Below are 144,179 nucleotides of genomic sequence, written 5' to 3'. Positions count from 1 at the left end.
ATCCTTGAGATGCGTTGAAAGCTCATCTATTTGGTGCCTTTCCAATTTCTTGATATAGGCACCTATTGATATAAACTTTCCTCTTAACACTGCTTTTGCTGCGTCCCATAAGTTTTGGTATGTTGTGCTGTTATCCTCATTTACTTCCAGAAAATTTTTGATTTCTCTTTTGATTTCTTCTATGACCCATTGTTCATTCAGGAGCATGGTGTTCAATCTCCATGTGTTTGCGTATGCTGAGTTGCTAATTTCCACCTTCATTCCACTATGGTCTGAGAAGCTGCATGGTATGATTCTAATTCTTTTGAATTTGCTGAGACTTGCTTTATGGCCTAGTATGTGGTCAATCCTAGAGAAGGTTCCATGCACTGCTGAGAAGAATGTAAAATCTTTAGCTGTAGGATTGAAAGTTCTGTATATATCTGTTAGATCCATTTGGGCTATAGTGTCGTTTAAATCTACTGTATCCTTGTTGATCTTCTGTCCTGTTGATCTGTCTATTTCTGAGAGTGGAGTATTGAAGTCCCCCAGTACTATTGTATTGGGGTCTAAGTCTCCCTTTAAGTCCATTAACAAATCTTTCAGATAAACCGGTGCCCTGTAGTTAGGTGCATATACATTGATAATTGTTATATCTTCCTGTTGTATTGATCCCTTAGTCATGATATAGTGTCCCTCTTTGTCTCTCTTAACAGTTTTTGTGGTAAAGTTTATGTTGTCCGATATTAAGATGGCTACGCCCGCTCTTTTTTCATTTCTGTTGGCATGGTATATCTTTTTCCAGCCTTTCACTTTCAGTCTGTATGGATCTTTGTTGGAAAGATGTGTTTCTTGTAAGCAGCAAATAGATGGGTTTTGTTCCTTAACCCAATCAGCCAATCTGTGTCTTTTAACTGGACAGTTCAGGCCATTAACGTTCAATGTGACTAATGATAAGTAGTAGCTTTGCCCTGCCATTTGCCAAAGATAAGTTCTAATATATGCTTTGAATTCCCTGTGATCTTTTGCTGTGAGGTTTCCTTCCTTTACCTTCTTTCATATTGATGACCATGTTTCTGTGTTTCTGTGTGTAACACATCTTTAAGCATCTTTTGCATGGCTGGACGAGTTGCGACAAATTCTTTCAATTTCTCTTTGCTATGAAAAGTCTTTATTTCACCTTCATTCACAAATGATAGCTTTGCAGGATATAATATTCTGGGCTGGCAGTTTTTCTCTCTTAGTACCTGGGCTATATCTCGCCATTCCCTCCTAGCTTGTAGGGTTTCTGATGAGAAGTCAGCTGTGAGTCTGATTGGAGATCCTCTGAGAGTAATCTGACATTTCTCTCTTGCACATTTTAGGATCTTTTCTTTATGTTTCACTGTGGAGAGTTTAATTACAACGTGTCGTGGTGAGGGTCTCTTTTGGTCATGTTTATTAGGGGTTCTGTGAGTTTCCTGTACTAGGATGTTTCTGTCCTTCTCCAAACCTGGGAAATTTTCTGCTAATATCTCACTAAAAAGGCCTTCTAATCCTTTCTCCCTCTCCATGCCTTCAGGAACTCCTAGAACCCGAATGTTGGTTTTTTAAATAGTATCCTGCAGATTCCTGACAATATGTTTTAGATTTCTAATTTCCTCTTCTTTTCTTTGGTCTGACTGTATCCTTCCCTGTTCTCTGTCTTCTAAGTCCGAAATTCTCTCTTCTGCTTCACCCATTCTGTTTGTAAGGCTCTCTATTGTGTTTTTCATTTGATCTATTGAATTCTTCACTTCATTATGATTTCTCTTCACTAATAAAGAAATGTTTAAGAAAAACATTTCCTTTGTGCTCTTTCACACGGCAATAGAAAATGACTGTATTTCAATACTATGTCAGTAGTACATGTAAACACTATAAAAATTAATTCATAGACCTTTTTCTATTTTCTAAATATTAACATTAGTCTTCCTTCTTACTAGTCATTTAAAAATTATAAAAACTCTAAGACTTCTTGTGAATTTATCTCACTCTGATATTTAGCAGCTTACATATACAGGTAGAATTTATATTGCTAATATGTCTCAGAAAGCCAGTAACAAAAGAAAACCTCTCAGGGCCGGTGCCATAGCTCCTTGATGAATCCTCCGCCTGTGGCACTGGCATCCCATATGGGCGCCGGGTTCTAGTCCCAGTTGTTCCTCTTCCACTCCAGCTCTCTGTTGTGGCCTGGGAGGGCAGTGGAGGATATCCCGAGTGCTTGGGCTCCTGCACCCGCATGGGAGACCAGGAGGAAGCACCTGGCTCCTTGCTTCGGATAGGCACAGCACCAGCCACAGTGGCCATTTGGGGAGTGAACCAGTGGAAGGAAGACCTTTCTCTCTCTCTCTCTCTCTCTCTCTCTCTCTCTCTCATTGTCTGTAACTCTACCTGTCAAATAAATAAATAAAATCTTTAAAAAAAAAAAACTCTCAAAGGTCAGAATCATGTCTGGGCCTCATTGTATTTCAGTCTTTAGCATGGTGCCTAATGCATAATAGGTAAGAATGCCATATTTGCCCACAAGATTCCCAGTGAAATTTGAATTTCAGAGAAACCTGAATTTCACCTCATATCCTAGCCATTTCTTAATTATTTTACTTTTTAAACCTTTTGATTAGCATGTAATATTTATGCAAGTTTCTGGAGTACAGTGAAATATTTCAATTCACAATATAAACTAATCAGTTCAGGAAGTTAGCAATTTCACTTCTTTTCCATTTCTTTGCTTTGTTTTTGGAGCCTACCAGCTCCTCTTTTTTATTTCTTCATATAGAATATAACACGTTATCGTGAAATATAGCCACCCCACTTTGCTGTGGAACATTACAAACTATTTGCATTATTATTTTGAGAGTGTGCCATGATATGTCAAGATGGGAATCTTTTCTGCTCCTATCTATTTAAATCCTTTAGGTCTCTTCTACTTCAATGATCATGTCTTTCTCCAGACTGAGAAACTTTTCACCTATTATTTATTGCCTTTACGCCTCTGTGCTCCCTCAGGAATTCCCAACATTTGATGATTAGTTCACTTAACAGTGTCTCAAATGTCTCAGTGTCTGTTTTTATTCTTTTTTACTTTTTTTTTATTTTGCCTGACTGGGATATTTCAAAAACCTTGTACTCCAGGTCAAATATTCTTTCTTCTGCTTGATCTATTCTTTCTGTTGAGATTTTCAACTCTATTTTTTATTCACTTATTGAATTTTTAATTTCTAAGGTTGCCAACATCCAGCATCCTCGGAGATGGGACTGCTGAGGTTCTACCATACACTCTTTCCCCTGTGATGGGGTTTGCCCCTAGCTATGGGACCAGGTCTCAGTTGCTGGCACACATTGTTCCTCTCTTTACCCTGCCATCCCAGTCTTTGTGTCCTGCTGCTTCCTGGGGTGCACATTAGCCAACAGCTGCAATCAGAAATAGAGCCAGTAACACAGGCACTCCAATATATGATGTAGTTGTCCCAAATGACATGTTAACCGCTGTACCAAATACCCACCCCAACATTTATTCTTGTGTGTCTAGGTTATTTCAACAAACATAAGGTTTTCAACATTATATATGTTGTATTATGGCAGATTAACATTCCTTTTTAAGGCTAAAAATATGTATTTTATGAGGGTTTTATTAACATACTAATGTAAGGAGTCAGGTGGGTTAATAAGTAGTCAGGGTGGCCGCAGTAGAATTTGTGTTCTAAAGTATTTGCTTCCTCCCCCAAAAACAAACAGGCCACCTTCCTTCCTTTGAAATCTCCAAATTTACCAGGAGAATAGCAAGGGAGCTCTTCCTGAGGTCTGTCTATAGATTCCTTCTAAAGCTTTATTGCCAACTGCTACCATGTGCTGGAGTGACAGCCCATTAATATCATATTCAGTAAACAACTATAGCAAATATTTGCCAAGATTAGTTGAATTATTTTTTATTTATTTATTTGACAGGTAGAGTTATAGACAGCGAGAGAGAGAGACAGAGAGAAAGGTCTTTCTTGCTTCCGTTGGTTCACCCCCACAAATGGCCACTACAACCAGAACTAAGCCGATCCGAAACCAGGAGCCAGGTGCTTCCTCCTGGTTTCCCATGTGGGTGCAGGGGCCCAAGCACTTTGGCCATCCTCCGCTGCCTTCCTAGGCCACAGCAGAGAGCTGGACTGGAAGAGGAGCAACCGGCACTAGAACCTGGCATCCATATGGGATGCCAGCACCGCAGGTGGAGGATTAACCAAGTGAGCCCCGGTGTTGGCCCCTGAATTATTTTTTTTTTATTTTGAAAATTTTAGCCATTGACAAACCACTTCAAAATTATATTTGACTACTGTAAATTTAACTCCATGCTGAAACTTTTAAAAATCTTTTGAAATATGTTTATATAATAATATTTTGATCTGGCTGAGATTCGTTTTATTTTCAGCTATATTAAAACAATTTTGTACCAGTCTCCGTATATATGAAATGGTTGCTAAGGAACTATTCAATGTAAATATCAAGTAATTCAGGTTTGGCTTCAAAGGGCAAAGAACTAGATTTGAGAGATCAGAGGAAAATAATAGTGGTTTGTTTTCTTTTTTTTCTTTTTATTCCCTCCTGCAAATGCACTGAGATATTCTAAACTCTCCTTTGTTCCAATGCACACACTCACCACATCCTATGGTAATTGTTTAACAATTCTCTTCTGTGCAGGGCTATAAACTGCATGAGGATTGCCTTGTGTCACTTCTTGTTCCATTCTCAATTCCCTAATGCAAATCAAGGTCTATTGTACAGTCTCAAAAAATATTCGTTGTTAAGTGAATAAAGGGATATACCGCCTAGACAAATATAATAGCTTCTTGGACCCCCCACTCCACCCCTACCCAGGTCAGATTTTGCCTCCATTTCTCTTTCTTCTAGGAGCAACAGCTAGCTATGCAGGTGATCTAGTCTGGACTGTGCATATAACCTAGCCTTCTGACCTCATCCTAGCAGTGATTAACTCAAGCGTGGGAATGTGATCCATACTTAGCCAAAAAAAAAATAATAATAAATAAGTTTGGGATTTTTTTTCTGGAACTCAGAAAATTGAAAAAAATTTTTGTTTAGGATTGCTAAACTAGGGGATTATAAACCTGGAGCTTCAGGGAGCCTCTCCATGAGTAAGCCCAACACAGAGGAGAACAGAGCTGCAAGACAAACAGAAAAAGGGAAGCCTCCTGACAAATTTTCCATCCCTGAACCCAACTCTGATGTTCTCTATGTGTACTTTTCAGTTTCCCCAGCAAATGTATTCCCTTTAACTCTTTAAAAGAATTTGAATTTTCTGTCACTTTCAAATATGATTCTTCCCAGATGTAGCAAGTTTTAAAGTAAACAATCTATGTGGAAACCTTAGCAATTATGAGTAAAACTCATTGTCAAGATGTTTCAACTAACTCAAATTTGTCCTTTTTATTATCACTGTTTAGTAGATTTGTTCTCCCCACGCAATACTGCATGACTTTACACAGTGAATTAGACATGTATTTTGAGTAGAAGCAACCTCACCTCCTGTTTTTGCTTATGTGAGCACACAGAGTCCTTTGGTTGCAGTGACTAGTTTGTGGACAGACACATGGTCATGCTTGACCCAATCAATAAGAGCTTTTATTAAATGGCTGTAAAAAGAAAACTCCCTCTCCCCTTTTGAGTTACATAGTGTGTATATATGGTCAGGAATTACTGCAGCTGTTTCATTAACATGAGGAGAAACGATCTGAAGACATGGTTAACAGACAGAGGAATAGGTAGTTCTGGATGTTTTTGTCCCACATGCTAGTATGTTCTCTGTATTGTTTAAACCAACTGGATTAAGGCTTCTGCTACTAAGATTTGCAAGTAATCTATTATAATATCTTAATTAAACTACCAGTCAATAGATAAGATAAACTCACTGTAGCATGCCTTATTTTGATAAAATACCTCTTTCAAGGAGGAGCCAAAGGACCTAGCACAGGGCATGGCACATAGCAGGAATCTAATAAATGTTGATTGAGTTGGAAGCATTATGTTTAATAATAGCTATTATTTTACCAATTATGTCAGGCTATGCTAAGGACTTGGCATGCTTTCTTCATTAAATCTGCACAGTAATAGTCTATTATTAATCCTCATTTAAAAGGGGGAGAAGACTAAGGATTCAAGAAGTAATTAGTCAAAGAAATTGTGATTTCAGAGCAGTCGTGTTTAATTTTTAAGCTATTACATTCTGTTTAGAAGGTTTTCATGTTCTAAAGCTTCACTAAAATAATACTCATACTTGAATTAGAAGAGCTTTGAAGGCAAAGGAGGGCAATTTAAGTGACCAAGGTCTTGCAGCATGTTTGACAAAGGATCTAGGAATTTTAATAAGTAGAAGTTGCTTTCATTTTTCCAAAATTATGAGATCACTGAGGAGAGGGAAATAAAGGAAAGGAGTTTACTGTCAGGGAATTTCCTGAGTAAGGTGGTGTGAAAATATTATCAATTACTACCTTGTTCTCTTTTTTCTTCTTGCTCCTCCCCACTGAAGACACCAGCAAATCACATCAAAGTGATTGTGGGGTGATCAGGTGAGAAGAGAGAGCTGGGGTGGAAACTGGTGAGTAGGAGATACATGGGCCAATGTTAATAAAATAATAAATAATTAAATAGACTTGGTGCTTACTACTTGAGAACATCTTCATTAAGTTCGTGCAGTTTTTCTTCCAACTTGAATATGATGGATATTGGGCTTTGCTACCATTCTAATTTCATCTAGCATTAGTTATTGATTTTCTCTTATAGCTTTACTCACCTCCCTCACACTCATTCCATTGCATAGCAAAGTAGAACTAAACATCACTACCATGCAGAAATGGATGTCCAAACTGTGATAGAATAATATGCCCTCACCTTCACCCCCACCCAAAGATGATGATATTCTAATTCCCAGAAACTGTGAATATGTGATCTTATGTGGCAAAAGCAATTTTGCATATTTGATTATGTTTGAGATCTTGAGATAAGGGGATTGTCCTGGATTATGAAGATGGGATCAATGTAATCCAAGAGATCTGTTGATGAGGAAGGCAGGAGAGTCAGAGGGATAAAGGAAATATAGGCAGAAGCAGAGGTTGAAGTGATGAGCTTTGCAGATGGAGGAAGGGGCCAGAAGCTACAAATGCATGTAGTCTCTAAAAGCTTGAAACAGCAAAGAAGCAGATTCTTCCAGGAAGGCTACAGAGGAAACACAGCCCTTCCAGCACACTGACTTTAGATCTTCAACACTCACTCCGACTTCTGATCTCCTGAACCATCAGATAATGAATCTGTATTGCTTTAAGTCACTAAGCTTGTGGTAATCCATTAAATGTGTGGTAATTTGTTACAGTAGCAAAAGAAAAACACACCAACTAATTTTTTTTTATTTGACAGCTAGAGTTATAGACAGTGAGAGAGAGACAGACAGACAGACAGAGAAAAAGGTCTTCCTTCCATTGGTTCACTCCCCAAATGGCCGCTATGGCTGGCACTTCGCCCATCCAAAGCCAGGAACCAGGTACTTCTTCCTGGTCTCCCATGTGGGTGCAGGGCCCAAGCACTTGGGCCATCCTCCACTGCCCTCCCGGGCCACAACAGAGAGCTGGAGTGGAAGAGGGGCAACCGGGACTAGAACCTGGCGCCCATATGTGATGCTGGCACTGCAGACGGAGGATTAACCAAGTGAGCCACAGTGCTGGCCCCGACACCAGCTAATCTTTTTTTTTTTTTTTTTTCTGACAGGCAGAGTTAGACAGTGAGAGAGAGAGACAGAGACAGAGACAGAGAGAAAGGTCTTCCTTCCATTGGTTCACCCCACAAATGGCTGCTACAGCCAGAGCTGCTCTGATCTGAAACCAGGAGCCGGGTGCTTCCTCCCAGTCTCCCATGTGGGTGCAGGGGCCCAAGCACTTGGGCCATCCTCCACTGCCCTCCTGGGCCACAGCAGAGTTGGACTGGAAGAGGAGCAACCGGGACAGAATCCAGCACCCCAACCCGGACTAGAACCCCGGGTGCCAGCGCCGCAGGCAGAGGATTAGCCTAGTGAGCCACGGCGCCGGCCACCAACTAATCTTAATGGATATTGATCACAAGCAACTGGCACAGCAGTAATAGTATGTACCAGCTGAATAAAGAAAATGTCTAGAAGGAATCATTGCAGGAATGTGATTCATACCTGAGCCAAACAACACACCAAATTTCAGTACCTGCAATGATAGGTTCAGGGCTGTTCCCATAATCCAAACCATGCAATCAGAGTGAATCTCAAAGCTACAGGAATGCTTTTACTCAGTGTAAGGTTAACTTTAGGATCATTAGGTAAACCGAAAGTAGATTTTTGTAAAATTTAAGAGTGGGAATGGGAGAGGGAGGAGGAAGAATGATTGGAGCATGGGTAAAAGGGAGAGTAGGGTGGGAAGTATCACTACGTTCCTAAGTATAAAGGAAATACATGAAACGTGTAACAAACAATTTTTTTTAAAAAAATTACAGGAACTACTGAAAAACAGGCTGGCTTTATTCCATACGATTTTAGTGGAAAAATATAGGCCAATAGTAATTTCACACATATAAAGAAGATCCTGTCTCAAAAAAGGAGCAAAAACAGAAGAAGCAAACCTAAAAGTAAAAAAAAATAAAAATAAAAAAAATCTTAATGTAACCATTAATGCAACAATTTTCAGCTGTGCAATATCAGCTGTCTGTTGCTGTGTAAAAGCAACCTCAAAACTCCATGTCTTAAAAAAATAAACATTTATTATTGCACCTGAGCAGTTGTTCTGATCTGGTCAGGCTGGCTCATTGGGATTATCTGGGAGCTGACTGGTCTACGATGGATTCATCTACATGCCTGGTGCTCAGTTGCCTATAGCTTAGAGGGAGCAAGACTACAGTTGCTCGTTTATCATCTAGCAGGCTAGCCCATGCCTGTTGGCAAGACAATGGCAGTATTTCAACAGAGGTTGCAGAAGTATACAGAGACTCTTTATTCTTTTATAAAGACCATAACTTCTGTCAAATTCTACTGGCCAAACAAGTCACAAAGGAAACCAAGATTCAAGTGGGATTGAAACAGACTCTGTGTCTCAATGGAAGATGCTGCCAAGTTATGTTGGAAAGGGTTGGTTTAACAGAGGGACGAAAAATTGGCGACAGTTTTTCAATGAGTCCACCACATGAGTCTTAAAGGTGTGCTGCTCTTAGAGGTCTCAGTTATATGAACCAATAAATTCACTTTTTAATTTAGTTTATGTGAGTCTAGATTTTGTCTGTAACGTCTTGCAGAATTCTAACTGATGGAATAATTGACCTTCACTGACAGATTTTGGGCTCTCATGTGTGAGGATTATATATACATTTATATTCCTGAAAATTATTCTCAGTCAGTGTTTGGAAATGTTACGGTTTCAAACTACTGTAGTTGAGGAAATATATCAGGACACCCTAATAGTAGCCACTAGTCATATATACTTACTGAGTACTGAAATGTGGCTAATTTGTACAAATTTACTGGTAATAATACTTAATTTTAATTAAATTTAATTTAAATAGTCATACTTGACTAATCGGCAGTCTACAGAATAGCATAGCTCTAGACTGAAAATTTTACCTATGTCCCTGGCTATCTAAGTGATTACAGCAAGGCAAGTAAGCTTTCTAGACTCAGCTCCCTTACCATTTTGAAGAAATGATTAGACAAATTATTACCTACAGATTCTCCGAATTTCAATATTCTGTGCAATAATTTTGGCTGGAAGTTCAAACATTCTGAAGGAAGTTTGGTATTTGGTGAGGATGTACAAATGGTATGAGAGGGCTTTTTTTTTTTTCTTTTTAAAGTAACATTTGTAGCTCTTTTTCTTGCATTAAAAGTAAAATGTGGGCCAGCACCGCGGCTCAATAGGCTAATCCTCCGCCTTGAGGCGCCAGCACACCGGTTCTAGTCCCAGTCGGGGTGCTGGATTCTTTCCCGGTTGCTCCCCTTCCAGTCCAGCTCTCTGCTGTGGCCCAGGAGTGCAGTGGAGGATGGCCCAAGTCCTTGGGCCCTGCACCCGCATGGGAGACCAAGAGAAGCACCTGGTTCCTGCCTTAGGATCAGCGCGATGCGCCAGCCACAGGGCGCTGGCCGTGACGGCCATTGGAGGGTGAACCAACGGAAAAGGAAGACCTTTCTCTCTGTCTCTCTCTCTCTCTCACTGACCACTCTGCCTGTCAAAAAAAAAGTAAAATGTGAGTATGCTCTGGACACTGTTTGTTCATTTACTCTTACAATTCACATGGTAACTCCTGACTCCTGATGTGATGGTATTTGGAGGTTGGGCCTTTGGGGAGTTATGGGATTGTGAGGGAAAAGCCTATAAGAATGGGATTTCTGCCCTTACAGAAGAGGTCCTAGAGAGCTCCTTCCACCCTTTGGTCATTGAGAACACAGCAAGAAGAAAGCCCTCCATAAAGGAAGCAGGCCCTCTAGGCACTGACTCTGTCAGCACTTTGATCTTAGAATTCCTAGCCTCCAGACTATGAAAAATAAATTTCTATTTTGTATAAACTACCCAGTGTAAGTATTTTGTTATAGAAGCCCAGAAGGACTAAGACAGAACACTAGGAAAAACTGACAACACAAAAAGAAGAAAATAAAACATGCCTATAATTAAGATGACCATATAATTTTTTTCTTCAAAGTGAGATACTTTTGACAATGAACAAAGCAATAGTGACAATTCTAGCAGTACAGTCGATGGAAAGCAGCATTGTCCCAGACAAACTATATGTAGTCACTGTGCATAATCTATCAAATGCCTTAAAATAATCTAACAGCATAACAGGAAGTCAATATGATGTTGTCTGTGTGTGTATATGCTCTCCAATGTCTGCCATACTGCAGGGATAGGTTTTTCATTATATATTGTAATAGATGGCATTATTTTATGTCAATTCTTCAAAAATAACTGTTTCCTGTAGCCACAGCTTTGAAAAATATCCCATAACAATGAATTGAAATTAGGATCTCAGAAGAATAGCTTTATTTAATTTTGCACATTAAAAACAGCTGCATATGTAGTTTTCATGTGCCTATTTGTTCATTTGTTTGTTTGAGAAAGAGAAATATAAATGGACAGATAAAGAGCTCCTATCTACTGTTTCACTCCCCAAAGGCCCGCAATAAATAGCCAGGGCTATTGTGGTGTGTGGCAGGTTAAGCCATCATTCCATAACAATTCCTGGCTGCTTTACTTCCATTCCAGCTGCCTGCTACCTGGGAAGGTAATGAAAGATGGCCCAAGTGCTTGAGCCTCTTCCACCCCTGTGGGAGACTAGGATGGAGCTCAAGGCTCTTGGCTTTGGCCTGGCCCAGACCTTGTAGTTGCAGCCTTCTCTGTCTCTCTCTGTCACTCTGCCTTTCAAATAAATAAATGACTGAATCTGAAAAAAATATCATTTTATGCAGTATTTCGATCCATATTAACTTGTTCTTTTGTTTCTGAATGTACCTATGTGCCTGGTGAATGGTATAAACTTGGTTCTGCTCTTTATACAGACTGATAATATCTGGTTTTTATTTGTACTGTTTAGAACATTAATATTTGATGTTTGCAGTGATATAATTTTGTTTCAATCTCTCATTTTAGGTTTTCCCTATTTATTCTGTCGTCTTCTTAACTTCCTTTTTATTTTCCTGCTGCCTTTAGATTGAAATTGTTATTATACCATTGTATCTTCCGCCATTGGTTTTTGGTTATAATTCTCTTTTTATCTCTTATTGTCAACTCTGCTTTGCTTAACTTTCTTCTTACCATTCTTCAGAAAATCCCTTCAAGCACAAAGCTGGAGAGATTCTAGTGTTTATCTCATTCTTATCTTTCCTCTCAGTCCTGTACTTCTTGTTGTTGTCCAGTGTATAAAAGTGTTGTTTCTGGAGCCGGGGCTGTGGCATATCAGGTAAGCTGCTGCCTGCACTGCTGGCATCCATATGTTCCATTAGCTCCTTGCTAATGCACCTGGGAAAGCAGCAGACTATGGCCAAGTCTTTGGGCCCCTGCACCCACGTGGGAGACCCATAGGAAATTCCTGGTCCTGCCTTCGGTCTGTCCAAAGTCTGGCCCTGGCCAATGCAGCCCTTTGGGGAGTGAACCAGTGGATGAAAGATCTCTCTCTCTCTCTCTCTCTCTCTCTCTCTCTGTAACTCTTTCAAATAAATAAAATCTTTTTTTTTTTTTTGGAGTGTTGCTTCTTTATATTTTGTCAAATTTTCTAGTATTTTTCACTTGAATGTTTGGAAAGAAGTCAGTTCTTAGTTACTCTCTAACAGCTAATGATAAATTTTACATTAGAGCAAATAGATTACTCAGAGAGCCTAATCCAGACTCTCGCCTGCAGTCAATTTGTCTTGACCATTTATGAGTAAACTGTTGCCCCTCCACATATTACTGTGTATTAGCTGAGAATCTAGGGTTTGCCACACACAAGTATCTTCAGTTTGATTTACTCCTGAAAACTGGTGATAGAACATAGTGACCTTAGAAGAAAACAATATAGAGTTCCTACTCCTGATGGCTATTATTTCTGCTATAGCTCAAGGACCTTGTCCCTATTCCAGTTGAGCCAGATTCCCAGACTGTGGTGAGCCTAATTATCACCCAAGACTCATTCAAGACTTTGGTCATTATTTCTTAACTCAAGTGGTATCAAATTAGTGTTCTTCAAACTATTTATGAACATTTGTGTAATGTTCCATGAAATATTTCACAATAAAAATTAAAAATTTTGCTTATGCTAAGATTGAAAGTTTGGATTTATGAAGTTCACATTTTGTATTTTGCCTTTGTGAGGTGAAGACCCTTCTGCAGACATGTTACCAGAAATCAAGTAAGTTCACATACAAACCAAGAAACAAAAACCCATTAGTTAATGGGTCATCAACTCTGTCCAAATATTGTAATACAGTTTAAAAAGTGGTTAATCAAAGTTGAACAAAATTTAGTTTCTAATGTTAAGGACCTACAAGGTAGGTCATGACATAGGTGTGGGGGAGTGCAAGCTTAAAAGAGATAATAAAGGAAATAATAGATAAGATGGGTGGGAGAGAACCTCAGGGTATTATCATAGACAAAAGGAAAAATAGATAGAAGTGATATAATCACTAACGCCAATAAAGCAAGCAAAAGTTAATTTGACAAAATCATATGTGACATAATATTGTGTCATATAGTCAAGCAAAATTTAGAAGGGTATAAACAAGGGCACCAAGGCAAGAAAGGGTATGTTACTGAAGAAAATACATAAAATGCATTCATTAGAGATTGTGTGTATATATATATATTAATTTTAGAGAGAGCACTATCACCTTCTTATTCACTCCCCGAATGTCTACAATGGCTAAGGGTGGGCAGGGGCCAAAACCAGGAGCCAGGGACTCAAACCAGTTTTCCCACCTAGGTGGCAAGGCACCAAACACTTCAACTACCACCTGTTGCCTTTTAGGGGCTACATTACCAGGAAGCTGGAGTGAGGAGCCAAAACAAGGTATCAAACCTAGGTACTTAGGATGTAGGCACCATAACCAGCATTTTAAATGCTGTGCTAAGCATTTATCCTTATTAAAGGATTTTAAGAAAGTGAGTCCTATAATCAAATCTGTGTTTTACATAAAGTAAATGTGGAGTTAATTTGGATAACAACTGTGGTTAGAAGAGTCAAAAGGTTATTATAATTGAATTAAGAGATAATGCCTGACCCTGAACAAAGGTTGATGACAGAAAAGAAGGAGTAAGGGGCAGGTCAAAGCCACAGACAGTATATCACCAAGGTACTAGAAGGTGTACACTTTATCCTCAAGACTAGAGGAAATGAGGATGGACGGTTTATGTAAATATTGTACGGTAAAGGACCTGCAAATTAGGAGTGATTATACTTTTTTTATTTTATTTGAAAGTTTTTACTTTATTTGAAAGGCAGAGTTACAGAAAGAGAGAGAGAGGCAGAGGCAGAGAGAGAGAGAGAGAGAGAAAAAATCTTTTATCTTCTGGTTCACTCCTTAAATGGGCACAACAGCCAGGGCTAGGCCAGGAGCCAGGAACCAGGAGCTGCAACCAGGTCTCCCAAGTGGGCGTAGGGGACCAATAATTTGGACCATCTTCCGCTGCTTTCCTAGGTGCATTAGCAGGGAGCTGGATCAGAAGTGGAGCAGCCAGGACTGGAACTGGCATCCATATGGGATGCCAGTGTCACAGGTAGGAGCTTTACCTGCTATACCATAGTGCCAGGCCCAAGAATCATTATACTTCATGACTTCAGTTTTCTCAGTGAAAGTAGGTTAAAAGTGAGTGGAGAATTTGACAATCTATGTGCAGATTTGGAGTCATAGTTGCGGGAAAGGGGGCTAAAGACATAGAAAAGGATTAATCCATTTGAAATTCTAAAAATATAATTTTATGGTGGAAGTTTCTGTAACACTGAGAAATAATTTTGAAGATTTATTTTATTCATTTGAAAGGCAAAGTTCGAGAGAAAGGGAGAGAGAGAGAAAGGTCTTACATCTGCTGGTTTACTCCACAAATGCCAAGCCAAAGCCAGGGGTCCTCTGGGACTCCCTCATGGGTAGCAGGAGCCCACGTATTTGCGCCATCTTCTGCTGCTTTCCCAGGTGTTTTAGCAAGGACTGGTTCAGAAGTGAAGCAGCTGGGATTCAAACCAGTGGTCATATAGGATGCTGGCACTGCAGGCAGTGGCTGAACCTGCTGCCCTATAACAGCGGCCCCATACCAGGAGAGTTTTCATTAGCATCACTCAAATAATCACATGTAGGGAACAGGAGATGACAGACTGAAATACTGATTTGGAGTTTTGTTGGGCTGGGTTGGGAGAACAGTGCTTCAGAGCTCCTCGGAGTCTTAGTCAAAAGCTTCCTTTAGATGATCAAAACCAAATCTCCAGTGTTCCTATAGTGGCAGATGGGGGTGTGTGTGGTTTGTATTTATCAGAGTTCCTTGGGAAAGAATACTGTGCAATATTATTTGCAGGAAAAATTTCTTTCAGTCGAGGATGACATTCTGTATTATTTAGCTCTGCATTACTACCAGGACATATCTGAGACAGCTAACTTATAAAGAGAAAAGGTCCATTTAGCTCATGATTTTAGAGATTCAAAGACATAGTGCTTGCAAATGAGGATCACATGGCAAATGGTAGATGACAATGGCAAGAGCATATGTCAGATAATGGGTCACATTATTAATAGAAACAGAGAAATACTGGTATTGCACGATCCCTTCTGAGGGCAACTCCAAATGACCCAAGGGCATCCCTCCCAAAAAATCGATCCTACTTCCTGACAGTTCCACCGCTTCCCAGTAGCACCACATTGCTGGCCAAGGCTTTAATCATGGACCTTTTGGAGACACCCAAACCATAGCAGATGCCCAAAGGTATGTAGAAGCAATAAATAATGCTCACTAAAATGATATGCATGACAGAGAAGGGAGATTTTGTTTTTTGCAACAGAGAGTACAAAAACCACAAAGCAGAAAGAAGAGAAAGAGGTTGCAGAAGTCTGACCCTTGCACAACGCACCTCCTCATTGTTATGCCTAAGCATTTAGGGACAACTTTATGAACACTTGGTGGAGGCTGATTTATCATGTACATGAGACTGCAGACTGAATTTCACAGATAAGCAATCTTCAAAAAGCTCATGGGAAAATGCATATTATGAAAAAATTATGCATTTTTATTCCAAAATAAAGTTATCATTTAATTCCATTTTCCAGGAACTTTTTGAATCACCTTCATATAGGTTAGTGCAAGGTATTCAGGATATACAGATAAAGGAACTGGTGGCAGCAGATGGATCATAATCATTTAAACTATCAGTAGACATTGATGTTTCATTTCAAGTTTACCTTCAATGGCAGGAAGGCCTCCACTATTGCTTCTAAGGACAGGATTCAAACTGATCCTTATCTCTATCTGCTTGCTGCCTTTAATATGCTATACACATGGGAAGCATTTAATAGATAAACTCTATCCCAAGGCATCCCTCTCAAGGGTGCATGCTACCTATTTTTTTAAAGAGGAGCTGAAGATAAAGAGTGACTGCTGGATCCCTGACTTTTCATTGCCTCAAATAAACAACTCAAAGTGCAGCTCGGTACTGTCATTTTCATATAACAAGAGCATGACATTTTCAAACATCTGAGTACTTTGACTACACACGAATAGTTTCAGAAACTGTATTGCTAGACACACTTCTGTTTTCAGTAACCATTGTCTACTCCTTGTGGCTGGGCTGCAAAGTAAAGCCACCCTAGTAACAGTCCTGTATCAAAAGTCACAGGCAGCTGTCCAAAAGGAAAGTTCATCATCTCCTCTGTCTTGTCCAGGACAGTTATCTGGAAAAAGCTTAACAGGTTGCCACTGTAAGGCCAGAGCTGGATTAACCAATAACCAAGCTAAATTTAAGTTTAGGATGCAAGCAAGGCATGGTTAGCAGTCTCTCACACCCCAACCTCATTTAAATGTTTTTAAGTAGTCATATAGGAAAAGGTATTAGGTAAAGTTTAAGTTCTTTTGATTTAGGGTTATATTGAGATCTAGAGAGATATAAACTATACTTTTATCCATAATTATATCTTCAAAAACTATTTCATGACTTCTATAGATGGATATTTTTAGGAAACAAAATGGTATTGGGTCCTATAGAAAGAGACACCAAAGAAATTGAAATAGTCACATGTGAAGAAGAAAAGGGAAAATATTCAAATTCATTTTTATGACATTACAGACTCTCTAACTCTGCCTTTCAAATAAATAAAATCCTTTTAAAAAAGAATTTATTTATTTATGTATTTGAAAGGCAGAATTATAGAGAATTAGAGGAAGAGGCAGAGAGAGAGAAGTCTTCCATCCACTGGTTCACTCCCCAAATGGCTGCAAGAGCTGGAGCTGGGCTAACCTGAAGACAAGAACCAGGAACTTCTTCATGTCGCTCCCCGTCTTCGTGGAGGAATGACACAGGACCCTGCGCTGTTCTTTCATCTGCTCGGCCCTCCCTGGGTTTGCTGCTGGTTCTTCCCGGGTTGGCTACCGTCCCTTCCATCTCCGTGGAAGGGCGGTTCCCCCTGCCACTTTCCCCACTTCCGTGGGGGAGCGGCACACTGCCGGCCGGCTCTCTCGGGGGCTGCACAGGTGTTCCTTCAGATAGATGTTCCTAGTGCATGTTGTCTCTCTCCTCCTTTATAGTCCTCTTCCACCAATCCCAACTCTGCTACCCACACGCCGAGTACGCTGCTCTCCTGCAATCAGGAGCAGGTCCTGCTGTTTATTGGTTGAACTGGAGGCAGCTGTGTAGAAGCTGTTTCCTCCTCTCCCAGCGCCATATTGTGGGAGAGCAGATGCATAAAATAAGTCTTAATTCCAGTAACAGTCTAGTCCGAGTTGCTCCCAGTTGCTCCCCACACTTTGAGGTCTCCCACACAGGTACAGGGGCCCAAGGACTTGGGCCATCTTCTACTGGTCTCCCAGACCATAACAGAAAGCTGGATCGTAAGTGGAAGAGCAGGTCTCAAACCAGCACCTAATGGGATGCTGGCACTGCAGGCAGGGCTTTATCCACTATGCCACAGCATGGACCCCTTAATATACTTTTTTAGTGATTATATTAAACAATTAGTCCATCCTTAGAAAATTGAGTCCTGAGAATTTAACTGTGTCAGTGAAACCATTTCACATTTTTTAAGGAACCAAAAGAAGTCAGAAAAGGCCAAATTAAGACTGTAGATGGATACCTAATGATTTCCCATTGAAACTTTTGAAAAGTTGCACTTGTTCGATAAGAGCAATGAATAGGAACATGTTGCTATGCACAGGTTTTTACTCTCTGCTAAAGCTTTGGGTAAATTTTTCAAACAACTATTATAATAAGCAGATGTTATCACATTTTGACTCTTCAGAAAATCTACAAGCATCCTTGAAACAGTTTTTGAACATTCCCAAAAATGTTGCCATGAACTTTGCTCTTGATTGATCTGCTTTTGCTTTCACTGGACACTTCCACATCTTGGTAGCCACTGCTTTGATTGTGCCTTGTCTTCAGGATCATATAAAGCATGTTTCATCTCTTGTTAAAATTCTTTCAGGAAATGCTTTAGACTCTTGATTCCAGTTGTTGAGAATATCCATTAGAAGATCTGCTCTTGGATATGCAGCAGACTCATAGAATGGCAAATGCCCTAAATAGCACTCTGGCCTCAGAATCAGCCCTTACGGCATTCGGATCTGGCTAAAAAGCCCATGAGAGTTTTGCAGGCATGGAAAGCCAAGACACTGTAGCAAAACAAACAAACAAACAAACTTAAATGAAAGATCTCTGTGAGTGAGATCCCAGTGGAAAGAAGGGACCATCAAAGAAGGCAGTGCCTTTCTCTGAAGGGAGGAGAGAACGTCCACTTTGAATATGGCCTTCTCTAAACAAGATCGGAGTTGGTGAACTCAAGAGGCTTCCATAGCCTTGGCAGCTCATGACAAGAGCCTCTGGTATTACTGACGTCAAAAATAAGAGTGTCAATTGTTAAATCAACAACGGGAGTCACTGTGCACCTGCTCCCCATGTAGGACCTCTGTCCTTAATGTGTTGTACTATGTGAATTAATGGTAAAACTACTACCCAAACAGTACTCTATACTTTGTGTCTTTCTGGGTGCAGTCTTTTGAAATCTTTACTTAGTATATACTAAGTTGATCTTCTGTATATAAAGATAATTGAAAATGAATCATGATGAATAATGGGATGGGAGAAGGAATGGGAAATGGGGTGGTGGCAGGTGGGAGGGAGGTTATGGGGGGCCACTATAATTCAAAAGTTGTACTTTAGAAATTTATATTTATTAAATAAAAGTTAAAAAAAAGAACATCTGTTCTTATGATCTCTGTGGCTGTCTGGGCACAATAGTTTGGGCAGCCACCAAGCAAACTTTAGTTTTTCAGTTTGAATTATGTAACTTGAGACATCTATGGTATTGGCTATTGTTTTTGCTATTTATCATAGGATCTCTTCAATTAGAATTTGAGTTAACTTAATTTTTTCTTAACAAATTGATGTGTACAGCCTGCTACTGCAAAAATATCTTGTCCTTTATTAAAATGAGTTATCAGTTTGTAAACTACTGATTTCTTTGGGCATTGGTCTCATAAACTTGTTGTAAGACATTAGTGATTTCACCATTCTTTCACTACAAATTTTATCTTTCTTCTTTCTTCTTTCTTTAATTTCAGCAGAATTGAGGACGCTTAATGTATGTGTGTATTCTTATTTTTAAAAAAATCTTGGTTAATTTGAAACCTAGATAATTAAGTAACTTTTGCTCACTCACATCTTAAATATATGAATGGAAAATTTTAGAATTGCCACTTATATTGTTAATCTGGATATTTTTAGCTAATGTAAGCTAAACAAACCTCTTCTTCATTTAAGTAGCCTATGTTAAATATTTCATCATAATGACGAAAAGCTGACAAATACAGGTATCAGTGAAAAGCCCTTCTTCTCTGGCCTGGTTTCAGCCTGGCCCAGCCTTGGCCATTGCTGCCATTTGGGAGCAAAGCAGCAAATAGAAGATTCCTCTCTCTGTTCCTGTCTCTTCCTCTCTCTGTGTAACTCTGACCTTCAAATAAATAAATAAATAAATATTTTATAAAAAGTGTTTAGTTTTTCTTTTTTTGATTTACAACCTCTGCTTTTTAATATTGAAAATACCACAATATTTATACCTAAAAGAATGAAAGTTATAGAAAGGCCAGGACAGAAAATACTAGTACTATTCAAAGTGAGTAGGTATAATGATGACATTAAGGTACCAGAAGGGAAATGGAATAGAGTATACTCATGAAGTTCCCAAATAGTAAACATTTTAGAACTGTTGTCATAATATTTTTAGAACTGATGGTAGGTATTAATATGATTGTAATGCCGGCACCATGGCTCAATAGGCTAATCCTCCACCTGCGGTGCCGGGACACCAGGTTCTGGTCCCGGTCGGGGCGCCAGATTCTGTCCAGGTTGCCCCTCTTCCAGGCCAGCTCTCTGCTATGGCCAGGGAGTGCAGTGGAGGATGGCCCAAGTGCTTGGGCCCTGCACCTGCATGGGAGACCAGGAGAAGCACCTGGCTCCTGGCTTCCGATCAGCGCAATGCGCCTGCCGCAACGCGCCGGCCGCGGCGGCCATTGGAGGGTGAACCAACGGCAAAGGAAGACCTTTCTCTCTGTCTCTCTCTCTCACTGTCCACTCTGCCTGTGGACAGATGATTGTAGTGATAATAAAGCTACTTGAAAGAAATGTCATGTGACTTGTTTCAACTATTTACAGTATATGCAATTCCAATTATTGCACAGAGAGAATCTTATTTTTAACCTTTATATAAATGACAGAAGATTTTATTAACTCGGATTCATAAACAGAGATTAAAAAGAAAATGTTTATCAATTGTGACTGTGGTTTCAAGTAACAGAAATAATTTGACTAGCTTAAGGTGGAGAGAGAATGAATGAGAATGAGAGTGAGAGCATGTGCATGAGAGAGGTAGATTGACACAAGATAAGAATACACTGGACCTTGGGAAAGACTAGAACTAGGAAAATAGAAAGCCACTATAGGTAAGTAGGCATTATACTCTCTATTGCTTGGTATTGCTCTTTGCAAGAGCTGCATTCTTCCCCCCCCCCCCCCCACCTTGAGACCAGTTATTACTTGTGTTAGCCCACATGGTAGAAAATGGCTGTCCATTACTTTTGAACTAAGATGTCACCTTTATAATCACATAAGAAGACTGACCGAGAGTCTTTCTCCTATCTATAAATCTCTGGATGGAGATATCTGACTGGCACACTTTGATAAGCTTCCTAATCTCTGTTTAATCAGCCTTGGACAAAGGGATTGGGCTCACACAGTATAAATATGGCTGCTGAAAGCACATTTCATGTGGAGAGGTTCAAGGAATTAAGAAAGAGATAATTCATATAGCAAGTGGATGGGTTAAGCAGATGGCCCTTAAGTACCCACACCAAAATATTTCATAACAAATTCCAGAGTAGGAAAGACTCAAAAAAAAAAAATCACCAAGTCCAATCCACTATCCAACACAATGATCTCTTCTATCCACTGTGTCTCTAATAGATACATTCAGTCTCTGCTTGAACACTCATCACAATAGAGAGCTGACTAAAGCATGAGGCAGCTCATTCCACTGTGAGGCCGTTTTATTTTAGAAGGCTCATTCTTATGCTGGGCTGAAATTTGCCTGTCTGAAACTAATCCATTCTGTCTTATAGAACAACACATAATATGCCAAATTCCTCTTTTTAGAGGACAGTCCTTCATTTTTTTGAAGATAACATGTTCTCCACTGGTTTTCCCCAGAGTAAACATTTCCAATTCCTTCAAACATTCTTTCTCATTCATTCTGCCTTTAGCTGTCTTAGAAAGATATCCTCTTCCAAATGCAAAAAGTGGTAAAGGAATCACCATGGCTCATATTACAGTCACTGTGCAGAAAGTGGATGATTCAGCAGCTGGGTTACTCATTCATTGTTCAACAATGATTAGGGACCATCTACTAGGAGCCAGATCTGTACTAGGCATTTGATATACATCAGGAACAAAACAAACTGCCATTCTAGAGCTTATATTCCAGTGGACAGGGATAGATGATAACAATAAATGTAAAAACAAAAAAAATATATTATATATTATATTGTAGTTAGTGCCTTGAAAAAAGAGCAGAACAAGAAAGGGGGGATTGAGATTGTTTGGAAGGAGTAGCAAGTGCTGTACTAAATATTGTGATCAGGCTACTTCTCATTGAGAAGGGGAGGCATGATACAGACTGAAAAATGAGGAATTGACTTGGGGTAGAAGGGCAGCGAGTATTTGAAGGAAGAACAGAGAAGCAGCTTAAGCAGGTACACTAAGGTGAGACAGTATTTGGTATGCTCTAGGAACAGCAAAGTAAGCCAAGACTGTGGGGAGGAAAGAGAAGAGTCTTCTAGGACAAGGTCGAAGAGGGGCCAGGAGACCAGAACACATTTGGCTTTGTAAGAATCTTGACTTTTACTCAAAATGAAATCAGAAGCTATTTCGGGATTCTGAGCAAAGCAGTGACGTGATCTTACATTTTAAAAGGATCTCTCTGGTTCCCATGAAGAACAGATTGTTGGGACACAGTAGTTCCTTTCTTTCTATAGGCTTTATGTTTACGTAAGCTCCTTAAATGGTCTAGTGTAGCTGATAGCATTGATAAGAGCAACAAGTTTCACTGCATACATTTATGTCGATCATCACCTTTGAACCAATGCCTGAATTCAACAGAAGAGCAGGCTTTGAGTTTAGGTCCGGATTCCTTGAAATTATCACGACGGAAGAGAGATGATTACTTTGATTAATCTGAGCCTAGAGCCGGGAGAGTGGGTCAGAGCTACCCAAATTGTATGACAACTCCACAAGGGGAGAATCAAATGAACATTAAGCTGCCAACTGTAATGTTTTCCACAATAATGCCAGCAAAATATTCTATTTTTCAGGGCAGGCGCTCTAGCACATTGGGTTAAAGCCCTGCAGGCGTCTCATAAGGGTGCTGGTTCCAGTCCCGGCTACTCCACTTCCGATCCAGCTCCTTGCTAATGAGCCTGGGAAAGCAGAGGAGGATGGCCCAAGTCATTGGGCCCCTGCACCCATGTGAGAGACCCAGAAGAAGCTCCTGGCTCCTGGCTCCTGGCTCTTGGCTTCAGATCCAGCCAGCTCTGGCTGTTGAGGCCATTTGGAGAGTGAGTGAATGGAAGACTTTTCTCTGTCTCTTCCTCTGTCTGTAACTCTACCTCTCAAATAAATAAATGAATCTTTTAAAAAAAGGAAAACAGATTCAGGGGCTGAAGGAATCATAGCTTGAAGTGATAATGCTCTAACAGAAACAGCTACTGCAAGACAATTAAGAGACAACTAAGCCTGCACTAATTTTGGCTTTCATTTTTTAATTCTTCCTGGCCATTGTTAAGGATTCCGACTACTTTGAAATTTTAGAAATATTAAAAGATTTTGAAAAGGCTCATGGCTTCTGTTTGCTACAAGGTATTGTTCTTGATGAAATTACCAGAAAACTCAGTTTGGAAATTATTTATTACAAGTATGAACTTAAATTTGTAAGAGAGACTTTCAAAAAGTTTGTGGAAAATGCTGCTAGAAAAACAAGTATGTATGAATTTAAAGATTTTTTGTATCAAGAAAACCTCTTATCTTTGAATCCATTTTCCACAAACTGTTTGAAGTGTCCTTGTAAGTTTCAGTAGTTTTGTTTACAAATCACTTGCCTAAATTCTCACATATGCAATTATTTGCATAAGGTCACATATATATTATAATGCAGATTTTATAATTCTTTATAATATTATGAAGCAAAATGATGTTGTTTCCCTTGTAGTCAACCTTTCTTTCATCTTTTACTTTCTGTGTATTTTTCTCTACTTATTCTCTCCCCTAGTATAGGGCTTTATGTATGATAACTATAAAAAAAACTGCTGATCCACTTAAACTATTATATTGTCTTCCAAGAATAATCTTTATTATGTGCACAGCATAAGAAGGACAGCCAGCTATGCTGAGCTTTTTTCAGTAAACATGTAGATAAGTACTCACTATTGCAGAACACAAAGGAGGCAATGTTTGCTCTAAAACAGTCCCTTGCCCACTGCTATCTAATCCTTTTTATTTTTTTAATGTAAAATTTATTTTTATCAAAGGAAAACATGCACAAGGCTTATAAAGTAAATTGTTTGGGAAGATTTATCATGAAATAAACAAAACCTAAAACTCTGTTGTTCATCTTACCCCTTCCCATGCCTGAGTACCAGGCCCTAGAAGCACCATTTTCAATTCTTCTCACTGAATCTGCTGGTATTTACCCCCACACTTCTGAATAATATGTTCATCGGCTACTTTGTCATTTATCAAGTCTATGTGTTATCTATTGACTTTTTTTTTGGAAGATGAGAATTTATAACCCCACCATGCACACATTTGCATACATCCATACTTTTCTTTCTTCCTCCTCCTACAAAATTGTTTCACAATTTTAACTTTTCTTTTAAAGATTTGTTTATTTATTTGAAAGGCAGAGTGACAGAGAGGAATGAGAGATAGAGAGACAGAGAGAGAAAGAGAGAGATCTTTCATGTGTTGGTTCACGCTCCAATGACCACACAGTCAGGGCTGGGGCAGGCTGAAGCCAGGAGCCAGGAACTCCATCTCAGTCTTCCACATGGATGGCAGGATCCCAAGTACCTGGGCTGTCATCTGCAGCCTTCCCAGGCACATTAACAGAAAGCTGGATTGGAAACAGAGTAACTCTGACTCAAACCAGTACTCTAGTCTAAATGCTGGTGACACAAGTGGCAGCTAAACCCAGGGCACTACAATGTAAGTCCCACAATCTTAATTTTATTAGTATTTAGTGCTAACATTATTATATTAGCATTATTATATATTATAGATGTAACTATATTTTTTCAAAGATTTTATTTATTTATTTGAGATGGAGAGTTATAGACAGAGAGAGGGAGAGACAGGGAGAAAGGTCTTCCATCCCCAAATTGCTGCATCAGCCAGAGCTGGGCCAATCCAGAGCCAGGAGTTAGGAGCTTCTTCCGGGTCTCCCATGTGGGTGCAGGAGCCCAAGGACTTGGGCCATCCTCCACTGCTTTCCCAGGCCATAGCAGAGAGCTGGATCAGAACAGAAGCTGCTGGGACATGAACCGGCCCCATATGGAATGCCAGTGCCACAGGCAGAGGTTTAGCCTACTACACTGGCCCCAAGATGTAACTGTTTTTACAACCAAGCCACAGAGTGTATCATGACTCCATTTCCTTACAACTGTGAATTTATCTGGAGCTAATTTAAAAAAAAAAATCCAGATATTTTTGATTATTTCTTTTCTCAGACTTTTTTTTTTTAAATCTGTAATTTCCATATTTTTTCTACAGATTTTGTTTCTAGACTCTTTTAGTCTCAAATTCCATTGGAAGCCTATGACTGCTTTATAGCTATTGGCTTGGGGCTTCTTTCTCCAACTTCTAATTGCCTTCTATCTTATATGTTGGATGTCTAGTTTCTTGGATCCCACTTTTTTTTCCTTTCCTTGCGCATTCTGTCATTGGGAGACACATCTTCCAGAAGAATCCAAAGAAAAAAATGCATAGGAAACAAAGTTTTGACAATGTATTTGAAAGCATGTTCTATTTTCACAATATTATTGAGCTTGTAAAGGAATTCTTTTTTTCAGTGCCTCAAAGCTTTGTGCTCTATCTACTGAAAGTGGATGTTGATAGGTGAAGAAAAGTATCTCAGTATAATCTGACCTGCTTTTAAGTAAGGATGAACAATTTGTTTTTAGTTTTCTTAAATCTCTAATATTCTATTAATATTCTTTTCATATAATTTATTAATTTTTCGATTTGGTTGTTGGCTTTTGACATTTTTCCTAGAATTTTTCTATATGGGAAATCAGTTTCCTGTTTTTTTTTTAAAGATTTTATTTATTTATTTTGAGAGGTAGAGGTATAGACGGAAGGAGGGAGAGATAGAGAGAAAAGTCAGAGTTACACAGAGAGAGAAGGAGAAGCAGAGGCAGAGAGAGAGGGGTCTTCCATCCACTGGTTCACTCCCCAGTCGGTCACAACGGCCAGAGCTGCGCCCATCTGAAGCCAGGAGCCAGGAGATTCTTCCAGGTCTCCCACGTGGGTACAAGGGCCTAAGCACTTGGACCATCTTCCACTGCTTTCCCAGGCCATAGCAGAGAGCTGGTTTGGGAGAGGAGTCCCTGGGACATGAACTGGCACCCATATGGGATACAGGCGCTACACATGGAGGCTTAGCTTATTAAGTCACAGTGCTAGCCCCTCCCTATTTTTTTATGAAAGGAATTGCTAATATTTTTCCCCAAAGACTCAAGCCCCATGGAGGCAGTTTGACAGTATTTTTTAAAAATTAAAATGATATTATAACCAGCAATTTTATTTATAATATTTATCCAGCAGATATAAACATGTATGTGAAAAATGATTTAGAAACAAGGGTTTTAATTGCAGAACTGTCCCCAAAAGCTAGGTTAGAGGAAAGCCAAGTGTTCATCAATATGACCTAGTTAAATCAATTACAATTTACTTATTGGAATATTATGCAGCCATATATAAAAAGTATGAGGCAGTTGTAAATGTACTGATAAGGAAAGATCTCTAAGATACATACTTTAGGTTAAAAAAATAAGTTGCAGGACAGCCTGCAAAGTAGTTACCACTTTTGAATATATATAGATAAATACATAAAATAGATATATAAAATATATAATATATATAAATATACACATAAAATGAGCTAAGTATGTAACCATTATATGCATTAAAACATCTCTGAAAGGATAGGTAATAAACTGGTAAGATGGTTAGCATCTGGAACATAGAATTCAGTAGCTGGGACCCAAGAGTAGAAGAGTTGTGCATTTTCTTTTTGTAACAGGTTTTTATTTTTTGGGGGGGTGATACATAATGTACATGTGGAGAAAGTCACTAGTCCTAAGTGTTTAATTCAATGAATTTTAATATACATATACAGTTGTATAAACATCACTACAATCTAGTTTTAGAAGATTCTCTGAAAGTTTTCTTTTAGAAGGATGGGAATTTTATTCCCCATTGTTACTCTCTGTTCCAGGTAACCACTTATTTATACTCTGTACTTCGCCTTTTCTGGATATTTTGTATATGCTCTCCTATGCTCTGAATCTGTTTTCCTGTATTTTGAACTTATATCACCTATTCAAAAATAAATATTATCTAATTGATCCTATGATTGTTCTCTCTTCTCATAAGAAGAAACTGCAGCATGAGAAAGTTATGACATCTTTGGTCCTACAAGCAGACAAGAGGTGGGGCAAGGAATAAAATCACCATTATTTCACAAGATCCTATTTCCTATTTTTATAGCATCAATATCAGATCTCATTTTGGCATAGCATACACTGAAATTTAAATTTAATCATTGATTCAGATAAGTGTAAATTTCTGTAAAAGGTCAAAACATTTACCATTCAGATGAGAAAGAACAAATCATTTTACTGAAAAAAGATACGGCTATGAAAATTGTACTGTACAGGCACTCCACTTTTTATTGCTATATTTTGTTAGGAATCCATAAACACTAATATAATCTTGTCTTGTCATATATTACAAAGGTTGGCCACCTGCTAATGTTGAGATTAATAATCTACCCCTGGTTAACTCATAAAATCATACAAATTTAGATTTGGATGGAGTTTTAGCAATTTATCTATGACATTTTCCCAGAGTTATTCCTCTAGATAGCAGCCAATCTAATTACTTTAGTGACATGTTTAACCTTTATGAAAATCTCCATATAGATTTATTTATGTGAATATTGTTGGTCGTTAAAATCCAAGTGGTCCATTCTGTCTCAAATGAATGATAGTAATAATAAAAATAATAAGGGTGATGATAGCAACCTTTATTAAGTATTTACTGTAGCCAGTAACTGAGCGAAGGAGCTGCTTCACAGATATCAAGGCATTTTGATCTCCAAATCACCTAGGATGAAGGCATTATTTCTAACCCTGTTTACAGAAAAGAAACCTTTTCCTAGGGAAACTAATGAACATTCTCAATGTCAGATAGCTATGCAGTGAAAGAACTCAAATGTGAACCTAGACTTAATCAATATACTTTTGTGATGTACAGTAGTTCCTCCTTCCTCATGAGTAACACGTTCCAATACCCCTAGTATACACATGAAATCCTGTAGGTACTTTACTTTTGTTCTATATATACACACCTATAATAAAGTTAGTTTATAAATTGGGTATAGTAAGAATTTTCTTTAAAGATTTATTTATTTGAAAGGCAGAGTTACAGAGAGGCAGAGGCCAAAAGGGAGAGAGAGAGAAAGAGAGAGAGAGACAGAGACAGAGAGAGAGAGTTCTTCCATCCACTGGTTCACTCCCCAAATGGCCAAAAATGGCCGGAGCTGTGCCGATATGAAACCAGGAGCCAGGAGCTTCTTCCGGGTCTCCCATGCGAGTGCAAGGGCCCAAGGACTTGGGCCATCTTCCACTGCTTTCCCAGGCCACAGTAGAGAGCTGGATTGGAAGAGGAGCAGCCTCTTGACTTGAACTAGTGCCCATATGGGATGCTGGCACTGCAGGTGGAGGCTTTACCTGCTGTGCTACAGCACTGGCCCCTACAGTAAGAATTAACAACAGCTACTAATAAAATAGAATATTATAACAATGTGCTATCAAATTGTTTGAATTAAATCTCTCAAAATAACTTATTATACTTTAATTTTTTCAATTAAAGGAATAACTGCACAGCTTCTCTTTGGTGTATCCTTATTGCCAGCATCACTACTCTCAAGCTTTGGGGCCACTGTTAAGTAAAAGAAGAGCTTAAGTGAACACAAGCCCTGCATTACCACAACAGTGGATCTGATAACCCAGATGGTTCCTAGGTCATTAACTGGCATGTAATGTATACAGGGAAAAAACATTGGACAAAAACGATTATTCAAGTCCCAGGATGAAACAGTAGGACAGCAGATTTCATCATGCTATTTAGAACAGTGCACACTTTAAAACTTACAGGTGGTGTATTTCTGGAATGTTCTAGGTAATACTTTAGACTGTGATTGACTGCATGTAACTGAATCCAGGGAAAGTGAAACCTTGGATATGAGGAGACTACTATACATTGTTGCAGTAGCTTCATTCATGACTCATATTTTTGTTCTCCTTATTCTTATTCCAATTCATTTTTAAATCTAGTACTCTATGTGCCTTGATGTGTAACCTATCTTAAATCTTCTCTAGAAAACATTGGCTTAAATTAGCAAGCATATTGCTTATTATATGTTTGTTGTCTTGTACTTTATTAGAAGGAAAAAATTGAAGTGTACTTTTTGTACACTACTTTCTTCTCTCTTCCCCCAAGGAACAGTTCATCTTTCCCAAGATACAGTCAGAAACAATCAATCAAAATTTACTGAGCCAATATGGGGAATAAAGTGAATTAATGCTATAGTTCCTGTCCTATAAGAGTTTACACATTTAATCATTGAGTGAAAATACATGTATAAAACCAAAAATCTATAAAAAGTGACTATTCATGGAACAATAGGTCCTTTATGTATTCTAAGTCAATGATTAAGATTGGAAAGTATTGTAGACAATTTTATTTGAGTTTTTTTTCAAGTGTTTATAATCTTTGAGGCAAATCAAGAATATCTAAACACTGTGATGCTTTGAAGAGAGTTCTATTACAATGTATTTGAGAAAGATGCTCTTTAAGGTTCTGTCCAATTTTAACATAATAATATTTTACAAATTATGCAGGAACTACGGGATAGTACAGTGAAACTGAAGTTAGGAAAGGCTTCAAGGAGATATGGGAAAACCCAGAGTGAGCATTCAGATGTAGGAACTATGTGTTATTAGTTAGGATTAGAAGTGAATTTTTTTAAAGATTTATTTATTTATTTGCAAGTCAGAATTACACAGAGAGAAGAGAGGCAGAGACAGAGAGAGAGGTCTTCCATCCGATGGTTCACTCCCCAATTGGCCGCAACAGCTGGAGCTGCGCGGATCCGAAGCCAGGAGCCAGGAGCCAGGAGCTTCCTCTAGGTCTCTCACGCAGGTGCAGGGGCCCAAGGACTTAGGCCATCCTCTACTGCTTTCCCAGGCCACAGCAGAGAGCTGGATCAGAAGTGGAGCAGCCAAGTCTCGAACTGGCGCCCGTATGGGATGCCGGTGCTTCAGGCCAGGGCATTAATCTACTGTGCCACAGCGCTGGCCCCGATTAGAAGTAAATTTATTTAAAAAAAAAAAAAAGAAGAAGTAAATTTATGTGTTGGGGTGATGACAAAGGATGGCAAATGGTAAGAGTACTGGCAAGGCAGCCACCCACTGAGTAAATTTCCCAAAAGTGAGTGCTATTTAAAACTGAAAAAAAAAAAAAAAAAAAACAAAACCCAAAAACCAAGGGCGGGCATTGTGGCATACAAAGTTAAGCCTCTGCCTGCCATGTTGGCATCCTGTATGGGTGCCAGCTTGAGACCTGGGTGCTCCACTTCCTACCCAGCTCCCTGCTAATGTGCCTGGGAAAGCAGTGGAAGACGGCCCAAGTGCTTGAGCCCCTGCTCCCAAGTGGGAGACCGGATGAAATTCCTGGCTTCTGGCTTCAGCCAGGTCTAATCCAGCATTGTGGCCATTTGGGGAATAATCAGAGGATGCAAGATCTGTCTGCCTCTCCCTCTATAAATCTGCCTTTCAAATAAATGAAATAAATATTTAAAAAAAAAAACTTTAAATAAAACACCCACTATGCTACTAAAATTAAAATCGAGACTGTAGGACACATAGAAAAGGGAGTTCACTAGTGTAGCTGTTTTATTGTATTTAACCAATGGTGAAGATTCAGCTTACCCCACTGCCATTTCCACCGTATTAAACATCTTTTGTCATTAAAATATCAGAGAAAACGACCCTTATAAAAGGAAAACGTTTATTACACTCACAATTTTGGAGATGCAAATAAAAGATCAAGCAGCCCCACTGGTGCGGCATCTGACAAGCCTGTTGATGGTGATGCAAGGAAGCAGGGAGCATCACCCAGTCCAGTCAGGAAGCAGAGAGCGAGCAGCTGGCCCAGCTGCTCTTATGGCCAACACTCTAGGGAGAACTGCCCTCTGAGGGCACATCTTCAACACCAGAAACGCCTCCCCATAGGCCCACAACTTAAATACCATATATCCAGTACAGTTTCCCCTTCTTGGTACCAGTAACTCACGGCTTTGCATGAGTTTGAGAGCCAACTCTTTTCCAAACCATGGCATCTACGTTCCCTTTCACATCCCCAAATGTTAGACCCTAAATATTCAAACTGAATCCCTCTAATGTCGGAGCAGCACCCACCCTTTCATCTGTCTCCCTTAGCCCAAGATGTCCTTGCTTGCCCTTTATCAAAAGGAATTCACTGCATTGAGAGAGTTGGATAGCTGGCCCCAAACAATTCTAATCACCAGATTCAAGACATCATTGGCTGCTCCTCTTCCCAGCCAGCTCTCTGCTTATGGCCTGGGAAAGCAGAAGATGGTTCAAGTCCTTGGGCCCCTGCACCCACGTTGGAGACCTGGAAGAAGCTCCTGGCTCCCGGTTTCCGATGGAGGCAGCTTTGGCCAATGCAGCCATTGGGGGCGTGAAACAGCGGATGGAAGACCTTTCTCTCTGTCTCTCCCTCTAACTCCTACCTCTCAAATAAATAAATCTTAAAAAAAAAAAAAAAAAAAAAAAGAAATGATTTGCTTTTGCAATAGATAAAGCCCTGTTGATCACTGTTTAGGGGAATTCGAAATCCAGGCAGAGAAATTCCAGGTCTGGAGCAGAAGGTTACTACCCTCTCCTCCACCAAAGACCAACGGAAGCCCATCTGGACCTAAGAAATTCCCTAAAGAGAACAGCATCATTGCCCAATCAAAGGAAGGTCACAAGCACCGCTGACCAACCAGGAACTTGGGCAAACCCAGTTTAGGGGTTCCATAGCAACACCTCCAACTTGTTGTAGTTTGAGGTGTTGTTCAGCAGTACCGTGTGTAGCATTGTTTAGTACAAACTCTAATACCTCACTCAACCTGGATCAAAATCCCCCCAGGTTGTTGTGAATATTTCCTGCAGGTGTGAGCTAATCAACACCACAAATGAAGCGCACCTTTTCCTACACCTGGCATGGTACTACAGGCTTGGAAGCCAACGCCTGTTTCAGAGGAGTTTCTGCTTCAGAAAGTGGTGTTTTTACTACCCGCTAGTCTTGTTCCATGGGGTAAAGATTTTTGTTTTAAAGGTTGGAGGAGGTCTGCTACTAAAGGCTGGCCTGGGAGGGAAGCTGTACAATACCTCCTCCTCGGCCTGCAGAAGCCAAGGAGAGCCAAACTGGGACTAGGATTGGAGGGCAAAGTGGAGGCTGCATGGGGGCAGGCCCGCAGCCCGGACCCAGCCCAGGACAGATGGTGGGGAATATTGGGAAGAGTCCCTCCCACACAGCCCAGGCGGAAATCCCGGGGCGTCACGCTCAGCAGCTGCAGCGGCCCAGCTCCCAGAGGGCGGCAGGCGGAGGGAGCCAGGCGTGCGAAGGCGCGGAGGAGGCCACGGCGACGGCGCCCACTCCCCCTCGTCCCCGCGCCCAGCCGCTCGCCTCCCGCTGCCGGGCGCCGGCGCGCTCGGCTCTTTCCGCCGCCGCCGCTGCCGCGCGCTGCCCCGTGCGCTCCGGCACCTTCGGCAATTTCCGTCGGGCCTCGGCCGCCATTTTCTCGCCGCTTGTGTGGCTCGCTGGCTGCGTGGCTCGGTTCTTGTGAGCGAAGCTTTGTCCGGTTCGGCAATGGACGGGTATGTAGCCGGGCCGGCGAGGAGATGTGTGTGAGAGAAGAGTTGGGCCGTCGTTCAGCTCGGTCCGGGGTCGGGCAGAAACCCTCCGGCGGCCCCTCCCAGGGCTGGGCTGCCGTTACCCAACCCCCGCCCCATCGCACACACCCCTCCCTTTGCTTCCCTAGGCAGGCTGTGGTGGGAAAAATGGAGAAGAAAGAGGGCTCGGAGGCTGGGGAGGCTTCGGGGAGGTGGCGGGGGGACGACCCCGGCGGGCGAAGCCGGCACCGGCCGGGCGGCGGGGGTGGGGGGTGGGGTGGGAACCCCAGAACGTCTTGCTCGTCCCTGCCCCCCCCCCCAACCTCCTCGGAGCCATTTCGATGCGTTCTTGGGGACCCGAACCCTGGGCTTGCGGCGCCGGGGCGGGCAGGCGCTGGCCTGTGTGTAGGGGGGCCCCGCTGGGTAGAGGAGAGGGGCGCCCCAGCTGCAGCCCCGGCCATCCTCAGCCGCCGCGGCCTCGCCCGGCCCGCCTTGGCCGGGAGAGATGCCGCTGGCGGGAGCTCCGGGGAAAGCCGAGCGGGAGCCGCGGAGGAAGGGGGAGGGCGGCGGCGGCGGCGGCGGGAGGAAGGGGGAGGGCAGATGTCAGAGTCCTTTGTTTTCATTTAGGTCTGGGAGTGGGGGCGGGAGGCCGAAAGAATTGCTTTTGTGTGCGGCCTAAGAACGTTTCAGAGGCCCTTGGCGTAAAGAGCCCACAAATTAAATCGTCTAAGGGAAAAAAAAAAACCCAAAGTGTTGGAGGTCGACGTCAGTCACATGGGCAGGAGCCCACAGTCGTGGCAGGCAGCAAAGCACATAGTCAAACCCAGGGCCATCTCTTTAGCGATTTGGGCCAGTTTCTGGGGGAAAACAAAAAGCACTCGGCGAAAGCCAGAAAGTGCTGCTGCTTGTAAGAGCCTCAGCGTGAGGAGGGAATGCTGAGCGAGGTGAGGCCAGGGCGCTGGCAAGGGAGCGGGACCAGCGCCTGTGCCCCTAGCAGTCCACATCGCCAAGACTCAGCATTGCACTCATTGTTAGAACCGTGGGGGTGGGGGGCTCACTCCGGGCCCAGCGCACTACAGTGGGGATGCGGAAACAGTTTCACCTGACAAGCATGTTTAGTAAGATCAGTGACAGTGTTGTCAGAGGCAGGTGTAAATACATGTTGTTTAAGCAACTAGAGTTAGGTGTTTTTCAAAGATAGTGGAGATGGTAGTAAAAGTTGAGTCATCGCACTTATATCAGAAGTTACCTAGAGATCGTTTCCCAGATGAAACTTAGATCCAAGGAAGCTCAATATTGCCATCGAAGATGAACACAGAAATGGATGGCAGAAGTAACTTGCACTGAAACTCATGCTTCCCTATTAGATTTGATCAAGATTACCGCAGAGTTTGTGTTAAATCATTCTTTTAAGTCTAGTAACATTGCAGGGATGACACTTAGAGTGTTTTGGGTTTTGTTCTTTTTGGTATTAACAGCTTTTCAAAAAAATAGTGTGTATTTGTCGGCTTTTTATGTTTGTAAGTTGTTTCTAGAAAACCAGGTTAATCATAGTACAAAGGAATATCACCATCTCTCTATTTGTTATCCATCTCTTTTGTGTCTGCAAGATTTATGAATGATAAACTACTCTAAAAAGTTCTAGAGTCAAAACAGTGATTGGTAGAACAAGAGTTTGAAACTATTTATTTTTTTCCTTGCAGAATTGTCACTGAAGTTGCAGTTGGTGTGAAGGTAGGAAAAGATTATGCTTCAAACTAATATGAGAGCTGGGGTTGTTTGATCTGTTAGCATAATTAACAGAAAGTTTAAGGTCTCTTTGAAGACTGTAATATGGCTAACAAAACCCAAGTGTAAAATGTTTGTTTAGTTTGTAAAACTAGATTAGATAAATAACCATAAAGTTGATGATCTAAAAAAACAAGTTTTTCTAGAACTGGCAGTCTATAGGAATAACATTTTTAAGTAAATGTGAATGGTGTTTGTGAGATTAAAAGCAATTTTTTGTTAAGACTTCCTGTGAATATGAAACACTGCAAATATAGGAGGGGTGACAGTAGTTGGAAATGCGTAAGTGATTTGACCTAAACTATATAATTCTGATTTTAAGCACTATCCTTTATGTTATAAAAATATTTTTGTCAATAATAGGTCATGTTAGGAATGAGTTGTCCTCATGCTTAAAACTGTCTAGACATTTAACTTCGAATTTGAGTCAGAAGAGCTTCATTACCTTTCTGTTCAAGGAAGATAAGACCTCATGGTAGAGATAGCTGAGAATCTTCTTTGTTCACTTTCTGACTAGGAAAACCACTCGAGCTTTAAACTTTGGTTCTAGTGCTTAAATCTTTTGTTTCTTTGAATACCTGTACCTTTTAACATCATGACATATCATTTTTTGTTTGCAAGCTTATCTGCCCTCTTAGGGCATGATCCTTTGCTTTTAAATTTCCCAACCCTGACACAGTGAATTCTCGTTGCCCTCTTCCCAAAGGTGAACAATCTTGAGAAGACTGTGCTTAGTCCAGTGATGCTTACTATTCAGAATGTTTTTTGAATTCTTAAATTGGGTCAGTAATGGTATAATAATTTTTTAGAATACTTTCAGATATAGGTCTGTGTCTTCTTGCTTATTTTCTGTCCTCTGGATTGAAATAGATACTTGTTTGTGCTCTTAATGTTTAGGTTTATGTATTGAGTTCATATTTTGTAGATTGTTGGGGAAATAATGAGGAGTATTTTGGGAAGGACTTATTTAGACCTATTTGACAATGGTGTTTTCCAAGTTGAGAGAGTTATAGGATTTAAAGTAAAGAATAGCTCCAGAGCACAAAATATAGATATAGTTACCATCCAAACAGATTTCTAATGTGAATTTTGTAAAAGCATAAATCATACAAGACTCTTTGGTAAAAGAAGAAATGATACAAGTTTGAGTTTTGCACTTGTGGTGGATGAGAAAAGAAGGAAATCCAGAATGAGGAGGCCAGAAAGAAAGTGAAGAAATGATGTCCAGAGGTGATGTATTGGTTATACCAGTTTTCTGTGTTAGTACTTGAGGGGTAAATGATAATCACTTACAAGGCCATTGTTTGCTCTAAAAGTTTGAGTAAAGTTAGTTTTATATAATTTTATAGGGTAATAGGAATTTTTCCTTTGGTGTTATCTATGTCCAAGTAACTAAACTTTCTTCAAAATTAATGTATATACTTGTAAAAGAAGGTAATACTTAGACATATATGTGTTTAAATAAAAATTCAAAGTGAAAATACTGTTCAGATTCATGGTTCCATTTCTTAAGTGTGGATCAATGGTGTTAAGATTTTTTTTCCTGAGGATATTAATGTACATATTAACAAGCGTATAAGTATCTTTATTTACACAAGTGAATTAAATCTGTTCTGGTCTACCTCTTGCCTTTTTTTAAAAAAGTAGCTTTAGTGAGATACAATTTAATATAAACTATATGTATTTCAAGTATACAATGCTTTGAAGTTAATCTATCTGCTTGTGAAACTATCACAACTAAGATAAGTATCAATCACTTAAAAATACTATCATGCCTCTTTTTTAATCTGCTTGTCTCCCAAACAACCACTTTCTGTTAATATAGATTAGTCGCAGTGTTTTAGAATTTTAAATAAATAGAATAATACCATATGTACCCTTCTGTTCACTCAATATAATTATTTTGAGATTCACCTATATTGTTTCAGTAGTCTATTCCTTATTGTTGAGTATAAAGTAATGTGCTATCTAGTCACCTTGATAGATGCTTGTGTTGTTTCCACATTGTGATTTCTTTTTCTTGAGGTGTATGGTTGGAATGGCTGGATTATATGGTAAACATATATTGAAGTTTTTAACAAACTGCTCGCTGTTTTCCTAAGTGGTTGTACCATTTTATTTTGCCAACAGTAGAGTATGAGATTTCTAGTTCCTCCACATCCTTTCCAGTCTAATCAATATGAAGTGATATCTCATTGTGGTTTTAATTTGTATTTCTCTGATATCTATGATGTTGAACATCTGTTCATGTACTTTTTGACAACTCTTAGTTATCTTTGGTGAAATATCTGTTTAAATCTTTTGCCCACTTTGTTTTACTAGGTTGTTTGTTCTTTTGCTGAATTTTGAGAGATTTTTATTCTGGATGCAGGCCCCTACCCATACTTATGGTGTGCAAATATTTTCTGCCACTTGTCTCATCATTCTCAACTGTATTTTTTGAAGAGCAGCAACTATTATGATAAACTCCCATTTACCACTATTTTTTTAATGAATCATGAATTTAAGTGTCATATCTAAGACATTTTTAACCTAAAGTCATAAAGACTATTTTGTTTATTTTCTGATATAATTATTTTGGTTTGTTTGTGTTCCAGTTTGAGTTAATTTGTAAATTTTTATTTATTTTTATTTTAGAGGGAGAGACAGCAGGAGCGCTTACCTGCTGGTTCATTCCCCAAATGCCTGCAGTTGGCTGAGGCTGGACCAGGCCAAAATTGGGAGCCTGGTTTTCCAGGTCTCTGACATGGTTGACAGGAACCCAAACAACTTGAGCCACTAGTGCTACCTCTCAGGGTCTGCATTAGCAGGAAACTGGAGCCAGGACTTGAACCCAGGTGCTGTGACACAGGATGCGGGCAATCTAAGTAGTATCTTAACCTTTAGACCAAATGTCTGCACCTGGAATAGAGGAAAATACGGGTTAGGAGAGTGAAAAAGACAATTTTGTCCATTGAATTGGCTTTGCAGCTTTGCCAAAGTCAAGTATGTATGTGTGTTTGTATTTCTGAATTCTGCTCTTTTGACATATTCAAATTTATCTAGATGCCAGAAATGTACTCTCTTAATACCTGTAGCTTTATATTGAATCTTGAAATCAGAATAGTCCTGGTCCTCCAACTTTACTCTTTTTCAAAGTTGTTTGGGCTCTTCTGGGTCCTTTGCATTTTCATAAGTCACTTAAAAAAATTATTCTGGGATTTTATTGGTTTTGACTTGGATATGTAGAGCAATCTGAGGAAAACTGACGTCTTAATATTGCTAAATCTTTCTACATATGAACACAATTTATCTCTTCATCTTTTATTTGCCCTTTTTTTTTGACAGGCAGAGTTAGTGAGAGACAGAGAAAGGAGAAAGGTAGTCTCCGTTGGTTCACCCCCCAAATGGCCGCCACGGTCAGCGCACTGCGCCGATCGGAAACCAGGAGCCAGGTGCTTCTCCTGGTCTCCCATCGGGTGCAGGGCCCAAGCACTTGGGCCATCCTCCACTGCCTTTCCGGGCCACAGCAGAGAGCTGGCCTGGAAGACGGGCAACCGGAACAGAATCCAGCGCCCCAACCGGGACTAGAACCCGGGGTGCTGGCGCCGCAGGTGGAGGATTAGCCTGGTGAGCCGTGGAGCCGGCCTTTCCAGGATGTTAATAGTAAGGTAGATCAAAAGTGGAGCAGCTGAGACACCAATTGGCACCCATATGGGATGCCAGTTTCGCTGGTGGCAGCTTTACCTGCTATGCCACAATGCTGGCTCCCCACATCAGTGTTTGTAGTGTACAGGTTTTGAACATCTTTTGCCAGATTTATCACTAAATGTTGCATAGTTTTTGATGTTATCATAAATTATGTTTACAAAAATTTACTTTCCAGTTTCTTGCTAGTGTATAGAAGTAGAATTGGTTTTTTGCATATTGCTATTCAATTATTAAGATTATGTGAAAGTGAAGCCATGTGAGCCTGGTGTTTCTCTTTGTGGGGAGGTTTTAAGCTACATATTTGATTTATCTAATTGATTTAGGGCTACTCAGGTTAGCTTTGAATAAATTTTGGAAATATTTGTCTTCTAGAGCTAGCTCACCTTCTTGTGGAATGAGTCAATTTTCTTAAATTGTTGAATTGATTTACATAGTTGTTTTTGTTTCAGTACTTCTTTTTTATACTTTAGATACTTTACAATCTGTGGTGATAATCAGCTCTCATTCCTGATAATTATTTTCTTTGTTTCTTGTCAGTCTAGATAGCTTATTAATCTTCTCCAAAAGATCAAATTTTTATTTCATTGAGAGTTTTCTATTTTATTGATTTCTGCTGTTTTTATTTTTCTTTAGGTTTGTATTTAGTTTGCTCTTTTTATGCTTAGTTAAGATTGAAGCTAGTATAGAAGTTTATTGAATTTCTTCTTGAGTACTGTTTTCAAGGTAGCCCTCAAATATTGACATGTATGTTTTCAGTTAAAATTGTTTTCTAATAAATTTTTGAAAAATTCCATTTACCACTTGGTTATTGGGAAATATTTTACTTAATTTCCAAGTATTTGGAGATTTCCATATCTTTCTATTAAGTATTACTAGTTTTAAACTATTGAACTATACTAAAATATTAAACTGTAACAGGCCCAGTGGCACCTTGATCTCTAGACCTGCCTGCCCCCTGTTTTTAAAATTGTACTTTAGAGGGGCTGGCGCTGTGGCTCACTTGGCTAATCCTCTGCCTGTGGCGCCAGCATCCCATATGGGCACCGGCTTCTTAGTCCCGGCTGCTCCTCTTCCAGTCCAGTTCTCTGCTGTGGCCCTGGAGGGCAGTGGAGGATGGCCCAAGTGCTTGGGCCCCTGCACCCGCATGGGAGACCAGGAGGAAGCTCCTGGCTCCTGGCTCCTGGCTTCGGATCGGTGCAGCACGCCAGCCGTGGCAGCCATTTGGAGGGTGAACCAACAGAAGGAAGACCTTTCTCTCTGTCTTTCTCTCTATCAAATAAAAAATTGTACTTTAGAAATTTATTAGTAGGACCTAATACTTAGAATTACATGTATCTTGATATATTGACCCCCTTTATTATTATGCAGTGGCCATGTTTATACCTGGTAATACTTTTTGCTTTAAAAACGTTCTTGGGGGTTGGCATTGTGGAGTAGCAGGTAAAGCTGCTGCCTGCAGTGCCAGCATTCCATATGGGCACTGGTTGGAGTAGTCCTGGCTGCTCCCCTTCCAATCCAGCTCTCTGCTAGTGTGCCTGGCAAAGCAGCGGAAGATGGCCCAAGTACTTGAGCCCCTGCATCCATGTGGGAGACTTGGATGAAACTCCTGGCTTTGGCCTAGCTCAGTACTGGCTGTTGGTGGCCATTTGGGGAGTGACCCAGCAGATGGAAGATACTTTCCCTCCCCCTCCCCCTCCCACTCTCAGTAACTCTTCCTTTTAAATAAATTAAATAAACCTTAAAAAGAAAGTCTTCTCTGGTTCATTCTCCTAGTGGCCACAGTAGCCAGGGCTAGGCCCTGCCGAAACTAGGAATTGAGAAGTCAGTCTGGTTCTCCATGTAGATAGTAGGGACCCAAGTACTTGGGCTGTCTTCTGCTTTCCCCGGGCACATTAGCAGGAAGTTGGATCTAAAGTGGAATGGCTGGGATTCAGACTGACACTCTGATACAGGATGCCCCAGGGTGCCAGCATCACTAGTGGCTTAACCTCCTGCACCACAATGCTGCCTCCTCAGCATTATTTTTGAACAGCATTTACATGGTGTGTCGTCTTCTGTCCTTTTAGTTTTAACCTCTTTTATTTATTTATTTATTTATTTGACAGAAAGAGAGAAAGGTCTTCCTTCCATTGGTTCACCTCCCAAATGGCCACTGTGGCCAGAGCTATGCCAATCTGAAGCCAGGAGGCAGGTGCTTCTCCTGGTCTCCCATGCGGGTGCAGGGCCCAAGGACTTGGGCCATCCTCTGCTGCCTTCCCGGACTGCAGCAGAGAGCTGGACTGGAAGAGGAGCAACCAGACTAGTACCCAGTGCCCATTAGTTTTAACCTCTTTGTATCATTAGATTTAAATTGTGTTTTTTTAAGTAGCATGAAGATGGGGCATCCTTTTTAAAGAAACTTGAGAGGCAGAGAGAGGAGAGTGAGAGAGCTTGCTTGTGCTGGAGAACATCTCCTGTCTGAAGGTGCCTACAATAGCCAAAGTTGGACCAGGGCTGAGGCTGGAGCTCGGATACTACACAGATAGTACTTAGATGGGTAGCAAGAACCCAAGTACTGGAACCATCACTGCTGCCTTTTAGCGTCTATGTTGGCAGGAACCTGGAGTTAGGAGCCAGAGCCAGGAATTGAACCTAGGTATTTAAATGTGGAACATAGGTGTCTTAATTGCTAAGTTAAATGCCTACCACCTGAATAACTTGCCTTTTTTATATTAAATAATTAATGTGAGAGGCAGAGAGACATAGAGCTCCCATCTATCTGCTGGTTCATTCACCAACTGCCCATGATGGCTGAGGCTAGGAAGGTGGCAGGAACTCAGTCCTGGTCTTCCCCATGTGTGGCAGGAACTGAATTCTTGGAGACATTAACTGATGCCTCCCAGGGTCAGCAATATCAGGAAGCTGGAGTCAGGAGCAGAACCTGGACTAAAACCCAAGCACTTTTGTAATGGCTTCTCCACCTCTAGGCTAAATGCTTCACCCAAGGGGGGCTTGCTTTTTATGAGTTCTTATAACCTCTTGGTTATTAAAACCATTTACATCTATCTAATGTTAATTTTAGAATGGTTTTGGGATGGCATTGTGGTGTAGCGGGTAAAGCCACACTGGCAGTGCCGTCATCCCATACAGGCGCTGGTTCTGGTCTCAGCTGCTCCACTTCCTATCCAGCTCTCAGTTATGGCCTGGGAAAGCAGTAGAGGATGGCCCAAGTAGTTGGGCCCCTGCCACCTGCGTGGGAAACATGGAAGAAGCTCTGGCTTCAGATCGGCACAGCTCCGGCCGTCGTGGCCGTTTGGTGGGTGAACCAGCGGATAGAAAACACTCTCTCTCCGCCTCTGCCTCTGTAGCTCTGCCTTTCAAATAAATAAATCTTTAAAAAAATATTAGAATGATTTTAATACAATCACTTAATATTTTGTCCTTTTTGTTCTTTGTTTCCCATTCCTCCTTTTCTGTTTGTTTTTTTTTTTTGTTCCGTTTTATCTGTTACTGGTAGATCAGCTATAACTCTTGTTTTAGTGGTTACTTTAGGTTGTAAAGCATGCATTTATAATTTACCAAGTGTCAAGGGATATTTATACCAGCTTCACATACACTGTGTGAACATAATTGCATGCTTTATATTTGCCCTCTTGGCCTGCTATTGTTACATATACTTGATTAACTAATATGATTCTATATGTTACTTTGGATAGTAAATTTTAAAAGATTTGAATAAGTACAATATTTTTTGCATTACCTGTAATACAGTTGCTCACATACATTTAATAAGACCTGGATCATTTTTTGCAGATTTCTGGATTTCTTTCTGTACAGCTCTCTTTTCTGGTCCTTTACCATGCAGACTTCTCAGTTCAAGTAGTCTTTGAGGCTCTACATCTAAGATGTGCTGTGGCCTGGTCTCACAGTGTAGTAAACTGAGACAAACATGGACTGATCTCATTTCTTTTCTGACTCTTTGGGATCATTGTCTATCATTGCCTGATGAGCAGTGCTTTGAAAACCTGTTGTTTATAAATTTGTATGATTTTTGAGTTATTTCAACAGGGCATACCTAGTTGATAGTAGTCCATCTTTGGTTGAAAGTACTTCATCTTGGCTGGATGTGGAAATCCTGTCGGTTTGTTTTTTTGTTTTGTTTTCCTATAACAATACAGTCTCAGCAGTAATCTTTATCAGTCTTTGTTAATGACAGTAGTGGATTCATGGCAGTGTAGTTATTGGACATAATACATTTTTTTAAAGATTTTATTTATTTGAAAGAGTTACAGAGAGAAGGAGAGGCAGAGAGAGAGAGAGGTCTTTCATCCGCTGGTTCGTCCACTCCCCAATTGGCCGCAATGGCTGGATCTGCGCTGATCTGAAGCCAGGAGCTTCTTCCAGGTCTCCCATGAGGGTGCAGGAGGCCCAAGGACTTGGGCCATCTTATATTGCTTTCCCAGGCCATAGCAGAGAGCTGTATCAGAAGTGGAGCAGCCTGGTTGTAAGCCGATGCCCATATGGGATGCCAGCACTGCAGGTGGAGGTTTTACCCGTTATGCCACAGCACCGGCCCCTGGACATAATACAGTTTAATTCCCAATATTGATAACATTTTGATTCTAGTTTACAGTTAAGAGGTATGGGAATAATCAGAAGTAAAAATGCTGTGTCAGATGAAATTTATGATTAAAAGTTTTTAAAAGCCACAATGCCAAATTACTCCTATGTTTTCCATAATTGCACATGGGAGTGCATGTGTTTCTACACCCTTCTCAATTCTAGAGCTCATCAAAATTTAAAACATTAGCTAGTTTTAGACTTAATAAAAGTATTTTGCAATTTACATTTTGAAATTAATGAGATTTTTCTTAATATATACTAAATTGATCTTCTGTATATAAAGATAATTGAAAAAGAATCTTGATGTGAATGGGATGGGAGAGGGAGTGGGAGATGGGAGGATTGCGGGTGGGAGGGAAATTATGGGGTGGGGGAAGCCACTGTAATCCAAAAGCTGTACTTTGGAAATTTGTATTTATTAAATAAAAGTTAAAAGGAAAAGAAATTAATGAGATTTTTAATTTTGTGTTTTTCCTGTGGACTAACCTTTTTGTGTATTTGACCTATTCTAATGGTTCTTTATTTTTTAAGTGTTTTTGTTGTTGTTTGCTTTTATTTATTTATTTATTTATTTTTAATTTGAAAGGCAGACTTAGAGTGAGAAAGAGATCCTCTACTTGTCATTCTCTTCCCTAAATGGCTGCAACAGCTGGGGCTGGGCCAGGGCCATGTTCAAGCCTGGTGCCTGGAACTCCAGCCAGGCCTCCCAGGTGGGTGGCAGAGGCCAAGTACTTGGGCCATCTTCTGCTGCGGGAAGGCACATTAACAGGGAGCTGGATCAGAAATGGAGCAGCAAGGGCTTGAACCGACATTCATATGGAATGCCAGCTTTGCAGACAGCAGCTTAACCTGCTATGCCATATGCCAACTCTTTGTATAAAAAGAAAATTGATTTCATGTGCATTGTAGATTCTTTTTCTTGGAGCTTTTTACTTTTTGATGTGTATACACACACAGTGTTGGGTATATAGATATTTCGAATGTTAGGTGTATAGATATTTTTGAATTATTAATCATAATTTCAGGTTTGTTGTCTTTCATATTTAAATGTTTTTAGTCTCAGTTTCTTTATCTTTCAATTTCAGATTTTCAGTTGTAAAGATTAAATGTGATTTTACTTAAAAACTATTTTCTGTAACCCAGGTTCTCAGTTAATGTTACAGAATATCCAAGTTTTGTAGCATTTGGATATGTTGAAATCTGATTTTCTATTCTTTTTTAAAAATTTGCTGTAGTTATCTCTCAGTGATTTTAGACTTTCTTTTTGGTTATCTTAGTGAAACTACTAGGCAAGAAAGGAAATTTGTGAGTCTTTAATGGAGATTTGTTGAATTTCTTTAAAGATTTATTTATTTATTTGAAAGGCAGAGTTTTAGCGAGGCAGAGGTAGAGGCAGAGAAAGAGATCTTCCATCCACTGGTTCACTTCCCAAGTGCCTGCAAAGGCCAACACTGGACTAATTTGAAGCCAGGAGCTAGGAGCTGCTTCTGGGTCTCCCACCCCGTGGGTGCAGAGGCCCAAGCACTTGAGCCATCCTTTACTGCCATCCCAGGCCATTAGCAGGTAGCTGGATTGGAAGGGGAGGAGCTGGGTGTTGGACTGGTGCCCCATGGGATGCTGCCACTGCAGGTGGTGGCTTTACCTGCTATGCCACAGTGCCAGCTCCATTGTTAACTTTTTAGATGCAGATTTTAAGCGTGGCAAAAATATTTAGTAGTTTTTTTGTTTTTAGTAAGTTAACTATATCAAGATGATGTAAGTAAACAACTAACAAAAGATTGATTTGTTGAAGTAAGTTTTTCTAAATTGTGTTTTGCTAGTATCCTGAAAGCATTGCTTATACACAGGTTCTAATATGGCTGTTGAACCCATTATCATTGGCTTGCTTAGCTAATTTGCAATTAAATAATACTAAGCATAACTGTTTTTGTGATAGTTGACTATAACTGTTTGTAATAGGTATATTAGTCAAGCTTTGGATTAAGGTTTTTAGATTTTAATTTTTAAAATGATTTTCTTAATGCTAGGATATTTTAATTAGAATTTCAGTTTACAGAGTATGTCTACTAAATGAAAGCACTGTATTAGAAGCAGTTGATTGAAAGATGTTTAAGACAGTATGTGCTCCTTGAGAGCAGAGATCTTATTTGTTTTTTGTTTCTTCATCATTAATAATGCATGTACAATACTAAGTATGTACTCGACTAACATTTGATGTCTTGAGAAAGTGTCAAGGGTTTCAGTATGCTTGTAATCTCTGAGCTCTTTATTGTGGATAAGGTAAATACCCGTTGTTTTGTAAAAGATTCATTTCTGCTGAAGATACAAAAGATTATATCTTTCAGGACCTCATCTAATTGGAGAGAGTTAAGTACCTTAGGTTTTAAGTGCAATATGGGTACAGGAAGAGAGAAGAGTTTTGTTTCATAGAATCAGTAAGTTTCATTGAAGTGGTGGGCTGTGATCTATGCTTTGGATATAGGTTGAGGCATGGTGGAGGGAGTAAAGATCAATACAATTTGAGGGACTGACAGAACCGAACTTGTGTTGGTAGACTAGTGCACATCCATATTGAGTAATGAGTAATTTGGCTGTTTTTCCAAAAGAAATTTTTTTTTAAAGGGAAAAGGTTTATTGTCAGGTGGGGGAAACCTGACAGGCTGCCTCCTCGTGCACAGAGAGAACAACCCAAAAGAATATTGAGCAGAAATTATGCCAAATACAAACAATGTGAAGGAAAATTATTATAAGTATTCTTGAGAGTAGTTCATATACACACAAAAGCTGGATACCATGTCTTCCAAAAAAATTCACAAAATGTCACTTATTACCAAAACTGAATAGAGAATCGGATTAAATCTGCAAGTCTAAATGGCAGTGTTCTGGAAATATAGAGACTATTTAAATCACAACATAATAATACATTCGGTAACTCAGACTGAGCATCTCTGAAACCAAACAGCCAGTTTTCTTTGACAAATAAAATATAGTTTTAAAAAAGTGATGGAGAGAGAATTTGTAGGTTAAAAGACTAAGAGGAAGTATCAACCTACTGAATGTGTTGATCTTGTATCATCCTGATCTTCTCTGCATTATAAACTCTACAAAAATAGCCATCTTTTTTGTATGTTTTTAAATTGTTTTTTGGAGATATTAGAAATTTTAACACAGTTACATTTGATGATTTTAGTGTAATTTTTCTTGATGTGCTAACTATATTGTTTTATTTGAAAAAAATGGAGAATGGGTCAGAAGTATTTACAGATAAAATAATATGGATATCTGGAATTTGTGTCAATAATATGACGAGAAAAGTAGAAAGTGGATATGGTAGTTTTTGCTGTGGGTTGCTAATGAATGCTGGACTGATGATAGAGTTCTTCTGGGTCGTGATACTGTGGTGTCTACAGTTGGCCACAGTTGTTATAAAAATAATCACTATTTAAAAACTTTTTAAAAAAGTTATCTTGTGGTAACTTTGTTATTGCTTTTAAAGTAAAAATATTGTTTAACCATTTTAAGTATACTTACAACTGAATTTAAAAAGCAGTAACAGTTTAGCAACACAGATAAACCAATACTTTCACAGAAAATTCAGATTTTTTCCAAAGTTTTTGATTTATTCATTTACTCAGTTACTCAGCAGTTTCTTAGAAAACTGCTTTCTTGAGAACCTGGAATTTTTCAGAATTGTATATCATTTTTGGATTCTCATTTATTGCTGATACTGAACATATGGTTTCTCCTATTCATTTGTCTTGCCAGAGAACTGAACTAAACTGTCCTTTCAAAGAATCAACTTTTATATTCACTTCTTTCTGTTCCATGGTTCACTAATTTCTGTTTTTGTTTTTCCTTTTATACCTTACACTGGATTTATTTTGCTGTGTGTGTGTGTGTGTTCATTTTATGTTTACAAATTCCTTTGTGATGCTTAAAAATGCCTTCAAGGTTCAAGATGATACAATGTTAGCTTTGGCAATAAATTTTTTTACTTTTGGAGTTCTTTTTTATCTTTTTAAGCCTTGTTGTATATGCTTCAAAATATACCAAAATAGAGGGGATGGTAGAATGAAGCAAAGTAGATTTTGAGTTTAAAGAATACTACCCCAGCAACCTCCATTATAATCAATGTGTAATTTTTGTTGTTTGTGTCATTTTGAAAGCAAGAGCTTAAACATTTATTTTCTAGTCTGTAGCAGTGTTCATTCTTTTTAGAGTGCTTAGATTGTTTTCTCTTGGGTTCTTAACAGTAGCTTTGATACTTGTTTGAAGTATCATTTCTTGCTTCAGACCTTTAATCAACCCTTTTGTTAAAGTCTTGGTTCTTGTAGGTGGGGAAGTGGTCCTTTGAGAACCCAATACTGTGGGTCCCTAAGTGCTAATTGCTGTTAGGTTGTTAATTGCTTCAAGGCCCTTTCAGTGAACAGGTAGCCTTTCTTTTTCTTTTCTATTTTATTATTATTTTTTTGGTGATAGAATTTACTCATGTACTTCTAAATTTCATGCAAATGTAAATAGGTAAATTTGGGTAAGGAAAAATTTTTAAATCCTTGCATATGGAGGGTTTTTGAAAAGTTATTATAAGAAATTTTTTTGCACCCAAATAAACATCATTTAATTCTATTTTTCCACATAGTGTTTGAATTACCCTCTTAGATTGTGAGGTCATTTGTCATTTCCAGTTCATATTTAAGGTTATGGTTTTTACCTCTTTGATTTTACATTTGTGTCTCAGTGTACTAAAAAATCTTACTTGCTAGCATTGATGTTGTTACACATACATAAGAACACTAGTTTTTTAAAACAGCAGTTATCATTGTTATCCTAATATTGTGATTTGAGTATAGTGTATGATTTCTTTGCAGTCATTTTTGTCAGTATATTTCACAAAGAATATAAAGTAAAAAGTTAAGTGAGATAATCTTTTGTGGGTCTACCACCAAGGCGACAGGTTTGGTTTATTTTGGTTTTCATTTTTGGGGAGTTCTTTCCTTTTAACTAAATTTCCCAAAGTTGAAACTGTAGCCACAGTGAGAGAAGAGAAGTCTAGCTATCCTTAACCTTTGTATGGTCTACTTTGGTTTTTCTTTCCCGTTACAGATATCTGTTTTCCCATTAGTTTTTGGTTTATCTTTTTATTCAATATAAACAAGTGTGAATTTCTTCCTACCATTTCATTCCTTCCAAAGAGAAAAAAGGTAGCATGGTATGTACAATGTTTTGTCTTGGCTTTTTCAGTTAAAGGAATATATCCTAGAGATCACCCATGGATGTATATGGAAGATTTTCTCATTTCTTTATACTGCTGCAAAGTTTTTTGTAGACTGATATTTGAGGTTTTCCCCAACCTTCTAAAAGTTGTTCTATATAATCAATAACTTTGTGCAAATAAAATCTTGCCAGTATTAAAAAATGTTGTGGTTTCTTTAGAATAGACTGATGGGTCGATATTTAACTACAAATGTAATTTTACTATATATTGCTAAGTTCTTTTTAGTGTAGCATTGTGTTTTGCTATTACATCAGGAAAGTATGGGTTCTTGTTTCTCCATAGCCTGTCCAGTAGAGCAGTGTCAGAAGTTTGGAGTTTCGCCAGTTTGATTAATTTGTATTTGTCGGGCAATTGCTGTAGCATAGTAGGCCAAGCCTCTGCCTATGGTGCTGGATCCCATATGGGAGCCAATTCCTGTCCTAGCTGCCATAAATTTTTTCTTATTCTTTCCCATGTGGTTTTGTTGTGTAAACAAACAAAAAGTCTTCCTGGGTTCTGAACATGTGGTTCAGAAGTATTTCGGGAGAGGCCGGCGCCGCGGCTCACTAGGCTAATCCTCCGCCTTGCGGCGCCGGCACACCGGGTTCTAGTCCCGGTCGAGGTGCTGGATTCTGTCTCGGTTACCCCTCTTCCAGGCCAGCTCTCTGCTGTGGCCCGGGAGTGCAGTGGAGGATGGCCCAAGTGCTTGGGCCCTGCACCCCATGGGAGACCAGAAGTACCTGGCTCCTGCCATCGGATCAGCGCGGTGCGCCGGCCGCAGCGCGCTGGCTGCGGCAGCCATTGGAGAGTGAACCAACAGCAAAAAGGAAGACCTTTCTCTCTGTCTCTCTCTCTCACTGTCCACTCTGCCTGTCTAAAAAATAAATAAAAAATAAAAAAAGTATTTGGGGAGAAAAGAATTGGCATTTATATTGAATATCTACAGTCTGGTTTTTATTATTATTTCTTTTTTTTTTTTTTTTTTTTTTTAATTTTTTTTTTTTTTTTTTTTTTTTTTTTTTTTTTTGACAGGCAGAGTGGACAGTGAGAGAGAGAGACAGAGAGAGAAAGGTCTTCCTTTGCCGCTGGTTCACCCTCCAATGGCCGCCGCTGCAGCCGGCGCACCGCGCCGATCCTGGCAGGAGCCAGGAGCCAGGTGCTTTTCCTGGTCTCCCATGGGGTGCAGGGCCCAAGCACCTGGGCCATCCTCCACTGCACTCCCTGGCCACAGCAGAGAGCTGGCCTGGAAGAGGGGCAACCGGGACAGAATCCGGCGCCCCAACCGGGACTAGAACCCGGTGTGCCGGCGCCGCAAGGTGGAGGATTAGCCTATTGAGCCACGGCGCCGGCTCTATTATTATTTCTTAAAACAGTTTAACAGTGATTTGCATAGCAGTTACATTGAGGTATTGTAAGTTCTGTAGAGATGATGTAGAGTGTATGGGAGGATGTGTGTAGATGCAAGTGTGACATCATTTATATAAAGGAATTGCACACCCACCCATTTTGATATTTCAGGGCTCTTGGGATCAATTTTCTGTATATCAGTGAATATCTATATTTAGGTTGTTTCAGTTTTATGAAAATGATGAACTTATGGTGTCTGTGACTTTTACTTTAATTTAGTAACTTCAATAATTATCCATATTTTTGTGTACAGTTGTAAATACTACCGTGGAATACATCCCCCTAAAAGACTACTTACTCTCTTCCTGGGATATTTGGGTTATTTAAAGTTTTTACTTTAATGCTTTGATTTCTCAAGCATTTATGCAAGTTTGAGTTTATCTTTAAGGGTATATATTACTGGAATGTAGAGAATGTGAAACATTGCAAAATATTGCCAAGTTATTTTCCAGTTTATTTTCTCATCCATAGTGTAGACAAGTTCTTGGCTGTTTCAGATAATCTTCAACAATGCTTGCCTTTAATTTTGTAATGTTTGCCAATCTTGTGTATAGTGTCTTTGGTCTTTCCATGTATTTCCCTGATTACTAATGAAATATGTTTGTCTTTTACATTTATGGCCATTGGTGCTTCTCTTGTGAGATTCTGTGGAAACACTGACTTGTGTCTTCTGCTTAATAAAAATTTGAATTTGCCATCTAACAGGTTTTAGCTGGTTTTGTGTTATCATATAAGTTGTGTTATGATTGCTGATTTTTCTTGGCTATTTGCGTTGCTGGTATTTCCTCTGAGGCTGTGATGCCTTTTCATAAATAGAAGATAATTAATTTTCATGTATCTTTAATATGCCTATGAGTTCCCATTGAATCCTAGTTAAAAATTATTTACGTGATTCCATTCTTACCTACACATTTTAATTTTCCCTTGTTCCTTGGGACATCTTCCATATGATTGTTGGAAGCCTTTAAAGCAGGCCTAAATCACAACTCTGAAGTTTTAAAACTATTGTGATTTTTTTTTTAAATATTTTTGTGTTTATTTGAAAGACTGAAAGAGATGTTCCATCTGGTGATTGACTCCCCAGATAGCCACAGCAGCCAGGGCTGGACCAGGTGGAAACCATGAACCAATAGATTCATTCAGGCCGTCTTCCACCGCTTTTCCCGGGCTATTAGCAGGGAACTGGATCAGAGATGGAGCAGCTAGGACACCAAACAGCACCCCATGGGATGTGGGTGTTGCTGGCAGTGGCTTTACTTGCTATGCTACAATGTTGGCTCCATGATACAGTTTGTTACTTACAGATATTTTGGTCATTTTATTGTAGAATTTGTCAGTATTTCCTTTTGCGTCTAGTTTTCTTAATTTTAAAACTCCATAGATATCCAGTGTTTTCATATTTTGATATTCATATATATGAACCTCAAATTTTTTGTACCAAAATAAACTTAACTTTTAATTCCATTTCCTATAAACTTTTGAAGTACTCTTATATTTTAAAATTTTTTTTAAGATTTGCTTTTTACATTTGCCTTTCTAGAAAAATTTGTTTGGTGTAGGGATCCAGTTACATTTTTATTGCCCTTAGAGAGTTAATTAAATTAAAATCTGCTGTGCCCCCCCCTCCCATATTACAGTTATCTCATGGTAAAGGGTAAATAAGCTACTGCAACTAAATGCAGAACATTGTGGTCCAATTAGGCCAGAAGTTTATTTCTCTCTATTAAGCAAAAGTTTTGCTGGTATAAGAAAATGGTATCAGTCTGCTCCAAAAGGTTATTCACTAGACCAAGTTTTTCTCATCTTTCTTTACCAGTCTCTAGACTTTGGCACTTGTAAGTGTAACTGTATTGCCTCTCCTCCCCCAACGACTGGAGGTTTGTCTATATTGTCAGTTTTTTTTTTTTAAATCGGCATTTGATTTCATTGATAATTTTTAGTGTATCATTTTTGTGTATTTTTATTGGTTGTATGAGTTAGTGCTTTTCCAGTCTGATGAGTAGTTAGTACTCATTCTACTTAATTGTCTCCTTGGTAGAACTTCTGTACTTAAGGAGGCCAAGAATTGAAGCATGCCCACCTTGAGAATCTAGTTTTTGTCAGCAACTTGATATTCCAGTCTTTGCCCCATGTCTCCAGGGCAGAATATGTTCTGTCAGTTCAGTAGAAATCAGGAACTCTTGTCAGTGTCAGCCTTTAGTTCTTGCTGGCCTTTGTGGGGTCCTAGCAGCTTTTCTATGTGGGAATGATAGACAGTAGTTGGATTGAACTGTTAGAATGAACAGAATATCTAATAACCATGACAAGAAAAAACAGTTTGTATTATTGGAATGACTATCAGGTGACCTTTAATCTGTACTTACTTTTGAACGTACGTTTTTTGTTAAACACATGTCTATCTGATTGACATGCGTTATGTCCTCAATGATCATTTTCCTAATTATTTCTATGGGTGTCAGTTTCTCTTGAAATGGTAGTTGATATTAGGCAGGAGAGGAGTTTCTGTGGTCAGATATAATGAAATATCACTGCCAATCTTAGCATTAAATTCTTTTAGTTGAATCTAAGATAAGTTAAAATTTTTAAAAGTATTTTGAATTTAAGTAGCACTAATTTAACTTCTTTGTGTGAACAGCTATTCATCACTACCACTGATTCATTTTCTGTCTATTCCAAGTTCAACAACTAGGCTGAGATGTTTTGGTAATGTTAACATTTATTGTCAGTACTACAGAATCACTTTTGGAAATAATTGTTGGAAGATTGTTACTCATTGAAAAGGCAAACATAATAATTGCTTTTTGTAAGTTATATTAAGATGCCTTATAAAAATGTTCAATTATTTTTATAAATTCTCAAAAATTGCAAATAATTTTATATTCTTCTGAGTCAGTTATATTAAATATACTCTTCTAATGACAGATATGAAATCAAGGGAGAAAAATGACTGCAGATAAAAACTTTGTTAAAGATTTTTAAAACTTTGCCATGCATAAAGATGCATTGCTGGAAGGAAAGAGCATCACACACAGTATTAGAGGCTTTCTTTTATACTTGAATAGACCCAAGATTCCCTACCCATCATCTTCCAGAATAATTAATTCACTGTGGTGGAAGGATTTTGATTTACAAGTAATCAGAGTAAACTGATAGTAACGTTTTTAAAAGGTCGGATACACTTTTGAAAAGTAGGGGAGTTGTGTTTTCGAAAATGAAGGAGGTAAGACGACATTGAATATGTTTTAAGGGGTTAGTACTTCTTATTCAGGTGAATAAAACATTAAGGATTTCTTCAGATTTTTGTTTGCTTTTACTTTTAGAATATCTGATCTGGAATTCTATTGATTTATGGAAAGGCTAATTTTATTCACTTTGTAAGAATCTTATGCTGTGGTGGGGGGTCAACTTTGATTTGTGTAGGGAGTGGCTTGATCTCAGGACCAAATATTTGATCCAAGAAGAAAGGCCATAAAGTAACAGTAGTCCTCCCCGTTACCCACAGTCTTACATTCCATCATTTCTGCTACTCATAGTCAGCAGTCCAAAAGTACTAACTAAAAATTCTCAAAATATGTTTTATAAGTTTTACTCTTTAAATTTTAATTTATTTGATAGGTAGAGCGATGGAGAAAGAGACAGAGTTCCCATCCTCTGGCTCACTGCCCAAATGCCTGTAACAGCCAAGGCTGAGCTGACAGAGCCAGGAATCCAGTTCAGTTCTTTCACATGGTGGCAGAAACCCAGTTACTTGAGCTGTCACTGCTGCCTCCCAGGGTCTACATTAGCAAGTAGCCAGAGTTAGGAATTGGATGTGGGTGTTGAACTCACATACTCTGATGTTGGTTACAGGAATCTTAACTGTTGTGCCATATACCTCCACGTAATTCACAAGTTTTAAATTGCAAACTCTGCTGACATCATCCTGCTCCACTCTTGCCTGGGAGGTGAATCATTTCTTTGTCCAACTACTTTATGTGCCACCTGTCAGTCATTTAGTAGCCATATTGTTTTTCAGATAGGCTCTTGCAGGATCACAGTGCTTGTGTTTAAGTAACTTTTGTTTTATTGAATAGTGACCCCCCCAAACACAAGGATAGTTACTCAAAGACGACATCAGGGCATGAAACGTGGCAGGATAGATTAACTCTGGTCATGTGTAGCATATAGAAGACAACATAGTATACTCATATATAGTGTTTGAAATTATCTGAGGTTTCAGGCACCCACTGCTGGTCATGGAACAAAACTCCTGCATGTCAGGAGTGTGTATTAGTTGTTAATATTTGTTCACTTATTTAGTCAACAAATATGTGAGGACTGTGTGATTAGTTGATGCTTTGGAATAGTTAACACTATTGATGTGAGCCAAGCATTTTGCCTGGTAATCACTGTCCATGTAATATCACATTTAATCCTAAGGGTTGTGATGTAGATGCTACACCTAATTTATAAATGAGGGACTGAAGTCTTAGATTGGTTAAGTACAGTTACATAGATGATAAGCAGAACCTGAGCTCCAGAGCCAGTTTTCTTAATACCATATTGTGTACTCGTCATGAAAATATAAAGAAAATTAGAAAATTTATTGTGGGTAGTGAACCAATTATGTAAACTCTAGCTTCAGAAGAACCTGGAGGCTTGTTAATATGGAGCTTGCATCCTGAGTAGATGTAGGATAGACCTGAGAACATGTCTTACTAATAGGTTTCTACATTTATTTTTAAAAGTAAATTTGTATTTATATATTTTTCACTTTATTGGAAAGGCAGAGAGAGAGAAAGTTTCAATTTGCTAATTCACTCCCCAGATTACTGCAACAGCCAGAGCTCATTACTCAATCTGGGTCTCTCATGTGGGTGACAGGGATCCATTACTTAAGCCTTCACTGGGCTATTTCCTGGAGTGTGCATTAGCAGGAAGCTGGATTGGAAGTGGAAGTACCTGGCCTTGATCCAGGCACTTTGATATGGATGTGGGCATCCCAGGCAGCATATTAATTACTGCACAAAATGCTTGCCACTAATGTTAGTCTTAGGGACGACACTTTTGAGAGTCTTTAAGGTATCCAGTTGTCATTAAACTTAACTACGCCATGCCTTGATTAGAAATTAGACTTGGTGGTCGATTAATGTGACTTGAAACTCTGTTTCTCATTCTTCTGTTTCTGTGAGCCTTTGAGATGGACTGAAAACCTTTGAAACATTTAAGGGATATAACTTTATGAATATATTTTTGTTCACTATTTTTGTGTCTTGTAATACAGTATATTTATGTGTTTAAACATAAATCAGTATAAATTTTGTGGTTAGGTTGTTTTGAGCTTTTTGAAATGCTCTGATAGATTACCTTTATACTCTTCTCATTTTGATGGTCACATTCAACTTTTCTGTACTGTTCATAGTGTTAATATTTAAATATTAATACCAATGTATGTAAATTTATTCTTAGTTAGGTAAAACAGTTAATTTAGCTGGTTTAAATATTAGCTTATTCAAGCTTTTTTTTTTTATAAACAAAAGCATTATAAAAATAGCTGAAACATTACTGACTGGTTTGAACGACTGTAGTTCCAAAACATAGATTTATGTAATCTTTTCTCCAAAGGATTTTAGGATATGATTCCATCTCTTTCACAGAAATCTCTGATTTCATAGATTTCACTTTTGCTTTGAGTATTCTAGCCACTGAAGTGTATACCTGTTTAGTTTGACATCTGACTCACCAGTATGGAATTCTGATTCTATAACGACTGAATTACCTGGATGAGTAAAGAGCTATTGGAATGGAGGATTCACAGAATGTTTCTGAGAAGGCCTAGATGCTCTACCACTAGTTTGGGAAATAATTGAAGTAGTTTTCTACAGCTTTTGATTATGCAACTTAACCTTTTTTTTTTTTTACTGTTATCTTTTGGGCTTGAGTGGAAGGAGGTTTGAAAGGAACTCTGTTCCATTTGTGGAAAAGGGAGAGGATAGACAAGAAGGTAGAGGGTGAAGTTAATTTCTTGCAATGATTAAAACTTATAGCTGTTCCCAGTGCTGTGACATTTGATGTTTGTTTTCCAGTAAATATTTACAGATAAATAGAAGATTTTCAGATTAAAAATTTTAAATATAAAGATGTCTTATGCTAATTTGTTTTCATTTTTATAGAGAGGATCTGACGAACTACTCTCAGGCAGTGTTCTCAGTAGTCCAAACTCTAATATGAGCAGCATGGTAGTTACAGGTAAGTAACTCTTAGCAGTCTGCCATTTGCTCTTTTATGGAGCAGAATATTGAAACTAAATTTTCATCTATTATACTAGAATAGCTTTTATTTTAAATGATGTGTTGGAGTGTTCTTAGAGGAAGTTTCACTGGAGTATATACAGGAATACTTCAAAAAGTGTGGAAAATGAAGTTAAAAGGTAAGTTTATTTTGAGGTAAAAAATATTTAAAATCTATGTATAGTTTTTAATGCATTTTCCATGAAGTTTTTGAAGATTCCTTGTATGTGCTGAGTTGATAAAATCTAAACTTGATTTTTGTGGGCATGTAATTCTTCAGGTCTGATTGCTATTTTGACTTTTTAAAAATTACAAAACTATCATTCTTTAAAGTTATAACCTCTTCACCTTTTTTATTTTTGTTTTTAGTTTTTCTGTTTGTATGTCATAGAATATGTTAAAATATTTCTTTATCCCTCTAAAGCCCTGAAGTCCCAACTATAAATAAAAACCAAAGAAAATTGAACAGCACAGTTGTTTTCTTTCTGTGATTTCATTCTTTTTTTCTTTGTTATACAGTATTTTAATTTTTTGAGTTTATTTCCATTATACTGCCTACTTGAAAATTTAAGATGACTTGCTTCATCTTCATTGTATATGTCTGAAATAATATTGTTGGTTGTAATGTCTTGCTGTAAACAAACATAGGTTAACTGTTAGACTGGTTTTGTGCTTGATGGACCAAATTTTGAATCTGATTATTAATGTAACACCCCTGTGTTTTGTGTTACTTACCAAAAATCAAAGTTGCTTTTTTTCTGTATAACCTTTCCTGAGTTGCTTACTTGAGGAACTAACTATAAGCATCTAAAATGGCATTTTTAATTTGTATAGATAGCCATTCCTTAATGTATATGTGCACATTGACACGTATGTGTACATCCCTGATAGGTAACTAAAAGTTAAAATTTAGTGCTTGCCAAATGCAGTCATAGTGCTGTGAAGATGAATTTATCAGCATGTGTTGTGGCCGATTTTCCTATTTAGTGATAACAAAGCAAAGTTACTAGACCATGATCTTGATATTCAAAGTACCATATACAAGTAATTGAAAGGCTTAAGTGTCTGCCACTTTGCTTTGTCAATATCTTTGTTTTTTTACAATGCACATAGTAATTATTTTTGTTCTTTTACTATTCATTTAAATTTCTTTTATATAAGGTGAACAAATTTCATTTATTTCATATACACGGATTTAGGAGCATAGTGATACTTCTCAGCGTACCCTTCCTCCTGTCCACTCTCCTAACCTCCCTCCTCCTTCCTTTTTTATTTTTTTTAATTTTTACAGTGACATATTTTCAGTCTATTTTATAATCATCAGATTAACCCTCCACTAAATAAATAATTCAACAAATAGCCCTGCACGTTGTGATTGTTATTGGAGACATTTTAAAAAGTTTTCAGGGCTCTAACAGAGTAATTGGTAACAGCCTTTCTCCCTTTTCCAATCTGTCATGCCCAACTCCTCCCCCCCCCCCCAAAGAAAAGTTTAACTATAAAATATAGAGGGCAGCTTTTGTCAAATTGGTGAGCAAACAGTTTAAGATTATGGTGTTTGAGTTAGGGGAAGTACATGAGGTGAGTCTTAGGATCACTCTGCTTTTCTTCCATAGGACCTTAACTATTGCAGCACAGCGAAGTAAAGTTCAGGCAGAGTGCAGACTTCTCACTGACCTAGGGAGACTTGAGTTTAGACTTTGAAGTTTTCCCAACATTTGGTATTTGTGGGGAATGGTCCTGTAGAAAAGGCAGTTGTCTAGGTGTTTAGGTATAGCATAAGGCAAACATTGGTATGGAGAGTTACCAGAATTTTGGAAAATGGCGCAGTTGCTTATATGCAGTATGAGACTTTGCAGGGTCTTTGAGAATTGTCTGCTCTAGGGATAAACTAAATGGTGATTTCCTGTGTTGAGCAGTGCTGAAGACATTAGCATTCTGGGAGATCAGAATGAAGATATATTATAGAGTATTGCAGGCACTCGGTTTACACTATAGAAAGACTAGGCCTTAAAGGATCACATGTCATAATAAGTTCAATCCAGGAGCCTAATTTAAGCAGAAAGTCTAATCTGACAGATGTGAAAGATTCACCAATACTTTATCTGCGAAAACAAAACTGTACTTCCCTAAGGAAGACAATGGTTTGTTCTTCCTGTGATTATTACCAATAATATGTAGCAAATGATAAAAAAATTAGAAGTCATGTGAGGAAATAGGAAAGTAATGTATATTAGGATATGTTTAAAGGGAACATACTGTAAAATGACGTGCATATTGGAATTAACTATAAGAACTGAAAGAGCTGTAAAGGAAAAGGTTGAAATAAAGAGTACACAGTATAGGAATGTGTTGATAAGTAAATATAAAGATGGCATATAGAAATAGTCAAACTGAAAAATAGAGTATTTGAAATGAAAAATTTCACTGGTTGAGGCTAATTGATTAGATACAACAAAAGAAAGGTTAGTGAATGTGAGTATAGATAAACAGAAATAATTCAGTCTGCCAGAAAGATCAAAATATCCTTGTAGGACAAACAATTTAAACTTCTGTGTTATTGGAATTCCAGAGAGAGAATAGAACGGAGCAAAAGATTGTCAAACAAATTCATATGAAGTCATATTATGAAAAAATTATGCATGAATTTCAAAATTTACTTTGGGGTTATCAAAATAAACCATCTTAATTTAGTTTTCTATGAACTTTTTGAAATAACTCTTTTTATAATTATGTATGAAGCAGTAATGACTGAAAACTTAAAAAATGTGAGGAAATAATATGTACTAATAGTGCTAACACTTAAGAAGCTCAGTAAACTACCCCAGGGTGTTAGGGAGCCAGTATTGTCCTTGAAAGCCCGGTGAGAACTAGGTGCGAAGTAGGTGTAGTTTCCTCTGTGCCCTGTAACTCCAGGACTGTTGGTGCAGGTGATGTAACCCATATATTAACTTGCAGTATGGGATTTAGAGAACCCTATTTGGATTTCCCTACTTTCAGGGGAGTGATTGCCAGACTACAATCCCAGGGATAACTGACACTCACCTTGTGAGACTTGGGTAATAACCCCACTGTATCCTTAGCTCCAGGACTATGACTAATTAGCACTATCCTGTTGCTCCAGGACTATGACTAATTAGTACTGTATTTCTCAGTGTTATCATAACATGCTCTGCAGGACCTAGAAGAGGGCCTACCTGCATTCCAGTGTTCCAGACCCACACTTGTCCACACACAATCCTTAGAAGAACCTATATTTATCCTTTGGGACCAAATTTCCCAGAGTTGGAACTTGAGCTCTTGGTGCCGTATGCCGTAGCATTAGTCATGTCCACACAGCAAGATCTGGGGAAGGTCCTATCCATATCACACAGCCTTAGGTACATAGCTGTTGATGCCACTAGTCCCAGCATCACTCAGGCTTCCCTGGCAGGACAAGGAGACAACCCCCTCAGTGTCAGACACACACATTTGGAAGGTCATGTCCACTTGGAAGTCATACTTGACACCTCCACAAATTGCTGCAGACTAGACAGCTATTGCATTTTTAGACACCTCTTACTGCTGAAGAAATCATTCAGATACTAAATTTCTGGGCTTGCCTAGAACCAAAATCAAATCAACAACCTAAGTGACATCCCACATGCCATCTAAACAACACAAAACTTTTTTTTTTTTTTTTTATAAAGATTATTTGAGAGGTAGAGCTGCAGACGGAGGGAGGGTCTTCCTTCTGGTTCATTCCCCAAATGAATGCAATGGTTGGAACTGGGCCGACCTGAAGCCAGGAGCTTCTTCTGCATCTCCCACGCTGTTCCACTGCTTTCCCAGGCCATAGCAGAGAACTGAATCTGAAGAGGAGCAGCTGTGATACAAACCAGCGCCCATACGAGATGCCAGTGCCCCAGGCAGAGGCTTAGCCTACTGTGCCACAGCCCTGACCCCATACAAAACAGTCTTTTCCAGTGAAACCTACTCTGTTAAAACAACAAGAAAACTGCTATCCCAGATGCCAAACATCACTTGTGGGGATTCAGGAAACAGGAAAGCAAGAAAGGTGAAACCTCCAAAGAACACAGTAGTTCTTCAGAAATACAACTTTTTCTGAAGAAAACCTGTGACAGTCCTGAAAAAGAATTTAGAATAATGATCCTAAGAAAAATCAGTGATACAAGAGAATACAGGTAGTTTAAAGGTATAAGGAGGGGCTGATGCTGTGGCGCAGAGGGTTAATGCCCTGGCCTGAAGCGCCAGCATGCCATATGGGCACCAGTTAGAGTCGTGGCTTCTCCACTTCTGATCTGGCTCTCTGCTATGGCCTAGGAAAGCAGTACAAGATGGCCCAAGTCCTTGGGCCCCTGCACCCACACAGGAGACCTAAAGAAGCTCCTGACTCCTGGCTTCGGATCAGCATAGCTCCAGCCGTTGTGGCCAATTGGGGAGTGAACCATTGGATGGAAGGCCTTTGTCTCTTTCTCTTCCTCTCTCTCCCCCTCCCCCTCCCCCTCTCTCTGTAACTCTTTCAAATAAATAAATAAATCTTTTTGAAGAAAGCTATAAGGAAAACACTAGATGAATGAGGAATTCAGTAAAGATACATATCATTAAAATGAACAAATTTTGGAGCTGAAAACTTCTGTCAGTGAAGTAATAAATATAATTAAGAGCTTTGACAACAGAAAAGACACAGTGAGAGAAGGAATTTCTGATTTGGAAGAGAAAACTTTTGAAATAATCCAGACAAAAATAAAGAAAAATTGGCTCAGAATAAAAAAAGTCCTCTGAAACATACGGGATACCATTATGGATACCTGAGAAAGAGGAGAGAAAGGCATTGAGAACCTACTGAATGAAATACTAGTTGAAAACGTCACAAGTTTTGAAAGACTTGTGGATATCTACATATAGGAAGCTCAGAGAACTTAAGCCACTTAGGCAAAAAAGATGTTCTAAATGAATACTAAAGTAAAAAATAACAAGTCAAAAGTTAAGGACAAGGAGACAATCTCAAGACAGTTGGAGATCTGGGCCAGTGCTGTGGCACAACAGGCTAAGCTGCCACCTGCAGTACTGACATCCCATATAGTTCAAGTCCTGTCTGCTCCACTTTTGACCTAGCCCCTTGCTAATGCACCTGGGAAAGCAGTGGAGGATGGCCCAAGTGCTTGGGCCCCTGTACCCACATGGGAGACCCAGATGAAGGTGGCGGCTGACTTTGGCCTGGCCTAGCCATTGCCATTCTGGCCAATTGGGGAGTGAACCAGCAGATGGAAGGCCTCTGTCTTTCTGTCTCCTCTGTCTTGCTCTCTAACTCACTGTCTTTCAGATAAATCAATCTTTAAAAAGTATATAGTATGAGAAAAACTTTGTTACATGTAAAAGGAATACCAATTAGATTCATGGCAGACTTCTCAGCAGAAACACTAAACCATGAGTTGAATGATATGCTCAAGGCCTTGAAAGAAAAACTTGCAACCAAGAATATTATATCCAGCAAAGCTATCATTTAGAACTGAAGGAGAAATGAAGTATTTCCTGGACAAGCAAAAACAGAAAAATTATCACTGCCAGACCAACCTTACATGAAATCCTGAAGGGGTTCCACATTTGAAGGTAATATCTTTTTTTTTTTTTGAAAGGCAGAGTGGACAGTGATAGAGACAGAGAGAAAGGTCTTCCTTTTCCCCTCCCCGCCAATGGCTGCTGCGTCCAGCGCACTGCGCTGATCCGAAGCCAGGAACCAGGTGCTTCTCCTGGTCTCCCATGCGGGTGCAGGGCCAAAGGACTTGGGCCATCCTCCACTGCACTCCCAGGCCACAGCAGAGAGCTGGACAGGAAGAGGAGCAAGTGGGACTAGAACCCGGTGTGCCGGCACCGCAGGCGGAGGATTAGCCCATTGAGCCACGGCGCCGGCCTGAAGATAATATCTTGAAGTCAGTAACAGATTTACTAAGAGCAGATATAATCAGCAAAATGGACAGGGGTTAGTTTTTACCTAACAATATTAAACTTGAATGTAAACAGATTTGATTCCCAAGATAGAGAATACAAGTTGGTTAAATGGATTAAAAAACACAAAATCCATCTATCTGTATGCTATTTACAAGATTCACACAGACTGAAAATGAAAAATACATACCATGCAAATGAAAACCAAAAACGAGTGGAAGTAGCTATACTCAGATAACATAAACTATAAAAATTTTTAGAGACAAAGAATATTATGTATTGATAAAAGGATCAATTCAGCAAAAAGAACGGTCATCAGTATAAATGCATCTAACACAAGACCATCCAGACAAATACAGCAAATACTATTAGACATAAAGGGAGAGACAGACTCCAGTAGAATAATAGTGTGTGGTATTTCAGCATCCCCACTCCCATCAATGGATAGATTATCCAAACAGAAAATCTACAGATACTCCAGAGTTGAACCACACTATTGAGCAAGGGCTACTAACAAACATTTACAGAAGGTAAGGAGACATTTCACCCAACAGCTACAGAGTACACATTCTTCTCATCTTCACTTGGAACATTTTCTAGGATAGACCATGTGTTAGTCCACAGATTGTCTTAGTAAATTAAAAAAGAATGAAATTATACCATGTATCGTCTCAGGTCATAAAGGAGTAAATCTAGAAATAGAAAGCAACAGGAAGAATACCAGAAAACTTAAAAATATATGTAAATTAAACATGCTTCTGAATGGCCAATGGATAAATTTAAAAGGAAATTAATTTCTTGAAATGAAAACATGTCAAAACCTGTGGGATAACAGCAAAAACAGTATTAAGAGGGAAATTTATAGCATTATGCTTGTTCAAAAAATGGAAGATCTCATTCTAAAGATGCATCTAAAGGACTTAGAAATACAAAAATGAACCCAAAGTATTGAGAAGTAAGTAATCATGAGCAGAAATAAATGAAACTAAAACAAAAACCCACAAAAGATCAATAAAGTAAAGAGTTTTTTTTTTTTTTTTTATAAGATAAAATAAAAACTTGTAGCCAGACTACCGGAAAAAAAAGTTGAGTTGGAAGAAATTACAACTGATAACACAGAAATACAAAGCCTCATGAAAAGCTACTGTGAACAATTGTATGCTAAGAAACTGAGAAATAGATAAATAATAAATCTTTTGAGAAGTAGATAAATTCTTGGATGTATGCAGCCCTAGTATCAAGAAGATCCACAAAAGATCTAAGCAGAGGCATTATAACTAGTGAGACTGACGCAGTAAAAATCTCTCTTCGGGACCAGCTCTGTGGTGTAGCGGATGAAGCTGCTGCCTGGGGTGCTGGCATCCCATTTGGGTGCTGGTTTGAGTCCCGGCTGCTCCACTTCCAATCCAGCTCTCTGCTGTGGCCTGGGAAAGTAGTGGAAAATGGCCTAAGTCCTTGGCCCCTGCACCTACATGGGAGACAGAAAAAGCTCCTGGCTTCAGATTGGCACAGCTCAGACATTGTGGCCACCTGGGGAGCAAACCAGCAGATGGAGGACCTCTCTGCAACTCTGCCCTTCAAATAAATACATAAATCTTAAAAAAAAAAAACAAAAAACAAAAAAACTCATCAAAGAAAAATCTAGGACCTGGTATCTGTCTTTGCTACTGAATAATTTAGTTTAAATTTATGAGCAATCTTTTATCTTTATAAGCCAATTAAAATAGTTCTTAATGAATTTTCCCATGTAGACCTAAAATATTTACACATATAGAAGATAACATACAAGATAGACCAGTAATGCTGTTGTAGTAATAGCTTCTTAAAATTTTTAGCTGTTTTTTTTTTAAATTACCATCAATTAGTAAGAATTACTTACTGCTGTTAGTAATCTGAATTAACCATACTTTTTCTAAGTTGAAACCTTTAGTACATTAATGGCTTTATCTGCTTACAGAACTGTCCCAAAGTATTGAATATAATAGAGGTCAGGGAAAAAGAAGTCATTTGGAACTTGCAACCTAAAAGAGGACATATTTAAATACAGAACCAACAATGTTTTAACTTTAAGAGCAGTAAATCTGATTTTTAGTGTTTGGAGAATACAAAACTGTGGATGAGAAAGACTTTAAATAGCAATGTTTAAATTTATAAACTCATTAACCAATGAGAATAGGCACTTTCTTAGTCCACACAGTATTTTTGAAAGCACCTGTAGGATTTTATAAAACATTTGTCCCTTTTAGAACTCTGGGCCTTTGTTATTAAGATGACCATCATGACTGATAATAATACGAGATCTTGTAACTTTTGGACATTTGTATCAGTAGCATTTTACATTATCATAACTTAGAATTTAGCACAGCTTAACACCTTGACAGTACCTTTAATATAATCCAAATAGCCTTATTAGTTGGTATCTCTATAAAATGAGAGACATTTCCAGGGGCTCAACTGGAAATATCAAAGTCCAAGAAATTTGGAACTTTAATTTTTTTGAATGCCTGTCAAAGATGCCAAGAATTCTTTAGAATACTTGATAGAAACAGGATTCTTTAGCATCATGACATAATATAGACCAGGTTTGATCATTGTTACAAAGCAGTCACCCAGATGCTTTAGTGTAAGTATATATTTAAACAAACCATAACTCTTAAAACTCAGCTGCTTTTAAACAATTAGAACTTATAGAGACAGAGCCGGCGCCGTGGCTCAATAGGCTAATCCTCCACCTTGCGGCGCCGGCACACCGGGTTCTAGTCCCGGTTGGGGCGCCGGATTCTGTCCCGGTTGCCCCTCTTCCAGGCCAGCTCTCTGCTATGGCCAGGGAGTGCAGTGGAGGATGGCCCAGGTGCTTGGGCCCTGCACCCCATGGGAGACCAGGAAAAGCACCTGGATCCTGGCTCCTGCCATCGGATCAGCGCGGTGCGCCGGCTGCAGCGGCGGCCATTGGAGGGTGAACCAACGGCAAAAGGAAGACCTTTCTCACCTGTCTCTCTCTCTCACTGTCCACTCTGCCTGTCAAAAATTAAAAAAAAAAAAAAAAAAAAAAGAACTTATAGAGACAGAATACAGTAGATTACTTCAATAGAATACAAAATCTGACTTTTTGGTCATCCCAAGAATTGGAAATAAAACCTTAAATGTTAGAGTTAGCACATGGAATCATCCTATAACTTGGAACAATTTTTATAGAGTCAAAACTAGGGAAGAGAAAATAGCTGGCCAGAAAACTGACAGAATCACCAAATAAACAAACTTCTACAAGGCCAGCATCACTTATACCAAAACCAGTGACACAGTACACATGAGAGCTACAGACAAATGTTCTTGATGAATATAGTTGTAAAAATTGTCAGCAAAATGTTAACAGACTGAATTCAGTACTACATCAAAGATAGATCACGATCAAGTGGCATTTATCCCAGAGATGTAAAGGTGGTTCAACATTTGCAAATCAGTAAGCACCATAAAACACATCAACAGAATGAAGAGCAAAAATGATATGATCATCTCAGTAGATATAGAGAAAAACATTTCATAAGATTGAACATACCTTCATGATAATAAACTATCCCTTCACTTTCAGTCTCCTTGTATCTTTGTTGGTGAGATGTGTTTCTTTTTTCTTTTTATTTGACAGATAGAGTTATAGGTAGTGAGAGAGAGAGACAGAAAAGTCTTTCTTCCGTTGGTTCACTCCCCAAATAGTCGCTACGGCTGGCGCTACGCTGATCCAAAGCCAAGAGCCAGGTGCCTCTTCCTGGTCTTCCCATGTGGGTGCCAGGGGCCCATGCACTTGGGCCATCCACTGCTGCCCTCCTGGGCCACGGCAGAGAACTGGACTGGAAGAGGAGCAACCAGGACTAGAACCCAGAGCCCATATGGGCTGCCAGCGCCGCAGGCAGAGGGTTAACCAAGTGAGCCAGGGTGCTGGCCCCAAGATGTATTTCTTATAGGCAGGAAATAGATAGGTCTTGTTTTTTAATCCATTTCAGCCAGTCTATCTTGTAGCTGGAGAGTTGAGGCCATTTACATTCAAGGTGACTATTGATAAATAACAACTTGGCCCTGCCATTTTTCCAAAAATATTCCTATTGTATACTTTGGATTTCTTTTGTACTTCTACTAGGGGCGAGTTTCTGCCTTCACATTCTTTGATAATAATGGCTATCTTTCTATGCTGTGTGTTAACACATCCCTAAGCATCTTTTGTATGGCTGGATAAGTGGCAACAAATTTTTAAAATTTGTTTGTTGTGGAAGGTCTTTATTTCACCTTCATTCATAAATGAGAGTTTTGCAAGGTATAGTATTCTGGTTGACAGTTTTGTTTTTTTTTTTTTTTTTCTAAGAATGGGACTATATCTCTACATTCCCTTCTAGCCTGTAGAGTTTCTGATGAGAAGTCATCTGGGAGTGTAATTGGAGATCCTCTGAAAGTAATCTGGCATTTCTTTCCTGCACATTTTAGAATCTTCTTTGTTTTACTGTGGAAAGTTTGATTACAGTCTGTCAGTGAAGTTTTTTTATGGTCATGTCTGTTAGGAGTTCTGTGTGTTTCTTGTACTTAGACATCCTTTCTTTCATTTGAATTTTGTAAACTCAGTACAATTTGTCACAGTGATAGAATTAAGGAGGAAAAAAATAGCCCAGAAAACTAGAAAGGGGTAGAAACTAATGTATATTAAGAACCTACATCAGATTCCACAGTGATGTCTGTAGAAACCAGTATAAACAAGTAATTGTCAAATAAGTAATAAGTGAATTTTGAAAAGTTACAGGATCTAAGTTCAATATTTAAAAAAAATAAGTTTTTCTCTTACACAAATGGGATATTGGAAAATGAAATTTCAGGAAATGGAGTCACAAAATGTGAGGTAGAGTATCAGAATAAATGTAGCAAAAGATGTGAATAACCCCCAAGAGACATTTAATAAAAGACCTAAAGAATTAGAGAGATATACACCATATTCATGAGTTATAAAACTAGAAATGTTAACGTGGCTCTTCTCATTAATTTGGTATAGCATTGAGTCTACAGATGAGTCCATTAAACCCAACAGCTTTTAAATTGAAATTGATGGTAGATTCTAAGATTTACGTAGAAATAAAAAAGACCTAGAATAACTAAAACCATTTTGAACCAAAAAAACCTTCAAGTATGCACACTACATGAGTTCAAGATTTATCCTAGTTAATGTAAATATTGCATATTAATTGCCATAGATGATGTATAGATAAATTCACATTTATTACTTACAGAGGTACCTTGATAGTGGGGAAAGAGAAGATTTTTTTCAGCAGCTGTTTCCAGAAACCAAACAAACAAAAAAAACAATATAGATACAATATAGAAAATTTCAATCAATTACGTATTTAATAGCAAAAAATAAGCATACTGATATATTACGACAAATCATCAAATATATTTGCAATTTGGGGTAAGTGAAGATTTCTTAGAGAAGACCAGAAGCAGTAATCATAAAGGAATAATTATAAATTTGACCCCATCAAAATGAAAAACTTCACCTATCAGAAAATATTGTTGAGACAAAGACCAAAGCATAGACTGGGAGAAAATACTAATATTCATACATCAGTACCTCTGGTAAAGAAAAGACTTATATAAAGGGCTCTTCCACATCACTAAATGTAAGTAACCCAATCTGTTAAATGGCAGAAGTCACCAGAATAAGTGGTAAGCACATGAGAAAATAATGTTAGAAAGCACCAAACTATTATGAGGTATACTTGACACCAACTAGAATGACTGAATTAAACTGGTTGGCAGTACTGAATATTGATGAGGATATGGAACAAGTGGAAATACTATCCAATGCTAGTGAGAATATAAAATAGTTAGCAAGATAGTTCGGCATTTTGTTTAAAGTTAAATATAAACCTACCTTATCTATTATATTATTTTTTTACCAGTGAAAACATGTTAAATATTAAGACTTGTTTAAATATGTGTATCAGAAGCTCAATGGTCCTGGGACCAGAATTGTGGTGCAGTGGGAAAAGCTGCCTCCTGTGACACTGGCAGCTCTTAATGACACTGGTTCGAGTCCCACCTATTCCACTTCCAATCCAGCTCCCTGCTGATGGCCTGGAAATACAGCTGAAAATGGCCCAAGTCCCTGGGCCCCTGCCACCCATGTGAGAGACCAGGATGAAGCTCCTGGCTCCAGCCAGGCCCTGCCCTGGCTGTTGTGGCCATTTGGAAAATAAACCAGCAGATGGAAGATGTGTTACTGGGCCTCCTCCAAGGCCCAGTAACTCTGCCTTTCAAACAAATAAGTGAATGTTAAAGAAAAAAAATTAATGGTCCCAAACTTAAAATAACAATGTTTGGGGCCAGCGTTGATGGTATAGTGGGTAAATCCCCTCCCGAGAAGCCAGCATCCCATATGGGTGTTGGTTCAAGTCCTGGCTGTTCCGCTTCTAATCCAGCTCCCTGCTAATGCACCTGGGAAAGCAGTGGAAGATGGTTCAAGTGCTTGGACCCCTACACCCAAATGGGAGATATGTAGGAAGGTCCTGGCTCCTGACTTTGGAACGGCCCATCCCAAACCATTGCAGTTGTTTGGAGAATGAACCAGCAGATGGAAGATCTCTGTCTATCTCTCCCTCTCTCTCTGTAACTGCCTTTCCAAGAAATAAATAGATCTTAAAACACACACACACACACACACACACACAAATGCTTAATGAGAGAAAAATGGATTAGTAAATTGTGGTTTAGTCATACAGTAGATTACTAAGTAATAACAAAAGAATGGTTAGTAAACATGCAGTGGTATTAGTGGTTTTAAATATTATGAAGCAAAATAAGCTAGACACAATAGTACATACTCTTAATTCCATTTTTACAAAACATATAATTTTTAATCTAATGATTGCCTTCTGGGTGTTGGAGGTTAATGGAAAGGAAGTACAAGGAGATTTTCTGGAGTGATAAAGCTGTTCCATATTAATATTTGGAGAATGAGCCAGCTGATCTCTGCCTTTCAAATAATAAATTTTTAAAATTTTTACAATAATGTACTCTAGATACCCTATGTCCTTGAATTTTGAGTCCTGAAAGTACTGTGTGTAAGAAATGATGTATCAAGAAATTGGAAGAACTTCTGAGTTATTTGGAAAAGGAAATTGGGGAAAGTTTGTTTTGGTTTAGAATCACTGGGTTGATGAATGATAGTACCATTAGCAAAGGAGAAAAAGTGGAAGAGGAGATTGGTTTTTGTGGAAAGAAAGTGCAATTTAGTAGTTTTTTTTTTTTTTTTAAGGATGCTTATGAATGATACATAAAGTATCCTATGACCAAATAATCAATTGCATCTTGTTGTAGTGATGTAATAAAACTTCCTTAAAGATTTGTTTCAGGCCGGCGCCGCTGCTCACTAGGCTAATCCTCCACCTGTGGCGCTGGCACCCCGGGTTCTAGTCCTGGTTGGGGTGCGGATTCTCTCCCAGTTGCTCCTCTTCCAGTCCAGCTCTCTGCTGTGGCCCGGGAAGGCAGTGGAGGATGGCCCAAGTGCTTGGGCCCTGCCACCCGCATGGGAGACCAGGAGAAGCACCTGGCTCCTGGCTTTGGATCAGCACTGTGCGCTGGCCATAGTGGCCATTTGGGGAGTGAACCAATGGAAGGAAGACCTTTCTCTCTGTCTCTCTCTGTCTAATTCTGCCTGTCCAAGAAAAAAAAAAAAATTTGCTTCAACATAATGAAATTTACATGCAGTCCTTTTAATCTCCATGCACAGATGAAACAAGTTTTGGGATATTTCTGTTTTCTTCCTAACAATGAAAAATGAAAGTTTGCAAATGTTCTCATAGATATCAGTTTGGATACTGTTGTTTATAAGAGCAGATAGCTTAGAAGGCCATTAAAATTAATGATTATCATTGCTACTTCATTGTCTTTCATATGTCTCATAAGGACACTTATGATTATCAGATATCAAAAATATATTATCTTTTAGCTTCCAGATCTCTTTGTTTTATTTTTAAGATTTACTTGTTTATTTGGAAGGCACAGTTGCAGAGAGAGAGAGAGAGAGAGAGAGAGAGAAATCTTCCATCCACTGGTTAACTCCCAAACTGCTGCCATGGCCAGGGCTGGGCCAGGCCCAAGCCAGTAGTTTCATCCTGGTCTCCCAGATGGATGTAGGGGCCAAGTACTTGGACCTTTTTCTGCAGCTTTTCCAGGCACATCAGTGGGGAGCTGAGTTGGAAGTGGAGCATCCAGGATTCAAACTAGTGCCCATATGGGATGCCAGCGCTGCAGGAAGCTTCTTAACCCACTGTGCCACAGTGATGGCCCTAGCCATAGCCTCTAGCTTTTTTTTTCTATTTTGTTTTTTAAAGATTTATTTATTTATTTGAAAGGCAGGGTTACAGAGAGGCAGAGAGAGAGAGAGAGGTCTTCCATTTGCTGGTTCACTCCCCTAATTGGCTGGAGCTGGGCAGATATGAAGCCAGGAGCTTGGAGCTTCTAGGTCTCCCATGTGTGTGCAGGAGCCCAAGGACTTGGACCATCTTCCTCTGCCTTCCCAGGCCATAGCAGTGAGCTACATTGAAAGTAGAGAAGCCAGGACTCATAGGATGCCGCACTGCAGGCAGCGGCTGTACCTGCTGTGTCACAGTGCCATTCCTGCCTCTAGCTTTTTATGCAAAATGTTTTTAAATTGATGTTACTATAGAATTCTGTATCCCAAACTACCCCAGTAGCCTTTCCCAGACTTTCTGTATACCTATAGAATAAGTGCTTTCTATAAAAGGAAATGGTTAATTTTAGAAGTTAGAAAATAAATAATGTTAGAAAATTTAATCTCAGGTAATTATATAATAATTTGATATAACAATATTTTATAATAGGTTAGGTCTTTCAAGAGAAGTAAAGGTGAAATATTTCAAGAAAATTGCTAGTCCCAACTAGCGTTCAAGTTGAGTTCTGTTGAAAGGAATTTGTATCTCTTTGATACTGGGGAAGAGGCTGGACATTTGTAAGGTGGAGTGTCTTTATTAGTCATTTCTTCATAACTATGGAAATAGGGTATACTTTTAGTTATGTGTATATCTGCCAATGTTGATTATTCTGCCATATCAGGATTTACTTATTACTGCCAAGGGTGTGATATTTTGCCTTATGTGAAACAACTGAAATCATCCTGTAGATTTTGTTAATGTTGAAATTTTCATTTTAAGTTTTTATTGACATTGTTGATATTTCATCATGCTTAGAGAGTTTTGCAGATTTTTTTGTTTTTATGTTTTTGACGGTTCTAACAAATACTCTTCCATACAGAGGTATTGAGAGTCTTGTGTTTGTTCTATACTTTTCAGATATGCCTAAAGTACTTTTGGTACGTAATACACTCAGCACTCAACTACTGGGACATGTAGAGAGCTTTAGCCAGATTTTACAGTAAGCCCAATGAGGCTTTATTTTATTTTATTTTTTTAAATGGTGACTGTTGGAATTAACTAAACAGCTGGCAAAATAACAAACACATCTATCTATTTTTTTTCCTGGTTAACTCCCATTTGGATTTTCTGTCTTATTTCATATAGCAATGAGTTCCTTCATTCACCTTAGAATCGTTATTTTGTTCTTTACTTTTCTAAAGCCATCAGCTTCTGTAACAGCATCAGCTTCTGTAACAGGGTGTGTTGCCTAGAAGTGTAACTAAAATTGCTTAGAATTAAACTGCTTTGCTTCTCGGTATAATATTCGATGAAAGGGACTTTCCAATACTTTTTTTTTTGACAGGCAGGGTGGATAGTGAGAGAGAGAGACAGAGAAAGGTCTTCCTTTTGCCATTGGTTTACCCTCCAATAGCCACCGCGGCCTGCGCACTGCGCTGATCTGATGGCAGGAGCCAGGTACTTCTCCTGGTCTCCCATGGGGTGCAGGGCCCAAGCACTTCGGCCATCCTCCACTGCCTTCCCGGGCCAGAGCAGAGAGCTGGCCTGGAAGAGGGGCACCTGGGAAAGAATCCAGCGCCCCGACCCGGACTAGAACCTGGTGTGCTGGCACCGCTAGGTGGAGGATTAGCCTAGTGAGCCGTGGCACCGGCCCCAATACTTTTTCTTTCTTTTTTTTTTTTTTTTTTGACAGGCGGAGTGGACAGTGAGAGAGAGAGAGAGACAGAGAGAAAGGTCTTTCTTTGCCGTTGGTTCACCCTCCAGTGGCCGCCGCGGGGTTCTAGTCCCAATACTTTTTATAACTGCTTGAGTCTGACAGATTAGAAGAGTCATTGTAATTACGTATTTTGTCAGGTAGTTTTTGCTGGGCAGAGGAAATTTTAATGTTTTCACATGTTGTGTTTCATTTTGATACGAAGCTGAAAGTATATTGTTGAAAGGGACTAAAATATAGATCTATAGATTAATTAAGAAGGTGATTGCTGAATCCCAGACCCTAGAATGTTTATAGTGAGCAAGTAGAGATAGAAGGACCTTGGAATTCGAATGGCTTGGGGGAACTCCATTAGTTTTGGGGAATGAATGAGTAAGCAGAGGATTCAAAGGCAGGTCTGAAATGAATCACGGAAGTAAGAAAAGTAGATGTGGAAATTGTTAGGGATGCTGTGAGGACAGAGATTAGGCAAGTAAGAGTGTTCACAGTTCCTCAGTGGTTGATAGATGTAGTGATTTAACAGATTACTCATGATCTTGGTGAGATTCATTTATGTAAAAACTGCAGGTAAAAGCTAGTGGAGAGCAAAGGTCAGTCAGGAGGAGGAAAATAATGAACTGATCAGAGGTGAAAATGTTGGCTTTAGAATTGAAGTCAGGGGCCGGCGCTGCGGTTCAATAGGCTAATCCTCCACCTAGCGGCGCCGGCACACCAGGTTCTAGTCCGGGTCGGGGCGCTGGATTCTTTCCCGGTTGCCCCTCTTCCAGGCCAGCACTCTGCTGTGGCCAGGGAGTGCAGTGGAGGATGGCCGAAGTGCTTGGGCCCTGCACCCCATGGGAGACCAGGAGAAGCACCTGGCTCCTGGCTTTGGATCAGCGCGGTGCGCCGGCCGCAGCACGCCAGCTGTGGCGGCCATTGGAGGGTGAACCAACGGCAAAGGAAGACCTTTCTCTCTGTCTCTCTCTCTCACTATCCACTCTGCCTGTCAAAAAAAAAACAAAATAAAAAAAAAATTCAGAAACTTGTTTTCAGTTTGAAAGAGAAGTGTCAGGTAGAAATGGCTTTTGTTTTGAGTTTGTCATTTGTTGAATATCTGCCCTAAACAAAAGGCTTTTAACAGGGCAGAATAATAGAAAAATGATGTATTTAAAGATTTCTATCACATACATGAAACTTAAGTGGGTAATTGGACATAAAATCCCAAAATCATCAGAGTTTTTCCTAGTTTTAAGTAACTCAAACTAAAATTTTTGGATTTACCTAATGAAAGATAATGGGAAAAAGTTTAAATTACTATGCTATTTCTTCTGAAGAACCTGAGGTGTAGCCCAGACACAGTTCTGCTTACTTTCTCAGAGAATAATGGCCTGGGTATTTTATAAGCTGAAGGATACACATTTTCTTCTGTCCTTTCTGTTTTCTAGGGTTAGAGTGCTTTTATATGTTAAAATAACCAGGAGTTGTCAGTTTCACACTTTCACATAATCGTAGCATCAGCTATTTGAAATGAAGACTTATATTTTTAGCTGCCACTCTGTTGAAACTATTAACTAAGGAAGTAGTGGGCAGTGTGAAAAGAGGTTGTACCTCTTGATAGTTAGGCAGTAGCTGGTTCTGTCTTTGGGGAGGAAAGTGAGTATCCTTTTATATCGTCATATACATGTATAAATGGATTTCAAATTTCTTTGCATCAGTATTTATCTTTTAATTTAATGTCCCACAAACTTTGTGAAGTATACTCATGTAATACAAAGTTGGTTTTTCATGTTATCTAGTGTAGTGGTTTAAGGGCACAGATTATGAAGTCATATTCACTGAATTTTAATCCTTTCTTTACTAATTTCTGTCCTTGCCACCTAGTAACTGCCTGACCTTGTGTGTTTAACTAGCTTTTATTTATAAATGTTGCTGTCAGGTCATGTTAATAGCAATCTTGAAGTTGCTAATTACCTGACATATAGTTAACTTAGAGTGATTGTTAAATAGTGGTGTAAAAGACAATTGCATCTTCTCTATATTTTTCCAGAAATCAGATATTTGTCTTATACTTTATTAGGAGTATGCCACCTTCCTATATTATTCAGCTGTTTTTACTTCTGTCTACTATCTGCTGTTCAGAAAATATCAACACAAATCCCAAATAATACTTCAGTTCTATTGTTAGCTGCAAATCATTTGAGAGGGGAAGTTTTTTTCACATACAGGTATAGTAATAAGTAGTATCTTTATTATTTTTTTTCTCTGCTTTCCTCTTTCCCAGAGGGAACAGGACAGACCAAGTTAGAAGAAACTGAAATTTGCTGTTTCTAACCTGTGACTTAGGGTCTCTAGGTTGGATAATGAAGTATTTGTCTCTGTTGTTCAAGCACAGTGATGAACAAAAACTAACTGGGAGGTTTTTGTACTCAGACTGTTTTGCCAGGAAAAGGCCTTAGTCCTGTATAAGAAGAAAATGTGCACATACGCCATATGTTTATGTATTTTTTGATTGCCTCTTTAACTTGATAGTTTTAATTAACAGATACTCATTGATGATTTTTTTAGGTAAGATGCTAAAAGAATAGAAATTTTAGCCTCTTTCTGCTTTTTGTTAAATTTAGGTACCTGTGCATACACCGATCTTCTTTAGTAAAATGAAAGGATGTGTGGATAATTCCTTTTGGCTTTTCACATTTCTGGAGTGATAAAAGAGCTGACTGGCCATGATTTTCAGGGTAATATATTCAGAAGCCAGAGCATGCTACTCTTCTGTACAGAGACAACCTAAGGGGATTTCTAAATGCATTGCCTGACCCATTCCAAGAATATAAGCCTAAGTGAAACTATTAGAGGAAAATATAACTGAAGTACAGCTTGACAAGTAAATTACCAAGTTAGTCCACATATTATCTCCTAGGGATACCTTCTCTGGTCATCAAATAAAGGCATTACTACCATCCTCTTCCAGTCCCTTGCCTAAATCACTTTTGATCACATCATTCTGTTATCACACTTAGCATTATAAGAAATTACCTGGTTCACCACACTCTCACTGGACTGTAGAGTATCAGACATCATATTCATCTTGTTCACTGCTTTACCTCATAGCCTGGAAAAGTTCCGAACACACTCCTGATGCTCAATAAATGGTTAAAGAGTAAAAGAGTTTTTAAAACACTTAAAGACCAAAATGATCTTACAGTTTTGTAGATATACATGTTATCTTGTTTATGTAACTCCCCAAAGTATTTAATGCTATTTATAAATTGTGTATGATTTCTCTATGTGTAAGGATCCTTCATTTTAGTTAGGGTCTTAGAAATATCCTTGAGGCCGGCACCGCGGCTCAGTAGGCTAATCCTCCATCTGCGGCGCTGGCACCCCGGATTCTAGTCCCGGTTGGGGTGCCGGATTCTGTCCTGGTTGCCCCTCTTCCAGTCCAGTTCTCTGCTGTGGCCCGGGAGTGCAGTGGAGGATAGCCCAAGTCCTTGGGCCCTGCACCCCATGGGAGACCAGGAAAAGCACCTGGCTCCTGGCTTTGGATCAGTGTGGTGCTCCGGCCGCAGCGGCCCTGGAGGGTGAACCAACGGTGAAGGAAGATCTTTTTCCCTGTCTGTCTGTCTCTCTCACTGTCCACTCTGCCTGTTAAAAAAAAAAAAAAATAGCCTTGAGTCCCTAGAAGACTCAGAACCACCGGGATCGGCGCTGTGGCATACTGGGTAAAGCCACTGCTGTAGGGCTGGCATCCCATATAGGTACTAGTTTGAGTCCCAGCTGCTCCATTTCACATCCAGCTCTCTGTTATGACCTGGGAAAGCAGTGGAAGATGGCTCAGGTACTGGGGCCCCTGCATCCATGTGGGAGACCTGGAAAGAAGCTCCTGGCTTCTGATCAGCTCAGCTCCATCTGTTGTGGCCATTTGGGAAGTGAATCAGTGGGTAGAAGACTTTCTCTCTCACTCTGTCTGTCTCTCTCTCTCTCCCTCTCCTCTGCTCTCTGTAACTCTGCCTTTTAAATAAAATAAGTAAATATTTTTGTTTGTTTGTTTTTTTGACAGGCAGAGTGGACAGTGAGAGAGAGACAGAGAGAAAGGTCTTCCTTTTTGCCGTTGGTTCACCCTCCAGTGGCCGCCGCGGCCGGCGGGCTACGGCCGGCGCATCACACTGATCCGAAGCCAGGAGCCAGGTGCTTCTCCTGGTCTCCCATGGGGTGCAGGGCCCAAGCACTCGGGCCATCCTCCACTGCACTCCCTGGCCACAGCAGAGAGCTGGCCTGGAAGACGGGCAACCGGGACGGAATCCGGCACCCCGACTGAGACCAGAACCTGGTGTGCCGGCGCCGCAAGGCAGAGGATTAGCCTAGCGAGCCGAGGCGCTGGCCAGTAAATCTTTAAAAAAGAAAAAAAAAAAAAAGAATCACCAATCAGGAATAGTGGATAGACTACAAGTCCTTCAAGCAGGTTATTTAAAACATCACCTGTTTTATTGGCGGCTCTACTAAATTTTTATTTTGGTGAAGTTTTGGAATGAAACTGATTACTAATATGTTGGTTTACTTTAAAGCTCAGAGTAACAGAATAGTTAAGCTCGTGAATGATTTATAGGATATTGATGTTAATAGCCACAAAATCCTGAGGTACCTAGATTAGGTAATATTAACAAATTATGAGAGGCTCATTGTAGGTAAACTATAGTGTGAATTGACTGCATAATAGCATTGCCTTCTTAGGTCCCATTTTTGAGTACAACATTTATAGAACCAAGCAATCTATTATTTCTCAGGTAAACTTATAATCTGCCTAATTTTTGCTCAGCCAGTTTTTTTACTTTTACAGTAGTAAAACTACTTTTTTACAATGCTTCTTTAACTATGGCTTTACATTCTGCACTTTCAGTTACTTGTGGTCAACTCTGGTCATAAAATACTAAATAGGAAATGTCAGAAATAAGCAATTCATGAATTTTAAGTTGCATATAGTTCTGTGTGGTATGGTGAAATCTTATGTTGTCCTGTTTTGTCTTGCTTGGGACATGATTTCACCCCTTTGTCCAGCCTGTTAACTCTGTGTATACTGTCTGCCTCTTAGTCACTTAGTAGCTGTGTCAGATATCAGATCGACTATGATGGCATTGCAGTGCTTGTGTTTATATAACCTTTATTTTAATAGTGGCCCCAAAGAGCAAACTTTTATTATAGTATAATTTCCTGTTTTATTATTATTGTTGATCATCTCTTATTGTGCCTAAAGTATACATTAAACTTCACCATAGATATGTAAAGAAAGAAATAATATACAGGGATACTTGAAAAAGTTTGTGGAAATTGGAATGAAGAGAGAAGTTTATTTTGGTACAGAAAATCTTTGAAATTCATGCATCAAAGGGACCTTTTAAAAGTTAGTGGAAGGGGCCGGCGCCATGGCTCACTTGGTTAATCCTCTGCCTGCGATGCCGGCATCCCAATAGGTGCCAGGTTTTAGTCCTGGCTGCTCCTCTTCCAGTCCAGCTCTCTACTGTGGCCCGGGAGGACAGTGGAGAATGGCCCAAGTGCCTGGGCCCCCACACCCGAATGGGAGATTAGGAAAAAGCACCTGGCTCCTGGCTTCGGATCGGTGCAGCGCCAGCTGTAGTGGTCATTTGAGGAGTGAACCAGCAGAAGGAAGACCTCTCTCTCTCTCTCTCTCTCTCTCACTCTCACTGTATATAACTCTACCTGTCAAATTAAAAAAAAAAAAATAGTGGAAAGTAAGTTTTATGAAAACGTGATGCATGGATTTCAAAATTATTCTGCATCAAAACATTTTAATTTCATTTTCCATGAACTTTTTTAAAGTAGCCTCATACTGTATTTGGTGCTATATGTGGTTTCAGGCATCCACTGGGAATGGGAGTATCTTGAAGGAACATATCCCTTGCAAATAAGAGAGAACCTGTGTTTTTGTTAGTCTGTAATAAGATGATCAAATTGCAAGATAATTGTGTTGTGAACAGTTTCTTTATGGAACTGCATTTTGGGGCCAACAGTGGTGCAGTGGGTTAAGCCACAGCCTCCACTGCCGACATCCCATATTGGCTTGCCAGTTCAAGTCCTGGCTGCTCCGCTTCCTCCTATGCACCTGGGAAAGCAACAGAAAATGGCCCAAAGGCTTGAGCCCTGCTGTCCATGTGGCGTATCTGGATGGAATTCTGGACCCTGGCTTTGACCTGGTCCAGCCCTGCTTATTGCAATCTTTTGTAGAGTGAACCAGTATGTGGAAGATCTCTTCTGTCTCCCCCTTTTTATGCCTTTCAAATAAAAATTTTTATAAGAAATTTTTAATGGTTTTGATATTCATTTATTCTTTGATTATATTATTCAGGAATATTACTTAGCAGCACTATTAGCTAATCGATAATCCCATTTAATAATAATTGATGGATATGGTTTTCTCTGTTCCTTTGAAAGCCTAGATTTTTAATTTTTAGGATTATTCAGGTATGTTCAACTATGATTATAAATTCTTTTGACAAATTTGTTTTATTTTCCATAAATAAGGAAAATTGTATATTATTGTTAATACATATATTTTAAAATATTTTCAGCCAATGGTAATGATAATAAAAAATTTAAAGGAGAAGATAAAATGGATGGCACTCCTTCTCGTGTACTTCATATTCGAAAATTACCTGGTGAAGTGACAGAAACAGAAGTCATTGCTTTAGGCTTACCTTTTGGCAAAGTGACCAACATCCTTATGCTCAAAGGGAAAAATCAGGTAACTTTCAGGTTTTATAAAAATGTTAAATCTCGAACTACATGGCTGTGAATTGTCATCCTGTAAGAGGAAAAGACTACAGAAGATTAATTTTCTGAAAGAACATAAAAGAATTCTTACTGTAACTTTTCCCAGTAGATTTGTATGGAAAGTTTGTGAGATAGTTGTCATAGTTTTCAGATTCTGCCTTTTGAATTCACATTAGTACTCTGAACAGTTGTTATAGTGAGATTGTAGAAACAAATGAATTTCTTTTGTTGTGACTCTGTTTTCTGTTATTTCAGAAATCAGTAGGCACTGGAACCATCTTAGGCTTTTCCTTTAGAAATATTTATCTGGGCCGGCGCCGTGGCTCACTAGGCTAATCCTCCGCCTTGCGGTGCCGGCACACCGGGTTCTAGTCCCAGTCAGGGCGCCGGATTCTGTCCCGGTTGCCCGTCTTCCAGGCCAGCTCTCTGCTGTGGCCAGGGAGTGCAGTGGAGGATGGCCCAAGTGCTTGGGCCCTGCACCCCATGGGAGACCAGGAGAAGCACCTGGCTCCTGCCATCGGATCAGCGCAGTGCGCCGGCCGCAGCGGCCATTGGAGGGTGAACCAATGGCAAAGGAAGACCTTTCTCTCTGTCTCTCTCTCTCTCACTGTCCACTCTGCCTGTCAAAAAAAAAAAAAGAAATATTTATCTGGAAACATTAGCAGTAATGATTTAATAAGCTGAGTAGATTACACAGATGCTGAAGTTTATTGAAATTTAACTTACAGAATTAAAATTTGTGTAAATTTTCAGGCCTTTTTGGAACTGGCAACAGAGGAAGCAGCAATCACTATGGTTAATTACTATTCTGCTGTGACACCTCATCTTCGTAACCAACCAATTTTTATCCAGTACTCCAATCACAAAGAATTAAAGACAGATAATACTTTAAACCAAGTAAGTATGTTGTACTTAAATAAAATGGCCCAGCATGTGTAAAGAATTTGAAACACAATAACAGAAAATAAAATGTTGAACTGTTCAGAAGATGTTCTATATAGATATGTTCTAGTTATTAAAGTATTTTCATGTTTCATGTCCAAAATTATTAAAATTATGTTTAGAAGAATTGTAATTACTTTCATATTCTAAGTTAATACTGATGAATTATTTATAAGTTACTTTAAAGCCATATTCAAATTTTTGTTGCAAAAAAAATGCTACTGTAAGTTGAAATTTTGATGTAGAAACTGTTTATGAGATAGAACTTACCAGGATATTCTTTGCTAGTCTGCTTATACTTTAAAATATGAAGTTCAGTACATTTTATTATTTGACTTTTTATAGGTCTTATTTTCTTATGGAAATATTCCTTTTGATATATGTCCATTTTCTGGGGAAAAATCTAAGAATAAATAATATATGAATATACAAGTATTTTTGTTTTAGTGTTTTGATGTAGAAGTTATTTAAAATTAAGTAAAAAGTGCTATTGGAATGTTTTTAGATCTAAATATGTAGGATTACTATAATGGTCTAAATGATAGCTCTTCTAATATATTTTTAAGCTAATTATGTATTTTATTTTGTTAAAATATAAACTATCTGGCTTTTTTATCTCACCAAAAATTTAATGGAAAATAATTTCTCACTTTTTCAGTTCATAAAATGTGACTTTAAATTATTTCATTAGTTTTCAAAAAAATAAGCTTGTAAAACTTTTTCTAAAAGATATATTCACCATTTTGATATTTTTTAATTTTTTTTATTTTTTTCATTTTGATATTTTCATAATAAAATTTTCATTCATTTTGAACAAGAAAGTATATTTCTAAAAACTTACAAGGAAGGAGTATACCCTTGGTGTTCTCTATTTTTAACTTAGATATGTTTATATTTTAAAAATTAGTTTTCAATTGACAATAATTGTATATATTTAGGGGTCACAATTGAAGGCTTCTATACATATAAATAGTATAGGATGATCAAATTAGGCTAATGTCACCCTCAAATATCATTTCATTTTGGTGAGAACACTTAAAATTCATTCCTTTATTTTAAAACATATATTATTACTATTTAAAAATTTATTTTATTTATTTGAAAGAATTCCAGAGAGAGGTAGAGACAGAGGTGTTCCATCTGCTGGTTCACTCCCCATTGGCTGCAACAGCCAGAGCTGCACTGATGTGAAGCCAGGAGCTTCTTCTGGGTCTCCCACATGAGTGCAGGGACCCAAGGACTTGGGCCATCTTCTTCTGCTTTCCCAGGCCATAGCAGAGAGCTGGATCAGAAGTAGAGCAGCCGGGACTCAAACCGGTGCTCATATGGAATGCCAGCGCTTCAGGCCAGGGCTTTAACCTGCTGAGCCACATTGTCGGCCAAAACATGTATTATTATTAATTACGGTTGTCATGCTGTGTATTGCAGCACCTGAACATACTTATCCTAACTGAAACTTTGTATCCTATGACCAAACATCTTCTCTTTCCTCATTCATTCCCCTCTACTACCAGTCTCTGGCAGCCATCATTCCAAGTCTACTTCTGTGAGTTCCACATTTTTAGGTTCCACATATAAATGAGATCATGTGGTACTTGTTTCTGTCTGATTTAGTTCATTTAACATAATGTCTATTAGTATTTTTATTAAGTAATTAATAAATACATGCTTATTTTAAAAGATTTAAAGGAAAGGAATGTAAAGAATGAAACCATATCGTTATATGCAGGAGAGAGTATGTGTAATTTTAAATAGGATTACCAGTGAAAGCACAATAGTGAAGGAACATTTGAATAGTGAACTTCAAAGTGGTTAAGAGAATAAGCCACTTAATCCAGCTTGAGATATTCTACACAGAAGAAGGAATGCATAATCTTTGTTTTTAAAAAAAAATGCAGGCCATTGCTGTGTTGCAGTGGGTTAAAGCCCCATCTTGCAGTGCAGTCATCCCATATGGATGGCTGCTCCACTTTAAGCCAGCTGCCTGCTAACGTGCCTGGGAAAGCAGCAGAGGATGGCTCAAGTCTTGGGCCTGTGTACCCACGTGGGAGACTTGAAAGAAGCTCCTGGCTCCTGTCTTCATATATGCTCAGCTCGGCCTTTGTGGCCATCTGGGGAGTGAACCAGTGGATGGAAGGCTATCTGTCTCTCTCTCTCTACCTCTCTCTGTAACTTTGTTCGTATAAAAAATATGAGCAAAATATTAGAGAAGGACATTAAATATTTTAAAACAATTACAATCATTTTTATTTTTCAAAAGCCTTTTCAATCCTTTTACATTGTAGTTGGTCATACCTTGTGACTTTATAATAACTCTTTGAGGATTCTAATCACAGTAGTTTTATAATACATCAATATACTTTGAATTATTTTCTTCTGTGCTAGCTTTTATGTTTTCCTTGTTCTCACTCTCCTTGCCTTTGTGCCATCTTTCTACACCATACTTCACACAGCCAGTTGTTATGCATTCTCAGGTTTCCCTTTAGCTGTTTCTTCCTTCGTGAAGCTATCCCCTAATCCAGAGTGGAATAGGTTTGGATTGTGGGCCTCTCAAATGCAATTTAAAATCATAGTAAGATACTAGCATGCCATATTAGATTGACTGAAATTCAGACACATAATACCAACTGTTAATGATACAGTAGATAGGATTGATCTTTCATGTGTGATAGGAATAAAAATTGATAGAACAGTTTTTGACAGCTTGAAGTACATACCAAAGTCGAGCATATGAATATTCTTTGCCTTAGTGAATCTAATTCTAGTTAACTACCTGAGAAAACATACACAGTTGTTTATCATAAGAAAGTTCATAGACCATTATGTCATAACAAAGCTGGAATGGTCCAAATATTCAAGATTTTAACTAATATATAAATTTGTAGGTCGGATTGTTATTTAATTAGTATTTTAATGATGTGGTTTGTCAAGATGACTATGTAGACTCCTTGAATCCCAAGCTGTGTGATCACTAGTTGTGTAATATTTCAGTAAAATGACCGTTCTTATTTATTATCATAAGTATCCTAATTTTTTTGTGTTCTTTCATTCATCATCATATACTGTATATTCTTTATTCATATGCTGATACAAGATTTTTCAAACTATAAAGCATTGTAAAATTACTTGTCATTATTAGGTTTAACGTTTATTTGCCTTTATATATGTTCTCTGACTCCAGAGAAAGTAGAAATTATTTTCTTGTCAAAGATTCTGTCATAATAATAGGAAATGCATAGTAATAAAGGCAGTCTTTTGTAACATTTAACCTGTGATTTGGCAGATTTCCTAAAAATATTGTATTTTTTTTTATATTTTAAAAGTCTCAGAAATCAAGATGTATCTTAGAATAGTTCAGAATCTTATTAACCATATATAAAATAGTAATGTGTTTTACAATTGATGGTATATTAGGTACCATAAAATATATGAGAATTTATTATGTCTTTGTTTTCCTGAAAACTGTGGTTTTGCAGTAGATTACACATTAACATCTGTTCTTAATATTTCTCTATTAATATTGTATTAGAAATAGTGAGTTTTAGATAATCCAGTATCCCCTTGTTGAGATTTGCTGTGTACCTGTTTTATGGAGTGGATAACATTAAAGTTTTATTGTCTTCTGAAAGTTTTATAAAGATTTATTTATCTGTTAGAAAGGCAGAGTGGCAGAGAGATGAAGAGACACAGAGTGATCTTCTATCTGCTTATTCAGTCCCCAGATGGTCACAGCAGCTAGGGCTGGGCCTGTCAGAAGCCAGGACCCTGGAACTCCATTTGGATCTCTCATGTAGGCCATAGGGCATTCTTCTACTGATAGTTTGAAAGGAGAGAAGCAGGGATTCCAATTGGCACTATGATATGGGATGCCAACATTGTAAGCAGTGGCTTACTTGCTGTGCCCCAACACTTGTTGGCCCTGAACTTTTTTTTTTTAAGCCATTTTTCTGGCCCAACCATGGCCTTTTTGGCAATTTGGGTGTGAACTAGTGGGTGGAAGACCCTCCCTCTATGTTTGTACCTCTTTTTCTGTAATGCTGCCTTTTAAATAAATAAACAAAATTTTTGATTTAAAAAAAACGAACATTTTTCTGGTTATATAGATCTGCCAGACTACATTTTAGTTGAAGTAAAAATGCTTCAAGATACGTAGAATACTTATTTTTAAAAGGAGTAATACCTAGGTTATGGTGGCCTCTCAAAATGTCTGTTAATTATTTAGTTAACGTTTATTCTACATATGTTTTGGAGGAAAATAATAGTTAACATTTTGCAAAATGTAAGTGAAGATAGTGGATTTTTTTTCTAAGTTATATATCTTTTAATTTTTAGCGGGCTCAAGCCGTTCTTCAAGCTGTGACTGCTGTCCAGACAGCAAATACTCCGCTTAGTGGCACCACTGTTAGTGAGAGTGCAGTGACTCCCGCCCAGAGTCCGGTACTTAGAATAATTATTGACAATATGTACTACCCTGTAACACTTGATGTTCTTCACCAAGTAAGTTTGGTTTAATTTACATACTTACCTATGAATCGAAGGAATAATAATAAGTGTATAAATAATAATTTGATTTTAATGTTTTAACAGATATTTTCTAAGTTTGGTGCTGTATTGAAGATAATCACATTTACAAAAAATAACCAGTTTCAAGCTTTGCTCCAGTATGGTGATCCAGTAAATGCTCAACAAGCAAAATTAGTAAGTGTAGAGCTTCTTTTGAGATAGTGATATTTTACATTGAGGAATCAATAAAGCTAATGTACTGATTCTGATGTGACAAAGCAGTACCATGTAGAAATTGATGTCATTAAGATACTTTTAGGGGGAATGTTTATTTTTAAGAATAATGAGAGTAATAGTATCCGTAACATTGTTGTTTTACATTTTTGTCTGTTTAGGTACAAAATTTGTGTTCTTGAGAAGATGCCAGGATTATATTGTGCATGCATACTATATAAGATTTTAAGTTGTTTCTGTTGAGAGTTTTTTTAGATAGTTTGGCTAAAATGTCTATATATATGTGACTCAAATGCTATGATAGACTTTCAGTTTATTTAAGACTATATCTTAAGTTCTTTTTTCAGGATTTTTTTAAGACATTTTTGGAAGATTTCCTGGTCTACTTTTTACTTGTTTATAGATTTTTACTCATTTATGGATTTTGTTTGTTGATTTGTTTTGGTTATTTTTCATTGATCCTCTAATTGTATATCTTTTCCATCTCTTTAACTTTTTTTGCTGTATTATCTCACTATTTCATTATAGAGCCATCAAAAATTCATTATTAGATATTGCAATAACCATTCAGTCAACTATATCTTTTCTCCCTTTCATTCTTTACCTTTGGACTAATTTGGTCTATAATACTTCAGTGCTTTCTGCAGATGAAGATTATAAATATAGAACCAAAGCCATTTTTTCATCGTTTCATTGTATTTTCATCCTCAGAATTTCATTTTGGGGGCAAAAATTGCTGTAGGTAGCAGAAAGGCTGTACTAGTAATAGTTTAATTGTATAAGCTTAACAACTAATGTTACTTCAATTTTTCTGATCACTACTCATTTTTGTTGTGAGCAAAACTGTTTCTTGCCACACCGTATTTGTTTACAGAGAGCTACTAAGATTTAAAGCAGTAAATTACTAACTGTAATGCACACTAACTGTAAGGTGGACATTTTTAAGTCAGCCTTTCAGATAGTCCTTTCCTTCCAGCATATTGTTACTTGATAGTTCTCACACTGTATAATCTATGCTTTTCTTTTCAGGTTTACATTAACAACTAGAATTCTATTTTGTTTATTTTCCCCAAAAACAATTATGCTTTTTCACATGCCTCAGTCCATTACCTTTGAAAATATTATAATTTATTGAATTATCAAAATCATTGAGGTCTGAGGTTTTATCTTCGGGATAATGGAGGAGCTATGCTTTTTTTTATGATATTTTTCAATATTTAAAACCTATTTAAAGGTAGTGTATATTTTTCTTGTTGTGGAATATTTTCTTTGCTTTTTTGTGAAAGTATTTTGTAAAGTAGAAAAGTATTTTGTAAAGGAACAATAAACAAACTATTTTAAAAGTAGAAAAGTATTTTGTAGAGCCGGCGCCGTGGCTCAATAGGCTAATCCTCTGCCTGCGGCACCGGCACACCGGGTTCTAGTCCCGGTTGGGGCGCCAGATTCTGTCCTGGTTGCCCCTCTTCCAGTCCAGCTCTCTGCTGTGGCCAGGGAGTGCAGTGGAGGATGGCCCAAGTGCTTGGGCCCTGCACCCGCATGGGAGACCAGGAGAAGCACCTGGTTCCTGGCTTTGGGTCAGCGCGGTGCGCCGGCCGCAGCAGCCATTGGAGGGTGAACCAATGGCAAAGGAAGACCTTTCTCTCTGTCTCTCTCTCTCACTGTCCACTCTGCCTGTCCAAAAAAAAAAAAAATTTTGTAAAGGAACAATAAAATGGAATTTGATTAGGAATTACCCTTCACTTGAGCTATAATTCTTTTGGGGGAAATAGCTTATTATGCATCTTGTCTGAAGTAATTTATAATTATTTAATCATTAAAATTAGTACCTCAGTTAAATATTTGAGATTTCCATTTAACCAGTCTTTGCACAAATAAACCAAGCTTTAGATGTTGATATGAATATCTACTCACTCAGGTCTTCTTTACAAAGGTCTAAAATTGTTACTCTAAGAGTAAATAATTTTTTTAAGTAAAAAAGATTTATTTGAGAAGCAGAGTGACAAGGTAGAGGAATGAGAAGGAGGAGTGGGGGAGAGAGAGAGAGAGATTCCATCTGCTGGTTTGTTCCCCAAAGAGCCTGGAATTCCATCTGGGTCTTCCAGGTAGGTAGTTGGGGCCCAGGTACTTGGGCCACCTTCTGCTGCTTTCTCAGGTGCATTAGTAATGAGCAGGATTGGAAGAGGAGCAGCACTGATTTATTTCCCAAACTTGCTTGCCTTTAATGTCTTGTAATCTAGACTCTGGTAAAATGTGTACTTGAAGTAAGTCCAGTGATCTTTATTCTTCGTGCCTGCATCTGGGCTTTTCCCAGAAAAGTAATATCACATAATCTGACAACTGGTACCAGTTTAAATTCATGAGAAACTTCTACAGATAAACCTTCTACTGTGATTGAAACATCTTCTCATATTTCTTTATATAGTCAGTGTGTTCTGTTTCTCATGTGATTGTATCACATTGACATTTTCTCTTCCCTACCATGTTTCTCCTCACTTGTTTTCCATCAGCTTTTCTTGAAAAATCTAATACCCACGATTCCTTTTTCCTCTAATAAAATGCATAAATTTTTCTTTAAGACCAGATCTTATCCTCTATTGCCTCCAAAGAGATTTGCCAGTACATTTCCTCTCCTTTTAAAAAAATTATTATTACTTGTTAAGCTTTATTTTATTTATTTGAAAGAGCTACAGAGAGAGGTAGAGCCGGGGGTGGGGGGGGGTCCTTCCGTCTGCTGGTTCACTCGTCAAATGTCTGCAATGGCCAGAGCTGAGCTGATCAGAAGCCAGGAGCTTCTTCCGGGTTTCCCACATGGATCCAGGAGCCCAAGGACTTGGGCCATCTTCTACTGCTTTCCCAGGCCATAGCAGAGCTGGATTGGAAGTGGAGCAGCTGGACTCGAACTGGCACCCATATGGGCTGGCTGGCACTGCAGGCCGGGGCTTTAATCTATTGCACCACAGTGCTAGCCCCTCATTTTATCCCCTTTTTAAAATTTTTCTCCACATAGGCCACTTAATAACCAATAATTCAAGCATGTGCAAGTCTCATCAATTTTCAGTGAACCTTCACCACCTGATTCCTGTCCATCTCTGCAGATAACTCCAGATATCATTCCATCCATCACCTCATTCTCTCCTATTTATAAGCATGATTATTTTTAAGATTAATTTTCTTATTTAAAAGGCAAAATGATGGAGAAGATGAGAGAGGGAGGGAGGGAGAGCACAAGAGAGAGATATAGGGAAAGATATCTTACATTTGCTGGTTCATTCCCCCAATGCCTGAAGTAGCCATGGCTGGGCCAGACCTAACCCAGGAACCAGAAACACCATCTGGATCTCCTATGAGGGATATCAGGACTCAAGTGTTTATTTGAGTTATGTCTGCCTTTGAGGAGCATTAACAGGAAGCTGGATTAGAAGCAGAGTATTTGGACTGAATCAGGCACATTGATATGGGATGCAGGTGGCCCAAGCAGAGACTTAGCTTACTGTGCCACAGTGCCCTCCACTATTAACAACGACTTCCTTTTCTAAGTTGTCTCTACTATTTATACCTCCTACCCCCTCCATATTTTTCTACCTTTTGCAATTTTGTTTTAGTCTCATCTCTCCAAGTTGTTCTTTCCAGTGTTACTGGTGATCTTTAGCTAAATCCCAATGATAGAACATTTGACCACTCTCATGTAGGTTTTTCTTCTGATCCCTCAACATTTCTCTTGATTATCTTACATTTCTGAGTTTCTTCCTTGTCCTATCTTCTCTTCCTGCCTGGGAGAAGACCTCACGCTTTCTCATGGCTCATTTATATTTCTGTGATTCCAGCAGTGTTCACATCACTTTTTTTTTTTTTTTTTTAAAGTTCTGATTATTTAGAAACCCAACTGACCATGGAATGCCTTCCAACTTAGTTTGGTCAGTCCAACTATTTGCTGATTTTGTTTGTATCCTTCTCGTCCCACTTCTGCTCATCTTCCTCTTTCAAGTATCAGTTCAGAAATCTCCTCTCAGGTATTATTAACCTTTCAGCTAGATTAGCTCTTTTTTCTTCTTAGTTCTCATTGTCACAGTTGTTTTTTTTTTTTTTTTTCCCTCCAGCTTTATTTGAAAGGGAGGGCGAGATCTTCCCTCCACTCTTTCATTGCCCAAATGGGTCTCTTACGTGTGAGGCAGGGATCCAAGCATTTGTGCCTTCTACTGCCTTTACAGGAACATTAGCAGGAAGCTGGATCAGAAGAGCCATTAGCTGGCTTGAAACCAGCAAACTCTAACATGGGATGCCAGTGTCCCAAGTGATGGCTTTACCTGCTGTGCCACAATGCCATTCCTTCATCATCACACTTTATAATTACTTGTTAAGTGTGTTTTGTGTTGGATTGTAAATCGTGTAAGAATGGAACCATGTTTGTTTTGTTCTCTGTTACATTTATTGAGTGTTGATTTGTAGGGTGATAAAAAGTCACAGTAATGAACCTAATCATCAATACAAGGTGCCCATATGGGATGCTAGTGTTGTAGGTGTCAGTTTTATCCATTGTGCCACAACACTGGCATAATGGATATAAAATTTATATACTTACACAGCCTATAGAGATGTACTTTCTCTATATAGGATGTGTTTATTTATTAAATTGATTATTCTGTTTTCTAGTTTGTTCCCAGCTTATATCCAGCTGGACTAGAATTGGTGATTTATATACAAATAGGAAAAAGATGATAATTGTAACAACTGCATAACAACAGCATAATCTTTTATAATTTGTGATATGCTTGACATATGTGATCCTTACTCAGACCTCACAATAACCCTGTAAGGACGTGTGGCTGCTATTGTCATCTGTTTTCCAGATTAAGAAACTGAGGTTCCGAAAGGGTAAATTAACTTGCTAAAACTAATGTAATTGAGTTTGGCTTTCAACTGTAGATGTGACATTGTTATTTTAGAACTTTCTTGGAATGACCGTGGGTTTGATAATTTCATCAGGATATTCAGATTCAGGTTGAACACTGTAGGTTAAAGAAGATAACTAGCTTTTTGCCTTTTTCATTAGAATTGCTATTATTCGTTATAGTGATGTATTTATTTGATTTGAGGCAGCCTCATTCAATATGTCATCAAACAGCAGTAACCTTATAAAACAATGATTTCTGTAAATACTGCCATCTTGGTGTGTGTGTGTTCAACTTTATTGTGCAAGCTAGTATAGTACTACTTGGTAAGATTAAGTGACTCTTATAAGTTCTTTTTTTTTTTTTTATTAAGCTGTTTGCTGTTTTTTAAATTAAAAATATTAGCATGAATGCTTAATTGGTTGTATTTTAGGTTTGTGTAGAATTTTCTGTTTAAAGATTATAGTATTTGGTAGAATGATGTATGGAATTTAAATCCTTTTCCTGTTTTATTGTCATAAGTTATACTTTTTGTTAATTTCATTCCTTATTTAAGATTACTGATATACTTTATTCACTTTTACAGGCCCTAGATGGTCAGAATATTTATAATGCTTGCTGTACCCTAAGGATTGATTTTTCCAAACTTGTGAATTTGAATGTAAAATACAACAATGATAAAAGTAGGGATTATACCCGACCTGATCTTCCATCTGGGGATGGACAGCCAGCATTGGACCCAGCAATTGCTGCAGCATTTGCCAAGGAAACATCCCTTTTAGGTATGATTTTAATTGTCTATATCACTTTTCTCTCATTTTGCCAAATGGGAAGATGCCTCTTAAATTCAAGTAAGTATAATGTATACCTTATTTTGGACCTTAACAAATTGTGTTAGGTTTCATTTTTGTTTCTCATGGGAGAAGGCATATGAATGCTGTAAGGAGAAAAACCTTAAGTGGTTATCACAAGTGTAAAATTTATTAATTTTGTGCCTTTCACAACCTCACCTTTTCTTTCACACTACTCTCCTAAAACAAAAGAAAACCTCTAGTGAAGAATGCTTGTTGAATTTTTCATAGAATATTTTTTGCTTCAAACTAATATTGTTCATGTCTAGTTCTTTATGTAAGACCCTTGTGCTTATTCTTTGGAGCTAATTTGATTGTTTTATTTTAATACTGCATAGAGACCATGAAATGTTAATAGACAAAAAATGTATTAAAAGTAGCCATGTGGGTATTTTTTGAAGCATACTATAGATTTTTTTTAAAAAAAAACTTTACAAGTAATTTTCTCCAAAGTTTATGAATTATTGGCTTTTTTGTCTTAATTATTTGTATGTTACCTTATTCTACAGTGGTTTTTGAGACACTTAGTAACAGCAAAAAAATTGAAGCAGATAACTGTTGGGTCAAGATGAAACTGTAAGGGAAAATGTTATTTTGTAAGTGAAACAAGTTAAGATGGAATTTTCTAGTTTATTTTTATTTGAAGTGTCTGGGAAATTATATCTTGATTTCTGATATTTGTAATTTTATCTTTAGATCAGGATTTCTGTCCATATAAAACTCAAGATTGATGATTCAGCAACCTAGCTTTACACTTTATGTCCCTAAAAACATAAAGTATCATAATGAAGTAATTATTGGAAATACTTATTTACCATGTATATGTAACAGTTCATTTGTTCTGTGTATATGTATGTAATAAAGTGATATGCATGCAAAGGTGCTCTAAAGTACAAAGGCAGGAGATAATTTTAATTTTCTCGCATATGTTGCATAAGCTGTAGTTGTTTATCCTGACTGTAGATGCTTAAGGTTGCTAACACTTTGCTGACAGAATCTTTATTTCTGTGTGGGTCTAATGCCTAAGCCTCAGTTTGAGGTGAAAGTAACACTGATTATTTCATAGTATATAGTTTCTAAAGTTAAGAGTGTGACAGTACTAAATAACACGTGACTCTTTTAGTTACTGCTATAGATAGATTATTAATCACTTCCTTGGACCCTAAGGAGCTGTGTGTTTCTGCATGTCTGGATATATATAAATATATGTATCCTGGATGGAGGCATAGTTAGAAGGCACCTGGATTCTTTTCCTAGGAATTCATTTCTATTTTCCTTGTGATTTTATAGTGTTGGTAAAAATTTTTAAAAGATAATTAGTCTTTTTTGTAAAACATGAATCCCCACCACAACTAACTTCCATCTCACTTTTTGCTTTATTATTGTTTATTAATTTTGCTTAAAAGCCTATCAGAAAGTTGCTTTATTCTTAATAATTTAGTTTAATGTCTTCTATTTCTGTATTAAATTTTTTAGTGTAATATATTTTGTTTCTATATTTCTTCCTGATAAGGAGAAGGAAAACACTGTTTGGTGAAAATATGGTAAATTTATTTTCTTTTCCTAGATAACACTTATACCAGTTTTAATGGTTTCATATCTTGTTATAACTGGACTTTTTATTTTAATCAAATAGATTTTGAAAGTAAGTGGGCTACAACTTTAAAAATCAAATCATGTACTACCTAGTTTAATAATTCTTAAGAGAATCACTCATACTTCAATGTAATATCTTTTTTTCTATGGATAATTTTTTGTAAAATTAAAGCCAATTTGTAAGTTTTCTGTTATGTTTTATTGTAGCTATCATTTCACTTAGAATTTCTTGAAAGATAGATAATTCTTCCACATAACTCTGATACCTTGAAAGTAGAGATTTCTTGTATATAACGTTTTTGCCTTTCAAATTAGTTCTTTTGGTTGAGAAAACTAGAATTAACTGAGTCAATGTTAAAATCTACTTATTACTGCAGATTTCTTCCAGAGATGGCTGGTGTAAGAATCTGTCCTTTTTGCCTTAACAGCATTGAGTATTATTTTTTCATTTCGTAAGATATCTGTTCTATAGAAAAGTGTCTGATTGGAATTTTAATATCTATTATGGAGCTAGTTGAGGTTTTTTCATGTTTGATATTTGCAATTCTCTGAATTAGTTATTTTAATTCTATTATGTACAATGATTCTTTAAAGGCTATTGCATTCATATGCCTTAATTTTTATTTACTTACTTTAGATTGGCCAGTTTTTAGGAAAGTGTTTTTAAATCATTCATTTAAGTAATTCATCTCAATCCAAAACTGTCCACTTGCAGGATGTGTAGATAATTTTATTCACACATTTGGTATATATTATGATATTTATGAGGAACTCTTTCTTTTGCTTTTTAAAGTTGTCTTCCAGCAACATTTACAGTGACATCCAGTATGTAATAGGCTATGCCTTTCAGAGTGATAACTAAATCTTATCTTGCTTTACCCATGATATTTAATCAGGTGACTTCAAAGTAGAGCTGAATTAATATTGATGGATTATTTCCATTTTAGTCTTCTTCAAGCAGTGCTTTTTTAAAGTGAAATAATTGATACAGCATCTTTTTTGTTTTAATAGGTTTTATAAGAACACAAATACATATAAATATATTCTCAGTATTTTCTAAATATTTGAGGGTGTTCACTATTTGTATAATTTTATATCTGACCATATGACTAAACTTAATTACCTCAGAATTATGATTATAAATGTTATTTACTTTGTATAGTAATACTTTAATATCTTATCTAGTTTCTCTACTTCTTCTAATGCTAGGGATCACGTGTCTTTGAAAATGTGATTTATTCAAAGAAGAAAGACTGAGTGGTTTGTAATTAGTTAGAAATCTGACATCTAAATACATAATCATAAGCTTGGAAGACTTAGTCACGTATTCTAAGAACAAGGTGATCAAAAATACTTGAGATCATTTTAATACTCACTTTATCATATTAAAAAGTTTAGTTCATTTATTCAGACTTGGATTGCCTTTAGAAAAATTACTAGAAGTATTTTTTTTAATGATCCCATTATGTACATTTTAGAAATTAGGGCAGAAATGCATACAAAGAGAGTTTCCTGTATGTTTTATAAATTGAAAAGGTTAACAGCTGTTTTCATCCTATGATCTTTACAGAAAGGCAAAGCAAACTCGTTATAGAAAATGTGTTGACATTTAAATAGTAATAACTGTGAACAGATATAACAAATATTTGTTCATAGGTTTAAATATGTAGCTACTGTAGAAAAGTTTTTCTCAAGCTTATGCTACACTTTGATATCACCAGGCTCTACCCCAAACTGAGAATCACTGGGAAGTAGGTTTCAGGCTTTCATTTTTTCTTTAAATATCTCAAGATGATTTAACTGTGTACTCAAGAGTTGAACTTACGACTATAGAAAATGTGTAGTTTTCTAAATTTTAGCTTTTTAGCAAAGTGTTTAGTGATGCCCTTATTAAAAAAATTCTTTAAATTTTTGAGCAATACTTTAACACTTCATTCATGCCATTTGAATCTTTGTATAATTCTAGTATTATATTGTTTAAATAGAACCTTTTCTGTGTGTGTTATGCATAAGATTGAGGAGGATATTTGCATATTGCTGAAAGTTCTGCTTTTCTTTGAAAAATGGTACATTCACATGGTAATACTTAGAAACTTTCTATTAAACATCTCAGTTATTATATAGTAATGTAATAAATTCCACAAACCCAGCATCTTAGGCCAGTAGTGCCCACACTTGTTTTATCTACTTATTTTTTTGCGCCTTTTTTTTTTTAAAGATTTATTTATTTATTTAAAAATCAGAGTTACAAGGAGGAGAGGAGAGACAGAGAGGTCTTTATCTGCTGGTTCACTCCCTAATTGGCCACCATGGCCAGTGCTGCGCCGATCAGGAGCCAAGAGCTTCCTCCAGGTCTCCTAGAAGGTACAGGGGCCCAAGGACTTGGGCCATCTTGTACTGCTTTCCCAGGCCATAGCAGAGAGCTGGATTGGAAGTGGAGCAGCTGGGACTTAAACCGGTACCTTTATGGGATGCCAGCACCGCAGGTGGTGGCTTTACCTGCTGTGCCATAGTGCCGGCCCCTACTTATTTTTTCTACTAAACTTTAAAGCAAATTCTTCACATCATGATGTGTCATCTCAAATATTACCATAGTCTCTCTAAAACAATCAGATTATTACATGACTATCATACTTATCAAAGCTGACAGTGATTTCTTGATACTGTTAAATGCCCTATACACATTACAGTTTCCTGTTTTCTCAAAAAATGTTTTGCTTTTTAAGATTTATTTATTTGAAAGAGTGTTAGAAAGTGAGGGGGAGAGATCTTCCACCTGCTGGTTCACTCCCCAAATGCCTACATTGTGCCAGGCTTGCCAGGAACTTCACTGAGGTCTCCCACATGGTTGGTAGGTACTTGAATATTTGAGCCGTTAAATGCTGCCTTCCCGGGCATATTAGCATCAAACTGGATCAGGAAGGGAAGTAGGTAGCGCTTCATCCAGGCTGTTTACTAGAGGTATAAATCACTTGTCTCTTATAGCCAGGTGTGAAGAAAAAATAACCTGCAAGTATAAATTTGAGTCACTCAGTGAAAGGATTAACGTTTCTCAGGTTTCTTTTTCTTGGTTACTCTTCTTGTTTATTTTTTTTTAACATGATTCTGTAAGATGTGTAGTAAGAATGAACATCTTTTGTGAAATTATTTCATCAGGATGGAATAATGAGGAAAACCACAAAGCTAGTTATAATAACAAGGAAATATAGCAATACAAAATGTATTTTCTCATATGTAAGTGATGCTTAGTGTACATTTTTTAAAGATTTATTTATTTGAAAGGTAAGGTGGGTAAGGTTTAGATAGATTGATAGATAGATAATCTTCCACCTGTTGGTTCACTCTCCAGATGGGCACAGCGCCAGAGTTGGGCCAAGCCAGAGTTAGTAGCCAGAAATTCCATCCAGATCTCCACATGGTGGCAGGAGCCCAAGTAATATGGTCATCTTTTGCTGCTTTCCCAGACACATTAGTTGATTGGAAGTGACACTCTGATACACGGTGCTGGCATCCCAGGCAGGGACTTAACCCTTTTGTGCCATGACCCTAGCCCTGTTTATGTTTTTAAGAAAGCATGATTCTCTTTAAATGCTGTTTTTAAGGTTTGCAGGGTTTTTGCCCATTTGGTAGCCCCAGAGCTTAGAAAGCACAAAAAGCATTGCTTGGTATTTTCGTGAGTTAGTAGGCTACTTTCAGTTAACTGTTGTCATGTAGGCCATTAAATGGAAATCCTTGTGGAGAAGCTTTTAAGGGTACATGTTTCTACTAGTTTCTAAGAAGTAGGGTCTTTTTGTGTTGTTAATATTAGAAGTGATTAAAAGTTTTTTTCTATAGCCATTCTATGTATAAAAATTTGTCTTCCCTTTTGAAATGCCTAGAAGGATTCTTTTGAGATAGTTTCCTAACCTAAGAATAACTAGAAAAATTACTAGTTTAATTGCCTAGATTTGTTCATGGTATTCATTTTGTAGAAAAGCATTTGAAATACAGCCACATGTTGCATGATAATGTTTTAATCAGCAAATGGATCACATATACATAGATGGTTCCTTAATCATAAAGGAGTTGAAGAATTCTGATCACCTCATGACTGTAGCTGTTGTAACATTGTTACTCAGTGTATTACTTACCTGTTTGTGGTGATGCTAGGGTAAACCTACTGGGCTAACATTTGTATAAAAATACAGCACATACAATTCTAGTGGATAAGACTTGTATTAATGATAGTAAACCTATCTGGTTTACATATTTTTTGTGCTTTTTGTCATTGTTTAGAGTGTTCTTAAAAAACTTAGTGTAAAACATGTTACATCAGTACCCTCCAGCATCTCATTTGTGTTAATTACAGTGTTTACACAGCAATAGAATTGCCTTAATGACTTGTTTTTCAGAATGTGCTCCCATCTTTAAGCAATACATGATTGTACTATAACCTAGAATGGAATTATTTCAATTCGAGTAACCAGTATTATCTGATGGATACAAGTATTACTGGCTAGAGCTTCATCTGAATCTCCCATGTGGATGGCAGAGGCCCAAACATTTGGCTTGGGCTGTTTTCAGCTGCCTTTCCTAGACCATTAGCAAGGACATGGATAGGAAGTGGAGCAGCCAGGACACAAATGGTTGCTCATAGGGAATGCTGGTGTCACAGGCATTGGCTTGACTGTTATGCCACATACTGACCCTATTGTGCGTTATTTTACAGATTTGGAAACTGGAGAACAAAGAGCAGTTTGCTCACATTTTGTCATTTTGAGTTGGTTGAGCCAGAACTTGGAGCGAGTCAGTGTGGTTTCAAAGTCCATGCTTCTGACTAATAAACAGAATAAAATGTACTGTGGATTAGCTAGGCTTTTTAGGCTCCTTTCTTTTCAGTTACGGAATACTTACCTAAAATAATGTCATGTATATAGTAAACATGTATATTCTGTGGCTTTAAATTTCTTTTTTCACATGCTAAGATATTATTTGTTACCAAGTCTATTCATTGTTTAACTTAGTTTTATGATTACAAAAGGAAAAGTGAGTATGGTCCATATATACCCAATCAGAACTGAATACAAATGAGGGATAGATGACATTCAAATCAAAATGTAATAAATTGAATTTTTCTCTTTTTTTTAAAGATTTATTTATTTGAAAGAGTTACACAGAGAGAGGAGAGGCAGAGACAGAGAGAGAGGTCTTCTATCTGATGATTCACTCCCCAATTGGCAACAACAGCCAGAGCTGTGCCAATCAGGAGACAGGAGCTTCCTCCGGGTCTCCCACACAGGTGCAGGGACCCAAGGACTTGGGCTGTCTTCTGCTTTCCCAGGCCATAGAAGAGAGCTGGACCAGAAGTGGAACAGCCAGATCTCGAACAGGCACCCATATGCGATGCTGGCGCTTCAGGCCAGGGTGTTAACCCACTGTGCCACAGTGCTAGCCCCTTGAATTTTTTTTCACAAATTACAAATTAAAATGTCACATCTTAATTTTAATAAGACTATAAAAGAATATGACTGTAAAAATCAAATCAAATAACTCATCTACTACAGAGTCATTTGAAATATCAAAATAACCACACATTTGCTAGAAATTCTTCTCAGAAGTAAGTTAAAAGCCATTATTTTACCGTGTTCACCATAACTCTGAAATCTTTGGTTAGAAGTCCTGTGATAATAACTGCACTGTTTTGTAACTAGGAAGTTAGAAACTGTGCTTGGAGTGTTACTTCTCTGGATTAGAAAATGAAATTGTTCTTTGGATTAGTAAATTGCCCTCTTTTTACGGCTGAATCACAAAAATGTTAGCTTAATTTTTAAAAAGAAGAATACAAAGTAGAAGACTCTTAGTTTAGGTAAGATATAATTGTGAATCTGAAGTAGGACTATGAAGTGAGAATACAGAGTAAGAACCAAATGTAGGAAAAAATTCAACATAAAAAATAGGACATGACATCTTATTGATCTGATTACTTACAAGGCATGAAACATGTGGAAGAGTTCCCTAGACATTAGGAAATTCAGTGTAGGACTTGGGCAAGTGTTCTGTTGGGTTGTGAATTCAGAGGCTAGAGGTGTGATATTTAAAACTTACAGATTTCCTAGCTATAAGAGAACAAGAAGATTAACATGTTGAAATTAAACTTCAGGTGGTACACATTCATTTTGTAGACACACACAAGATTAGGGGATCATGTAAGGATTAAAATTAGAAATGACTGTTCAATGTAGTAGTTACCATATGATCATTCATAAGACTAATAAAGATTAAACACAGTTTTACATGGTAGACAAAGTAATTTTTTAGGAAACATTACAGTGAGAGAAACTATGAAATTCAACTTCAGATGTTTTACAAGTCCAGTAAAAATTGAGACTGCTGCAGTGATTGAGAACTACATTAAAATAGCAAGAGTAGTTTTCTTAAGTTATCAACCTAGGAAAAGAGAAAATAATGAAACAAAAATGTACTGGTAGCACTGGGGCTGGCCTTCTGGCATAGTAGGTAAAGACACGGTCTGCAATGCCGGCATCCCATATGAGCATCAGTTCAGGTCCCAGCTCACTGCTAGTGACCTGGAAAAAGCAGTTGAAGGTAGCTCAGGTGCTTAGACCCCTGCAGCCCACATAAGAGAACTGGATAAAGTTCCTGGCTTTGGCCTGACCCAGCCCTGAGTGAACCAGTGAATGGAAGATCTCGTTCTCGTCCTCTAACTATTTAAATAAACCTTTGCACCAAAAAAAAAAAAAAAAAAAAAGTACTGGTAGTGTGAAAGGCAGATGGTAAGTTTCCCTTTTTTCTTCTTCTTTTTTTTTTTTTTTTAAAGATTTAGTAATTGTTTTGAAAGAGTTACACAAAGAGAAGGAGAGGCAGAGAGAGAGGTCTTCCTTCCACTGGTTCACTCCCCAATTGGCTGCAATGGCCAGAGCTGTGCTGATCCGAAGCTAGGAGCTTCTTCCCTGTATCCCATGCAGGTGCAGGGGCCCAAGGACTTGGGCCTTCTTCTACTGCTTTCCCAGGCCATAGCAGAGCTGGATCGGAAGTAGAGCAGCCAGAACTCAAACCAGTGCCCATCTGGGATGCTGGCACTACAGGTGGAGGCTTTACCTGCTATGCCACAGTGCTGGCCCCTTTTCTCTTAAAACACTTTTGATCTGTACTACAGAACAGGAGGAGGAGGACCATTTGGCATAATAGGGCTGACTTAGCACAATGGCCTAGAATAGTGGTAATAAGTGGAAAAATGAGGAGACTGAGTTCATACAGTGGTAACAAGTAGGGACCTCACCACTTCCATTACCTCATTATCAGAAGGAGGTACGTTATATCTATTTTGAGGCCCTTCTTTTCTCAGTATATAATTAATAGTCTTATTTTTTGTTTTTGCTAAAGCACAACTTTATTAAAAATTTAGCATTTCATAGATTTTAAAAATCTCTAGCCTAGACTTTTAATTCTCAATTGCCATTTCAGATTGATTTTAATTGTTGATTTTCTTCATTCTCATTGACTATTGTTTGGTGATGTGGCTTGGTGTTCTAAATGATACTGTGACAAGTTATTCACATTGTAAAACATGGATTCAAGAAAAAATATTTTAAAGCAGTTGTACTGTTAATACTTAGTTTTTTTCAAACAGGTTTTCTACCACCTTTGAATTTTTTTTTTAAATAAGTTGCATTTAGATTATCCAAATACATGTTGGCATGGTAAGATGTATTTTATTTATTTGTCTACTTACATTCAAAGGTGTAGAACAAAAGACAGAAGTCTTCTCTCACAGGTTTAATCCCTGTTGAAGCCTGGAACTCAGTCCAGGTCTCCACAGTGGTTGACAGCAATCCAACTACTTGAGCCATCACTTGCTGCCTCCCAGGATACTCAGTAGCAAGAAGCTAGAATCTGAAACAGAGCCTGGACCTAAACCCAGGCAGTCTAATGTAGAATGGGGGTGTCTCAAGTGGCATCTTAACCACTGTGTCAGACACCCACCCCAGGATATATTTTAGAAGAAATAGTTTTTCCTGAAAATAAAGTCTTCGGTTTTACTTGATATATTTAAAAAAAGATTGAATTTAAGTAGATTGGTAATTTATATATGTTTTTATGAATTAGTACTGTTTTGAGATGTCAGTGGAAAAACACGAGTAAAAAGTGACTTAAGTATCAGTAGTTTATAATTTACATACCTCAGTATTCCCTTTTTAAGAATGTATATCATGTATTACAGCATTTCATGTGAATTGAATAAATACATATTTTAAATTGCCTAGTATTTTTTGAGCCCTAGGTATATACAAAACACCATACCAAGTATATATAGTACTGGTCTATATATTGTTTTCCAGAGATATTCGGAGTTCCTGTGACCCTGTTATGGGATCTACAAAGTCAAAACCATTTTGATGATAATCACAAAACACTGTTTACCTTTTTGATTCTCACACTCTGATTTATGTATAATGGAGTTTCTGTGTTACTGTGAGGGCTAATAGAATTGTTACTGTGTATTCTTGTGCTTTAAAATGTTCTTGGTTTTATTTTTTGATAAAAATATATATCAATAAGTACAACTCATATGCAAAAGCTGTTATTCTCAGTAATTTTAAGAAATCAAGACTAAAAATTTTGAGAATCACTTCACTGTGGGATATAAAGTTCAAGATGATTCTAATGAAGAGGCAGTATGTGGTATTTTAATAAATAGGAGATGTGGTTAGAGTCAAAATAGGAGCAGAGAAAATGCTAGAGGTTAGCGGATTTTTGAGATTAGCTTTGGTAATTAATTGTTCAGTTAAGTATTTCTGGATAAGTTGTTCCTCAGAATCATTTCTTGTTAGAAGTGAAAATGAGACCAGCACTTTAACTAATTTAAATTTTATATGTGGTTCCTTAAGTGTCACACAAAAGGAATTTTGAGACTTGGTACTGAATTTTTTTTTGCTTGCTGTGTATTGTTACTGTTTTCGTTTTGCTTACTTTTTTCCATTAAGTGTCATAAAGATGATGGAATTTTATAGAATTTTAAATTGCTTTTTCTACTAAAAGGTAGCCAATTAAAGGAAAGAAAAGGAAACAAAAAGGTGATTTGACTGCATGACTGGACTACATCTGGAACCTCTGTTACTACCAAATAATTACACCTTCAACTTTAGTTGAATACAGTGTGCCATTTAGTCAAGCTATCTGAAAATACTAAAGAATGTATTTAAAAAATGTGGGAAGATAACTTTTCAAGAGCATACAAGAAAGTACTGTGTGGGAATGCATGCCTAGGAATTAGTGATTTGTCTTCTAGCTGACTTGGCAACAAATGAAAAGAATCCATTGAATTTTAACTAGAGACAACCTATGCATTTAATGAGAACTGTAACATGCAGAAGTTACTAATGCAGTAGAATAGATGGTTGAAAAAAATCCACACTGGTGTGTTGAAAGAGGCACTAAAGAACACTGTGCCTTAGTAAATACTAGATGTGAGAATTTCCTATTTTAAAATTAGATTATTTTGAATCAGTGGGGTGAAACGAGGTTGTCCATGAGGTGATAATTGTGAAACCTGGATTATGGGTACATGGGGAGATTCATTATTCTAATTATTTTGTGTATGGTGGAAAGCTTCAAGACAAAAAGTAAAGTTTACAAAAAGTGGGGAAATCAGAAGAAAAGGATATCCCTGCAAAAAGTTTTCAAGTAAACTCATCCAGAGCAAGAGTATAAATGAGAAACTCATTACTGGAGTGATCAGAGAGAAGATAAAAGGTTGAATTAGAAAGAGATTGAAGGGAAAAATTTTGGAAGTCAAAGAGTTAGATTGAGTTATGAAAGTTGGGGAGGGCATTCATTAAGTGTTAAAGATATCCATTAAGATATTCTCATTGTGGTACCTGGATTTGATACCCAGCTCCCACTCCCAACCCTAGCTTCCTGTTAATGCTAATAATGAAGGCCCTGGGAAGCAATGCTAAAGACTCAAGAAACTGGGTTCCTGCCATCCAGGTGACAGACTTGGGTTGAGTTCCAAGTTCCCAGCTCCCAGCTCCCATTGTGGCCCTGGCAGTTCAGGTGTTTTTTAAGTGAACCAGTGGATGGGAGAGTATCCTTCCTCTCTTCTCTTTTCCTTTACCCTTCCACCCTTCTCCCTTCTCCCTCCCCCTCTCTTTCTTTACCCTGTCTCTCTCCCTCTACATTTCATCCAGTCTATGCTTCTCAAATTTTTAAAAGCTAAATAATCATGAGTCTTAATGAAACCTTAAGATTGTCATTTAAGTCCTGGTAGTTTCTATAAAGTAGAATTCTAAAACTTGGGGCTGGCATTGTGACACAGTGGATTAAGCTATTGTTTGCAATCCCAGCATCCTGTATTGGGGTGCCACTTCGGGTCCTGGCTGCTCCCTGCTAAAGGGACTGGGAAGGCATCAGAAGATTTCCCAAGTTCTTGGACCCCTGCCATCCACATGGGAGACTATGATGGAGTTCCAGGCTCCTGCTGGAAAGCAGACAAGCAGATGGAAGATGCCTCTGTCTCTCTTTGTCTTTCTCTCTCTCTCTCTCTTTCTCTCTTTGTGTTTCAAATAAATGAGTAAATATTTTTAAAAGTCGAAAATTTAACTGAAAAAATAAGATCTCTAAAGCTAAAGGTAACAGCAGATCCTTGTGAAATGCACAAGAAGACAAGAAGAAATAAAATGAAGTTATGGAACAACAGTGCTAAGGGCCAGTTCTACCCAGGTATGTTGTAAAGTCTACTTCATTTAGATTGTGTGTGTGTTCTCTATCATGGGAAGACGTAAGTGAACATAATTCATTTATTTAGTGAATACTTGGAAACAGGCTAGTATATAGTAATAATGGGATGAAAACATATTCCGATTTTGTTGGTAATTGAAAAAGGGATAGAGGATGCAGAGATAAAAGGAGATTCTCTCTAAATAAATTATATTGAAGATATGATGACTTAATAGGGCAACAGTAAGACTAGAAATTAGACAATAGAAATAAAAAGGACTTAATAGGCGAGAGGAAAATACTAAAATACAGCAGCTGTGCAATATAATGGTTTTTTTGATCTTTGTGCTTAGTGTTGGGAGTCAATAGCTACTCAGGTGTGGAACTAAGAAGACAAACATTTTACTCAGATTTTCTCTAGGTCTTTTGGAGTGGGTGCTTAGCCCAGCGATAAAGATGCCTGCGTCCTGCATCAGAGTACCTGGGTTCAGTTCCCAGCTATGGCTCCTGACTGCAGCTTCCTACCAATGCAGACCCTGGGAGGCACCGGTGATGACTCAAGTAATTAGGTTCTTACCACCCACATGAGAGTCCTGCATAGTGTTCTCAGCTCCTGGCTCACCCTGGCTGCTGTTGGGGGAAACAAATCAATGGAACGGAGTATACATGAGTGCTCTCTCTATCTTCTTACTCTGGCTCTCATAACTTTAAAAGATTTTATTTTATTTAGGTCATTTGTATGATTTAAATGGTGCTTATGGTAATTTACATTGAACCTGAAGGACTTTCTGTATTTGTTTTGTTAAGTGATATTGTCCAATTTGAACTGTGAGTGTATGAGGAAAATAGCACTTGTTAGATAAAAGTTTGAGTTACCATTGTGTTGAAGGTAATTTTTTTTACATTTTAAATGTAAAAAACATGTATATTTGACATGTCTGTATGAGCCACAGGAGTGAATTTTTCATCTCTGACTTGGAAATACATTCTTTATGTTTTGTTTGCTTTTTCATAGGAAAATGGAGTATTGTGTATTTAATATGTTAACATAATACAGGTAGGTACCTTAATTCAGATAATTAATGGTTTTGTTGGAATTGTTATTTTTCTCTAAATATTGCACATCAACGAATCATTTTTCTTAACATTGTAAAAATTAACTTTCAGGAGCCATTTGGAATGGTCAGCTGTAAGCCGTGCAGCCATCCTGCTTGAATGGGTGTGTGTAACGACTTGTGTGTGTTTCGTAAAAACATGCTTTATTTTAAAATTAGGGCTTCCTGTTGCAGCTGTTCCAGGAGCTCTGAGTCCTTTGGCTATTCCAAATGCTGCTGCAGCAGCTGCTGCAGCTGCTGCTGGCCGAGTGGGCATGCCTGGAGTCTCAGCTGGTGGCAATACAGTCCTGTTGGTTAGCAATTTAAATGAAGAGGTTAGTAAGATGATTTCCTAATGTTATTAACTCCATTTCATTTGTGAAAGTTTTTCATGTTTATTTCATTTTGCACTTGCCTTTCTTTTATGTACATTCATTAGCCAAAGTATTTTTTTGTATGTTTCTACTTCTGAATAAAATCTACGTACTTGTTTAGGTAATTCTTTATTTCCTTAGACAGTCTTATTTCTTTATATATATATATATGTATGTATATATTTTTAACATAATTACCTATTTTTCCTAAGAAAAATATGGTGAAGTACCTTAGTTTGGCTTTTTATCCTTTTGTTGTTCTCAAAGGCAAATGTGATCTAATTTGCAAATTTAACTGTAAAACAATTTTGCCCTTTGCCTTTTCTAATTATTTGCTTGTTCATTTCATGCTTATGTGTCATTGCATTTTTTTAATCTTATTTTATGTGAACTACTCTAATACATTTTTCTTTGAAGGTTCTTCCAAAGATCTTGACGAGGCACTCTTCCAGTCTTTCTTAGTAATTTTTTCTTTGCAGTTATTAGTCATTGTCTTCTAAATATTTTTCAACTTTATCTCCCCCCTTTGTTAAATGAAATTTATTGTTATTTTCTTTAGTTGTACATTTTATGTCTGGTATATTTTATTTTGATTGCTATAAAAGCTGGTATGAAATGTGGGAATCTCAGTGTATCATTTTATAATGTACAATTCAAATATTTAATTTCAATTGGCCTCTGTTAATATGAACATCAAACTTATGGAATAGTTTAGTACTGTTATCATTCACAATTTTGCATGCTAAGGTGTTTGAACCAGAGTGCCTTTGTTTTTATTTTAAGACTTTTGCCTGCATTTCATAACCAGCCATGCTTATGCAGATAAAGTTCAAAGTTTAAAATTCCTATGCATGCTTTCCTACCCTATGTTGAGATGAAATGCTGTAATTTACTCTTTGATATAGATGTACTTTACCCATATTTGTCTTGGATGACTACATTTTACTCAGTTTTTCTTGTACAGTACATAAACCAACCATTTTCTGACCAAATTCCTGCATTTCCTATGTACTGACCTATATTTTATTTTTTTTTTGTTCCCCAATTCCTTATTTTTTTCTTCTGCATTGCTGTTTCCCTTCCCCATTTCATCCTTTTCCCTGTGTGTTCACCTTCCCTTTCCTTGTCTTTTCCCAAATGCCCATTCCCTTCCCTGTCTTATCCTTTATTTTCCTTGTCCTTGTCTTCATTCCCTGTCTCCATTCCCTATGTTCATGCTTCTGTGCTTGAACAAATGTTCCTCGGACCAACTTGCCCCAATTAACCGCCTTGAACCATGATCCATGACCACCTCACCATTCTGCGGGAACCACCCTTCGTTATGGATGATCTGTTCATCTCCGCTCTTCCTCGACTCTTCTCTCTTCTTGTCTTACGCTGCTTGCTCTTCTCTCCTTCTAAAGATGGTTACGCCCCAAAGTCTGTTTACCCTCTTCGGTATGTTATTGTTAGCACTATACTTTTATTATTGATTTGATTTTTGTTTCACCTTAATTCTTATTTGTAGCTAGCACTTTGGCTTAAAGTTGAATAGTAAATCTTTTGCTATTTTTCTTTGCTATTTAAAACTCTCCATAGACACAAAATTTGTTTTAATGCATGCTGATTTATTTTGCATGGTCTTTAATTTAATATCATTCACATAGCTTTGAGGGTTTATCAAAAATTATTCTTTTCAAAATTCACTGTTCAAAATCTTGATCTTCTTTATTCATTTGTGAGAATGATGAGGTTGAATGCGTGATCATGTTGATGTCTGAATGTTTCATTGATATGTCAGAATTATAGTCTTTAGCTGACTTGCACGTAAAATTAATTGCACTCTTGGATTACCTCTCTGTGACTCCAAAAAAGGTGTTTATGGAGATGTGCAGCGTGTGAAGATTTTGTACAATAAGAAAGACAGTGCGCTAATACAGATGGCTGATGGAAACCAATCACAGCTTGGTAAGATTAAACTACGTGTTATCTATACATTTCCAATTCTGGTCTCAAACATATAATGTAAATTTGGGAATAAAAAAAAAAACCCTTTTATATCAGGTAAGTATTTGGCTAAATTTACTAAGGGAAGAAGTAACTTGGAAGATTTCTTTTAGAGCAAAGAAAACGAAAGTGCTTACAAAACGAAAAACCTACATAAATGGTAAATATATTTGGGAATCTTTTTTTTTTTTTTTTGACAGAGTTAGACAGTGAGAGAGAAAGGTGTTCCTTCCATTGATTCACCCCCAAAATGGCCGCCACGGCCAGTGCGCTGCGCTGATCAGGAGCCAGGTGCTCCTTCCTGGTCTCCCATGCGGGTGCAGGGCCCAAGCACTTGGGCCACCCTCCACTGCCTTCCTGGGCCACAGCAGAGAGCTGGACTGGAAGAGGAGCAACTGGGACAGAATCCGTCGCCCCAACCAGGACTAGAACCCGGGGTGCTGGTGCTACAGGCAGAGGATTAGCCTAGTGAGCCACGGCACCGGCCTTGGGAATCTTAAAACGGACTTTGGTCACATTGTACTTACATCATTACTTAGATAAATAAATGATGAAAAAATCTAGGGACACATCTGCCTATCATACTGTCATTGACTACAAGTTTAAATATGTGCTTATAATTCTGTTCATTGAGATTCAAGGATGATGGTGTCTCATGATGGTGATACTGCATTCACAGTGTCATTTGAAGTTAGCCATTTTAGATATAGAGGCTGATGTATTTTGCTATTATAACTATATGAGATTCAAAGATCAATAATATGCACTAGACTGATTTTGGAATCAGAAAAGTTTGAATTATAGGATCAAATAGGTAAGTTTTGATTTCAAACATAATTTAAATATGAGTGTTGCTTGGCAGTGATCTTGGCAGCTCAGGTGAGATATAAAACTACCTCCATTTTTAATACAGTTATCTATTTTAAATGAAAGGAATATAAAAGTGGCCATCATATCATAGCGTATTGCTTCCTTTTCCTTTGTGTTGTTACACTTACATACTCCTGTGAGATATTTTATCTTCCCCCACCCCCTTAGTAAGATTTATTTATTTATTTGAAAGAGGGACAGAGAAAGACTGAGCTTCCATTTGCTGGTTCACTCCTCAAATATCTGCAACAGCCATGGCTAAGCCAGGCCAAAGCGAAAAGTCAGGAACTTCGTCAGTGTCTCCCATGAGGGTGGCAGGAACCCAAGCACTAATGCCATCTGCTGCTGCCTCCCAGGCACTTTAGCAAGAAAGTGGATCAAAAGTGCAGAGTAGCTATGACTTGAACCAGGCACTCTGATAGGGATTATGGGTGACCCACACAGTAGGTCAGCCTGCTGCACTATATTGACTACCCTATACTGTTTGTTGGTGAGTAACGTTTGACAATACTTCACAGACATCAAAGCATTCTCAAATTTTCATTTTTTTCTCATTTGAAGTATGAGTGGCATTACACTCAGTAATAAGAGATGCCAACTCCATATGGTTAAGAATTACCTAAAGTAAAATTTAAACATTGTTCTGGATGTTTTTTGGTAGGATTGGACTGCTGTAACAGAATAACACAGCCTGTGATTTAAACAAAAGAAAATTATTTTCTGAAAGTTTGGGAGGTTGGAAGTCCCAGATCAAGGTGCCTAGCAGATTTAGATTGTGATGAGGGCTCTCTTCCTGGCTTTTTACAATGACCACCATCTCCCTGTGTCTTTACGTGGTCTTTCTACTGTGTAAGCATGAAGAAGAGAGTTCTCTTCCTTTTGTGAGGACATCAGTTCTGTTGGTTTAGTGTCTAACCCTTATCACCTCATTTTATCTTAATTATCTGCTTAAAGGTTCTATCTTTAAAATCATACTTGGGTAATGCTTCAGCGTAAGAATTTTGGGAGGACACATTTCAGTGTGTTACAAAACTATCCTTATTTTACAAGATATCACTAAAATTCTGACTTGCAGATAGCATGATACATAATTTTTTACTATAGACAACAGTCATTTTTTCCCATTGCTGCTAGGGTAGATTCAGCTTTCAATAAGTATAATGACCTTAAAAATGTACTCATCCCCAGTGCCTTTAAAACACATACCCTCAAGTACCATGCAGATGTGCTGTTGAGACAGGTAAATAAGACTTAAAAAAAAATCTAATGTACTTTGTTTATGGGTTCTTGTTCTTTTAGTTTTTCATTTGACTACTCAGAAATACTTACTGCGTTATTTTATAGACAGATGTCTTAATGCTTTTGCATGGGAAGAAACAAATGGGAGAGTCAGTAATGTTTAAATATGAATAGTATTGTTTTATCACGCTAAGTCATTTCAAACCAGAGTTTTAAAATTTGTGATCATTTGATAAACATAAGACTGTTTGATATAGTACTGTTTGATATAATACTGTAAGGAGTGAGATATTTTAATAATAAATTCTCACATTTAAAAACAGAACACTGGCTGTAGGCATTTAATGCAGCATTTTAAGATGCTGCTTGGGACACCTACATCCCACATCACAGGGCCTGCGTTTGAGTCCTGGCTCCACTTTGGATTGCAGCTGTCTACTAATCCACACCTTGCGAAGCAGCAGGTGATGGTTTATGTCATTGGGTCCCTGCCATTAATGTGGAAGACCTGGATTGAATACTAGGCTCCCAGCTTTGACGTCACCTAGCCCAGACCTTTGTAGGCATTGGGGGTGGGAAATATATCCTGCAATTAAATAAAATTTTTAAAAATACATACATAAAAAATAGAACACTTGATTTCCAATGCCAGAGAGTAGTTCTGTCATGGTAAAAATGATTATATGGTTTCTCAAATTTACGTTTTTAAGAAATACTTTAAAAAGAATGCTTTTGACTGCTGATTCAAGGTGTAATTGCTAGCTCTGAAGTAAACTTACTTAGTTCTAGTTCATAATAGACCTTTACCTACTAAATTCTGCAATGTATTCTGTAAAATATAAGTAGAAATCATTCTAGAATAGTGTTGTAAGTTTGGGCACTTTTTAAAAACGTATATGTTTATACATATATACATATTGGCTTTCACTTCTGCAGTTAGGAAATCAGAGTTCCATGTGAGATATTGCTGCTCTCTTAAGAGGTCTTGAGATCTTTCCTCCCAAAATGAATAGAAAGGTGAAAAAGATAATACATGGAAAAGTATAGAAATTATGATAGAATCAAGTTAAAAGAAAAAACAATGAGAATTTGAGTCCATTTGAGTCCTTTGAAAATAATTATAAAATGCAAAAATGTCTCCAAAGACTGGTTTTTTAAAATAAGAGCAGTGATATAAATATTTTGTAGAAGGGGATACTGTCAGTATAGCTCCATTTCCATATTACATAAACCTCTGTATCAGTAAATTTGTTCTTTTAAATTTTCATTATTCATTAATATCCATCTTCAGAAATGGATTGAAAAAGGTCAAAAATATTCAACTAAAAAAGTTTAAGATTCCCACTATTTAAAACCTGATTCACATAAGACTAGTAATGTTGATAAATTTCTTCTGCTTAGTCATTGTATACTTCAATTTTTGACTTTTTTTTTTTTTAACTTAAAATCCCTGGTATTTTAGTTAACTCCTTTCACTTTCCCTTCTCCTTGAGATCTTTTTTGTCAGCAAGCACCTTGAAGTAGCCATTAGTTTTGTTTTGCTTTATTTTAGTTTCATTCCTCTATTATTCCTCCCTACTTTATACACTGTGCCTAGGACTTACTGTCACTCTCCTATTACTCACCTGTTGTATAGTCTTTTAATCTAGACACTTTTCTGTGACGATGTGTAGTGTGCTTCTGTATACTACTGAATTCTCCAAACTCATACCTTATAATGTACTTTGTCTGAGACAATAACACTTTATCATAAATAAGTTTCACTATAAAATGATTTTGTGTAGTATCACTATAGAATCATTAAGTGGGTATTCTAAATTTTAAATGTAAATTTTTTAAGTGTATGTGAAATATACCATTAAAAATTAGAGAAAATTTGGCCTGAAAGACGTTTTATTTCTGCTATTCTTAGTTGAAAATGGAAGAGAAACTATTACAGATAGACAACGCTACTGTGGCAATAATGATGAATACAGTTTTATGACAAATTAAGAAAGTTGTTAAAGTTTCTTTTTCAGAATGGGACATCATACTTTGTCTTTTCAGGTCTATTTTAGTTAAGTATTTTATTCTATATAAGTAAGCATGACACAGTACATGGATTTAACAAATTCTTGGTATTTTCTTTGTCAGAATGTGTGTTGTAGCACATTAATTATATTAGAAATAGAAACATAGTAGAGGCCGGCGCCGCAGCTCACTAGGCTAATCCTCTACTTGCGGCGCTGGCACCCTGGGTTCTAGTCCCGGTTGCTCCTCTTCCAGTCCTCTCTGCTGTGGCCCAGGAAGGCAGTGGAGGATGGCCCAAGTCCTTGGGCCCTGCACCTGCATGGGAGCCGGTTCCTGGCTTCAGATTGGCGCAGCGTGCCGGCCGTGGCAGCCATTTTGGAGGTGAACCAACGGAAGGAAGACCTTTCTCTCTAACTTTGCCTGTCAAAAAAAAGAAGAAGAAACATAGAGATTCTGTTCTCAGCTTCATTTCCTTTAGCACTGTGCTGTCATTAATTTAATACTTTTATCCAGTTTCATTATAGTCAGTCTTTTTTAGCTCTTGTGACTTGTGAATAAAACATAAAAATGGTTAGGTGTTCGGTACAGTGGTTCAGATGCCACTTGGGGTACCCACTTCTCATAATTGAATTCTTGGATTTGAGTCCTAACTCTGCTCTATGTTTTCTGCTGATATGCACCCAGGGAGGCAGCAGATGATGGATTGTTTAAGTGATTAGGTCCTTGCCACCCATATGGGAAACCTGGATTGAGTTCCTTACATTGACCTCTCCCAGTCCCAGCTTTTGAGATATTTAGGGAGTGAACCAGTGGATGGAAAATTTTGTTTCTACTTCTGTGCCTTTAAAAATAGAATAAATACTTTTTTAACAAACATAAAACATGTAGCTCTTTCCTATTATCAGACCCAGTCATTCTGTTCAAAAATAAGCCAAACAGATACCTTGAGAAGTAGTCATGTAGTGTTCTTTATTCATGTACTGTGCTGTGCTGGAACAGATATCAACAAGTTCCTGTCTTCATGTACCTTACAGTCAGAAAGAGAATATAGTATATATTTAGAATAAATTGCAATGTGCTTTGAAAAAGTTAAAGGATACTGCAGGGAGGATATATAGTGAGGTTCTGAGCCTTTCCAAAGGATGAAAGGGCCTCCTAGAGAAGTGACTTTGAAGGATGAGTGAACTAAGAAGGAAAGTAGAGGAAACAGAAAATTGTTACAGATACAACAGCATATGCACAAGAACAAAAGTCAGGAAATTGTCACTTAGCATTAGGATGTTTGTTTTATATAACTGAGTCATAAAATGTGAGTAGTACAGTACTGAGACCCCCTAAGTTCTATAAGACTGGCATGGTGTCTTATGAGTTTATTCTCAGCACTAACATAGTGAGTGATACTGCAGATCATTAATAGATACGTTTTCAGAGGGGCTGAAAGAGTCATAGGATGTCGAAAGGTGTAAGCTATATTACAGAATGATTTTAGACTTTGTCCATAATGATTTTATAGGGGTACAGACGTAGATCAGTTTTATAATTAATAAAAGCTTTTTAACTGCTGTGTTACAGAATGAATTGGAAAAAAGTAGAGAATTACCCAGTAGAAAGGCACATAAGGGGACTGAGTTACCTAGATAAAATATTACAGCAGTGAAAATTGGAAAAATGGAGAAAACATGAATTTGAGAGATAATTAGTAGTAAGACTGTCATAGGACTGTAAAGTTTAGGATGTGGAGTAGAAGGGTGAAAAAAAGAATAAACTAAGTTTTCCTTTCTAGGTAAATAAGTGTATGAGATATCAGGAGAATTTTTGAGCAAGATAGATATTCATAATCTGAATTTTTACTCTGTCAAAGAAGCTGGCTTTATTTGCCAGAATGCCTTGTCTTAGGAGAAATTAAATAATCTTGTCACCAGGGATTATGACAGATTCATAATTTAATTTAAAATCATAAGGAAATTAATATTTTTTAAAAGCTATTAATATAAGCATTTTCATTTTGAATTTTGATATCAATACTTAATGACCACTTCTTTTTATAGCCATGAATCATCTTAATGGACAGAAAATGTATGGAAAAATTATTCGTGTTACACTCTCTAAACATCAGACTGTACAACTACCTCGAGAGGGACTTGATGATCAAGGGCTAACAAAAGATTTTGGTAATTCCCCACTGCATCGTTTTAAGAAACCTGGATCCAAAAATTTCCAGAATATCTTTCCTCCGTCTGCAACTCTTCACCTGTCTAATATCCCGTAAGTATTTAAGCTGAGGCATATTTAGGAAATACGTTATATTTTAATAAAATACAAACTTAATCATTAACCTTTATTTTTTTTCCCCCACCCAATTTTCCTAGTCCTTCAGTAGCAGAAGAAGATCTCCGGACGCTGTTTGCTAACACTGGTGGCACTGTGAAAGCATTTAAGTTTTTTCAGTAAGCAAGCTTCCTTGTCTTTAATGACTTGATGATAAAAGTTTTCTTCAAAGTAGTTTTCATTGTTTTTGTTTGTAGAAGTTTTTAACTGTTGAATGGGCAAAATTGAAGTACTTTAAGCTCTTTCATGTCTATAAAGTATCTAATTTGATAATTTTGTTTCAGAAGAGATCACAAAATGGCTCTTCTTCAGATGGCAACAGTGGAAGAAGCTATCCAGGCCTTGATTGATCTTCATAATTATAACCTTGGTGAAAACCATCATCTGAGAGTGTCTTTCTCCAAGTCAACAATTTAAGAAGGGGAGATGAAAATTGGGGTGAATCACAATGTTTGGTGTTATCACCTATTGACTGTTCAGAAAAGTGGGGACCAGAGTTTGATTTTTTTGTTTTTTTTTTTCTTTCTTTTTTTCATGCTGTTATCATTCCTTGGTTATAAAATGAAATGGCATATGTAAAGGCAGAGTTTTTAACTGCTATATTTCATCTGTTTGTAGGAAAGCCATTTTTATTGTCTGTTTAAAATTTCAGTTTAATTTTGCTTTTTTTTTTTTAACTTAGTTGACATACGTGCCTTAAAAAGGAATACTAGTGTTGCTATTGTGCATTTACTAGCAAAAAGGAATTGGTTGTCTAGGGCACATTGTTATATGGAAATTAAAATATGTTTAGGCAGGGGTGTGTAAAAAGGTTAAGTTTTTGTTTCTCCTGCTTGGAACTTATTTTGAATTATTGGCTTGTCACATTTCTTTCTATTTAATCAAATAAGATACATGATATTGAAAGAATAAAGCAGCATTTTTAGTTTTTACTACCTTAGGCTTTATTGCTTTAAAAAAAAAACATTGGCCTTTTGTATCTCACAATTCTGGTCTAGATTCAGTTATGAATGTAGGCATTAGTTAAAATTAACAAGATGCAGAGTATTAATTTTTTAAGACAACAAAGTGATTTCTGTAAGTTTGAGCCCTATGTGGAAAGCATTGTGGAATCTTAACCTTTTTGTACACACTCTTGTGGGGCGTATCATATAAATGTCAGCACTAAGTAATGTCTTGTTTGTGGCTGAATATTTTTCGTAGATGTTTTTGAAGTTGACATGACTTATGTGCATTTAAATATATATTGCCATCCTTAGTTTGTAATTAAGATTTGGAATATGGTTGTGGATTTCTGAGCATGTGCAGACTGGTCTAGCTAGTTCAGGAACTGGTGCATGTATTTTTCAAAGATAAAGAAAGTGTACTGCGAAAATTTGCAGGAAGATTAATTTTGTGGCAGTTTTCTAAAAACTGACAACCAGGTGGGACCAAAGTTTATGTGCCTTTAGTCTTAATTTACCTTGCATTGTAATATTCAGTTTTAATAAATCTTCAAAATATTTTGTATTTAGGAATAGATCTGACTTTAATAAAAACATGGCTCAGAATCTACAGGTCAAATTTATTTGAACAGTTCTTGTCAATCTGAATTGTTGATTCTGTTAAATGACCAATACTTTTTGAAATTGATGTACTTAGTTTCAAGATTCATAGATTCTGTTATCTATGTAGACAGAATGGTCATGTATATTTTCTATTAGTTGAGTTTTTACATCTTTAGAAATGTAAAATTCAGTATAGTTTGAAAGCGGCACAATTAAAATTAATTTTCTAACAAAGTTGGGAGGTTTGATGGTTGTTTAATTTCATTTTGTGTGTACTCTGCTTACCTCTGTAGCATGCTCAATAAACACTTCTGTAGCTCTGTATTCACCTTTTCTGTCTCTCTCTGCTGCCTTTTCTCTCTCCTCCTCTTTGTTTCCACTCCACTGTGCTTCTGAATTCATGTTTATTCTCTGCCAGGGTGGGAAAGGAGTAATAATACAATTCTATGGCTTTACACCATAAATAAATCTAGATGCTTTGAAAATATACCAGCTGTTTTTATTTTAATTTAAAAGATAGTAAATGCTTTTCAGGAGGACACATATTAAACGTTTCCCACCCTGTGATAATCTACTGCTTTAAAGACATAACTTCTGTTGTAGCTTGTTAATTCTTTCTATCTCTTTTGTTGTTGTTGTTGTTTTATTCTAGTAGATTTATGCACTAATAGGTCTTTTGGATTTGCCATGCTCTTGCTGCAGTTTCATCTTTCATCTTCTGTGTCTGCTAAAGATTTCCTACTTTAGAATTCCCTGTGAGATTTACCAAATAGTACTTGTTATGGGAAAGAAAGAACATATTATCTGCATACAATATCTCAGAATTGTGCAAAACACCTACTTTAGGATAACATAAATGAAGGAGCATAAGAAATGTTTAAATATACTTTACTTAGGGTTTATCATCTCCAAGACATAACTAGACATAATTTTATTAACATTAGAATCAACAATTTGAGAGTGATCTCTTGTGTTTTTTCTTAAAATAGCATTATAATACAGAGACAGTGTAGCAGCATCAAATGTCAAAAACCCAATACTATTTTTCTTAGTATGGTGGTTACAGTACTTAAAAGTAGGTTCTGTCCCACTTTTGGGTAGTTCCTTGTGGGTGGGATTGATTTGGAAGGAGAAACAAAGTCCTGAACTGTATGTGGGAACTGGGATTGCTCCAGTTCCTGACCTAGGGAGATTCCCAAGGTCTCACTGTTGGACTGGGCAGAAACCAAAATTTTTCTGTCTAGGGATGTGACAGATTTTAACATACACTCCCATAAAGCCTTATTTCCAAAGCACCAAATCATTTATGTGGGGATTTTGACATTCTAGACAAATTAACCCAAGCAGTGGTATACAGTAAATTTCTTTTTAAGTATCAGGTACTGTAATATCAGTGTTGCCATTATCACTACACTGTACCTCAGAATCTTTATCTCCTACAGTGAAGGGAATACTTTTTTTTTTTTTTTTTTTTTTTTTTTTTTTTTTTTAAAGATTTGCTTATTTGAAAGGTAGAGTTAGAGAAGGAGAGAAATTTTCCATCTGCTAGTTCACTCCCCAAATGCCTGCAGTGGCTGGAGCTGGGCTGATCCAAAGCTGGGAGCCAGGAGCTTCTTCCAAGTCTCCCACATGGGTGCAGGGCCCAGGTACTTAGAACATTTTCTGCTTTCCCAGGCACATTGGGAGGGAGTTGATCGGAAGTGGAGCAAGTGGGACTCACTGCAGGTGGCTACAGGAGGCAGCTTTACCCACTATACCACAGTGCTGGCCCTGAAGAAAATACTTCAAGACTCAGCTGAAAAGACCTTACTTTGAACACCTTACTTTGAACATTTGGGAAGAAATAACTTGATTTTTTTAAATAACTGAGACTGATTTTGTAACATTGAATAAGATTCTTTTTGTAAATGAGATTTTTAAAGCATCTACTTAAAGAATAAATTCATGCAGTTTATTTTAAATATTGTGGACCTGTTCTGGCATTTGAAAGCAGCCAAGAAAATCCTTGCTTACCAGGAAGGGGAATGAATCATTCTACTTAGTTATATTAGGAATTTTATTAACTAAACAATTTTGAGGCATTTTAGCTTCAAGATTTAAGGTTTGTATATTTAGATTATGCTAATTAGCTTACTTTGGTCATGTGTTTCTACTTGGATTGCCATACAAGGGAGCTTCAAAAAAAATTCTTGGAAAATGTAATTTATTTTGGTACAAAAATTTTGAAATCTATGTATATAAGCAGTCTTCAGAAAATTTGTGGAAAGTGCCTATTATGAAAGAACTGGATTTCAAAAAATTTTTTGCACCAAAACAAATTTGTCTTGTAATTCCATTTCCCTTGAAGTTTTCATGTTCCCTTACAAGGTTTCCAGCAAAAGGACAAACCTAGGTGTCCTTTTCTATAAATTGGATTCAAATTTACTGTGCTCACTTTATAGTATTACTGTTGAAGCTCAAATAGGAGAAATATAGGAATGCTATGCAATTTGTAAATGACTATTTGTAAGTGAACCTAGAATGCATGAGTCCCTTGACTGCCACATTTGCTCATGGTAGAGTTAGAATCATTATCCTAATGTCTACTTGATAGGAAAAAAGTATTTGTTACTGTTTTAAAAGTATTTAAATGTTAGTCTGGTGAAGTAAAAGCATGTAGAATGTGATTAAATGTATTCAAAGCCAAATGAAAGGAGCCTGGATTTAGCTGTGTATGTGTGAGTGTAAGATCTATTTATTTAGCAGAGTTACAAAGGGAGTGAGGGAGAGACAAAGAGAACTTCCATCCACTGGTTCCCTCCCCAAATGGCCACAACAGCCAGAGCTGGGCTGGTCCCAAGCCAGGAGCTTCTTTTAGGTCTCCCACATGGGTGCAGGGGTCCAAGCACTTAGGCCATCCTCTGCTGCTTTCCCAGGTGCATAAGCACAGAACTAGATTGGAAGTGGAATGGCCAGGTCTGGAATCAGCATCCATATGAGTGCTGGTGCCACAGGTGGAGGCTTAACCTATGCCACAACTCTGACCCCCTGTATACAATTTTTGAGTCAAGGAGTTTTAACTATAACATGAAGGATATCAGAGGTTATGAAAATAAAATACTGTAACATACCTCTATCACGCAGCTTCCTTCACCAACCTACACTTTGTTTCCTCCATTCCTCATTTACTCCCTACCTCACCCATGTAAGTCCAAATCCCTGATATGTTTCATCGTGCAATTTTGTGATGTATTTTCCTTTTACTGTTTTATTCTTCATCATACTTAACTGTTCTGTAATAATAAATGGAACAGCTTACCTTGTCAATGTTAAATTTCCTCAAATCCCAGAAGCTTGCTACCCAAAATGAAGTCACCACTCTGGTAGCAGTTGGTATCACGTGGGAGGTTACTAGAAACTCAAAATCTGGCCCCATTTGTGACCTGCTGAATTTGCATTTTTGACAATATTGGCAAATGGTCTATTTTTATGTAAAAGTTTTAGAAACATTTCAGTGGAACATAAAAGATACTCCCTTCCAATTATGAAAATTATATTTCATTGGTAATTTTAAGTTCTTCAAAAATATATATTATTAATAATGCTAAAGAGTAATTATAGAACTGAAAAGACTCCAGATACCTATTTTTAACCTTTGTTTCAGAGAAACAGTTCCAAGGAGGTCAAGTGAATAGTTGAGCAACATAGTGACTTAGCTGTAAGTAAGATGCATGCACTAAGTTTTGAGTCCAGTGTTGCCAATTAAATTGATTAAAGGAAATAGCGGCCTACTGTTAGTATTTGTGAATTTAAATTATGTGCAAGTTGATAAGTAGCTGATGGTTGAAATCAGTAAGATTTTTTTAGTAGTGTATATCCAATTTAGCCTGATGAGATTTTTCCATAGGAATTCACTTATTTTTTTAAAAATTTTATTTTAGAATTCACTTATTTTAAATGAATGTAAATATTTTTAAGCCATGACTTATTTTGTGTGCTGTAATAAAGTGATAGCCTTGGGCCATTTTAGTAAATAGCTTTTTTTTTTTTTTTAAGATTTATTTATTTGAAAGGCAGAGTTAGAGAAAAAGAGACATAGAGATCCTCCATCCTTCGGTTCACTCCCCTAAATGACTTCAATGGCCAGGTCTGGGCCAGGCCAAAGCCAGCAGCCAGGAGCTTCTTTGGTCTCCCACGTGGGCACAAGGGCCCAAGCACTTAGGCCATCTGCTGCTGCTTTCCCAAGGTATATTAGCAGGGAGCTGGACGGGAAGTGGAGAAACCGGTTTTCAAACTGGTGTCCATATGGGTTGCAGGCACTGCAGAAGGTAGCTTATGCTGCATTCACAGCCCCAACCCCAGTAGACAGCTTTTCTGTTTGGTTTTCATTCTTTCCCCCTCTCTGATTGGATAGTGTAGTCTTACAGTTTAATAATAATGATGACTACTCTTATACTCAGAGTTTTACACATTTAGCTGTGCCATCAGGAGCTATTATCACTACCTGCAGCACAGTTTTTTATTTTTTAATCTTGGGGCTAGCAATTTTCGCTGTTGTCAATGTCTTACTATTTCCTGTTGTCATGTCTCACTATTTCCTCCCATTGCTGTCTAAACTTTGTTGCTGCTTTAGCTCTCTATCATTCTGATGTTTATTTTTCTATTTTTCTGTCATTGTGGTTACTATTTCAGGTGTTTTGGTATTTGATTCAGCTTCAGCTTTACAGCTTACAGTCTTTTTTTTTTTTTTTTTTAATTGCTGGGATTGTAACAGTTCTAGATGTAGAAATCCGTAGGAGTTTCCAGAAGCTGAAGCATTCATGTGTTTATCTTTATTGGAGAGAAATTGGTCAAAGAATGGTGGTTAAAGAGACTTGTAGAATTCTAAAAGTTGGTTTCAGTTCCTATAGTTGGTTCCAATTCCTGTAGTCAATGATTCATAGACATTGGCTGCAGGGAGTGCATAACATATGCTTAAGTTACTTGGCATTTTATAGTATAAAATATAAATATGTTCCTAATATTTTCCTAGAAAAATTGTAAACATTGACAAGACTAAACTTGTATTCAAACGTTTTTGAATCGAGTAGCTATGAGACCTATGTGTTCACTTTTGAGGGTTATGTCACATTTTATAGTTATATTCTGTTGGTAGCTTTTCTTTCCCTCTTGGAGGGAGAAATAGTGGCATTCTATTGATGACAGTTTCTTTCCACCCTCAATCTAATAATTTCTACCTCAGGTATTCAGGAGACATTTATTGTACATGTGCAGTGAAGGAATACAAAGAACCATGGTACAGTTGATTCTTCTGTAGCATTGAAAATGCAAGTTTGTTCCAACATACTTGATATATCAGTGACTGACTTAAGCATAATGTGGACTTCATGTTTACTTGTGTGTTATTTCCTCATGAGAAACAAGATAAAGAGAAAACTGTCCCCAGAAGACGTTGGCTGTGTAGGAATACACAGAATACAAATACATATACAACTCAGGTAATTTCCCATGAGTTAAGAGCTACATTTGTCCATATCTGGTGTTAACAAATCTGATTTCAGATAATCATTTTTATAGCAGACTGCTGTCCTTCCAACACTTTGCAGCAACTCAAAAGCTGCAGCACTGACCAAACAGCCTCCTTAAAACTCAGATCTTTCAATAAGTACCATATTTATGGTAGTACTTAACCATTTAACATAATCTAAAACTGCCTTTTTTAAAAACTAAGACTCTACCTTTTTGTGTGCCCCTCATCTTTCCCTTTTCCCTGTGAAGTCCTGTCTGTATTTTTTATTGTGTGATTTTGCTTGGTGTGGCAATATTGGGAAATGCTTATGTCGCTTTGTAGAACTGTCCAGTTTGAAGGAGCTTCTAATTCACATTATGATGGCTATTACATATCAAAATATGCAGCATTGAACAGCAGAAAACAGGATTTGTGATTGGGCCAACCACCTTTGACAAATGGTGGCTTGGGGGATGGCACTTTGGTTACCTGAGCCTGTTTTTCTCACCTGTGAAATTGAGCCTGACAATCACTATATTATTTCTGCTTTAGAGGATTATTTTGAGTTTCAAGCAAGATAATTTATACAAGCATCTTATAAAAAACCAAGTGCTATAGAAATAAAGTGTTGCAGATGTCTACTTGGATAAATTACCTTTTCGAACAGTGGGTAGATGATTGTTTTTCTGAGTGATTGAAGATACTTTTGTTCATGCTCTTCTCTACACCATAATGAATCACATACCTATGCAGTATGTATATGTTGTGATTAATTTATTAGCTTATAATTTTGTTAGTCATAATTGAACTAAATATGTATAAAATTAACTACAGGATAGCACCAGTTAAGGTAGATTATAGCTTTTAAGATTGTTATGTCAAATGTCCAGTTAGTATTACTTTCAAATGAAATATCCCCTAAAGAGCAATTCTACCAACTATACAACATTAAAAATAGACTATTTGCTATTGAAAATCTTTTGTTCCTTCATTTCAGTAAATGTACATTACCTGTTTTCTCTATGGGCTTAGATGCTGTGGGTGAAGCAGCAACGCAGTTCCTTCCTGTCAGGGCTTTCAGTCTGGTGTGAGTTAAGTCAACAAGTAATTATAGTTCGGTACATTTTGTGTAGAAACTGCTTTTTTAAATGCTCATCCTTTAGTAGTAGTTAGAGGATTCTTTGAGGTAAAGTTATGTTTAAGAGTTTAACTTGAGTTGGAGGAGTGGGGAACATAAGTGTTGCAACAAAGATACATCAGGATCATGGCATCCTGGAGAAACCAAAAGTTCACTGTGGCATAACCATAAAATGAGGAAAAAAATTAATTGGGAAATATGTTTGGAGTTGAAGAGGTCAGATTACTAGCCAAACCAGGGCATCTGGCCTCAGACCAGTGGTGATCCACTAGGGTTTTGAACACAGTTAATTATGGATTTAGAAGATACTGTAGGTTTGATGTGATAGAACTGGTGAATTTATCATGCTCATTAAAGTGTATCTTTTGAATTAATTTGAACTAACAGTTTTTGTAGTTTCTTTTCTTAAAAAAAATAGATTTCTTTAAGCCCACCCATCTTTTTTTTAATTAGTTGATTTTTTTTTTTTTTACTTTTTTTTTTTTTAAAGATTTGTTTATTTGAGAGGCAGGAGTTAAAGATAGAGGGAGGAACAGGGGTCTTCTACCTATCCACTGGGCCAATCTGAAGCCAGGAGCTTTTTCCAGGTCTCCAAAGTGGGTGCAGGGGCCCAAGTGCTTAGGCCATCTTTCACTGCTTTCCCAGGCCATTAGCAGGGAGCTGGATTGGACAGGGGGTAGTCAGGACTCCAACTGGCACCCATTTGGGATGGTGGTGGTGCAGGCAAAGGCTTTAACCTACCATGCCATAGCACCAGCCCCAAGCCTTTCCATGTAATCATCGGAAGCAAAACTTCATCTACAGACTTCAAGAAGAATCTCTGAATACTGTTAAAAGGAAGATCCTTATTTGATAAGGCTGCATTACCCTCTGTCACTTTAACCCTAGGGCCATGCTTCTCTATATGGTAAGAATTAGCCGTGGAACAAGCATACATATTTTTGGATTATCCTAAAAAATAACTCATCCAAACTAGATACATCATTATGAGAATACAAAACACAAGACTTGTACAGGATTTAAAATCCCATTTGTTTAATGAACAAATGAGAATATGTCACGTAAATAGAAGCATATACATGTATTATACATCCTACATTAGCTAAGGTTAGTACCATCAGGGAAAACTAAGTTGTGTATTAAACAGGTTATATTTACAACTTTGTGCTTGGTTTACTTTACTGTTTATTATAGTAACCAGATTGCTTAATTTAGTCAATTTGGCTGTGTCATTTTTTAATAGAGAATGGATTTAATGGATACAATTCTTATAATATACTTCTTCCGTCCATTTAAAATGATTTCAAAGCTTCACAGATTATTACTTATACAAGTACTTATTAACCTTACTGTTTTTCAAATAATTACACATGCACTATTTTGTTGAGTTCATGACCGCACACTATTTTAATGATTAAAGTACAACATACTTTACCACCTGTGCCTGCCAGTTTGCTATGTACCTCTACATAACCACTTTCTAGAAAAGTCATGCAGTTGAGTTTAATGTATGTGATGTCAGAGCCGGTTAAGGTGCTGCTCAGGATGCCCATCTCCAGGATAGAATGGTTCAAAGCCCTGCTACTCCTGATGCAGCTTCCTGCTAATGTGCCTGACAGGCAACAGATGATGGCCCATGTGCTTGGGTTCCTGCCACCAACATAAGAGATCCAGATGAAGTTTCTGGCTCCTGGCTTCAGCGTGGGCTAGTCCCAGTTGTTGCCACTGGGGAGTGAACCAATGGGTGGAAGATCTCTGTCCCTCTGCTTTTCAAATGTTTTTGAAAAATTATTTTAGGGCCGGCACCATGGCTCACTTGGTTAATCCTCTGCCTGCAGCACCAGCATCCCATGTGGGCACCGGGTTCTAGTCCCGGTTGCTCCTCTTCCAGTCCATCTCTGCTGTGGCCCAGGAGGGCAGTGGAGGATGGCCCAAGTGCTTGGGCCCCTGCACCCGCATGGGAGACCGGGAGGGGGCATCTGGCTCCTGGCTTCGGATCAGCGCAGCACTAGCTGTGGTGGCCATTTGGGGAGTGAACCAATAGAGGGAGGATGTTTGTGTTTCTCACTGCTATAACTCTTTCAAATAATTTTTAAAAAGAAAAATCATTTTAAATAGACAAAGGGTCTCTGGGTATGTTGAGCTTTATAGATAGAAGTTCAAAAATATTTCTGTTGGCTTTGGTTTTTTTGTTTGACTATTGAGTAACTATGCTTAAGTTAAAAACTGAAGCTTCCTTGCTAATATATTCTGTCTCAAGTATTTTCTGTTTTTCTCTATCATAACTAGGTGATATAAGGAGTTAATATCTAGGTCAAATTCCATTTTAGATAACTACAGATTGTTATTGATTGAATGTAATTTAGCTGTAATTAGTTTAATAGCATTTGACCTATCCACACAGATCAAAGAAGTCATTCTCTAATATATTTACTGCATAACTCTCAGATCATTTTGGTCTAATACATGGCCCTAATGAGAAGTAAGTAGCACAGTTTGTCCAGATTCTGTTTTCATTGCCATCTCACTGATTTCACTAAATCTGAACAAAATATACACAGGTACTAGTCTACTTAGCACACAAGAATTCAATTTGTTTTCAAGAGTGGTTAGAATGTTGAGTTCTGTTGATTTCTGAAGAAGTGTAGATCCTTATGAATTGGTAGAAAACAATTCAGAGTATAAAACAAGATAAAATCTCATAATGTGTAAGATTTTTTAAGACAAGCATGGCCAGGTGTTTCCTTGCATTTATGTGGCACTCAACAATCAACCTCATGTATTGGCATTTGAAATCATGGTGGACCCTTTTTTGTTGTTGTTGTCATTCAGAAAACTTATCAGGAGCTAATAGCAGCTGTTTGACAATGGTTGGAAAGACATGAGTAAATCCTTACTGCTCCTGCCCGTGGACAATTAGATGTGCAGTGCAAGAAAAGAACACACTCTAACTTGTGTATCCAAGGGTATTCAAAAAGTTACTGGAAAGTGAAGTTGAAAGATGAGTGTATTTTGGCACCAATATTTTGAGGTCTGTGCATAGTTTTTCATAATAATTTTCTATGAGCTATGTTATTTCTTATACAACCAAACCTAAAAACATGACTATCCATATAGTAACCCATCAGTGAAAGGAAGATGAAGAAAGCTGTCATGGTCCTCCCCTTCTTGAGCCTGGTCCCTTAACTATGTAGCTCTGGTATCCTTTGCATATAGATCCACTTATTTTTCTCAAGATCTAACTGCATTTTTGCATTGGACATCCAGAACTTTCAGCATCCCCCCATCTTTGTTCTAAAGGATGAATGTGAGAACATCTGTGTTTTTCAGATAAGGGAGGTTTAGTAAAATGTTAGGAAGTGACACATGCAATGGAGCAATGGCAATAGGGAAACAACAGTAAGTTTTAGTAACACATGCTGAACTCTAAACATTGGCTGTTTTAATTCCTATGGCAAGAGTGTGAGGCAAATTTTCCTTTAAGAGAGAATGAGGTTCAGTAGATGTTACTACCAAGGTAATATAAAAAAATCAAAGTTGAGTCTTTAACAAAAAGATTTTTATTTATTTATTTGAAAGTCGGAGTTACACAGAGAGGAGAGGCAGAGAGAGAGAGGTCTTTCATGGGATGGTTCACTCCCCAATTAGCCACAACGGCCGGAGCTGTACCATTACAAAGCCAAGAGCCAAGAGCTTCCGGGTCTCCCACGTGGGTTCAGAGGCCCAAGGACCTGGGCCATCTTCCACTGCTTTCCCAGGCCATAGCGGAGAGCTGGATCGGAAGTGGAACAGCCGGGACCCAAACCGGCGCCCATATGGGATGCCGGCACTTCAAGCCAGGGCGTCAACCTGCTGCGCCACAACGCCAGCCTCAGTTGAGTCTATTTTAAACATAAATCCTCCCCCTGCAATCCCAGCCTACAGACTTTGGTGACATTTTATCATATGCCTCCAAAAATATGCACAACTTTGTTTTGATAGCTTTTATTTATCTTCTGTCATTGTCCTGCATTTAGGCTCTAGGGTTCAGAGTTTGGTGAAGGGGACAAGAAATGCAAAATGAGGCTTACCTCCCAGTGGGATAGGCTAGTTTAGAGCTTTTAGGTGAGGTTATTATTTTGCTATTGACTTTTTTTTTTTTTTTTTTGGCAGGCAGAGTTAGAGACAGAAAGGTCTTCCTTTTCCCTTGGTTCACCCCCCCAAAATGGCCGCTATGGCCAGCGCGCTGCACCGATCTGAAGCCAGGAGCCAGGTGCTTCCTCCTGGTCTCCCATGCAGGTGCAGTGCACAAGCACTTGGGCCATCCTCCACTGCTTTCCCGGGTCACAGCAGAGAGCTGGACTGGAAGAGGAGCAACCGGGACTAGAACCTGGGGTGCCAGCGCCACAGGCGGAGGATTAGCCAAGTGAGCCGTGGCGCCGGCCATACTATTGACTTTTGATTCAAGATTATCTCAACACTGTTGTGTAAAAGGTATGAGCATGCATGTATGTTTGTGCAAGTTTTGCTTCAGACTGCCTGCTTAGCTTTCTAACTTTTAGCTCTCTACCATCCATATATCTTTCTAGCAGCATCATTAAATCTCATCACCCATATAAAGTCTTTCCTGTTGTTTGGAGAACATGTGGCTTTATCTATGTACTGTATAGTTCATCACTTTTTATCATTTAAAAAACAGACCTCCTGCTGCTAAACTCTGGTTGCCAAGAATGCATCTATAATTGGGGCCTAATAGGGCTTAAATTTATGGTTTTCTTAATTGTGGCCCCAACCAGCATTGATGTTACTTGAAACTTTGGTATAAGTGCATATTCTCAAGACACACCTGAGATATACTTACTTATAAAATTAAGTAGGTATACTTACTGGTACTTTCCAGCAGTCTGTTTTTTAACAAGACCTGTAGGTGGATACTGAAGTTTAGAACCACTATCCTAAATAAATAGATCATTCATTGATTACCTAACCATCTGTTGCCATGCTGGCTACTAGGCCTCTGTACACCCAGTACATGGGTTCTTCAAAAAGTTTGTGGGAAATGTATATTATGAAAAAAACTATACATGGATTTCGACTTTTTGCACCCAAATAAACTCTTTTATTGTATTTTCCCACAAACTGTCTAAAGTGTCCTCATCTTTTGGCTTTGTTGACCTCAGTGTTGAGGCCTCAGCCCACTCTGAGTTTTTTAATACACTGGCCTTTTACAATAGGGACTTATTCTTGGAAATAACTTCAATATCTTACAGATCAGACTACTTGATTTTCCTAGGATATCAGCCTCTGCCAGCTTATAAAATAGTCCTCCAATACTAGATCCATTCAACTTCCAGCTTCCTTGGGCTTCAGCACATTAATAATAGCAGTATTTAAGAATTACGGTGTGCAACCAATAAACAAAGTACCTTAGGCAATTTTGTAAGTCACAGTAAAGCTGGACTTCTAAGAAAGATTTTAGAGCACTCTTGCTCTTCCAAACACTTTCATCAGCTAAGTTCACATTACACACAATGTAAGTTCTTCAAGTTGTTTATCATCTCACATTCATCCCCATATATTTTTTTTAGTGTGTTTTCTTTTTCTGGACCAACTTCCCAAAGCCACTTTTCTGACCTTTCAACAAGCCTGTGAAATCCTTACCTTTCACTCCATGGAAAATAAAGTCTTAAATTCTTAGTGATAACCTAAAGCCTTTTCCTCTATTTTGTATTAACTAGAACTTGGTTCTTAGTTTATGTACATCCTACAAGATCAGAAGTGAGTACATGCTCTTTGCTCTCTACAGCCGCTGCTTCTCATTCTTGCTTTCAAGCAGAGAATATTATGTCAATAAAACTTGGATTTGGTTCTGCTCTCTCCCACCCATTTTTGTCTTTACAGTTCACTCCTTCGTGTTCGTTGAAGACTTTTGTATTTGGACTTTTTCTTTTTTCCTTATCATCCAAGTCCAGGCATCCTGATTGATTTCCTGTGCATATTTATGAGTTAAACATGTATTTATAGGCCATGTTCTCCTTAAGAGTTTCTTGTTCTCCTAAATTTCGGGGATAGACCTTCACATCATTTGCTCATCTAAGTGCTTAATAAACACCTATTGAATCTACCTCCAGGATATCTGAATTTTAAAAATATAGCCTGTGTTCTTTGCTTCCTCCTAGTTCTCCTAAGAAGTCTGGAACCAAGAACTCATCATCTGAACCACTCTTTCTCTAAAATCTTCATTTTCCTGTCTTTGTTACTTAAACCACACTTGCCCAGCAAGTCCCAACCCAGACTGGTGTCAAGATCTACATTCTATGCTTGAACAAGCTGATTATGATTGAACAAAATCTCACATCCTTGCAAATGAGCTCAGTTCTGACTTAGCAATATCTTTAAGTCATTTTAAGGGTCAAGTTCAATGCCTTTTCCTATTTCCTTTAATCTTGTAGTTCAATCTTGTTTACTAGCAAATATTTTATAGATTGCCGAAAATAACCTTCTGTACATATTTATCCTGCCTGGAATGTCCTTTCTTTCTTTCTTTTTTTTTTTAAGATTTATTTTTTTTTATTTATTTGAAAGAGTTACAGAGAGAGGTAGAGACAAAGAGAGATCTTCCATCCGCTGGTTCACTCCCCATATGGCTGCACTGATCCGAGCCAGGAGCCAGGAGCTTCTTCTGGGTCTCCCACGTGGGTGCAGGGGCCCAAGAACTTGGGCCGTCTTCCATTGCTTTCCCAGGCCATAGCAGAGAGCTGGATTGGAAGAGGAGTAACCGGCACTAGAACCAGCGCCCATATGGGATGCCAGCGCTTCAGGCCAGGGCTTTAATGTACTGCGCCACAGCGCCGGCCCCAGAATGTCCTTTCCTCTTTGCTAGTCTGCTGGTTTATACTTACCCCTAATACTCAATTGTATTACTGGAATCCTTTGCTAATTCCTGTCTAGACTTGATAATTTGTACTCTACTAACAAACTGTGTATCTATATCACTGCAGTTGCCAAATTTATGCAAAAATGACAGTCTAGCAAAGAAAACATAAAACAACCATTTGTCATATTTACATTTTATTATGCGTATGTATAATATGTTCTTGAAAGGTCTCTAAGGAGAAACACATGTATATATACACATCTCTGTTATACATGGGAAACATAACTAATACCACGGAAGAGATGACATTCTACAAGAGTATTGAAAGAGAAATATGCATTTGCCAATAAGAGACATGGGTGAGCGGGGGTATCAGGTGCAGTAAAATGTGAGTGCAGAGGCTCAGAGTAATGACAAGGTGTGTTATGTTCCATTCACATGCATAGTTCAATATTGATGGCATGTGGGAAGTGGCAAGAGATGAAAGTGGAAGAGTTGGTAGGTCTTGTCTGTCATGCTGAGAATTTTCATATTCTCAGAAATAATGAATATTTAAGTATAGGTTTTATGTGATCAGATTTCTATTTTTTTTTTTTAAAGATAATTGCTAGGACTGGCTAGCATGAATCGCAATGAAGAGAGCTTGATATAGTTGAGATCAGTTGAAGAAACTTGGGGTAGTACAGTTCAAAAGTAAGAGTATGAACTCAGGCAGTGGGAGTAGAGAAGAGTTGAGAACTATTTCGAAAATGAATTGGCGGACTGACTACATGAGATGATATGAACGAAAAGGTACAGTAGATGACCAGAAGGTTAAGATGTTGTTTGTATTAGGAAAAAATGCAGGAAAGGAGCTCTTATGGCATGTTGTAAGAGAGTAGAAGATAGTGAGTTACACATCAATTTAAGAGTTGTTGGAAGACCCACTTATGTTGTAAAAACATGTGAATCAGAAAAGAGGAGGGAGAGGACATGCCATATACTAATAGTTTAAGCAGTAGGAGTGGATCTACAGAGTGGATAGATATTTATCTTTTTATCTGTTTCTTATTCTATCAGTCTGCTCCATCAAAATAGACTAAGTGCTCGTTGAGGGCTGGGATGCAGTCAAATTGATATCCCACTAAAAGCCCAGCAGCAGAAAATGGTACTTTCAATGTGAATGGGAATTTGCTTAAGAACTTTCCCCCTCTTTCTTTTATGTTTGAAGCACTTTTCTTTCTTTGCTTACGCACACTCTGTTCAATTCAGCACAGAATAATTTAGAAAGTAATTTCTGGCAAGGTGCATAATATAATGAAACTCCACCACAGGGAGAAATTTCAATGCTCTGTGGAACTTAATACATAATTCTAGGCACAGTTTTTTTTCTCCCTAGAGACCTTTCAAGAACATAAGAAAGTTTTGTTGCTCTTGCTGGTTTTTTTTTTTTTTTTTTGGGCGGGGGGGGGGGGGGAGAAGTGATGTTGATGATGTACTTTTACTTCTATTGTTCTGCTTTGATGTTGAAATACATGCTAATCAGAAAGACAAAAACAAACAAATGGGCCTAGATACTGTATGGTTTTTAACAAATGTTTGAATACTAGCTGAGAATATCACTGTTGATTCAGTTATGGCATAAATTACAATATAGTATCAGAAATCACACAATTCTACATAAACACATATACTCTGTTGATAGGCTGAATCTATTTAGATATGTGCTTAATTTTTATTTTGCTTTTTAAAAAATACTTTCATCTATATGACTTAGTACCCCTTCGGCCCCAACACTCCTTGTTCCATTAAAATCTCAGAGCTAAATAAGCAATTCTCGTAAGAGATCCCTGTCAGGCAACATTATGAAAATTATTTGAATATCATTGCTAAGCCAGGTGAGCCATTTAAAAATGTAAATAATTTGCAATACTATGAATTTAGCTGATGAAAAGCAACCTTAATGTTGATTGATTTATTAGAATATTTTACTGATTAGTAATTGCCTCAGAACCCCTTTTCTGTGGTTCAGTTTATCATTTTAATACCTGTTCTTAATATATAGCTATATAACTTTCAACTCTATAATAAGCATTTCACGTCATTAGTTACTCCATATTTTTTCTCCAGTAATGGCAAGAATGTTATGTTTCTTCCAGCTATAAACTGTTCACATTTAGTGTCTGGTTGATATTATTAATGATCTGATTTATAAATATTTAAAAGTTTTGCACTGGTCCTATTCAGCATTATGTTTTTCTGATGAGTCCTATTTTTAAATATTTATCACAGCAACAAAATATTCAGGTCACAAACTTTCAGATTTTCATCTGTTCTTTAAAATTACTTAAAAAGAAAAGATATGATTATTACCTTGAGGCATTTTAAACTTGAGCTTTGCTTCAGTTTCACAAACATTATAATTTTTAGAAACACTTTTAAAGTCATCTTATTGTAATGAAGCTGCTAGAAATTTCATTATTCTCAACTTAAGTCTTGAGATTCCTATTTCATTGTAGCATACAGTCAGTGCTAACTTTGACTCTGGAGTTCAGGCTTATTCCTATTAACTCCTGAGAAATGCCTATCAGTCAATCTCAGAAATGTTATTGCCTATCATATAAATTTCAATTTATTATTATCTGAAGGTGAGTACTCTGTGTATTACTACTTTATGATATGTGTATCTTCATTTACTTAAGTATAGATCCAGTAGGAAGTTTGGCATGTTCTGCATGTCACAGGTTTTCATTTTGTGGTATTAGTAGGACTTAAGTTCAACACTGTTAACTTAAACATCTGTGGTTGCAACTGATTGTCAGTCTTCTATTTAACCAAGATAAGAGATAAACTGCTATATAAGAATGTTTTCCACAGTGCTGACACCATGGCATAGTGGGTTAAGCCTCCGCCTGCAGCGCCGCATCCCGTGTGGGCACCGGTTCATGTCCTGGCTGCTCCACTTCTGATCCAGATCCCTACTAATGGCCTGGTAAAGCAGTGGAAGATGGCCCCAGCTCTTGGGCTCCTGCACCCACATGGGAAACTTGGAGAAGGTCCTGGCTCCCGGCTTCAGACTTGCCCAGCTCCAACCATTGTAGCCATTTGGGGAGTGAACCAATGGGTAGAAGACCTCTCTCTCTGTTTCTCCCTCTTCCTGTCTGTAGCTCTACCTCTCAAATAAATCTTTTAAAAAATGTTTTCCACATTGAAATTAACATGACAAGTTATTTTGGCAGTTAATGATTATCAGAGCAATCATTTATTGATGCTGATTCTTTGCTATATCTCTGAAAATGTTAGGGCAAATCATTTACCAAATTATGAACAAGTGCATATGTCTTCATAAATGTCCACTGAAAGCTCAAAATCTTATTTACTGTTTTGTTCCAAAAACATTCCATCATGAAAACAAAGATCCTTAATTTGTATTAATTTCTCGAAATGAGGGAAAAAATAGTTAAATGACCAATTTATGTGCTAGTACTTATTTTTATAATTTATTTTACTTTCAAATCGAAGAATCTAAATGTTCTAAAAAAATCAGAACATGATATACAGCACAGTATTTTATTGCAAATAAGTATGATTTGTCTTTGTGTATTCATCTAAATGTTAAATTACCTTTGTAGCTAGAATCATGTGTAAGTTTTATTTGTTGAATTCTATACCATTCATTATGAAGTGTGATTTAGTTACATTCCATTTATCTTTGATCTAGCAAGAATTTATGAGGCCTAAATCATGACTTGTTTGAAATAATAAAATAATTATTAGTTTATAAAGAAATATATAATTTATGAAGTCAATAGGGAAGAAAGGATAAACAAAGTATCCTTGTCAAGAATAAAAATTTAGAATGTATTTTCTTCCAGAAAAATTGTATTAAACCAAATTTTTGTTTTTCTTTAAATGGGTTAGATAAGATATAGTTCAAAAATATCTAAGGTCCGGTCTTGTGGTACAGTGGGATAAGCTGCCACTTGCAACACTCACATCCCATTTCAGGTCACGGGTTCCAGTCCTGGCTGCTCCACTTCTAATCCAGCTTCCTGCTAATGCACCTTGGAAGGCAGTAGAAAGATGATTGCCATCCTTGTGAGAGACCAGAATGGGGTTTGTGGCTTCTAGCTGCAGCCAGGCCCAGACCTTGCTGTTGCAGCCATTTGAGGGGTGAACCAGCACATGTGAGATCTCTGTCTGCCTCTCTCTCTCTACCTCTTCCTCTCCGTCTTTCCCTCTCTGTTGCTCTGCCTTTCAAATAACTTTTTTTAAAAAATACTTAATTGGAACTTTAAATAAATTCCTCTTAGTCAAAATAAAAATTTATGTTTGTGATTATTTATTTCATCCACAGCAAAGCCTCTGTACAACCTGAAGATTTTATAGCCTCTGATCCATAACATTTACTGAGTTAAACTGTATTTTTTTCATCTAGAAAATGTTCATCCTATCATGAAAAATTTTTGTTGAAAAATTAAAAATATACAAGGCAACTCATTAAGATATCTAGGAGAGTGGGCCAGTATTGATACTGATTTAAATCTGACCCAGTATAAGTCATTTAACCATTGACTAGATACAGTTTCTCATGAATAGGTTTACTTTGCAAAATGCAATTTCAAAGAAAATATATTTCCATTTTCATAGAAAATGCAATTTCCATTTCATAGAAAATGCTACATTTTAAAAATGCTGACAATAAGTAATGCTTCTAATTGTAAAATTAATTGGAGATTTGATCACTAGGAAGAGAAAGCACTGAAAGGATTCATTAAGTGGAAGAAGAAAATCATACTACAGTTGGAATAACACTGATCTGGATTGAAAGAGCTGGCTTCCTCAAAGACTCTCCACCCTAGACTAGCTTTTCGACTCTAAGCACCAGTGCTCTTTGAAAAATCAGGCTTGGCCTGGCAGATCTCTACAGGACTTTTAAAATCTAACATCTATGATTAAAGATTAACATAGGCTTAAAATATGTTAAATATAAAATAATGATGGGAAGCTCATTTTAGAAATATGGGATCCAGTAACAAGTGTATCCGGTAGGATCCAAATAGCAAGTCTCGGAAACTGAAAATTTCAGTTGCTTAGCAGTTGGTATTGCTACAATGCTAATATGGTCTTATAATCAGACTTTTCTCCCTAGATATTTGGGATGAGGATCCAAAGATGAAGACAACTAAGAACCATCAGACTGAAGTCAAAATTTGGGCTTTCCAGCCCTACTTGAACCTCAATCTTCCCCATCAGTCATTTTCATTGACCTTGACGAACTCCTTCTCTTAACATGTGGCTCAAGCCTCCTACCTGATGATCATGCATACACATCTAATATATGTGGTTCTACTCAATCATCCTATGATACCCCTCCCTTCTCATTACCACAAATTTTTAATTGTCTCATGGAGTAAGTAAATTCTTTTCAAGGATAATTCTTCTCAGTGCCCTCCTTTCTATCCTTTAAGAACTCAGTGAAGTACCTGTTTATTCTATCTATAGATTGTCCCTTTGGATTCTGTCTCAGTTTATAAACATTAAAATTGCCTAAAATAATCACACACATGAAATACACACACACCTTTGATCTAATGCTCCCTACTAAACAATTAAATCCCACCTTCCATTCTCATCCAAGTTGTTTATAGGTGAATATTTCACTTGCTTTACTCTTTTAGTTGACCGTGGTCTGACTTCTGCTGCAAAACTCCATAGCTCTTTCCAAATTATTGAGCTTCTAATTGTCAAATTTGCAATATGTTTGTTTACATACAAGTATATCACCACATTTAACCCTGTAAACATCCTATCACGTATTTTCTTATTCTAGTATTACAGATGAGGAATTTCACATCCTGGTAACTCCTCGAGTTCTAGACATCAGCACTAACTTTTGAGTTAATCTCTATGACCAGGACATAGAAATTTTCTGATTGAGCAAGTTTGAGTAATGTGCCTATTCTAAGCCAATCACAGTAGCCAGAGACATTGATTGGCCATCTTTGCTCCACCCATGGAGTCCTAAGCACATAAACTAATGTGAAAAAGTTGCTTCCCCCAAATAAGTGTTTTTTACACCTTTACATCCATTGTAGTTTTTTTTTTCTACCAAAAGCTGTTTTCTCCTTTTATGGCAACATTTTCTCTAAAACTAATATTCCTTAATTCCATACTGAATTTATACTATGTCTCATACTTGTTGCATTAGGTCTTAGAGATAAAACATACAAATAAGGTATACATGACCCTTATTTTCAACATTTCTCTCATGTACTTCCTAAAAGAATTTTGAAAAACTATGGATCCCTTAATATATCTTTAGTTGACTTATAAAATTTCTCATCTTCAATTTATATCATAAATTATTTAATTTCTAGAATATTATAAATGAGAGCTGGTGGACATTGGGTACCAGATGTTTGCCAGCATCCTGGTTCCAGTCCCAGCTGTGCTTTCTGATTCCAGTTTCCTAGTAATGCATACCCTGGGAGGCAGCAAATCATGGCTCCAGTAGTTGGGTCCTCACCACCTACATGAGATTCCCAAAATGAGTTCCTGGCTCCTTTCTGGCTTTGGCCTGGCAAAGCCCCAACTGTTGTGAGCAATTGGGGAGTGAACCAGAGGATGGAAGGTCTCTGATAATGTCCCTCCATCTCTGCCTTTTAAATTTTAGAAGTTGAATGTTATAAACAGTGTTTTGTAACTGTTCATTAAAATAGAACTGATAGGAAAGCATACCCTATTAATACCCACTACCTTCCTTCCTTTTAAAATCTATTTGTGTAAATATCTCTTGGAAATCAAAACATTTTACACTTTTAATCCTTCACCTTGAATTTTCATTCCTTTTTCTCAAATGGTTTTACCCTTATTCATTACCCTTATTTATATGCAATGAAAATCTTAATCAAAAATTGAACTATCAACTCTATTCATTTTCTATTGCTGTGTAAGAAATTAACAAAAGCATGGTAGCTTCAAACACTTCTATTACATCATAGTTTCTCTGGGTCAAAAGTCCAGTTAGGTTGCTGCTTAGCAGGATCTCACAAGGTCACAGTCAAGGTGGATGAGACTTGTTCTCATCTGCAAACTCAACAAGGAGAGACTCTACTTTCAATTCATTCAGGCAGAATTCATTCCCTGCAGTTATATGACCAAAGATCGCAGCTTGCTTCTGATTTTTGTCTGGAGACCTCTTATGGGTCCTAGCCACTGCTCACAGTCAGTGCTGCCTGCTTTATCATGTCGGCAAAGAGAATCTCTCCTTACACTCAGCTAAGGAGGAGTCTCATATCAAATAATACAGTCATGAAAAAGACATTCCATCCAACACTTCTATCATATTCTAGTGGTCTGAAACCAGCCACAGGTGGTACCTACACTTGAACAGCGAACATACAAAGATGTGGACACCAAAAGGAATAGAATCGTTGGAGGTTCCCTGGGGGTCTTTCTGCCTTATCACTTCAGTATTATCAAAAACTTTTTGCTGTGTTTCCTTGAGATCTTCCCCTCTGCACCTTTTTAAAAAATTATTTATGTCAGACTTAGGGGGAGAGACAGAGACAGATAGATCTTACATCTACTGGATCACTTCCAAAATGGCTGCAAAGGCGAGGACTTGGCCAAGCAGAAGTCAGGAGCTTCTTCCAGGTCTCCACGTGGGTGGAAGGACCCAAGCACTTGTGCCATCTTTTACTTTTCCCAGAGCATTAGCAGGGACTTAGATCAGAAGTGGAACAACTCAAAAAAGAACCAGCATCCATACGGGATACCCAGCATTGGCCGGCAGCAGCTTTATTCAGCCTGGGAACATTTCCCCTTTCTATGACAATAACTGTAGGATAGGAGAAGCATAGATCTGGGTTCAGGAATCTCAGCATAAGTCAAACTTACACATTTTCTAAAGCAAACTTTACTTTTAATGAAAATATATAATTACAGGCCAGCGCCACGGCTCACTAGGCTAATCCTCCACCTACGGCACCGGCACTCTAGGTTGTAGTCCCGGTTGGAGTGCCGGATTCTGTCCCGGTTGTTCCTTTTCCAGTCCAGCTCTCTGCTGTGGCCTGGGAGTGCAGTGGAGGATGGCCCAAGTGCTTGGGCCCTGCACCCCATGGGAGACCAGGAGGAAGCACCTGGCTCCTGGCTTCGGATTGGCGCAGCGCACCAGCCGTAGTGGCCATTTGGGGGGTGAACCAACGGAAAAGGAAGACCTTTCTCTCTGTCTCTGTCCCTCTCTCTCTCTCTGTCTAATCTGCCTGTAAAAAAAAAAAAAAGAAAAGAAAATATATAATTACAGGGAAAGAAAACAATTTTTATTGATCTATGTCATCTTCAGTAATTGTTGCTATGGGCCCTGAGGATCTGGAGGCTGATTCCCTTAAGATTATCCATGTTCAGTTCCCCTGGAACATGTCACACCTTGAGTATGATACCCAAACTTGAATTACACTGGCCTAGTTAAAGATCTTATGTGCTATTTGTGCTAAGAAGACACAGGGAATAATTTGTTGAAAAAGAATCTACTGACTGATTGAGAGAAAGTTGTGATGGTTATGGTTCGAAAAGAACGGGAGGATTACATCAAATTGCATATTTATGATCTTGGAAGTAGACCTGTGCTTAGCAACATCAGTAGCTTCTTGTTTCTACCACACTTCCCTTCTCCTTCATATATTATTGGTAATACACCCTGCTTCATTCTGTTTACGATTTCACTTTCATATGGCAATTGAAATGATAGCATAAGGTTAATTTACATGGAATTCAGAAATCTTATGAAATTCATTCATAAACAGCTGTTAGAATTTGCAGTTCTTTTAAGCTGGTTTGATTAGGTATGGTCTTTTTAAAATTTGTTTTTTGAAAATTTTGCTTATGTTTTTATTTGAGAAGCAGAGAGGGAGCAATTAAGAGAGAGAGACAAATAAACAGAGATCCCATCCGGTGGTTCACTCCCTAAATGCCTTCAAAGACCAAGTCTGAGCCAATCCCAAACTGGAAGTTGGGAACTCAACAAATCTTCTGCATGGGAGTGGGGACCCAAAAATCTCAGCCACCACCAGCTGCCTCCCTGAGAACACATTATAGAAAGCTGGAGTAGGTGCCGTAGCTGCTACTCAAGTGCAGGCTCTCTAATATGGAATGTAGGCATCCCAAGTAGTAGCTTAGCTGCTGAGCCTAACACGGGCCTGCAAGCATCGCCTTTGAACCAGAATTTCACATAGTTGTATGTGGAGGGATTTTTAAAAATTATCGATAATAATAGCAAAAATGAGAACAGCTTATATGCCCTTCAACAGGAGACTGATTCAATTATGGGTGCATATTATAATATGATGGAATACTATGTAATTGTGAAAAATGACATGAGGCTACTTTCAAAGTTTGTGGGAAATGGAATTAGATAAATTTTGCTGCAATTTCTTTTGAAATCTATGTATACAGAAGTCTTCAAAAAAGTTTATGGAGAATGTATATTGTGAAAAACCTCCATGTGTTTATAAATTAACTTGCTCCAAAATACATATCTGTTAATTCCATTTCCATGAACTTTATGAAGTTCCCTAGTATGACTTCTCAAGCCTAAAAACAATGTTTGTAGCCCTACATATACCAGCAGAATAAGGCTGCCTGTTCCCTAATCCACCTTCCAATCTTAAGATGTGTCTGCCGCAACATTCCAGCATCATTCTTACTCATCAAGCATCCCCCCACCCCACTCCACTCTGCTATGGGCTCCTTTAAATCTTTCCTCCTGTGATGAGGGATACTGGTAAAACTGATGCCTTGTCACTCCGTTCATTTCTGAATGCCACATGCTACAATCATGGGGTTACAGATAACTCTTTCATGTGCAAATTTCATCTCCTTGAGTAAATTCCCAGGAGTAGAATGGCTGGGTCATATTGTAGATCTTTTTTTTGTTTTTCTGAAGAATCTCCATACTGTCTTCCATAATGGTTTACTAGTTCACATTCCCATCAGCGGTGTAACCAGATCTTCATTTCACTCATCTTTTGTACTTTTTTTGAATTTCAATTTTGTTTATTCTTTAATTTTTATTATTTCTTTTCCCCACTAATTTTGAGTTTGCTTTTTTATTATTTTTCTAGGTCTTTGATATGCATTGTAAAATCATTTATTTGATATCTTTCCAATTTCTTGATGTAGACATTAATTGTTATAAACTTCACTCTCTCTCTCTCTCTCTCTTTTTTTTTTTTTTTTGAGAGGCAGAGTTAGTGAGAGAGACAGAGAGAAAGGTCTTCCTTCCGTTGGTTCATCCCCTAAATGGCCGCTACGGCCGGTGCGCTACGCCGATCCGAAGCCAGGAGCCAGGTGCTTCTCCTGGTCTCCCATGCGGGTGCAGGGCCCAAGCACTTGGGCCATCCTCCACTGCCCCACCCCGGGCCACAGCAGAGAGCTGGACTGGAAGAGGAGCAACCAGGAAAGAACTGGTGCCCCAACCAGGACTAGAACCCAGGGTGCCCCGACCGGGACTAGAACCTGGAGTACCGGCACCACAGGCTGAGGATTAGCCTAGTGAGCCGCGGCGCCGGCCTAAACTTCACTCTTAATATTGCTTTTGATGCATCCCATAAGCTTTTTTTTTTTTTTTAAGATTTATTTATTTATTTGAAAGTCAGAGTTACACACAAAGAGAAGAAGAGACAGAGAGAGAAAGAGAGAGAGAGAGAGAAATCTTCCAATTGGCCACAATGGCGAGAGATATGCCAATCCAAAGCCAGGAGCCAGGAGCCAGGAGCTTCCTCTGGGTCTTCCCATGCGGGTGCAGAGGCCCAAGGACTTGGACCATCTTCGACTGCTTTCCCAGGCCATAGAAGAGAGCTGGATTGGAAGTGGAGCAGTCAGGACTCGAACTGGCACCCGTATGGGGTGCTGGCACTACAGGTGGTGGCTTTACCTGCTATGCCACAGCACAAGCCCCATCTCATAAGTTTTGATATGTGTGTTGTCATCTTTATTTGTTTCAAGAATTTTTTTATTTCCTCTGATTTTTCTATGATCCACTGTTCATTCAGGAGCTTTGTTCAGTCTCCATGTGTTTGTATATTTCTAGAGTTTCTTATGTTGTTAATTTTCAGCTTCATTCTATTGTCAAAAATGATAAATTGTATGATTGCAATTATTTTGAATTTGTTGAGTCTTTTTTTATGGCCTAGAATATTTTCTATTCTAGAGAATGTTCCATGCACTGATGAAAATAATATGTGTTCTGTGACTGTGGGATGAAATGTTTTTTAGATAGCAATTAAATCCATTTGGTCGATAGTGTGGATTAGCTTTGTTGTTTCTTTGTTGATTTTTTGCCTGGTTGATCTGCCCACTGATGAAAGTGGAGTGTTGAAGTCTGCCATTATTAATGTATTGGAGCATATATCTCCTTTTAGATCCATTAACATTTTATTTATTATATTCACGTCTTACTGTTGAGTTGATCCCTTAATCATTAAAAAAGGAACTTCTTTGTCTTTTTCAAACATATTTTTGTCTTAAAGTCCATTTTGTCTGATATTGAGAAAGCCACTGTTGTTTAATTTTTACTTCCATTCACATGGAGTATGTTTTTCTATTCTTTACTTTCAGTTCTTTTGGATCTTTGTCAGTGAGGTGTGTTTCTTGTAGGCAGCATATAGATGGGTCTTGCTTATTCCACCAGTCTGCATCTTTTCATTGGAGAGTTTAGTCCCTTTCATTCAAGGTTATTATCAATACATATTGACTTGGCCTTGACATTTTCCTGTAAATATTCCTATTGTTTGTCTTGGATCTCTTTGCAGTACTACTAGTGGGTTTTCTGCTTTCATGTTCTTCCATGATGCTGGTTATCTTTCTCTGTTTATTTGTGTAGTACATTCTTAAGTATAATTTATAATGCTGGCCAGGTGGTGACAAATTATTTTAATTTCTGTTTGTTTCCAAAGTTCTTTATTTCACTTTAATTTAAAAAATGAGAGCTTCATTGGAAACAGTATTCTGGGCTGACTTTTTTTTTTTTCTTTCAGGACTTGGACTGTATGTCTCCATTCTCTCCTATCATGTGTAGTTTCTAATGAGAAATCTGTATTCAAACTAATTGGAGATCTTTAAAGATAGATATTTAGGTCTTGCACATTTTAGGATTCTTATGTTTTTATTTTGAAAGTTTGAATAAAATGTAGTGAAAATCTTCTCTGATCATGTCTATTTGGGGTTCTATGTGCTTTGTGTACTTGGATGTTCATATCTTTGTCCAAATTACAGAAATTTCCTGCTACTATGTGGTCAACATGATGACGATGATGATGAAGAAGATGACAACACCTAAGCTTTAGTGGCTCACAGACTTGGGCTCCTGTCGGTTCTAGATGATTTGCATGTATTACCATTTCATTCTGACAAAATTCCCTATGATTACTATTCTCACTTTATTGATTAGGAAGCTGATTTAGGTAACTCATCCCAGGCATTTGACTCATAGGTGATTGAATCAGATGACAAGATGACATAATCTGGAGTCTGCATGTCTATTACTCTACCATATGCCCCAAGAGCAGGGCTGAGGGATATCCAGCCCAGGGGCCATATAAATCAGTTGCTCTGGCCTTAGCAAGGCAACACAGGTGAAAGTTAAAATTCAATAAATCTATAGCAAGCTAATTTTTAAGTAGATTATTTTGCATGGCCCACAAATGATGTTACAAATATTCAAACAGCCCTTGGCAAGAAAACAGTTCCCTTCCCCTGCCCTGGAGTGTCCCTATTTTACAGGTAGGGAAAAAGAGATTGTGACATTGTTCAGTGGTAGATCTAGAAATATTACCAATAGGTTAGTTATCTTTCCACCTCATACAACCTCCCTTATGAAGCTTAGTGCTTTTGAGCTCAATGGAAGTCACAGGAAACAGCTTTCTTTACCCTGGAGGAGGAGATAAAAGTGCACTGAGAATAAACATTGTTTTTCAGTATTACAGACAGGACGAGAAGTCCCAGACCTCACAGTGTGTCCCTTCCACCTTCCCACAGCCCGTGGTAATGGGTCCTTTGTCACAGAAACTATCGCATGACATGAACGAGATGTAAAGGCCAGAATTTCCCTGAAGAAAGACTCCATGCACCTCATCAGAATATTTAAAACTCCATTCTCTTAGATTGATTGTGAATGATAATGTTTTCCTCTAAGGACAAGTTGCTCTCTGACACTTGAAATTATCATTTTCTGCCAGTTTCTTGACATACAAATAGTTTGCAGCTAGAAGCGAAGGCAAAGAACAAACACACACACACACACTGGGTGGATATATTTAAGGAATTCTTCTGGATATTAGCCAGAGTTTGGAATAAACAGCTTCCTGGTGAACAATTTTATGTTAGAGTTTTATAGTTTATTATATTGAATATTCTGTTGCTTACCATGGTCTAGGAGTGGTATAGTTCGTATACAGTACCCTGAGCGAATGCAAAATACACAGAATCATTTCAGTTTAAAATCTTACATCTCTTCCTGTTCTCTCTCTGCCAAGATCTTTGCCACAGGCTGAAAGACTGTGCTTGTCCATTTTCACTCTAAAAGAACTTTAATGGGTGGCTGGTGATGAATCTTTATAACCTTCTTTAGAACTGCTTCCAATCTTTCTCACTCTCATGGGTGAAAAAATTGAGGTAGGAAAATCAGGAATTTAAGGCACTTGCCAAAAGGTAAAGAGGGTGTTTCTTTCTAAAACTGAGATTAAAATGAGCCCAGATCTTGGCCTTAAGTTCTGTGCTCTTGGTTCTCCTGATCCATGAAAAGTACATGCCATTTAAGAATTTCTGTTTTGCTGACAGTAGCAGAAATAATGCCAACAAATGTTAATTAAGAAGCCACATGATGATTAATACTGGTCCAGGCCTCCCCAGCAAGAGCAATCCATTAACATTTTCTTATTGACTCCCACTTGCTTCACTGTGATCTGTCTCCTTGTGCTAAAACAAAACAAAATTTCTTAACAAGGAGAGTTATATCAGGGAAGATCCACATTGCCAGTGGATACTCATGACATGGCTTATAGAGAGGAAATGCGTATTTGAGGGCAGCCAGAAAAGTCAGCGTGACTCTAGAAAGGATTTGCAGCCCTAACCAGTAACTCTCTGGGGCTGCCCATCCCTGCCATGGCCTGCTTCTACTATTTCTTGAACAAAAGGCCATCCCTGCTCCTTGTTTCAATAGATAAGGTCCCCTGCAGCTACAGCCAGGGTTGTGTCCTTACTCAGCTCTGGCACCTGCAGATACAATATGCCAGATGAGTTTGTGTCTGTGTGTTTGTGTGTGTACTGCACATACAACTTTGATCCTTTTTCATTCACCCAGCAAGTTATTTCTTTGCCAGATTTCATCACCTTCACTAAGTACAAAGGCAGTCTGAGTGTGTTGTCTTCTATCCAGAATTGTTCGCCCAGTCTTTTTTTTTTTGGGGGGGTGAGGTAGGGGGTTACCACCAGCATCTTTGCTTTCCTGCACTCTCCTGGCCTCCTTGGCAAGGAAGCCATGGGCTGCTTTCTTTTCTCTTTAAGGCAATTTTTGTGAACATTGCTAGATGTGGGTCCCCTTTCTTGGCCAGGCTTTTCCCCAGTGCTGGACTTTGTCCTCTTTAGTTTCCTACGTTTTGCCAGAGTCCCTTCTTTGAAGGTTTGTTATTGCCGCTGAGAGTTGGGGGAGACAAGTTGGGAGACAAGTGGCACCCTCCCCCTCCCCGCCCAGTTCACTTGTTGCATTGTTGCATATTGGCTTACAACCTGGCCTTCAAACATCTCTTGAGGCCACAGGCTCTCGCCATTAAAGGAAATAGAATTTTTCTAACAGATAAGATTTGAGTTACAACCAGGAATTTATACTGAAGGCTCTCAAAACAATACCCACGTCATTCACTCAGTCTGAAAAATATTCTCATCGGTGTTGGGAACTACAAAGCCATGATGCCTGCCCTAAAGGAATTCATGAGAGATCATGAAAGAGACATGAGGAAATCAGTATTCAACTTAGTGAGATCAGTGCCCTGACAGATACATATGAAGCTTATGTATAGGGAACTCCGATTAGACTGTAGGGTTTAGATAGCCTAATTAGAGAAAGAGATACTAAAATCTGAGCTGTGAAGGATGAAGGGTAATCTTAGATAAATTTTACTTAGGAGAATATTAGATTATGGCAATTAAGTAGAAGGAACAGAGAGGACCTGGTGATTCACTGGCTTGGAGAGGAAGTGGGGTTGGTAATGAGAAAAATGGGGAAATTAGGGACAGCTGTCGGATTTCTCGTGTGAGCATCTTGGTGGATGGAGGTGCTAATCACTGAGATGGAAATGAAGAACTGACTGGGGTTGTCTGGGAGGTTTGGTTTTGGAGAGATTGACTTTAAATACTTCAGGTCATCCAAGGGATGATGTTGTTCAAGTTGTGGGAGTGTTTCACAGGCCTGTCAGCAGACTCAAAGCAATAGACACAGTTCTTTGTGGAGGCACAGAACTGAAAGCATTCTTAGAGAACAATAGATAGCCTTATATTGAAGTTTTGGCTAAGCTTCATGACAAACTTTGGGCACTGTTAGAAGAAACCAGTGCTCCAGTTGGCTGCTACAAGAAGGATGAAAATTGCCAAAAGGGATTTCTGCTGCCCCTAACACAGAGTTCTAGGGATTAGGAGGCCCTTCCCTGCCCTCATTCTAAGCCTGCTTGATTCATATGTGAATCAAAATACAGAAGGTACACACTTACATGCTGTGAACAGACAACTCTGGGAAAATAAGATCCTTCATCCTATTAATGCTCTGAGTCAGAAATCCTCTGGAGCCCAAGACGTCGCTGTTCCTTTCAGTCCTCCCAGACAAGGTCAGGGTCAGAGTCAGAACCTGAATCCAATCTCTCTTCACACACTCAATTGTATACAATAGAAAATTCAACATTTATTGAGTTTTCTGCATCAAACACTGCTAATACCATGAGTCAGAGAAAGAAAGAGAAATAGTAAGCTACAGTCTCATCCTTGAGATTGCTTATGGGCTAGAAGAAGAAACATGTATTCAAAGAGAATATTATGATATCAACTTTCCCATTGACAGTTTTATCTTACTAGGGTAAAGAAAATCATGAAAGAAACCAATGCTTTGGGTTTATCTACAAGAGACACACAGCAAAGAATTAAACTCATATTTTATTTTCCTCTCAAAAAAAAATCATCTTTAGCCAGAATACTAGATTACTCATTTGGAAGAGGGAATTAAGGCACAGGGTTTTGAGACACAGGGTTCAAGTTTACTGGTTTTGATGAACTTCATCCCAGAGTACGCTCATAGCTCACAGGTGCAAGCGTTAACTACTACTTAGTGATTTTTGAGGAAATGAGAAGTGCCCTGAGACCGAAAGCAGTCGTCCTGTTAAAAAAAAAGACAAAAAAGACGCTTATGTTTTTTCAACTACAAGCAAATGAGCTTAATGACAATGCAGGGCAATGTTCTAGACTTTATTTGCTTTTTAGAAAAGATAAATACTTAGAAAAGGAAGCACAGTCAACATGAATCAACCTGGTTAATTAAGAGAAAATCATGCCAAACTCGCCCCACTTCCTTCTTGATGTGACCGCTACCCCAACACATCACAAAAAACACATTCAGCATCATGTATCCAATTTATTTGGGAACACCACATGTGGTTTTAGAACCACAATTCCAAAGATACTGCAAGAACATTAAAAATTCTCAGAACACAGCCTTTTAGCCCTTACTTTACGTGTAATTAAATTCTCATGTATTTGCAGTGTCCTAGTGCCCAATCAACTGAAAGCCATCACACAGCCCAGGAGGCTATTAGCAAGAACCCAGTGGTTACATTTTAGTTATTTACTCACTTTATCTCATGCTATACTCTCTCTTAAGTCTTCAACCTTTCCATTAATCTGTTAGCCTTGTCTTCAGATACTGTTTGCTTTAGGTTGCTTTTCTCAGGCTCTGGGACTTGATTAAGGAAAATATCTATGCGATTCATCAAAGCCAGGGGAAAACTCAAGCAGTCTTTCAAGTTTCAACTCTGATGTAACCTTTTACTTTCTTCCATATTTATTAACTAGGTCAAGTAGTGGCCATGGGCCCCTGAGGGTCTCTGTTTGACCTTGATTCC

General features: G+C 37.9%; 1 protein-coding gene and 1 long non-coding RNA gene across 6 annotated transcripts; both read left to right on the top strand.

Moving 5' to 3' along the window:
- Positions 1 to 32,221: 32,221 nt before the first annotated feature.
- Positions 32,222 to 113,880, top strand: PTBP2 (polypyrimidine tract binding protein 2). 5 transcript variants are annotated; one of them, XM_008264836.4, is made up of 14 exons: positions 32,222 to 32,495; positions 34,214 to 34,244; positions 55,404 to 55,479; positions 78,173 to 78,345; positions 79,128 to 79,271; positions 83,649 to 83,813; positions 83,904 to 84,014; positions 89,529 to 89,724; positions 103,383 to 103,537; positions 104,980 to 105,013; positions 105,431 to 105,523; positions 111,730 to 111,946; positions 112,051 to 112,128; positions 112,294 to 113,880. In XM_008264836.4, exons 1-14 carry the CDS (start codon positions 32,488 to 32,490, stop codon positions 112,424 to 112,426), a joined length of 1,614 nt encoding a protein of 537 aa, XP_008263058.1. In that variant the 5' UTR covers positions 32,222 to 32,487; the 3' UTR covers positions 112,427 to 113,880. The 5 variants fall into 5 exon arrangements, with proteins under 5 accessions (XP_008263058.1, XP_008263060.1, XP_008263059.1 ...); XM_008264838.4 differs by having other exon boundaries at positions 32,223 to 32,495; positions 103,398 to 103,537; positions 112,297 to 113,880; XM_008264837.4 differs by having other exon boundaries at positions 32,223 to 32,495; positions 103,398 to 103,537.
- LOC138850595 (uncharacterized) lies at positions 59,188 to 68,685 on the top strand. The gene is made up of 2 exons (XR_011390559.1): positions 59,188 to 64,167; positions 64,538 to 68,685. It is a non-coding gene; the product is annotated as an uncharacterized lncRNA (long non-coding RNA).
- Positions 113,881 to 144,179: the final 30,299 nt, after the last annotated feature.

Source organism: Oryctolagus cuniculus, chromosome 7 (genome assembly GCF_964237555.1).
Source record: "Oryctolagus cuniculus chromosome 7, mOryCun1.1, whole genome shotgun sequence".
In the NCBI taxonomy this organism is placed as follows: Eukaryota; Metazoa; Chordata; class Mammalia; order Lagomorpha; family Leporidae; genus Oryctolagus; species Oryctolagus cuniculus.
This window is presented reverse-complemented; position numbering and strand designations above follow the sequence as displayed.

What these genes read in the sequence shown, in the direction of transcription:
- PTBP2 (XM_008264836.4), top strand. An exon ending in AAGTTGCAGTTGGTGTGAAG is followed by an intron (nt 34,245 to 55,403) that starts GTAGGAAAAGAT and finishes TCATTTTTATAG; the next exon opens with AGAGGATCTGACGAACTACT. An exon ending in TGGAAACCAATCACAGCTTG is followed by an intron (nt 105,524 to 111,729) that starts GTAAGATTAAAC and finishes TTCTTTTTATAG; the next exon opens with CCATGAATCATCTTAATGGA.